Source organism: Rhinichthys klamathensis, unplaced genomic scaffold (assembly GCF_029890125.1).
Source record: "Rhinichthys klamathensis goyatoka isolate OS25496 unplaced genomic scaffold, OSU_Roscu_1.1 h1tg000068l_1, whole genome shotgun sequence".
Taxonomy (NCBI): Eukaryota; Metazoa; Chordata; class Actinopteri; order Cypriniformes; family Leuciscidae; genus Rhinichthys; species Rhinichthys klamathensis.
This window is the reverse complement of record NW_026606611.1, coordinates 893,521-999,712: the sequence shown is the minus strand read 5'-3', so window position 1 is coordinate 999,712 and position 106,192 is coordinate 893,521. Positions and strand designations below refer to the sequence as shown.

At 39.1% G+C, this 106,192-nt stretch overlaps 3 protein-coding genes across 5 annotated transcripts; 2 read left to right on the top strand and 1 right to left on the bottom strand.

Moving 5' to 3' along the window:
- Positions 1 to 8,612: 8,612 nt before the first annotated feature.
- purab (purine-rich element binding protein Ab) lies at positions 8,613 to 9,540 on the bottom strand. Its single transcript, XM_056250192.1, has one exon. It carries the CDS (start codon positions 9,469 to 9,471, stop codon positions 8,638 to 8,640), a length of 834 nt encoding a protein of 277 aa, XP_056106167.1. The 5' UTR covers positions 9,472 to 9,540; the 3' UTR covers positions 8,613 to 8,637.
- A 21-nt stretch (positions 9,541 to 9,561) lies between these two features.
- nrg2b (neuregulin 2b) lies at positions 9,562 to 95,488 on the top strand. 3 transcript variants are annotated; one of them, XM_056250190.1, is made up of 11 exons: positions 9,562 to 9,655; positions 48,551 to 48,713; positions 54,088 to 54,206; positions 74,567 to 74,687; positions 79,599 to 79,657; positions 84,039 to 84,062; positions 87,860 to 87,962; positions 88,483 to 88,606; positions 90,021 to 90,154; positions 90,682 to 90,906; positions 92,950 to 95,488. In XM_056250190.1, exons 2-11 carry the CDS (start codon positions 48,574 to 48,576, stop codon positions 93,587 to 93,589), a joined length of 1,689 nt encoding a protein of 562 aa, XP_056106165.1. In that variant the 5' UTR covers positions 9,562 to 9,655; positions 48,551 to 48,573; the 3' UTR covers positions 93,590 to 95,488. The 3 variants fall into 3 exon arrangements, with proteins under 3 accessions (XP_056106165.1, XP_056106163.1, XP_056106164.1); XM_056250188.1 differs by lacking the exon at positions 9,562 to 9,655 and adding an exon at positions 12,369 to 13,963; XM_056250189.1 differs by lacking the exons at positions 9,562 to 9,655; positions 84,039 to 84,062 and adding an exon at positions 12,369 to 13,963.
- Positions 95,489 to 102,411: 6,923 nt separating this feature from the next.
- Positions 102,412 to 103,969, top strand: LOC130084712 (N-acetyllactosaminide beta-1,3-N-acetylglucosaminyltransferase 2-like). Its single transcript, XM_056250132.1, has one exon. The coding sequence runs from the start codon at positions 102,412 to 102,414 to the stop codon at positions 103,774 to 103,776; it is 1,365 nt and encodes a 454-aa protein (XP_056106107.1). The 3' UTR covers positions 103,777 to 103,969.
- The last annotated feature ends 2,223 nt before the right edge of the window (positions 103,970 to 106,192 follow it).

The window sequence follows — 106,192 nt, the reverse complement described above, 5'->3', positions numbered from 1 at the left end:
AAGATTCATGTGGGCTGTCTGTAGTGTTATACTACTACCCCCTTGTAATTATTTATTATGTTATATTTATGAATTGTACATTTATTTTCTCCTTATGGAGCCAATTTAGCGGACTACGGGAAAACGCTTGTAAAGAAGAATACAATTGACCCTTGATTAGTTTAACCCACACCATTGTTTTTTTTTAAACTCTTTTAACTGAGGAGCTGATGGTTGATAATGGACCCATGGATATAATGGATGTTTAAAAATGCAGTGTCTTAACACGGAACAGGGTATGGGACATTGTAATTGTATGCGCACAAGCGAGGAAAGTTGAGTCGGAGTATGCAAAACAGTGAAGAAGAGGAAAAACTTTTCGGACTGAAAGCGACACCCTCATTTTCTTTATTCAGTGGACCACAAAGCCTCTATGTGTCTCTATGTGCCTGCAGAAAATTCAACCTGGACTGATTATTGAGCAGCAGGACTGCAAACAACACACCATGAACCTCCCGGCCTCTTCCTCTGAATCACTGTAGTCAACCCAAACGTCTCAACCCTGGAAAAGTGTCACTTTTGAAGAAGATAGTTGTTCATGAGCCATCAAATAGGACTCTGAAACTCAACGGTACAAACTTTGATCAAGTGCAAGTAGATTTTTATAGTCCTGTTGTAAAGCATGAGGACATTGAAAGTGAGAGAATGAGCTTTTGGCTCTTTTATGCTTTATGGATGTTGGAATGACGTAAGAGCTGCAGTTTTATACATTCTTAGTAATGGCTTTCGTAAAATGACCTCTATAGCCTACTTTTCGCTTTGGCTGTTGTGCTAACATGATTTTCCCGTTTAGGGTAGAACTCAACGCTGTTGTAATAAAAGATTGTGATGATTATTTCACCATCTCCGCCTGCGTGGAAGGAATCTGTGTGTTTCATGTCATTTAAAGACTTATTTCTGCCACACAGCTTAGTAGGAGCTCATTTGCTAAGTGTTTCATTAATCATTTCTTATAAAACCGCACTGGTATATCTTTCATCTCATATCTAATGTCTTTATTCTACTCCAAAGTCATAATTTTCTTGGTAAATTCTATTACACATTACTATCAACCAAGTCTACGGCAAAAAACTCTTAAAGTCAACATGAAAAATTAACCCATTTTATTTCCACTTGATGTTGGTCGAGAAGGAAAACAGTTTTAGAGGAACTACTGCACTAAAGAATCACCCACAATAAGACGAGGACTCGAGGAGTGTGTGCTATGAAAGTAAATAGGGTTCATTTTGATTTCATGTTGACTTTTCAGGTTAAAATGCCAGTGAAACTAGAGTGCTGAAGGAATGGGTCCTAAAACTTAGAAACAAGTTAACATTTTTGCACCTCCAGTTCCATCATCCAAAGTCAATGGGGTTTTTGAATGGTATTTTGGTTAAAGGGATAGTTCGTTTAAAAATAAAAATTCTGTCATTAATTACTCACCCTCATGTCGTTCCAAACCCGTAAGACTTTCGTTCATCTTCGGAACACAAATGGAGATATTTTGAATGAAATCTGAGAGCTTTCTGTCCCTCCATTGACAGCTATGCAACTACCACTTTGACGCTTCAAAAAGCTCATAAAGAGTTCGTAAAACTAATCCATATGAATTGAGCGGTTTAGTAAAAAATTTCTGAAAAGACACGATCGCTTTATATGGTGAACAGATTGAATTTAGGCTTTTATTCACATATAAACATTGATCAGCGAACATAAACAGAAGCTCAATCGAACCTATTGCGGAAGCTCAAACGTGCTGTGTAACATGAGAATGAAGCTCATTGGTTCTCGCACGTGAAGCGAACATGCTCGATCTTCCGTTTACCACAACTGATGAGTGAGTTGATCAATGTTTATATGTGAATAAAAACAAAATTCAATCTGTTCGTCATATAAAGCGATCGAGTCTCTTCAGAAAATTTGGACTAAAGCGCTCAGTTCATATGGATTAGTTTTACGATCTCTTTATGAACTTTTTGGAGGGACAGAAAGCTCTCAGATTGCATCAAAATATCTTCATTTGTGTTCTGAAGATGAAAGTAAGTCTTATGGATTTGGAACGACATGAGGGTGAGTAATTATATGACATAACTTTCATTTTTGGGTGAACTATCCCATTAAATGCCTCAAATAAGCTCTATACACAATATAGCTACATATTTTTATGTTTTATTCGACCACATAAAATACATCAGTAATACCCCATTCATGATCTTTTTTTTTTTTTTTTGCATGTCTTGAAAACAACGGTTGCTAACAAGTGGCATAATAGGACTACAGAGGCTGTAGTAAATGCCATCACACCGAACTATTCGCTTATCGCTTTTACAGACTTGTGAACTATAACTCAAACTTTCCTAATTTGTAGATTGAGAGTTGTCAGAAACATGGTGTAGTTCGTTTATAGCCAAACTTTAGCTATTCAGGCTACAAAACTCATACAATTTAGTTTATATATATGAAGATGATCTTAAAGATTGCAATTTCAGAGATTTCTGGGTGTAGAGTTGCATTTTTATATTTTTGAGTTTACTAATCATATTCCAAGTACATTGTCTGCAATAGCCTTTATTAGCATTGATGGATTTCAATAGTTTTGCTGTATTTAATGTTTGTTGGACAGTTCATAAAGATCCTACGAAGTAAATGAAAGTTGTGTGGCTTTTAGTTCATGTCTATTAGCTTTGGGGTCACCTGGAAGCTAGATGCTAATCTGGATCTAAAGCTAATTTGACCCCACCTGACTAGCAATATCTTATCATAGTTCTCTGTTGTGACACAAATAAAAAATAGAAAGATTGTTCTTCCTGTCTGAAGTTCCTGTTTAGTTTAGAGGTGTACAAAGTAGGTTATATTAAAGCAATTGAAGTTTTTAAAATAATTTTTTTTCTTGTGTTCCGTATTTGCTTTAACCAATTGAAGAGAGACAGTAGTTCATCCAAATGTTCTGTCATCATTTACTCAACCTGTATGACTTTTTCTTTCTTTCTGTGGATAAAGATATGTTAAAAGTCAGTGGGGTCCAAAATCAACAATGGATGATGGCAGAATTGCCATCAATTTTGGGTAATTTATTCCTTAAAAAAGCCACTGGAACTGAGCTGATCTGGATATTAGAATTCAAAAACACGAAAACCAATCGCTGCCAGGGAGGAATGGATGATTTATTGCAATTAGTCATTTTCAGACACAAAGGCTTTCCAACTCAAGAACAACATACGTACCTGTACAAAAACACACTTGTTACCAAGAAACGTAAATCTGAATAAAATCGTGAGAACACGCAAACAGCAAAGGGAACAAACGGAGGATGCAGAGGAGGAGGAGGATGGTTGTGGCAATGATGAAGAGTAGAACACGGTGGATTTCTAAGCCAATTTAAGCACCATATTCATGTTATAGGAAAGGCAGAACAGAATACCTTAGAATGGGTACACACATGAGAATAATCATCACAGTATTTTTTCATTAGACATTTTAACCAACTAAAGAAAATAACAGTTGGTGCACTACTTAGTCATCATGCAATTTACTTTAGTAAACCTTCTGTAACACAGACAAAATAGACTTCAATATGTAGAAGAACTTCATAGATTACTGCCAAACAGCAATTGTCACAAAGCCTGGAAAGTAATTATAGAATCTTTGAATGTGAGGTCACCTATCAAAAATAATATGCTGATTTTTTTTTATTTAATTTTCTTTATATATTTAAAGTGCAAGTATTTTATCCATTTGATTCAATGCTTTCTGTAAGTATAAAATACAAAGGAAAAAAAACAGCAATATGCTTTTTCCTATATATATTTCCTGTGCATATAGGAATACATATATAGGAACCATATGCATATTTATATATTTAATTCTATATATTTATATATATGCTATCTTTTTTTAATAAAGAGGCGCATCATATGTAACAAACCATATATACACACACATCACAGGTCATATATATATTTTTAAGTACAACACATTTGATAGGGAATAAAAAGGAAATGGTTGGTGGGATATGTGAATACCCTCCTTGTGCATTGACCCTCGATGCAGGACCCATCCCAGACAGTCCGCTTAATACGCTAAACGCTCACAGTTACATGCTAAGCAGGTCGAAGCCTTGAGCTTGTGAGACCGAAGGACCGTGAAGTATGAGAACTAACCCAAGTTCGTGACTGGCCGTGGTTTAAGATGGAAGGGGAACCGTATAATCGCACGCGCACACACACACACACACACACTTTCATAAGATTAACACGTAGATCAAGTTAAAAGGTCTTCGCATATTGGAAACTGCAGATACGCGAGGGCTTTCAGCAGTATGTGCAGCTCCCGTTAGTTCACAAATCCACGTTCCACTCATTAAGGTCAGGTGACGTTAGAATCGGCACCACTAATTGGAGAATAGACTAAAACAGAGTCAGAGTTACCATCTTGTTTTTTTATGTCCCCACAGCCTGGTATGCATCAAACCAATACTGGTCTTTGCTGGTGGAGAGATCGAACACTATCAGACGAACGTTATACGAGAAATTCTTGGCTGAACGCTGCCACCTGGACAGGATTGAGCCATTTAGTACCCAATAGCACCTTCACGTTTGACTTTAAACATGTGCTCATTCCATCGAGGGCATCATCTGAGAGCAAAAGCTTTTTTTTTTTTGCAGATTTACATTGTTTTCCTCTAGAAAACACCCTTCAATGTTAACTTCCAGTTTCGATTTCGCACTAGCTGTGGCACACATCGAACAGTTTTCGTAATCGGTTCCGGGCAGTGATAGGAAAAAAGATTTGCTTACCGGCCTCAGAGGAAAAGAAATATAACAGTGTACAAATAGACTTAAAATAGCCAGGACAAAAGAAGCATGCCGTTTCAGATTCAGTCTTTAAAGAGACGTATATCGAGCAAGACAAAGTGCCTATGTATGCTTTAATATTGTGCAGTGGTAAACAAGAGACCAAACGCACCACAAGAATCATGTCAGCCTTGATCCCCTATAGACTTCCTCATGTGCTTAGCACAAAACGGGCCTTTAGCACGGGGGTCTGTGGCTAGAAACCCCTAAACTGTCTGTAGGCTGGTGGCTTTACTAGATACAAGAATCTAGTTTTTACAAAACCCCACATATCCCAGTAGCTGTGATGTCTGGGTTTGACAGCAACGGGCTTTTCACCACACGTCTCAGCAATAGTAGTGAGGTGGCTTACGTCAAGAGGGTTTGAGAAAAAAAAAAAAAAGGTCTTTATCTTGAACTTTCTTCAGATATTTGATCAAATAAATAGTTATGAATATCTCTGAATGAAGCATTGTGCATTTAACATTGGCTAAAAAAAAAAACTAAAATACTAGAAACCGAGCATTAAACTACTCCAACCACCGAGAAGCTTTTTTTTTTTTTGAGGTCACACAAAAGGGATCACGCCTGATTGGCCGAGGGCAAATTTGCCGCTGTATGCGCAGGTGCTTTCAGACGGTCCCTGTTTGTGGTGACCGGTTAGGTTACTAGAATAAACCCTAAACTTTGACTTAGGCAGTCAAAAAGGTTAGTTTAACACGCTGAGATGTTTCGATTAGAGCAAGCCTCATGCGTACAAATTGTATTTTTTTTTGTCATTGCAGGGGACGAGTATCCACACACACAGAATGACGATGTCACGCAAGATTCAATCCCCTCGCAAAATCCGATCCCCCTCGGACCCCAAGAGGTAGCCATCTGTAATGCCTGTTCAAAAACATCACATTGACACTCAAAATAGTATTTCTGGAAGTTACTGGAAGTTATTGGAAGATTAGCTTCACAAAGAGTACAACAAATGTTTAACATGACTATAGTTTCGGTTTCATAATATGTGTGTGTGTGAAAATTTGAAAAGACATTAATTGTTATATTTAAATAGTTAGCTCAACATCATAAAGTGATTTTTAGGATTTCTAATCAGGCATTAAAAAGAGTACCCATTTATAATGTCTTTTAGTCAATAGTTTTGCTTTGGGGGTCCAAAGGGGGACTTGAACCTACAGGGGGGACTGAAGTTTGCGCAACACCGCCATTGGCACGCAGCCTACAATATATTGCACACGATACTGAAGTGTTAGCACTGTAACTTTAATGAGAAAAGTAAAATCTCAAGGTGCGATGTGACGATGTTGACAACAAACGAATTCAGCAACTGATAAGTAAGACCGGCAGAAGAAAATCCCACGAACGGGGATATTAGCACCATACAAAAAAATCATACAGGCTACTGCCTCGGCCGTAAGTCTACTAATATAGGCCTACATTAGCATAACGCTGGGCTGTAGCAAGAAACATTTTTACCACCTTATTACGCTGTTTTTTTGTTGTTGTTTTTTTTTAACGCAGCTTTTTTGTATTTTTTTTTACCTGTTATTTTTTTTTTATTTTTTACTTTTTTTTTTACAAGGAGCAGACCCCCACCGCCTTTAGGTGACTACTGCTATATTCACATCGTGTCGGAATTACTACGCATTTCTGACAAATCCAGTTTGCGTCATAATTTGGAAAATTTGCCATCGACGACAAAACCGCACATGGATTAATTTTGGCATTGAGTGCTGCCATGAAAACGACTTGTAGAATTTAAGTAATTACGAGACGACGTGAACGCAGCACGTCCATGTTTACGTCAGCGCTGTTTGATTATGACATCATCGTTCTTTTCCCCGGCAACGTGGAGAGCCCCGTGAGCCTCTTTCTTTGATTGGCTTGTCGAAGAAGTCATCGAAGAAGCACCACGAGTGGTACAGCAACAATGCCGTTGTGACCCCGAACGACAAAGAAAGACAAACAGCGATCAGAAAGAAAATGATCGGACACGTAAAGCATGTAAACGTGTGGAGAATATAAGGCACCAGAGTTGTTTTTTTGACGTTGTAGAGGATGCTCCGCGCAGGTATTATCACAAGTCACACTAGTGGACAACTTCTGTTTGAGTACACCCCCATCCCCCATCCCACATCCCACCCCATCCCATCCCAAAAAACAAAACAAAGAAAAATTCCCACAGAAAACGTGGGCAATTTCATAAGGATCTAAGTACATCTGATTCACAAAATCATAGTTTGTATATCTAAGTTAGCACTTCAATGAAACCGTCTGCCCAAATGTCAGTGGGCATGGTGCAACAGGGTTCGTATTTAACAGGAACAAACGTCAACCGGTCGTTTTAGCAATGCCTTCGCTGTGCGGCTACCGAAGAACACATTGCATGACGCGTGCAAACAAACAATCTCATTTGCTTCGTGTATAGAGTTAAAAGGAAAATGAGTAAACAACAACTAGATTTCCTCATATGCATTTGAAGGTGCACTCATTCATATTTTGTTTTATATTATTCTGCAAATTAAAGTGACCTATAAGATTGAGTTTATGTAGATAATTTGGTTGGTCATGTGATCTCATCATGGTGGTACCCATGATGCAATCAGCGTAAAACTTTTAAATGATGGAAAAATGACTGAGTGCACCTTTTAAGTCGAACCAGAAGGGGTGACGTCCATTTGTGTAATTTGAATATTCCAACAGAGTGCGTGTAGAAATATACACAGCACTCCCTAATCTTTGCACCTTCACTTCTGATGTTCGTTTGCATGTTGAACCTTTGGTTCAAAATGGTTCCTAAAGAATAGCTTTTGTGCTGGAAGTCAAAAGTAAGCACTAATAATTCATATATTTCTTCCTCTTTGTCAATTTGCACCATTGGAAATAGTTACACTGCAAAAAAAAATTATAATAATCAAATCCATCTTGTTTTCCAGTAAAATACAGCCTTAAAACAAATTTACTTGACAAGTAGAACTGTACAAGTCAAGTTAGAGTGGGGTCAGTTGCTCTAATAAGCAACACATTACAGTTACGTCACTCACTTTGCAGCTCTCCTTAAAACCCCCAGTGTGCATGCTGAATATCAGCAGCATTTTCACGTCATGTCATCAGGTTTTACACATGAAACAGACGCATCTATCAAGTTGGCAACACGATTGACAGGTGTCAGTTCTCAACTTTGAAAGCAACCGACCCCACTCATGTGTCAACTATCACACAGGACAAATTTTTATAGAAAGGGTAATTTTACCATTGACTAGGTATGTTCTTTACTTTCCAGTATTGACATTCTTTGCTGTGTGTCATGAGTGGTTTGAATAAAATTCTGCACACTGCTGGCTGGGTTTTACTTAAAACATATATATATATATATATATATATATATATATATATATATATATATATACACACACATATTATATATATATATAAAATGTACTGGAAAACAAGAGGATTTTGCAGTGCATTAGAGCTTGGATGTGTCACACACGTGGGTAAAGCGGGATATACACACACTCCTGCACCATCCTGGACACGGTTCACACACATGTTGTCGATAGCAGCGTCTTACTGTTAAATGGTGGGTAAGTGGGTAACTTCCGGCGATGAGTGAAGAGATGCAACTGTTCGAGTCTGAGGGTTGTGTGTGTGTGTGTGTGTCGAGCGATCCCATATTACAGTAACGTCTGATTATCATGTCATTCGTTCTGTGCACATGTATATATATGTATATATATGTATATATATATATATATATATATATATATGCTGTGCATTAGTCCTCGTCCCCGTCGTCCCCTTGCAGGCCCTCCGGTAGCATCTCGCGCGCCCTCCGCTCCCGGCTCCGCTCCTGGATCTTCTTCATCTCGTCCGCGTACTTGCAGAAGGTAGTACCGAATTTGGACCACACTTTGCAGGGTACGGTGATGGAGTTGCGGTAGGTGGGCTTCACCTCGCTTACCCGCATAAAGACGCCGTACTTGTTGGATCCTACGTCGAAGAAGAAGCGCTTGTTGTCCACTGTCAACGACGTGCCCTCGGGCAGCTCCGCGGGGTCCTCGTCCACGCCGAAGTCATCGATGAGTTTGGCCAGCGCGTCGCGGAACTCGATGAGTCCCTGGGCCGGAAGAGCGATAGTCTGGCCTTGCGAGGTTCCCAGGCCGGGCCCGCGATTGACGGTCTGCCGGATCCGGAGAAACCGCCCCCTCTGGTTCTCCTTCAGATCCATGTAGTACTTTCGATTCTCCCGCACCAGGAACTCGCTCTTAAGCGCCCTCCTGGGCTCGTCCTGCACAATCTCGGGGTTGCTGGGGCCCAGCTGGGCGTAGTGCTCGATGAAGTCTCCCAGGTAGTCGCGGAACTCCACGGCGACGGACATGGAAAGAGTCAGGCGGCTCTTGTTTCCTCCGGCCCCGACCTCCGCAATCTTCAGAAAACGGCCTTTGGCGTTCTGCTTCACGTCCAGATAGAAGCGTTTGTTCTGAATGTCCACCCGCTTCGAGGCGAGCTCCTCCGTGTCGTGCTGGAGCCGCGATGCGGCGCCCGGTTGCATCGGGCCGGGGCCTGTGGCGAATCCACCGTGCTCACTTCCACTGTCTCTGTCCGCCATGATGCAGCCTCCCCGCGTACCTTCTCTCTCTCTCTCTCGTTCCCTCAGCCCCGCTGCTGCAAACGCGACTGCTGCTGAGCGACCGACGAACTCTCGCGAGATCTGCTGCCAGAGACGCTTGCTGAAGGAGGAGACGACAACCTGCGCGTCCGTTGGACGAAGCGTAACGGTCAACTTGGTTCAGGTAAGCAACAAACACAACATTTAGCAACAAGGGAAAAAAACAACAATAAAAAGTCTTCGAAGATGGTTTCAATAAATGACATTTTAAAATGGACTAAAGGCTGTTATATTATATTATAAATCAGGCTACACCATAGACGAGTTTTAGAGTTCTTTAATTCAAATTTAGTCTATGTAGGCCTATCAAGGTCTTTCTTGAAAATAATATTACTCACGAATGTGAAAATTATCTATTTTTAAAGATTCACCAAAAACAAAATCTGTAAAACCTTGTAAGACAATCACATATATTAGACCTGGCGTCTTTGATTGGCGTGAAGTGTTTTACAACATTCGGTAAACATTTGTGGATACATTCATGTTTAAATATGCTACCTAGCTCTCATATAGCACTAGTCTTCTTTTATAGGCTAAAACTTTTTTTTAATAGTAGACTCTATAATGTTGGAGACTGATGTCGAAGATTAGAGTCCACTCCAGGCAGTCAGTTTGTTTTGTGTGATGTTTCTTCAGAAAAAAAGCAGTTGGTTCAGCGTAGGCTACTGAAGCATCAACTTCTCCATTGACTTTCATTCAAACAGAAATGGGCTCTTACGTTTCGCATCTTTTAGCTCATCTTGAAGTCTCCATCTGGTAGAGAGGCTCTATTTCTGCAGTCCGTGAGATTCTTCAGATCAGGAATGTGTTAGTAAAAGTCATATCAGCGTTTAGATTGCGCACAGAGCAATAAACTTCGTCATTTGGAAGTTTTTTTTTCTGTTTGTTTATCACCAGATGTAGATCTCTCATATTCTCATGTGCGTTCGTTTAATAAGTTTGTGTGTGAGAGAGATAAAGACAGAGGGACTCAAAAGAATAGGCTAATAAATAATTAATAATAATCAGCATGTTGGTGTTTTATTGCTGTTAGATACCATCATGCATTTTTTTTTTGTAAATCTTGTTGCATTATTAGTAGGTCATGTAATGCATAATTAATTATAATAAAAATGTGACCATTAAAAGTACAGTTTAAAACAAATACATTTTAAGATTACATAATCACAGGGAAAATGACAGGACTTAATGATATGGGATCATAGGCACAGTATTTTTGGTTCAGCACCACGGACAGCGACTGTGGGCTTTATGAATGAGTGAATGAGTTCTCAGGTTGTTGTTCATTAATGCTTCAAGGAGAACACGTGTACAAGTGTAGAACATGAGAAGAAATGTATCTTTCATTTACTTTAGACAAGGAATAACAGAAAAATCTAGTTGAAAACACATGTGACGAGTTTTCATAAATGTAATATTTGTATTCATGTCGGTGGCATACATTTAAAATCGTTTATTCCACTTTTTATAAATAGCATTGATTTCAAACATATTATACAAGGTTACATGATGACGGTCCTCTATGTTTTATGGTTTTTTTGTCCCACAAATTAATGGATTCTGCAAGTTTGGCAGACAAAAATGTTCAAATAGCCTATTAATATTCTTTAAAAAATGATTGACTTAATTTTTTTATTTCCATATATTACAATTTCTGGACAGTTATTTTGACCTTTTTTTATGTGGAAAAGGCTCATTTTGTTCAGCTCAAGTAGTTCTTTATTTTAAAGGAATAGTTCATCCAAAAATTAAAATGATCCCATAATTTACTCCCCCTCAAGCCATCGGAGTTTATGACTTTCTTCTTTCAGACGAACACAATCAGATTTATATTCAAAAATATCTTGGCTCTTTCTAGCTTTATAATGGGAGTGAATAGAGTCTGAGATTTTGAAGCCCAAAAAAGGTCATCTATCCATCATAAATGCGAGTCTAGTTCCGGCGGAAGAGTGACCTCTGACCCGACACGACACGACACATGACGTAGGATAGGAGTAGCGTAAGCTCAGGAGAGAGTAGACTCTAAAAACGAGTCTTTTTAAAAATTTCTTCTAAAAACTAACTTCTAATTCGTGACCGGTGTTTTGTTTTGCTCTCTCCTTCTTCTGCGCTTCCGCGCTCATCAATACGTCATGTGTCGGGTCAGAGGTCACTCTTCCAGCGGAACTAGACTTGTGTACAGCCATTACCGGAAGCCAGTGATTATAGTTTATAAATTATACATATTTTTTTATATTTTTCTTACAAAAATGCATCGCTTCGCTTCAGAAGGCCTTTATTAACCCACTGGAGCCTTATGGATTACTTTTATGATGGATAGATGACCTTTTTTTGGGCTTCAAAAGCTAAGGTACCATTCACTCCCATTATAAATCTTGGAAAAGCCAGGATATTATTTAATATAACTCTGATTGTGTTCGGCTGAAAGAAGAAAGTCATATACACCTGGGATGGCTTGAGGGTGAGGAAAATATGGGATCATTTTAATTTTTGGATGATCTAACCCTTTAATGGCTCACAAATATTAAAAATAAATATTGAAAAATATGAATAATAAAAATACCTTTTAATTGATTGATACAGGCCTACCTTTTAATTTAATTTTAATAAATGTATTTTTATTTTATTTTCTGAGTCATAAATTTTTTTTAATTACACATTACATGTGGGGTTTTTTATCCAAAATGAACACAAAGATGACATGTGTTTTAAAGCACATTTTTATCATCTCGAACATTCTTATTTGTCATTGCTCCAGTAAAGCAAATGTTAAAAGAGCATTGACGTGCGTCTGAAGCGAGGCAGGTGTTCGCAGCGCGTTTCTCTATTGCATTACACACTCGCGCTGTGACTGCAGATGTCGCCCTACAGCAGCCTCAGGACAGGACGGCAATGGCACATTCGTTCTCTCGCGACGCATTTACGCATGATGTAACCCTAATGTTCAAGTTAAAACCCAGTCCAAAACCGTGCACAAAACAATCCTCTAGACTGTTGCGAATCATTCCGTTCATTGAGTCTGACTTGTCACGACGGCGCAATGACCGGTCCCCTCCTCTCATTATTCTAGAGCCCTCGGTACATGGCAAAAACCCGCAGGACCTGTTGCCGGGGTAAATATGGCTGATAGGATGCTCGGTGGTTTGCTGTATATCTGTCTTCTTGGCGCGTGGCGGATCGCTTTTTGGGGCAAAATGGTGAATGTGACCTGAATGCGGATTGTTCTTGAGTAGAAAATCACGGCAAACGCACTTTTCACCAGGCATCGATTGCATTTCAGCTGCTTTTCGCAGCGTTAGTCATCGCGTCAGCGGTCTGCCGCGGTGGCCCGTCTGCCGTTTCTCTATTAGTTGATGTCGCGCGGCGTATACACACAAATCTTTCTCTGCCATTTTACTTCGCGCAACGACGCGACGCCGGCAGGCTGCTTTCGAGGGATTCCTTTCTGGCCGGCCGGCTCGCTCCCGTGCCATTAGTGCATTTGCGCCAGAACTTTCAGCAGACGGCTGAGATCTGCTCACGTAAAAGCGGAGGGCGCGCGCTTGTTGCATCGCCCAGCCGTACAGCAGCGCGTGCTGCGCGTCGTTTTGCACGGCGGAGCGCATTTCTGGACCCTTTTCGCTCGCATCCCCGCTTTTGTGTGCACGAGCGAGGCGTCTCGAAGATGACATTGGCTGGATAGATACATAGATTGAGAGAGAGAGAGAGCGCGCAAAAGAGAGAAAGAGGGAGTGTGTGCGAGAGGAGCGCCTTGCTGCAAAGGAGCGTCATTTATGCATGCATGCTTATTGAGTTCGGGGATTGTGCGTTGAAGGAGAATGCAGCAGCCCAGCAGTGACCGGGGCTGATAACGGTTCCTCAGCGGCTGGTGTTTCCCCGTCACCAAGTGCATGGGGAAAGCAGCACACGCAGATGGCATGGACACTTGCGCAAGCCCATTCGCACTCAGTCCCCCAGCACCTTCTGCCCCGAGAGCACTGCAGCAGCGCCGCCGGCCGCCCCTGAGCCACAGCAGACGGCATGAGGAGGCTTGATCCGGTGCATTTCTCCATGCTCGTCATCGGGGTCTCCTTCGCCTGCTACGCCCCGAGTTTGGATTCGCTGCAGGACCAGGCTTACCGATCGGCCGTGGTGATCGAAGGCGAGGTGAGCTCGCTGCCCGAGAACGTCTCCGTGGAGCCCTACAGTGTGAATGTCAAGGTGCTGGACGTGTGGCCGGTGAACAGCGGCGGGCTGGAGCGCGAGCAGCTCGTCACCGTCGGGGAATTCGGCTCCGAGGCTCCTTGCGTGGCGGTGGAGAAGCACCACAGATATATCTTTTTCATGGACCCCACGGAGGAGCCTTTAGTATTCAAAGCGTCATTTGCTCCTCTGGACAGCACCGAGAAGCCCCTCAAGAAAGATGTGGAGAGCATATTGTGTGAAGACTGCGGTAAGTTTATTCACTGTGACTGTGACTGGTGGCAGATGCACGGGGCTCTTCATTGTTAACAGATAGAGCAGCACATTCACAATGATGCGTTTTGCTCTAGAGGAGAACGGGAAAGATGGGTCGCTTGTGTTTGGGCGTCTCTGCAGTATTGTTCTAATCACCGTTAAAAACATTTAGGTGTACACCACCAGTAACACACACACACGAGCACACGAGAGAGAGAAAGAGGGGAGCATTGACCACATCTGTGGCAAGCCGCTTATTCCTTTAAACCAATGAGAACTAATTAGTGACTAACACCTTTTTCAGTTTCACTCATTCATTAGATGCTAAACAGAAGTGATTTTTACCAGTATCTATTCAATTAGAGGTTTGCTTTTTCTTCATGCAAGTAACTTCCATTGTTACAGGTATAACTCATTTTTAGTATTGTTTTCTAAGAGGATCTGTGGTTTAGTGTTCACTTCCAAGTATGCATTCCAATTTTCGCTATACCCATTCTAGTTGTATATTGATAAAAATGGTGAAGTAAATACTAAAGAAAAAAAGTAATTTCTACATGACAAAGTTAGTTCAGGCATGTAGATTCTATATTAGTACTCAATTCAAGCTTGTAGAAATTAAAGTGTAAATATCAATGTTATAAAATTAAGTAAAACCTACTCAACTTTTCATGATGGGCGTTCCCATCATGCACTAGGGCTTGAATAATTAATAAGGCTGATTTTTTTCCCCAGATGTATTTACACAGTTTAATTAGGCCTATTGCTTTTGTTGTTAGGTTTAGGAACTTGCCATTTTATGACATCTGGAGTTCATTTTCTACTCAAAATGACACATTCATACTCAAAAACGATCCATCGAATGTTACCGTCATCGTGTATTGAGGTCTCTGTGTTCGGCTGGGTATAGAAACTGTTATTTCTAATATGATGGTATATTGTATTATTTACTTAAATGTTACTTAGTAAAGCATACACTTTAAAAGCATGGTTTAATTCAATGTTATATTGTTTGAGTAAAAAGTATTGTGAAGGAAACTTCAACTAAGTAGAAATTACTACCTATAAACCTTTTACTGGCCAAGTTAAAGTTGCTTATTTTCTTTGTTAATTTTACTTAATTTAGGTAAGTGGAGTTTACTTAATTCCATGTGAAAATTGACTTCAAAAATCTACATGCAAAAACTTCAAGAAAAAACTTTAAGAAAGAAAAAAATGTTACTAGTCACAATTACTAGTTTATTGTCTTGTTATTTGTAATTGCATGTTTTACTTGTGATATATCGAGTCACTTTTGGAAATAATAGAAACATAAAAATCCATAATATTAGTTTAAAGGAATAAATGTTAAAGCGGTTTGCCACAACCATCAGATTGACATGCATTAAATTACCAATTATTCTGTACTCTCAGGCTACGGAGTTCAATCAATATGAAGCAATGTACATGAATCTTCAGGCTAAGAGTCGCCCATGTTCATCTGAAACACGTGATTTCACAGAATGCAGCACGATGTGCCGTGATTCATGCAGGCGTCTAACCTTCTCAGAGATGTTGTAAGTTTATGTATGGTGAGAAGCATCAGACAGAAATATGTGTGAAATAATGCGGATGGCAGTTAGCGTTTGGTTGGCATGGAGCAGGAAGCCACGTGATGGGAAATCTGCTGGATGTGGTTGGTTACGGGATCAGGTGGCAGAGGCAAGGCCCCTACAGAAAGGGATTCCCATTCAGATGCAGATGCAGATAAGCTCTGGCGTCACACTTCTTCCCTATTATAATCTGACATATTGGTGAATGTTTTATTTAACATGACTTCATTTATTGATGCTTTCTATTTACATTGTATGAATTAGAAATGAGCATCGACTCAGTGTGCTTTAAGAACAGAGTGTGACTTTGAAATATTAGTGCCGTTTTAACGCAGAGATATGATTTATTTCTTAAAATTGCTTGTAACTTGACTTGTAAATCAGTTCAAATGGTTGTCAAGCGACCTTCAGAGTAGGTGTGGTTGAAATGAAGTGTTTTGCATGGCACCCGATTGGTAGATTTGTTTGAGATATTAACCTTGTGTTTTTATTTTTTCATTGTGATTTCCACTCCAGTTGACATATATGCACAAATTATGACTTTTTTTTGTTGGAAGAACTCCATCGTCTAGACACAGAGCCCTAAGTGTCCTCTCTCTGTTTAATTCCTGTGTGTCTTTTCTTTTAGTCTAATGGCATATTATTAAATTAGTAATAACATTACCCCAAAATAATATTACAGGGAATTTCTGTGTCTTCCTGTCCTGTTCTTTCCAGAGAGCCCTGGGTGAGTTTTAGGAAACAGGCAAGAATCTCTTAAAGAGAATCTATAAGGCATTTGATATATCTGTGGATAAGAATGAATATTTAGATACTAAATTGGTCGGATCAAGAATAATTTATGCCATTTTATATTATTTATTTGAAAGAATTATGTCGTTTTATGTCTGTGTTGTCCAACTGGTTGATTCAATGTTGATATGGGATTTAGAAAGTAATGCAATATTTGTTAGGGAGAGTGATTAGTACAGTATCTACTTATATTAGTGCATTACATTTTTACAGTAACTTACCCAATGCTGGGTACAATTAATGTAGATTGCATAAAAATGTCAAATATACATATAATGCATATGCAAATATAAAAAAATATATGCATATTCAAATTTAAGCAGGTTTTAGGAATATCAGCTTAAAAATAAATACACATAAATCACCACGGTACTTATAATTTATTAAAAATAATTAGATCTAAATATACAATATTTTTCAATATTATTTGGTATAGATTGAATGATAATAGGCATATATAAATATCAATTCTGTGCTGAGGAAATGATACCGAGCTGTTGAAAAATTGCCTCACTTTATGTGTCACTGTGCCGATATGAATGAGTTGACTTGTGAATGAATGGAAAATGGCTTTTATTTACTCTACAAAGTTTGGGGGAAGTGAGAGAGGAGGACAGAAGTGTGTGTCAGGGAGCAGAAATACTGTGAGGGAGGTCTGGTGATTTTGAGAGGATTTACCCAATTAAAGCATCAGAGGGACTGATTCTGCTATTATGCTTTTTCGGATATTACCTGGCTTTCATGTAGAGTGTAATATAGCCTAGCTGTTTGCGAATGTAAAAGGCCTGCGAAATTTCAAAGACCAAAGTGCACGATAAATGAAGTTATTGTCTCACTAAAGAAAACCGATTCTGAACTGCCTGAAGAGAGTCATCAGTAATTACAGTCTTGCTTTCTGCATGAACCCTACATAGTTTTGTAACGAATTTGCCTAATTCCAGCCTATGGTCTTCATTGGCTGCCTGTAAACGTCTACATAGACCCTCAAACACTGTAGATGTGGAACTGGAAGAGTTTGGTTCCTGACATGTTGAGAAAACACTGATGAGGACGACTCTAGCTCGAATTGATACAGTAAAACCAACACCATACTGTTTGTATCACTCTGTGAAGCTGAAATTCAGATATGGTAACGGGCTTTTGGTTTCCGATTTGCGCTGTATAGGTAGACCAATCACAACAGACTGGGCCATCTGACCAATCAGAGCAGAGGAAGCTCTCGGAAAGGAGGGGTTTAGAGAGACCTTGACCGAACCGTGAGAAAAGAGGTGATTCTGCAAGTGTATATTATGGGGAAATTAAAGTGTTTTTTGACCTTGGATGCATGTAAACCTAATGTAGGAAACAAAATTAGGAACATTTACAATAGAATAATTGGGGCGCTTTAATGCACGCATTTAGGAGAATAATCAGTGTAAAAGTGTCAGATTGACTGTTTGCTGTTAGAAATTAAATGAGAGCAGTCTTGATCCATGGAGACCGGTGTGCGCAGAAACACGATCCAGCTCTGAGACTGAAAGACATGGCTGATGTAGAAACAGAGAGACTACAGAGACAGACAGACAGGGTATGAGTGAACATCTAGTCCAATGTGTCTGAACTGAATGTGACTGATGAAAGTGGCCATACCTTGAACTCTGCGGCAGAAAGTGAGAGGGACACAGTCTGTGGTAGTTTGAATGTGCTTGCAAGAGAGGAACAGGATTGAGAAAGGGTGTGTGTATCTGTGTGTCAGTGGCGATGAGAGAAAGAGCGAGCAAGATATCTGGAGCTTGTATGAATTATGCAGGTTGCAGTCTAGAGTGCAGAGTTTTAGCTGACCGTGTTCCTTTTTCTCTCATTTGCCTCTGATTTATATTTCACAGTCACTTCGCCATGTGCTTTTTCAAACACACAGAGAACAGAAAGCCGAGAGCAGTTGAGCTGGCCTGTTCATGTCAGATAAAAAGCTGCCTGTATCAAAGGCGCTCAGATACGAAATGGGAAAAATTAATGAACGTATTGATTGTGCATTGTTTTAAAATTACATCGCAAACAGCGGCTCGTTTATACTCGCAACATTATTGCTTTTCACTCACTGCAGTCTCTTAAACATTCCTACACAAGCCCTGAAGCCATGAAGGCATGCAGAACATCAGAGGCAGCGTCACAGAAACAGCCCCACCTCCTGGTCAGATTATGGTAATGCTGGCAAATCTCCCACCGGGGGAGACCAGTCCGTATAGAGGAAGATGGTGCTTTTTAATCTGACGTGTATATAGTGAATGAGGCTGTATTAGAGGATCAATAGAGCCTCATAAGGAGCTTATAAAGACAGCGAATGTCCTTTAAGCTGCAGAAGGACAGTTGAAGTTTACCCAGTCACTGAATTATTGAACAGCACTTAGTTTATCTTCGGTCCCTCGACGCACACTCACAAACCTCCTCGGTAGTCTAGTGGCTTCAGTTTGGTGCACGGGCGCTAACTTGCGTCTACGCAAATTCTCTTTTTTTCGTACTGGATGGAGGAAGGAAATTATATCCGCGTGATGTTAAACTTTGCGTTTGGGTCACGTGGTACAGTGAGGTCCATAAGTATGCAGAAAGGCTTTTATTTAGCATATTTCTCATTTAAAATAACACTTTTCATTGCAAATTATATTATCAACACGCAACCCTTCAAATACTTGGTCAGTATTTGCTGTAGCAGTGCAGCGTGCTTTCAGAAACCCTCCACCTTCCCCAGCTCCACCTGTATAGATCTGCTACGGGTAATTCATGTACATTATACTGTACAGCAGCAGCACGTCTTACTTGCTCACAGCAGTGTGTCGTGTGTGTATTGGCAGTAGCAAGTCCCACAGCAGCGTAGCAGATCTGTTCCGCCAAGACCAAACATATCAACATTGTCATATCCATTACCAAGCTAAACATTTAGAGAGTTGTCACGACAGAAATGCGATTTCATTAGTATTTTGTACATCACTCTTTTGCTTTAACAACATGCAACTTTCAATGTTTTAAAGGTGCAGTATGTAATATTGAGCTAGTGGTTGAAATGGGTACTGCAGACCAAATTTAAAATATTGGAGAGAGTTGTTTCCCCCGCCTCCTCTTCCTCAGACTCGACACTCGCGCATGTTGCCAGATTGAGAATACGCAATATGAACGAGCGCAATTGACAATGGAAAGTGACGATCCCCACTGTAAGCTAATGTATCTGTGTTTTAATATGCCTCTAGTCATAGAGCTTTTTTGATGGATGCTGAGGCTTACGTATAGAAACTGCGATCTCTGACCCAGTTCGCTTGCTGGCTTCCATGGCTGCAATAGAGCATCACAGTCCCGCCTACAGCCAGTGCCAGAAGTAAGAATTCAATACAATTTCTCCATTGACAGTTGGGGTATAAGCCATAAAAACGTAACCATACATGGAAGACTTAAAACCAGCTACGGCTGTACTAAGTGATTGTATATGCTCATATAAACGCCAAAAGTTCATGGGGCTGTAAGGGGTATACAGTCAAAGACCCAGAACCAGATATGAAGAATGAAGACCCGGAGTCAGAATTATAAAAAATTAAAGAAAAGTTTTACTGAAGATAGTTTGCATTTTCATCAGCAGAAGTCAGCTTCAAGACTCACAGGAGTTCGTAGGCCGCCCCGCTTACAGTTACAAAGATCACAGCAGTTATACCATTTCCAAGGTCTAAGCTACGTCATTGCTTACAGGTTGAATGATTCTCATTGGCTAAGAAACATTAAGAGCCTAAACAATTTAACACATGTGAGGAGATAGGGGTGCCTATCGCCATTAGTCAAGATAGTTGTCGTTCACTCATTAGATTTAGGTCTGTGGTGGCGTCGCAGGTTAGATAAGGGCGCCGGGGTGTCTGGTCCGACCGTCCAGAACCTACATAGAATGTCATACGCACACACACACAAATAACAGACACTAGCAAATAACAGCTCCCATCAAGGCTGAAGAGAGTCTGAGCTCCTTATTATCAGTTAAGTATACCAAAACATAATGCTAAAACATTCACTCATTTGGGAGAAAATCAGATCACTGGCATTTACTCCCAAGGAAGGAAATATACTGGAAAGAATACATTTTAATACAACAATTAAAGTTCGATTGTAACGCTCAATATAGCTTGACCATATGTCCAACGAAGGATTATGTGTCCACGCTGCCTTTAGGACCCTCTATAAACCTTTCTACTGATCCCAGAGAAAGAGACAAACGGCCTTGTGGGTTACGTGGCCTTCGTGTCCTGCGTGTACTACGTGCAATCTCAAAGTAAGATTGGAATGCACCTAAAAGAAACTGGTTACTTGCATCCATGCATTTAAGAAAATATAATTTCACAAGCACAAAGATTTTTAAAAAATCTTTATAAGGGAAGTATATAACCATTCAAAAGGATATATGATTATAGATGTATTTGAAGAGGCAAGGGATTTTGACCAACCCTTCAGGGCACTAACCTTGTTTTAAGATAAATGCCTTTTATTCGCGATGTATTGGATAAGTACTTCATTACCCACAATCCTGAACAATCCCACAATCCCACAGTGATGCATCTGATTGGTGGAAGTCGTGTAACGTGTCTGGTTAAACCCCGCGAAGGTCCGTGAAGACTGAAGATCGTGTAATGACGTAGGTCTAGTTCATTGGTCGCACGTCAGAGGCGCCCGCGCCATTGGATGTGCAGTTGCCGCAGCACAGCCTATGAGCGAGCCAGATGCTCAATGTGTTAGCTGTGCAGCTGCAAATGCGTTTTACATATAAGCTTCAGTAAATCGAGGAAAAGGAGTTTCCCTGCACATTTACTATATAATTCACTGGAGGAAAAAGTTTGCGTGGCCGTCGTCAGATTTGGAAGTCGCTCAAAAGGCTCTTTCGCGGTTGTGGCTTCTGTCGACTTCAGTGAGGCGCGGTGGTTTATGGGATGAGTAGTTCCTTCGCTCGGAAATGAAAATATGTACACAGTCTTGTACCTTTGAGTTTTTTTGGGATTTTCTCTTCGTTTTTTCACTTGAAATGATATGTTGTATGCTTATGAGTTCAGCCGTAGCTGGTTATCCTCAGACATGCTCTAAAACTCTTTAGATACGGATTTTCCAAAACGTCAATGGGAGAAATGAATGGGAAATTTACGTCCGGCACCAAAGCTCTCTCGGGCTGTGGGCGGGACTGTGAAGCTCTATACGCTGTGTTTTCCGCCAACTGGCAACCCGGGGTGTCGAAGTACAATTGGGTAAATTGGCAGTGGGCGGGATCACACAGACCAAAACAAAAACAGACATTCCAACACATTTCAAAGAAGAATAACTGGCTGTAGCATTGTTTTCAGAGAGTATGTGAACTTAGCATGTTTCCTAAATCTCTGCAAACATATAATAGTATTTGTATGCTTGAGTACAGTAAAAAAATATATACAGTACCTTTAAATTAGAATTTTTTATTGAAAATTGTAAAAATCACATTTACAAAAAAATATATATATTAATTTTTCTTAGTATTTTGTAAATCGTCCTTTTGCTTTAAAGGGATAGTTCACCCAAAAATGAATTACTCACCCTCATGTCGTTCCAAACCTGTAAGACTTTCATTCATCTTCGGAACACAAATGAAGATATTTTTGATTAAATCTGAGAGCTTTCTGTCCCTCCATTGACAGCTACACAACTACCTGACGCTTGAAAAAGTTCAGAAATAGATCATAAAACTAATCCATATCAATTGAGCGGTTTAGTCCAAATTTTCTGAAGAGATTTGATCGCTTTATATGATGAACAGATTGAATTTAGGCTTTTATTCACATTTAAACATTGATCAGCGAACATACACGGAAGCTCAACCGAATCCGCTTGATGCACGAGAACAAAGAACCTCTTGCTGAAGCTCAAACGTGCTGCGTAACACGAGAATGAACCTCATTGGTTCTCGCACGTCAAGCGAACATTAATCTTCCATTTACCACAACTGATGTGAGTTGATCAATGTTTATATGTGAATAAAAGCCTAAATTCAATCTGTTCATCATATAAACGATCGAGTCTCTTCAGAAAATTTGGACTAAACCACCCAATTCATATGGATTAGTTTTACGATCTTTTTATGAACTTTTTCAAGCGTCAAGTAGTTGTGTAGCTGTCAATGGAGGGACAGAAAGCTCTCAGATTTCATTTAAAATATCTTCATTTGTGTTCCGAAGATGAATGAAAGTCTTACGGGTTTGGAACGACATGAGGGTGAGTGATTAATGACAGAATTTTCATTTTTGGGTGAACTATCCCTTTAAAGACTATCCCTTGCAAGAAGGTATCAGACTTTTAGACCCCATTGTACGTGCAGAAGAATCTGTCTTGTCTCTCTATCCGCACAGCGTTCTCGTACTGTCATTCACACTGAGAGACTGAAATCAGATGAATCTGTCATGAGTTCAGCCCGAGCCCACATGAAATGGAAATAAATGTAATGTGTGTGTGTGTGTGTTTTATATAGCCAGCATGCTTCTGATATTACACATCTGTAGGAAAGTAGGAGGGGAGTTATTACTGAAAGAGAGAAAGGGAGCGCAAGAGATGCTATTGCGGAAAAACGAGTGGAACAGGGGATGGGAGAAGGTAAGCAAATGAGAGTGGTAGAAAGAGAAAAGCAGATGCACTGAAGGGGGAGGGGGGCTGCACAGGGAGGGAGAGTAAAAGAGAATAGCTTTCGCCTTTCTGCTCTGCCTGCGAGCATCTCATCAACTATTCATCACTTACTGTGCCCATCTCTCTCTCTCTCTCTCTTGTTCAGCCCTCATTCACTCTATCCTCAGCTCTGAGAGATGTGTCAGGAATGTCTAATTGAAATGAACTGATAGAAACACATTGACTCAGGTAAGCAGGTCGACTCAGCCGAGCTCATTTCTAAGACAATCACACATACTGTAGGGCCTGTTTCACACACACACACACACACACACGCTGCATCTGCGACGTGTATTTTTGGTGTCGGCCATATTAACTAGGGATGGGTCATGATGTTCAGCTAGTCAATTAGTGAGGTCTAGATTTTTTCTTATATATTTTAAGCTTTGATATTTTTCGCACTTGTGCTTCAATAAGCTTTAACGCTGCAAAACTCTCATCCATGCCCCACCGTAAACGTTTCATTTTTTAGTTTTGTTTTTCACTTAAAAATGTTCCAGTTTTTTTTAAAGCATTTTGTGATTCCTTTGTTCTGTTTAATCATATTGCATATCCTATACCACGTATATTATATATTAGGGGCCTATGATTTCTGCGATGTGGAAAACATGGACAGAATTGCAGAATTAAGTCATAAAAATGGGGGGAGCGACCTTTAACCCACGGTGACGGCAACAATGTAAAAGTAGCCCAATTCCATGGGAAAACTGGGGACTTGAATAAAACATGACAGACAAGTTAAACATGAAAAAAAAAAGCAATTTCGGATCAAATAAATAGGATTTTATAGGGCCCCCCGTAATACATTTACCCACTTCTTTTGTAAACGCTTCCTAAGAAACGCATCAGATCAGGGTCAGGTGAACCATAAACCAGCCTAACCATACAGGGCTTCCACTTTTCACAACCAATTATTCAACTAGTCGATCAGGCAATCCACTAACTTGAAAATATATATTGTTGCATATCCTTAAAGGTACACTATGTAGGAATTCCGTTTTTGTCAAACGGCGACCCCTAGAGTCGCAGTGGAGTACTTGTACTGTCGTAAATAAGGTGTGGCCCCTTTAATAGCTGCGCGCGCCGGGTTATTTCTGTTTTGATGCTCATTCTTATCCTATTTCAAGTGAAAGCCTGACCGAGTGAGACTCTTGTCCGGTTTTCTCACCATATGCAACCTTAAGTGCTGTGGCATCACAGAAGCGACTTTGAAAGTATATTTTTGGTGTGAAAGTCACACTTCACTCAGAGAACATGTTGAAAACGCACTGGTACCTATTTATCAACATGATATTTTGAAATATAGTTTATATATAGTATATTGTTAAAAAGAAATAAAAACAAGAACTAGTTTGTCGCTGTGCATGTTGGTCTCCTCTTGTGGGCGATTGACTGACTGTAATAAACTGCAATGGTTACCAGATCTTTTGGCATTAGAGGTGTGATTGCTGTGGCGGGAACAGACCTCCCTACTCAAGGGGGCGATAGAGTTTCCTTCAGATGTCTGTGCTATTCAGTGTTGCCAAATCTGCGTGTTTTCCACAAGGGGGTAATCCACCAGCCGGAAACTGAAGTCTCACCGGGGGCCGCCATTTGTTAGCAAGCCTTCACCTGCTGTTAGCATTCCATTGACTCCCATTCATTTTGGCGTCACTTTGACAGCGAATAACTTTACATCTGAGGCGTTTAAAGACTTTATTTCTAAAGAAACACGACAATGTATAAAAGGCTCCTATACCTTGTATCTTACGTTATGGCCCCGTAGAAGCAGTTTTTGTAAAAATAGGCTAACGATTGCGTCATAACACGCGACTCTCTGTCGCACAGTAGATAAATTACCGTATAGACAGAAGTAGAAGCTCACGCGCAATCGGGGGGACGTGGAGGCATAAAGTCAAGGGAGAAGCCCATAGAGAGTTGTAAAGTTGCTCCTGCTGCGAGCTCATGGACAGCTAATACTCACGATCTCCGGCTCTGCAAGATTCGGAAGGGAATGATTCAGATTCCTCTTGGCACCGCTACTAGAAGACGTACGACTGTAAGACAGATTGCTCACGTCACATCTACGTCGTCAAGCTCAGTGTGAGCATGCGCAGTGCGCTTGGCAATCAGGAAGTGAGTGCTTCTAATTGACTTCACTTTTCTCTGTTGAAGTCTATGGAGTCGTTGTGTCCATTTATTTTACTGTCTATGGTTTTCCATGGAATTGGGCTGCTTTTAAGATGTTGCCGTGAGTTAATTTCCACCCCAGTACGATTTTGGTCCTCCAACACCATTTGCATTTGTGTTCATGTGTTTGCATAGAGTATGTGATTGAGAGGATGTAAAACATAATTTGCGTGAGTGTCTTTGCCAGTCTTAAACTCAGGTAGTGTTAATATGCCGTGATGGGGTGCTTATGTGGAGGTGATGCTAGTGTAAGCTCTTCTCATTTGGCTCAGATAGACCTGCTGTGTCAACTTTTTCTTTCTTTTTTTGTTTTAATTGGCAGCTGGTTTTCCTCTGCGGGCTCCATTGGGACTCCATATGTTATGGAGTATAGATCCCATGTGTAAAGCACACGCTGCACCTCATCTTACAGTACCTTACAAAAATAGGTCCTATAGTTTCCACCAAAACTCCACAGTTAATACATGAACCTGTACTTACTACTGTAAAATAATAGTAAAATCATGAGGGTTCGTTCTTCCTTTCTTCAGTAAGATTTTTTGTGTGAAAATTTATATTCAGCAAGAATGCATTAAATTGATCAAAGGTAAAAGTAAATACATTTATAATTTTACAAAAGATTTTTGTTTCAAATAAATGCTGTTCTTTTGAACTTTCCATTCATAAAATTACCATTTTTGACATTGATAATAATAAATGTTTCTTGAGCAGCAAATCATCATGATTTCTGAAGGATCATGCGACACTGAAGACTGGAGTAATGATGCTGAAATTCAGCCTTGCATCACAGGAATAAATTACATTTTACAATAGATTCAAAGAGAAAATAATCATATTTGAAAATATTCCTGTTTTTGCTGTATTTTTGATCACATAAATGCAGCCTTAGTTGACATATAGTGAAACAGGATATTCAATAAGACACTAACTGTAAATCTAAGACTGGATGTGAGTTTGGGTGGATTGAAAGACCGCCGGCACCCAATTTTGAATTTTCTGACCACAACGTGGAGAATGAAGGTCAAGCTCACTTCTTTTTCAAATCTTTTACTATTTGCTATTATTCCTGGAACATTTATTGTGTTAACCAGCATTAAATTATTGTGGTAACAATTCTTTTTCTGAATTTTGTTAATGTTAGAAAACAAGATGTGGTTGTCCAAACAAAATGAATGTATCACAGTAAGACTTTATTATATATTATTCAATAAATAATAATAATAATAATAATGGAATTAAAGGATTAAAAGGTATTTAAGGGAATAAATAAATACAAGTGGTAAAATAAGTTCTAGGTCTAATTGTAGATAAGTAATCAATCTAAACTATTTGCAAATAATATTTTATTTTAAAATGTGCACACATTCACTTTTATTCGTATGTCTAATATTGCTGAGGCAGAGCAGCCTAAACATTTAACTTTTTGTCATACAACACACAGCTTCACTCATTCTACACTAAAATTATAAGATAAGACAAATATAACGAGAAAATATGAATTCTATTATTTATAGCTCAGATTAGTAAATGGGTAAAATTGGAAATAGAAAGTGAGAGTACAAATATAGTGATGGATTTTGTAACACTAATAAATCAGGTGTGTGTATATTTGTGCATGTGTGTTTTAAACTCAGTCACAATGGCTCTTGAGTGAAACTGTGCTGCCGGTGCTATCGAGTGGTGAACTCTTATTTCCTCCACCCTGGAGAGGTGACAGGAGACACGGAGAGAGCAGAAAGCTGCTCAGCGGAGCGGTGTACGTGTCAAAGGTCACCGTTTCACTCATTGTTCCTTTTAACTGCGGGACGGATGGAGCTGCCGTACCAGCGTCCACTGGAGAACGTTTTAGCTGCTGCTTTAATTGTTTAATTGTGTAATTATTCTGTCTATGTCTCTCTCCCATCTCCCTCTCTCTCTCTCTCTCTCTCTCTCTCAAGAGTGGTTACCATGGTGACAGCTGCGTGCTGCAGATATCACACTGATCTCACACACAGATAGAGGTGTTTCTGTCTTACACAAAAAATGGAAATCTGCAGTCTCATAATAATAATAAACAGACCAAATGTGTCTTGCACTGTGTGCAAACACAAACTATGACAATGATATTTATATTTGATATGCTTGTGTGTGTGTGTGTGTGTGTGTGTGTGTGTGTGTGTGTGTGTGTGCGTGTTTGAGTGCTTTGCTACAAATTGCTCGTGCTGAATGCTGAATAACAGCACTTGTTAAAGCAGATATGAGCGATCCGTTCGCTTCTGGAGGGTAAGAACCAAGTCGGGGGGAGGGGAGAGTTGTGTGTGAAAGATGGAGCGAGAGAGAACGTATGTGAGAATGAAGGAGTAAGTGTGTGTGTGTGTGTGTGTAAGTGAAAAGAGCAAGTCAGCTGACCTTGAGAGCGCAACCCTTGATGGAAGGCTGGAGGAGATCGGACGATCTGATTGGCTGGTGGTGTGTGTGTTCGGTTCCAGTAGGGCTGAGTTCAAGCATCACACATCGCTTACACAACATGCAGCATTTAAACTGTATTATCACACAGCTGTCTATGCAAAGTTGGCTATATATTATCTCTCCAACTTTATCTGCATGCATACATACAGTACACTCATGTATATTTCACTCTAAAAAATGCTGGGTTGTTTCAACCCATGTTTGGGTCAAATATGGACAAATGGAGCCGTTGGGTTTAAACCCTTGGTTGGGTTTGTCCATATTTGACCCAAACATGGGTTGAAACAACCCAGCATTTTTTAGAGTGTTTAGTGTAGTAAATCTGTTTATCAAAAACTGCTTAATCATTTTTTTCAAAATGTAACTATAATTTCTTTGAGATTGTATTAGTTTTTAATGGTTGGGGATAGTGTTACTGACAGGCTTTGACAGGAATATTGTTCCAGGAACAACATACGTTGGCAAAATCATAGGAATTGCATAACCAATTCACTCATATATGTATGATGCACCATGCCCCAATTTAATATTCAAAATGTTATATTCCCACTTTACAGCATTCCCCATGTGAGGAATGAACTGTGACAGGCTGGAAAATAAACCCTGTCATGGCGCTGCAGCTCTCACATGGAGTGGTTTATTTTCATGTGTGCCTGCATGTCCCAGAGGCTGCCAAAAATAATTATTTTTCCAGCTATCTTACTTTAGTGTTGGTCCTTTTAAATGGCAAAATACTAGTGTTCCAGACAAAGTCATTCCAGAGCAATTTACAGTTGGTTGCGATCAGTAGTTAGTAAATTGTGTTGTTGAACACAAGATGCTTACATGGAACAGGGTTTTTGTTGTAATCTGTATTAAATGAGACAAAAATGGCAAAAGTGTATCTGCAAACTAGTCACCTAAAAAGTATTAGTTGTTCTTGATTTTAAGGGATTTTGTGCATGATAAAACCGAGTGAACAAAAACTCACACACTTGCACTGAAGTAGAGGCCAGAATGCCATAGAAACTTAAGTGGGTTGTTTTGACTTGGACCACCTAGCAACGCTCTAGCAACCACCCAGACCACCCTAGCAACTGCATATCACCTCCCTGGCAACCACCCTGAATACCTTAGTGGCAAGTTTTGTATGGGTGGCAAGCATAACTCTCTTCTTAAAACATAGTGTACTTTTTACCTCTGCTGTCATGAATGTGAATGTCCAAATCACCATAAATGCACAGGCTTGATATGCTTTCAGTTCCCACCTGACAGTGAGAGGGGACATGTGTAGTGCTCTCCCAAACACTGTAGGCGGAAAGATCGGCGGTTAAGAGTCATTTCAAGACTCTACAGTCAATGGGCATGTTCTGAATGGCACACTGCCATACTACTTATTCTGTTTTACAGTTTGCAACATGTACACTGTGCACAGTTTGACATACTCATTTTGCCAAAATGTGCAGTATACAACCAGAACACACTGTGTGGAATATTGTATCCTACAATGCAATCCTCTCAGCTTGAATTTACACTCGAGAGTGTCGTGGTGACTAAACTAATACTAAGTGATAATGGCCAACATTTTCAAATATCCGTCATCATAACTTAGTATTTGATGCATGCAGCTTCACCAACAATATATACAGTGTATATATGTATATATAATATATATACTCAGTATATGATCACAGTATGTATTTGTGAAACACACACACACACACACACGTGTATAAAGCATTTGTCCGGCATATCAATATGAGCACATTTTGATGTCATGTGATAAGAAAGCCATGAAACAAAAATGTGTGTTTGTAATATTTTTTCATTATTAATATCATACATATATTTAATATATATACAATACATGGGTATTTGATAAACTTTGGGTTAAACTTCATACAGTATGAATTTATAAGGCATAGTATATATTTTAGGGGATGCAACTGGTCACAATTTATTTCCTTTTCCATATTTTTTATTACTATTTGGTAATGTGGCGTTACAAACATAGATAAATAGTACATTTCTTTTTCTTTTTTTTTACTCTTGTATGTGATATTATGTAAGCATGGGCAATGATTATCTTTTTCCAGAATGTTCTCTCTATTTGGTGGAATTTTCTTAAGCCAACTTATTAGGCCAGCCTCTCTCTCTCTCTGACACATAATAGCAGTCTGTGGTTTCTCATGTCTTAATGCTGTCTGTTTCTCTTTCTCTGTGGGCTTCCTTTGCTGTCCTATCCAATCTGTCTAAGGACGTGTATTGTATATGCATTTAACATTACCTTTGGCTTTAAAGTGATCTTCACCATGTCATCTGTTTCATAAAGTCATGCAAAATAATAATCAGAGGTTTAGACATGGAAACATTTTAATTGTGCATGCTTTTAGTAGTGGGAGTTGCAATTAATTCAACTCCCACTACAGTTTAACTCTTTTTTGCAAGATTTGTCATCTTGTGCTTTTTTCCCCTTTTTTGTTCTGTTTTTGGAGAAACAGATAGCTACAGATTCCCTCTGACACAAACAGATGGAAAAAGTGAGGGAGAGAGAGAGATGCCCTCTTTTGGCTGTCAGTATCATTGTGCACATTCATTCTGGTCTGTTGTCTGTCTGACAGTCTGTCTCTCTCTCTCACTCACACACACACACACACACAATTGTCACAGAGAGCAGGCACACACTGCACCCAAGTCACGTATGGCCATATGTCGAGCTTATGTGTGTGAGGGACTGCAAGTGAACCTGATGATATGTGGTCATTTCTGGTGGGACAAAATTAGTCAGAGAAGTGAACTAATGCAAATAATTGATATAAATGATAAAAAAATGTTTTACTGTATATAAAACAATATATAAGTCTGTGCTGTCTTTATTAAGATAAATTGTTATTAAAATGAATACCTTATTAAGATAAATGCTTGTGTATTTAAAGGCACATTTAAAGGGACAGTTCAAAGCCCCCCTCCCCCATTTTAAAAAAAATCATAATTTACTCACCCATATTAAATTTATCACAAAAAAGAGACATTGACAGTATTACAAAAGGTTTCTATTTCAAAAATATATGCTGTTTTTTATTTGGTTTTGTTTTTACTTTATATTCATCAAAGTATCCTGGTAAAATGTACCACATTTTTTTCTTATTATTATCCATGTTGAAACCAGTTGTGCTGCCAAAACAAAAATATTAAGCAGCACAACTGTTTTCAACATAATAATAATAAATGTTTCTTAAAGAGCAGCAAATCAGCATATTAGAATGATTTCTGAAGGATCATGTGACACTGAAGACTGGAGGAATGATGCTGAAAATTCAGCTTTGACATCACAAAAACATTACATTGCAAAATATATTAAAATAAAAAAACAATTATTTTAAATGGCAATAATATTTCACAATAGAGGATATAGAAACTTGGAGGTTTGTGTTCAAAGGAGACCATCTAACAAGCACCCATTGACTTAAAATGTAAAAATAAAATTTCTGTTGCTTGTTCTCGTTTTCTCTTTATTTTCTCTCTGTATGCAGTTGACAGAAAGGCTGTGTTGTAGACTTGACCCTAAACTACACACACACACACACACACTCTGGATATTAGCTCTTTACTGCTGTTCTTTCAGGCGTGTCTCAGACAAGCTTTCATGTTACTCTTATCAAGCTCACTGTTCATCCTTTTTTTCTGTTACCTCTGAGAGAAATGAGTGTGTATGTCAATTAAGTGTGTGTGTGTGTGTGTACACGCTTGCATGCACACTTGGGTGAGTTTCACTTCATCCAAAGTATTAGTGTCAGTATGGCCCAGGTCTTTTCTTCCTAGATTGAAGGAGGGAGAGAGAAAGAGGGTCTCAGGAGACAGAAGCTATTCCGGTTATAGAAAGAGTGAAAATCTAAACAACTCACTATATCACATATGTAGAAACACAGATCGCACTTGGCCACTACTAGGGATGGGCATTATTAATCGACGATCGATAATTGATCATTAAGAATTTCGTCGATCATGTTAATTTGTTATCGATAAAACTAAAAAAAAAAAAAAAAAAAAATCCTTTCCTCTAAATCCTCGCTTGCCTGGCTTATGCTACTCCGAGCTATGTCTGAACTTTGTATTTTGAGCACTTCTTGCGTTGCTTTTGCCTCTTCACGATGACTCGCTTGGTTTAGTCCTCAGTTGTAAGTCGCTTTGGATAAAAGCGTCTGCTAAATGACTAAATGTAAATGTAATATGGTTGCGTTGCGTAATGTGAGCCTTGAAGCAATGAACCGCTGGATTGCACCACTGCAGACGGGTGGAAAGTGAACGGAATAAGTTGTTTCCCGGGCTGGTCAAGTTAGCGCAGAGGTACCTGTGCATCCCGGCAACGTCAGTCCCCTCAGAGCGGGTGTTTTCGGCAAGTACTCCTCGCTGCAGACTGTAGCGCGGTGACGTCACGTATATACAATACGTCACGTACGTACGTCACGTATGTGTTACCACGCATGCGCCATATCGCGGCGACAGCGCATGCGCGTTACGCGGTTACGTCACGTGTTTTGACGTCCCGCGTCAATTTGACATAATATTTAACAAAAATGTTAATGTATTAAAAAACTCTAAGGTAATAATGAAAGCAGCAAAAAGAAGTAAAACACACATCCATAGTTTTAACTATGCCTGATTTAAGGTAAACTTATGAGAAATTTTAGAATGTATTATTGTGTAATATCTGTGTAGTATTTTATTTAAAGTTTATTTTTACATTCTATTGAATTGAATGCCTTTATTGTCATTGTACTTTACAATACAACGAAATTGGTAACACTCTCCACTGGTGTATACAATAAATACATTTAAATAATCCTTACAGTACATAAAATAATATATATAAATAAAACAAACATAAAAACAGTATAAAGTTGAATTAAAACAGTGCATTTGGAAAGAAGCTATTTTTGAATCTGGTGGTGCTGGATTGTATAGACCTATAACGCCTACCAGAAGGCAACAGTTGAAACAAAAGGTGACCTGGATGAGTATTGTCCTTGATGATGTTTTTGGCTCTTGAGAGAGTGCGACGAAGTGCAATGTCTGACAAAGATGGTAAAGGGCATCCTATAATGTTTTCTGCAGTCTTGATGATTCTCTGCAGAGCCTTTTTGTTGGCAGTAGAACACCCAGCAAACCACACAGAGATGCAATATGAAAGAATGCTCTCAATGGTGGATTTATAAAAGGACACCAGCAGCCTTAGATTCATTCTGTCTTTTATTGCACTTCACTTTGTAAATTACAAAATTACTGTAAACACTGATGGCACCTTATATATTTCTTATTTTAATCATTCCCCTTTAATAGTTAATAATTGTTTATTTTTGTGCATTATATAGGCTATCATAAAACATTTATTCCAATAAAGTAGTTTGAAGTTAAACAGCACATTGTCAATCTCTGTATCCGATATTATGCATGCCAACTCAAAAAAAAACTCATAACAGTCATAACTTTTATTTCAAAACAAAGATAATTGTGTAAAAGAAATATGTACAAATACAGATAATCACATACATCTGTACACACACAGACAGACAGACACACACAAGCACAGAGACAGACACGCACACAGAGACACACACACACACACACACACACACAGAGAGAGAGAGAGACAGACAGACACACTACTCAGCTTGAAATTCCCCTCCATCATTGAAAAAACAATCAACTGAGCATAGCCCTCAACCTCCTTATCAGAATAAAATCAACGCAGGACTCCCCTTCTGCCATCACCCACACACCCAGCCCCAGGTGGGCAGTCCTTGTATATTGCAGTGCAAGCACAGAGTTAACGAGTAGGGCACCCGGAACTCTTGCTTGTATTGCTGGAAAATGTACTCCAGTTCACAACACCTAATTTAGATAAAATACAGAACAAACAATATGAATCATTTTGAAGAAAGGCATTAATACAGTACAGAGTCGTCATACAAGGAATATATATATATATATCATTTTTTTAAACAAAGTTATTGGCTTTGTCTGTAAAGTACCTAAGTACCTAAGAGACTTTAACATAAACTAGTTAAAAAAAAAAAAGTTATGCTGTCTAAATAATAAAAACAACTAAGGAGAATCACAATGAATCTTATTTGAGCAAAATACAATGTTCAACTTCATTACTTTAATTAATTTCACCACAAATGTATTTAACATAACTTACGTACTGTAAGTGTACTACATTCACGAATGTAACTTTTACAGTACGATCTGATACTGAGGAACAACATTTCTTTTGCAATGGATGGAACAATCAACTACATTACTTACATAAGTCTTTCTGCTCTATTTGAAGACATCTTTCAAACCTTAATTTGTTTAAAGGCGAATTAAGACTTATACATATCATTTTAAGACTCGCTGAAACTCGCTGAAGTCATTTTGATAATATGAGATCATAAAACATAACATTTTTTGTAAAATCTAAAACATTTCTGATGCGCTCTATGGAATCTCTTACAATTAAAAGCCGTTAACACAAAAGAACAATTGTTAAAACAGCATAATTAATCCTTATTGACTTACTGCCATCGAATCCATCGCCGGAAGTGATTGTAATGAACTGCGCGTGCGCAAATGCGTATAATTTGCGCGTGCGCACATGCGTCTACTTTGCGCATGCGTGGTAACACATACGTGACGTACATACGTGACGTGTATACGTGATGTCACCGCGCTACAGTCTGCAGCGAGGGGTACCTCGTTTTCGGCGGCTGGACTGAAGAGTTTGTTTACACTCGACCTCGACGCGTCCGCACAAGCACGAGCAAAGGTGCGCGAGGCAAAAATGACGTCATTGCGGTATTCGGCGTTTTACAGGCGAGCGCGTGGAGTATAAACGCCTCGTCCGTTTGCGGAGACTCACGCTGCAGAGCCAGGCAAAAGTATAAACGAGGCTTGACGGTCACCATGTTGCGGTCGCGTCTGACCCCAGGCCCAGTCCATGTCATCAACATGCTTATCTTTCTCAACAAAAATCAGTAGACTGGTGCAGAAGTTTTATGTGAGTTAATAGATATTTTTTTGGAGGCTTTGTTAAGTAGCCTAATTTGTTGCTAGGTAGGCTAATCTCTCTCACACTCTTTCTCGACTTCGTACCTTGGATAGTTTTGAGTTACATTGAGTATTATTATGTTTTTGGTTAAGTTATTGTTTAACATGATTTTTTTTATTATTATTTTGGAACAAACGATCGGGTCTCTGTTTGAGGACGCCAACTCGCAGCTGCAGGTTTTGTTGCTTTTTAGAGCACCGCAGCGCATATTTCAAGTTTAGCCGAATGTCCAGTTTAACTGCCGCAAGTTGATTATCTTGTAATAAAGATCTCATCGAGGAAAAACACGCTGTATTTTTGTATTTTCATTGCATTTTTAATTTATAAAAAGTTAAATAAATAATTAATTTTAATATATAAAAAATATTAATGATTAATCGATAGTCGATCGTTAATTCTCCCGACGATCGACTAAGAAAATTTAATCGAATGCCCATCCCTAGCCACTACCATCACTGTGTTTCTTAATTCTTGGAAGAAGAAAAACAGTGTGAATACTCAAGAAAGTTTCATGTATTGCTGGTTTTAACATCAGTAGTGAGTTGTGTTATGTTTTGATGTGTACCGGGTAGCAGTACTTCCATGAGTGTCCATAGCATATTAAATAAACTATTATCTAAATAAAGTTAACCGAAAAGTATAGGTTTAACACATCAAATGAATCCCTTTAACATGATGATTTTGGCCTGTCCCACCTCAGAGATCTTGACCTTCTCTTGATTTAAGCAAAATTTGCAGTTACACCTAGCAAAGTATTTGTTTTAAAAACATCTTATTTAATATTTAGTTTGACAACCTGAGGTTGAAGATCAACATATTGCATATAGTGGAACAGAATTTATTTTTAAATATGAACTATTTTCTTAAAAACATGACATGTTTTTTAATTAAAATATCTAAAAAATATACTTCAAATAAATATACTTAAGAAGCAACACTGCATAAGATATTAAGACTTGTTTTCAGAGTGTAAGTTTTTAATAGTAATTAGTATAATACGCTCATATTAAAGGGGCTATATGTATAATTCAGAAACCCATGTTTTTAGTGACACAGGTGGCCGTTAAGTGAACTGCAGCTAGCAACTTATTGCTCGTGCTCGTGCACACATAACATACAAGAGACTGAACGTGATTCAACACCCTAAAATACTCACGGCAAAGTTCTTTTTCATTCTTAGCTTAGAGGTAAAAAGAAGTTGGAAATACCTTTGCAGCGGATATGAACGAACATCCAGATGCCGTCTACGCTGTTGAGAGCGACGTTTAGATGAGTAATATGTAAATATGTGCTGCACGCTTTCCTCTCAATAACAAAATAAACACAACAAAAATGACAGCGGTGAGAAAACAGCAGATAAGAAAGCATCTGATCATAGCGATGTGGATATGCTTGCACCAGCTCTGCCATTCACCGGTGACATCTCGAAAGATGAGTTCGTTAAAATTACACTGTTATGATAGTTTGATTATAAAGTATATTTGAGACTATAGATTATTCAGATCTGACTATGTGAGACTATAGTTTGAATTCATTTTCTTTGCATGACACATTGACAATACAGTACAGAATGGCTCTTTCGGCATTATCCTGAACATTGTATAAGCATTCATTTTGTATGTCATAGAACAGAAGAGAGGCTCTCGGGAGCGTGCATAAACGTCACATCCTTTTGATTTTTCATGGCAAAAAAACATCACATAAAAGTCAGTGTCTTTCATAAACAACCCAGGAAGTTGGGGAAGGTCTCGTTTCATTACAAGCTGTTCACACATTGGCGATAAAAAAGTGATAAATACACGTACATTTTTACATATAGCCCCTTTAAAGATAAATGATCTGAAACAAGTCTTAATATCTCATGCAGTGTTGTTGCTCAAGTAAATGTATTTTGTTCATTAGATATTTTAAGAAAAAAAAAATACTAATAATGTGTTTTTTTTGCACTGTGAATATAGACCAACATGTTTAATTTTATGTCGTCTGACAGTACATTTCTTGGATTTTATTACAAAAAAAGCTTTTAGAGATGAATTTAGAGGTGAGCCACTTTGAAGGGGATTAATTTAGTGATGCATCTTCTCAGAAGCGGTTCCATCATGCTGTTTGTACAAAAGTTACTGTTATTTTTAAGCTGTCTGCACACTAAAACCCTCACTGAGAAGTTGCCTCTTGAAATTCATCCCCTTTAAAGGGCTGGTCGATTATGATTTCACTTTTATGATTTCAACTTTAGTTAGTGTGTAATGTTGCTGTTTGAGCATAAACGACATCTGCAAAGTTACAACGCTCAAAGTTCAAAGCAAAGGAAGATATTTGCTTTTAAAGAAATCGTTAAGGACTACAACAAAACGCTGGAAGGGACTACACGACATTCCTCCCGGATTAGTGACATCACTAACCCTAGAATTTACATAAACCCCGCCCCCCGGGAACACGCAGTCCATGTTGAGAAGAGGAAGAGTTGTTGTAGTCGAGCACATTTGTGAGTCTGCTCAAGCTGTCGCATCCGTCTTTTCACTTGCAATACAATACGATTATCATGACAGAATATGCTAATCAAAGACTTGAAGATAGTTAACTCCACATCAGCAACATAAATTCATCAACTAAACATTCAGAAACAAACTGTTGCATTCTACATGTTGTCACTTCTTCTTGAGACTCTCCATCATTGTCCGACTCCGGTTTAAACAGTTTCTGACATTTTAGTGCTTGTCTGCGTGAGGTAATCGGAGCTGCTGACAACACTGAAGCTCCGCCCTCTGTGCCGGGAGTAGTAGCTCATTTGCATTTAAAGGGACACACAGGAAACAACGCGTTTTTACTGACCCTCAAAAAGGGACAACTTTAACATGCTGTAAAAAATGATTTGTAGGGTATTTTGAGCTAAAACTTAACACACACACTCTGGGGACAACAGAGACTTATTTTACATATTGTAAAAAGGGGCATTATACCACCCCTCCAAAGCACGGTTGCTAAATGTTAAAGCTAAATAGACTGACTGGTCGAGCTAGTCAACTACTCCCATCCCTATAGTTTGGATCTATTGTGGAAGAAAGAGAGAGAGATAGGCACTGGAACACTAATGTAAATTGATAGCTAAATTGCAGATACTCAGGGTCGTAATGAGGACTGCAGTGGAGATGAGATCACAGATGTGTCTCTGCAAGGTTGTTTAAGGGTTACAGAGGATAGGGCACTTTTTTAACAGATGTACATGAGTGACCTCTGCACAGTCCAGGTTAACACAGCACCGCTCACCTGCCTGTCCTGACCGCGGGCCTGTTCGGATCTGATGTACTGCCAGATGAAGGATTTACACAACTCTTTTAAGTTTGCCTTTGGCGTGTCGGGGGCCTGAAAATGCAAACTTTTGAAAACTGGTTTTATAGTGCAAGTTTTTGTCAAGTCTTCTTTAAACAAAAACAGGAATTTGTGGTGACCGTAGATGTCTATAGGCATGTAGTGTTTCTTTACAAAGTGACATCGCCAACTACTGGCCTGGAAGCAGAATACATCGTTTTTAGTCATTTTCGAGGATCCGTGTGAACGAGAATCGTTTTGACAACGTTGTCGTCTGTACACGAAAAGCGCATATCTATTTTTTTTATCTAATCTGCTCTATTGGCAACATCTGTGGCTGTCAATTACTACAGATTATAAATTTTTCTTTGTTTTTACAAACTGAGTGATAAGTCTATCAGTTTGTAAAAACAAAGGAAAATTGATTCTGCAGTAATGCAGCTAATGGAAGTCTAAGGGTTAAATGCAGCAGAGAGTTTAAAAGTAGAAATGTGATGACAAATTAGCCTTTAAAGTTGTAAATTTTCCTACAGACTTCTGTTCTTGGTGGATTCACTTAAATAAAATCCAATGTAGGGAAAATCCAATGTCCATTAAAAAGTACTTTACAGTTAAATGTTTTTGAAAGGAGTATCTTATGCTCACCAAGGCTGCTTTTAATATTGTGAAATATTATTATAATTGTATACAACTTCTATTGTAATATATTTTGAAATGTAATTTATACCTGTGATGTCAAAGCTGAATTTTCAGCATCATTACTCCAGTCTTCAGTGTCCTTCAAAAATCATTCTAATATGATGATTTGATGTTTAAAGGAACCGTATGTAAGAAATGTATTTCAATTAATCATAAAATGGCCCTGATATGTCACTAGACATTAAGAAATCATGTTCATTTCAAATACTTATATCACTGACAACAGTAGTCCGGCCAGGATATTGTCATTTAAAAAGTGAAGTTGTCATGTTGTGTTTTGGTCTGATGCGCCACCCTCCACCTATCTACCAATCACGAAATCAGTAGTGTTGCGGCATCCGGGTTGCCAGCTCTGCTGTAGTTACCACAGCTGCAGCTACAAACGTGTCGGATAAAAAAATGTCTAACGTTACGAAAAAAAAAAAACCTCGTTATGATTCCGAAATACTTTGTGACAAAGTCCGAAATAAAATTTGTTAGGAGATGCCTTTGAAAGATGGAGACGGCTGAAAACGGAGAAGAATTTGCTGGATCCTGCAGCCTATCTGGCAACCTCGAGTCGGGATACACCGCTCTACAGTAATTTGAAAGTGATTGCAGTACCAGTTTTGGCCACAATCTTACATACGGTTCCTTTAAAGCTACACTGTGTGATTTTTACCCCCATCTAGCGGTGAAAAGGTATATGACCATCGAGCGAATATCAGTTTCTGTTCCTCTCAATTCCGATTTCGTTTTAACTCCTACGGTGGCCAATGTATGTAGTCCAAGATTAACATGGCTTCCAGTTCGACCTCGTCCATGAGTGTTCCTTCAAGTGATGAGGTTATTTTAGAAAACTATTATAATTTGCAGTAATTTAATTTGTCAGGTAACATATAGGTTATTTATATGACATTCGACACGGTGCCATCGAGTGTTAAAACGCGAAAGGCGAAGCTTGAATTAACGGGTAACGGGTACCCTCTTTGGCTAATGTACTTTCAAGATGGAGGGGCAACATGGCGACCGACATTAGCACCCCTTGCCCGTATGTATTTTCAATGGCATATTATACACTCACGAGAATACTTTATTACTTGAACGAAGTAAATATACATTAATGAGCACATATATTTTTGAAAGAACTAAGTGTTTTTTGCTAAGAATAAACTAAAAAAGTTACACAGTGTAGCTTTAAGAAACATTTCTTATTATTATGATCAATGCTGAAAACAGTTGTGCTGCTTCATATTTGTGTGGAAACCGTGACATTTGTTTTTTCAGGATTCTTTGATGAATATAACTTTCAAAAGAGCAGCATTTATTTGAAATAGGAATCTTTTGAAACATTATAAATGTCGGTCATTTTGATCAATTTCATACATCCTTAGTACTAAATAAAAGTATTAATTTCTTTCAACGAAAAAAATCCTACTGACGTTATATCCTTTTTAGAAAAACTTTCAAAATGTTCAATTTAAAATGTTGCTTTTTTGCTGTAAATTCGTCCCATTTGATTCCATTGCTTAGTTTTTCCTTTGTGTTTCATTTCCATTGTATTCAACCCAAAACATATTTTAAGCTGGTATGAACTTGTTTGTTCATATTCCTTTCAGCAAGTTTGAACCAATGTAACTGCACCAACAATGCCTAGCTGGTTAAGGTTATTAACCAAATGCTGGGTTCTTTTAACCCAACTTTGGGTCAAATATGGACAAACCCAGCCGTTGGGTTAAATTTTTTAATTACATTTTTAACCCAACATTTGGGTTTGTCCATATTTGACCCAAAGTTGGGTTAAAACAACCAAGCATTTTTTAGATCTTGAACCGGTGAGCTATACCACTCTAATTCACTTTGTATGTTGTGTTATTTTGTTAAGACTCTGATCCAGATTCATCTATGGCTGGTTTGGTCTACTCTCCCACGAGCCCCAGATATACTTAATGGAGCCTCTAATTATCTCTTCTCATCCATGTTCCCATGTCTACATAACATACGCTCTCTCCCCAGCTTGGCTCTTTTGTTTCTTTCTCTGTTTGTCTCTCTGTACTCTGTCCTCTCTTGTGAGCTCGTAACTTGTTTCTCTTCTTTCCAACAATCTCCCAACACTCCCCACCTATCAGTAGGTGTATCCCTGCTGAGTGTGATGAGGGGTGGGACTGTCCTACACAGTTATAGTGTGGAAACACACACACACACACGTCCTGTCTTCATAGCTTACTCTTCATAATCCTGTCTCAGCATGAGGGAGATCAGCTACCGCAACTGCAGGAGGATGAGAGAGAAAGAGCAGCAAAGGAGAAAGAGTGACAGGAGAAGGAAAGATGGACCACGGGAGGGAAAAAAGAGGGGTGAGATGTCGTGTGCACTGCAAAAAAAATCAGTTGTGCTGTTTTGATTTACAGTAAACATATCTAATCATGTGAAGTAATCTAATATTTAAAGCTAAGGTATTTTAAGCATATATTTCATTAGATTTATGCGCAAGCTAAGACAAAAGTGCCAGTGGGGTGAGACATATACACTTAATTCAAGATTGATTCTCTGAAAGTCTTACGAAGGTTTGCTTCTCGGGGAAATTGATCTTGTCTTAAGGATGTTTTGATATTTTTACTGGAAAACACTACTGAAATGCTGATTGAGAAAATGATTTTTTTTTTTTTTTTTTTTTTTTGCAGTGTGCAAGTAGTGTGATTAAGCTGTGGAGAATGAGCGGTGTGTGTTTGTGTGTGTGAAGGAAAGAGTAAAGGCGTGGGATATCTGAGCTCTGGCGTAAAGCTGAACTGAAAACTGCAAGCCGTCTAAAGCATGTTAAATTTGACCTTGTTTCCAGAGAGCTGTGGAAACTTTCTATCTCTGCATTCGCTGAGACATTCTGCCGTTTTGCACAGGGAAAAGTTACATCTCAGAGAGATTTTTCTTGCATTAATGGAGTTCTGCTTTATTTACACTACAAGATTTTCGATAGAAGTCTCTTCTGCTCAACAAGGCTGCATTAATTTGATCAAAAACACAGTAAAAACAGCATTATTGTGAAATATTATTGCAATATAAAATAACTTTTTTCTATGTTAATATATTTTCAAATGTAATTTATGAGTTTTCAGCATCATTACTCCAGTCTTCAGTGTCACATGATCCTTCAGAAATCATTCTAATATGATGATTTGATGCTCAAGAAACATTTCTTATTATTATCGATGTTGAAAACGGTTGTGCTGCTTAATATTTCTGTGAAGTCATGATGCATTTTTTCAAGATCCTTTAATGAATACTAATAAAAAGTTTAAAAACGGCATTTATATAAAATTGTTTTGTAACATTATAAATGTCTCTTTTGATTAATGCTTGATTAAAAGTATGTTGATTAAAAATTGACTAAAAATGTATTTTTTACTGACCCCAAACGTTTGAACGGCAGTGACATGTATCAACTTTGTCTCTGACATTTTCTCTAAACTACCTTAAAAAGGTTCAAATGAGATGATCGTTGATATTTACGAGATCATTTACAGTAAGATAGCAAAATAAAGATAATGTGAGACAGTTTTACAAATAAATAAGTGAAAACAAGGGCATCAAATACTGATCTGAATAGAAATGATTGTATCAGCTCACTTGTAGAAACCGTAAAGAAACAGAACAGAATAAGACTTCAATTATACGTTGTCATTATTCAGAAATATTTGACCAATGAGAATCACGTTTCTATAGAGCGATGTCATAAAGCAAGAGTATAGAGCTCTTATATATAACATCGCAACATCGGATTTGGCTCATCCACTCAGATTTCTAAAACTATTTTGTAATTATCTTTTTTTGTTTTTTTGCCACATCCATAAATATTTCTCCAGCCATAAACTGTTTTATGCTTTATTTCTTTAAAAGTTTATGTATTTTTCTTCCTTTCGACAAAGGATTTATTTATCTGTAACTGTTGGCTTTCTATCGAGCGTCCCAGTGGATAGTGCTGTGTTTTATATCACATTGTGTTTCTTATTGCAACATCGGGTTTGTTTTCAGATTCAGATTTCTTCCTCCACTGCTGGACAAGTTTAACAGTCGCTGCCTCGTCCCCATGGGTTTGTTTTTAATAAAAATCTGAAGTGTCTTTTCTGGTATCTTTCCAGCTGAGTCGTCTGGAAGAGAGATGTGGTTATGTGATGGTTACCAGTGAAGCTTGGAGTGAGTTAGTTGTTCGTTCTTAGCCTTGTCTCTTATACTGTAAGTTTATTATACTCACTAAGGCTGCAAAAATACAGAAAAAACTGTAATATTGAGAAATATTATTACAATTTGAAATAACTCTTTTCTATTGTAATGTACTTTAAAATGTAATTTATTCCTGTGATCAAAGCTGGATTTTCAGCATCATTACTCCAGTCTTCAGTGTCACATGATCCTTCAGAAATCACTCTAATACAAAACATCTCTTATTATTATCAATGTTGAAAACAGTTGTGCTTCTAAACATTTCTGTGGAAACCGTGATACGTGTTTGATGAATTGAAAGTGTGTGAAGGCTTTGTGTAATATAACAGATGCTCCTGCATGCAAGTGTTAATGAGTGTTAATGTTTTTCTGTGCCGTGTCATATGAGCGTCTGGGCTTCATTCAGCTTATTTTCACAGTGTTCTGCTTTATAATATGTGTGTGTGATTGGTGTGTGTGCGTGCTCCGTTGGACAGATGTACATTTGAACCTTGAAGGAGAAAGAGAGAGGGGTGGTCGGTGATAAAACTCCATCAGAAAATGCTGATTTGAGCAAAAGCATTCATGCACAACTGCAACCTTGTGCAGCTTTACACACACACACACACTCACACACTGATGTCTTGGTGATGTTAGACTCTTACATTAGCCTTGTGTCAGGCATTTTTCTAAAGCCATTATTTCATTAAAAGTATATATTTTCAATTTTAAGAATTGGTCATTGAAAATGTAATTTTGATTGATAATAATAATCTTTTCTTTCGTTGGCTGTTGCGATTTTTGTGATTCACTGACATTTGTTACATCAAATAAAACAATTGCATTGCATTTAGAAAAACCACTACTTCCATTTAGCAAGGATGCATTAAATCATTTAAAAGATGATAATATAATAAATGACAATAAAAACATTTAAAATGTTACAGAAGATAAATGCTGTTCTTTTGAACTTTCTACTCATCAAAGTATCCTGATAGAATGTGTCTCAGTTTCCACAAAAAAATAGGGCAGCACAACAATTTTTCCTGAGCAAGGATCACGTGACACTGAAAACAAATTTAAATTTTAAATTTGAATTTTAAAATGTAATAATATTTCATAATATTACTGTTTTTGAATGCAGCTTTGTTCAGCATAAGAGACTTCTTCAAAAAGAAAACTTTAGATTAAATCAGATTATAAAATTTTAACGTCTCGATCCCCCAATTTTGATTATAAGTTCCCATGCTTGATAAGTTAAAGTTTTGAAAGGGAGAGACAGCTCTTTTCCCTTAACGTTTGCAGAAAGAGGTCTGATCTTGTTGTAGACAGACAGTCGGTTTCATCTCATAGGCCTTGTTTCTGTGGAAGAAGGAAGAGAGAGCGGAACGAGGGACGGAAATACTATTTCTAATAAAAGACTTCCAGGACTATCAAAGCGAGTAGAAAGAGCGTTGGGCCGAGAGAGGAAAAGACAATCTTTCATGTGAGCTGTCACTGTTATCAGTGTGTGCGTTCGGGCCTTTGTGTTTATACTTGGATTTACTGATCAAGCAGAAATCAACTCCATGATGAACATGAAACGCCTCTTATTCTTTCTTTTTTTGGACATTTGTCCCCAATACTTCCACTTTGGGTTACTGATAGTGATTTATAAGAAAGAAACTCCTGCTATACAGTGCCTGTCGTCTGGGATTGATGGGTAGTGCACATGCTCTGGTTAGTTTGAGTCTGGTTGGGGTCTTTTCCTGTCACATTTACACTGTCCTTTCAATAAAAAGTAGCAGAAGCCCAAATAGAAAAGAGAAAATAACCATGTCCTTTCCTCAGATATTCTAACAAAGTCAAGCTTTGTTCTTAATGCCATGTACTAATTGTGGCTTATTGGGATACTCAAACAACATGTTTTGGTATTGCCACAGAGCAGTGTTATTTTAGTATTTTTATGTAGTATTTATTAATAAATTGAATTAGCTACTTTTCTTTTTTTTTCAGTTTTCATTTTCTTTTTAGTGAAATTTTAATGATTTTGTTGTCCTTTTGTAAAAATTTTTTATTAAAGTTTCTTTAATTTATATTTATTTCAGTTTTATTTTTAGTCATTTTACTTCACCTTAAACTATAGGCTATACATAGTTGGCAAGGAAATATTTGTAAGTTTTTTAGCTTAAGCTTTTAATCTAATACTTATTTTGTTTCAGCTTTATTTCAATTGATTTGAATAGTTTTAGTTTTAAAGTTGTCATGAAACAGAAGTTGCGTTCATCGTTTCTTCCCTATTGTGACGTATATCCAAGTGAAACGGCTTCTGGAACTGAAAAAAAATGGGCGGGACTTTAATTTGTCCATGGAGAATTGATTGGATGGTTGTGGTTTTCTATTGGTGGATCTCATGTGAGTGACAGGTTGCCCCGCCCCTCACGCCAGTAAACGTGACATGTCGCTGCGAGAGGAAGGGGAAGTTATTTTGATTAAAGGCACATGAATTCTAAAAAAAAATAATGATGTGCACGGAAGTAGTGGTAGATTCCTGGTAAATTATTAGTTGCCGAGGCAGCAGATTGGCTGTTATTGATGAGTTAAGCTGATTGGATGGACTCAGAATGAGGTTTTTCACTGTGCTGTCTGTGAGCAGGACTATAGGGTTTCTGTTAACAGAGCAATCAGGCCTGAGTCTCTCTTGGACATGTAAAGGTTTCCTCTGGCACTCCAGAGTCCACGCGAGTAGAATTACAACGTACAGGCATGTGATCAGAAGGCAAACATGTTTGTGTGTGCTTCTGTACATGTGCATGTGTTTTAGTCAAGAGGTGTAAGTGTGTATTAAAGATTTGGAGTGTGTGTGTGTGTGTGTGAATGTGTGTCAGAAGCATCTGGAGACAAGAACGTGTGATTTCACTGGATGTGACAGAATGAAGTATTGCTCTGAAAAGAGAGAGAGAAGGAGAAAACCACAGATGGAGCCACGCTCAGTTAAACGGTGAACCTATTCCATGTTGTTTTCAGTCCAAAACTGTAACTGAAGTCCTTTATTTCATGAGGATTCTATTTAGAATATTTGATCTAAAAATCTAAGGAAATATATTGCTAAATTTTATACATTAAAAATTGAAACCTAATATTAGGACCATTTAGATTATTGAGCATTAAAATGAATTATGCATTACCATAATGCATCCAGCATTTTCTGTTTGTTTGTTTTGATTTTTTTGTTCTCAGTGATAATTCTCATGTTTTCATTACTCCATACACATAAATGTATATATAAATATACGTAAGTATATATAAAATATACAGTATGTAGTATATATTGTATTACAGGTATTTCGTATTTGTCTTTAAATTATATATATATATATATATATATATATAATATGTGCGATTTTAATATATTATTGTTTAGAAGAATATATAATTTAAAGATACATAATATATTATATATTATTTAATGTTATATATTACATACATCTTGTACATCTTTAAATAATATAAAACATAATTATATATGTAATATATATTATATAAAATATATATATTTAAATTATAAATAATATATTCTAAACTATTATACAGAATTTCAATTAAAATTTAAAAAATAATAAATACACTCACCTAAAGGATTATTAGGAACACCATACTAATACTGTGTTTGACCCCCTTTCGCCTTCAGAACTGCCTTAATTCTACGTGGCATTGATTCAACAAGGTGCTGAAAGCATTCTTTAGAAATGTTGGCCCATATTGATAGGATAGCATCTTGCAGTTGATGGAGATTTGTGGGATTCACATCCAGGGCACGAAGCTCCCGTTCCACCACATCCCAAAGATGCTCTATTGGGTTGAGATCTGGTGACTGTGGGGCCATTTTAGTACAGTGAACTCATTGTCATGTTCAAGAAACCAATTTGAAATGATTCGAGCTTTGTGACATGGTGCATTATCCTGCTGGAAGTAGCCATCAGAGGATGGGTACATGGTGGCCATAAAGGGATGGACATGGTCAGAAACAATGCTCAGATAGGCCGTGGCATTTAAACGATGCCCAATTGGCACTAAGGGGCCTAAAGTGTGCCAAGAAAACATCCCCCACACCATTACACCACCACCACCAGCCTGCACAGTGGTAACAAGGCATGATGGATCCATGTTCTCATTCTGTTTACGCCAAACTCTGACTCTACCATCTGAATGTCTCAACAGAAATCGAGACTCATCAGACCAGGCAACATTTTTCCAGTCTTCAACTGTTCAATTTTGGTGAGCTCTTGCAAATTGTAGCCTCTTTTTCCTATTTGTAGTGGAGATGAGTGGTACCCGGTGGGGTCTTCTGCTGTTGTAGCCCATCCGCCTCAAGGTTATGCGTGTTGTGGCTTCACAAATGCTTTGCTGCATACCTCGGTTGTAACGAGTGGTTATTTCAGTCAAAGTTGCTCTTCTATCGGCTTGAATCAGTCGGCCCATTCTCCTCTGACCTCTAGCATCAACAAGGCATTTTCGCCCACAGGACTGCCGCATACTGGATGTTTTTCCTTTTTCACACCATTCTTTGTAAACCCTAGAAATGGTTGTGCGTGAAAATCCCAGTAACTGAGCAGATTGTGAAATACTCAGACCGGCCCGTCTGGCACCAACAGCCATGCCACGCTCAAAATTGCTTAAATCACCTTTCTTTCCCATTCTGACATTCAGTTTGGAGTTCAGGAGATTGTCTTGACCAGGACCACACCCCTAAATGCATTGAAGCAACTGCCATGTGATTGGTTGATTAGATAATTGCATTAATGAGAAATTGAACAGGTGTTGCTAATAATCCTTTAGGTGAGTGTATACAGTATTATAAAATTACACCACAGTAAAAATATTGTTAGTAATGAGTCTTATAAGAATAACTTTTGAGAATAATAAGAAAATAAATCAAAAATAGTGAATAAACTCTGTATCAGCATTATTATTATTAGTGTGTGTTTGTGTGTGTGGACTGTGATTATTATTTGCTGCACTAAATGTACTGCATTTTTATAACTGCTCATAGTTATAACATGGCTCACAATATTGGGCTTGTTTCTCATTGCTAGATGGATTACTTTACCGTGGTAAACTGCTGGAAGATGAGCCCCATTAATCTCTCGCACACTCTTTCGTTTCTCACTTTCCTTCTTCCCACTCTTCTATTTGCTTCTCTCCATCCTCCCGTTTGCGTCTGTCTCTCAACACGTTTCTCTGCATTTTTAGCTGTCCTGCCTTCTTTCTCTCTTTCTTCCCTCCATCTGTCCCTCCTCTTTCCTCTCTCCCTTCTCTTTTCTTTCTCCAATAATATCTCTTTCTTCTCCTCATGTCAATCTGACCTCCACCCCAAGGAAAGCTTCATTGCACATAGTTTGCTCCTTACTGAAGTTCTCAGTTATGTTTAATTTAAGCTTTTGTCTCAGATGTTTCTCATAAATTCCTTAGGATAATGAGGTTTTTCCTGATATTAGATATATTAAAATCAGCATAAATCAAAGCAGAAGCATCTCATTGCTGTCTACAAGAAACAACTGAGATATTAAAGGGGGGGAAAAAAACATGTGCTTTTTCGTCCTATGGGGAAACCCGCTTTTCTTTTCTTTTCCACTCACTCTCTGTCTGTTTTTTCCATCTGTAGCGTCAGCTCCGAAGGTGAAGCCCATGGATTCTCAGTGGCTCCTGGAAGGTAAAAAGTTGACACTCAAGTGTGAAGCCGTGGGCAACCCGAGCCCCTCCTTCAACTGGTACAAAGATGGCAGCCAGCTCCGCAAGAGGAAAGACGTCAAAATCAAATCCAATAAGTAAGACCCATCAAACACACACAGATGCACAAGCAAACACACTACTCATACGTTGGCAGAACTATTCTTGGCATCAGAGGTATTAAAAATACATCTCCCATCAACTCGAGCAGAAGATTGTCCCAGTTTGTAAATAGACTGAGAGATTTTCAGAAGGGAGAGAGATGCAGACAAGAGCAGTTCACACAAAATGAAAACTCTTTCATCATTTACTCGCTCTTATGTTGTTCCAAACCTGTATGATATTGTTTCTTTATGAAATTATGATGAATATTCACACTGCCCTTTTTCATATAATGAAAGCATAGTGACAGAATGCTGCCGAGCTCTAAATTAGTCCAAATAACTTGTGCACTATAATCCAAATCTCCCGCAATCATACAATAGCTTTGTGTGAGAAATAGACAGAAATGATTTGCACTTTCGCATATTGTCGGCACATTGCCGGCGGGTCTTAAAGGTGCAGCAAGCGATTTCTTAGAATCATTGTTGAACACTGTTGATATTTTAAATCAACCCAAACAAACACACCCCTCCCTTCATTGCTCTGCCCCCAAAATGCACAAACACACAATGCAAGAGTGGATGCCTCTCTGTCATAGCAGAAGCGAAGCAAATTAAAGCTTCACGAAAAATAAAGCGAAGATGATGAACGAACGACGAGGAAGAACAAAAAATGAACATACAGTACACAAGAGTAAATACATGCAAGAGTTCGTTGTTAGTCTCCAGAAGCACACACTCAAAACCAAACTTACTCACATAAGGAGCAGAAATAACACAACCTCGGCGTCCCACCTAAGTCCTGAAAAGCTTTTCTAATATTAAAGCGGGTGCTATAAAGCTCTGGCCTGATCATAACCTTTCTTTTTCCAGTGATATTCCTCTGACCTTTTCTCTTTTGTAATGTCTCGTCTCAGCCATCTCTCTTTCTACAGTCTTTCTTCAAATCTCCCTCTTGCTCTCTCTCTCTCCTCCCCCATCACGAGTGGAGACACCCCCTTACTGCGGATTGGTTCACTCTCTCTCTCTCTCTCCTCCCCCATCATGAGTGGACATGCCCCCTACTGCTGATTGGCTCACTCTCTCTCTCTCCTCCCCCATCATGAGTGGACACGCCCCCTACTGCTGATTGGCTCACTCTCTCTCTCTCCTCCCCCATCATGAGTGGACACACCCCCTACTGCTGATTGGCTCACTCTGTCTCTCCTCCCCCATCATAATTGGACACGCCCCCTACTGCTGATTGGCTCACTCTCTCTCCTCCCCCATCATAATTGGACACGCCCCCTACTGCTGAATGGCTCACTCTCTCCTCCGCCATCATGATTGGACACGCGCCCTACTGCTGATTGGCTCACTCTCTCTCTCCTCCGCCATCATGATTGGACACGCCCCCTACTGCTGATTGGCTCACTCTCTCTCTCCTCCCCCATCATGATTGGACACACCCCCCTACTGCTGATTGGCTCACTCTCTCTCTCCTCCCCCATTATGAGTGGACACACCCCCCTACTGCTGATTGGCTCACTCTGTCTCTCCTCCCCCATCATAATTGGACACGCCCCCTACTGCTGAATGGCTCACTCTCTCCTCTGCCATCATGATTGGACACGCCCCCTACTGCTGAATGGCTCACTCTCTCTCTCCTCCCCCATCATGAGTGGACACGCCCCCTACTGCTGAATGGCTCACTCTCTCCTCTGCCATCATGATTGGACACGCCCCCTACTGCTGATTGGCTCACTCTCTCTCTCCTCCCCCATCATGAGTGGACACACCCCCCTACTGCTGATTGGCTCACTCTGTCTCTCCTCCCCCATCATAATTGGACACGCCCCCTACTGCTGAATGGCTCACTCTCTCCTCCGCCATCATGATTGGACACGCCCCCTACTGCTGAATGGCTCACTCTCTCCTCCGCCATCATGATTGGACACGCCCCCTACTGCTGAATGGCTCACTCTCTCTCTCCTCCCCCATCATGAGTTGACACACCCTCTACTGCTGAATGGCTACAAGTGTGTTGTGCTGCTCGGTTGGATCCACTTTCAATAAATTTCTCAAAAATCGCTTACTGCACCTTTAAACCCACTCGAACCAATGACGTTTGGTTCTTGTTTATTTTACTTTTGTCTTAGTCATTGTTTTTGTCTTTTGAAGAAGATATCCTTTACATTTTGTCAATATTCCATCATGCCATTTCATCAATAATAAATTTTGACCAAAATGCCTAATTTTAGTTGATGAGAGTTGTGTAAAATTACATAATAGTTTTATTATGTTTTAGATGTGTTTTAGTGCGTTAGTATTCAAGCAAAATGCTAATCATATTTATTACCATTATGTGTCCGACGTTGTAGAGAGCGATACATAAAATGCATTTTCTTTCTGATGCATCATCAAATTATAGAAGAGCCTGTATAATTCACTCTTCCACTTCAAACATACTGCTGAATTAAACCAGTATTTCCATTTGCCATTGTGCAGTGTTTACTACAGTAAAGTTGAACGAGTGAATCGGGTTTTCTGAGCTGGTGTGCGTGAGTGGAGGCAGGGCTCATTTGCGTATTTATTTTTCACATGAAAAAACATTTAAATATGTCATTTAGTTAATTAAAGGGATAAAATTAGGGGGACTTTGAATATTACAATGTAAAAACTAAAGCTTGCCGGTGGAATTGGCACTGGTCTTCAGCGAACAGTAAGCCCCGCCTTCTTTGATCTGATTGGCCATCATTTTGACATTGACGAGCACTGTTAGACCGCTGAGGCAGGCCAGCCTAAAAATAACTAGGCTGTAAAGAAAGTAAAGTAACTCCTAACACAACAAATAGAGCCGTGCATAATGGAGAGCAAAAAAAATAAATAAATACGTACAGACCCCAAAGTTTAGTTTACTCATCTGTTCACATACTTTTGTGCAGGTGTAGGTTGTAATATTAGGTTTATGTTGAATAAAGAAAGTCATAGAGGTTCGGAATGACATGATGTTAAGTAAAATGATGGCAGAGTTTGAATTTTTGGGTCAGAATGAGTGACAGATTCTTCTCTGCTGAATTTAAGCAGCACCAGGTTTTGATCTACCATCTCAAGGAAGCTCCATCTGGTTATTGTGGGTAATTTCCCTTCCTTGCTTTCCTCTCGCGATGGGACCGTGGGATGCCTGCGTTTCTGAGGGGAGAGTGTGTGGGCCCAAACACGCAATGTTTCCCTCATAGGCGTCTGTAGGTGGAGAATGGAATAAAAGAAAAAAAAAAACATATGACTAAGTTTATATACACTTGGGGTCTAGATAAACTAGTCTTCAGTAAGAATTGCATAATCATGCAAATGCCTTAATATATGGGAAAGCGGCGTTTTGTAAAATTGGATAAGGGATTAAAAAAAATGTTGCTGAGCTGTGCATGTTGCTGTAACATTGCATCAATGTCATTTAGCCATTCGTAACACAAATCAATAGTGTACGAGTAGCTGTACATTCAGTCCGCATGTCAGCGTCAGCGCGTATATAGCCGTTCAATATCCTGGGACCGCAGGGCGGGAAACATACGGGAGATTTCAGGGCATTCTGTAACGCGTCGGTCCTCCTCTGTTCTCTGACCAAAAGTGCTGAGGTGCACGTTTCCACAGAAAGCAGATCACTCTAACAGGATTGCCTGTTCACTGGCCCCTTGTGTAATTTTGCAAATGTGTGTGTGCTGAAGCTGCAGATCCACAGTCACAGAGACATGCGCTTGCATCCGTACACACACTTACTCCAATGAACTGTGAGTGGAAGAGCTGACAGCGTGGACAGGGATGGTTTAATAATGATGGAGGTAAAGTAAGGACAGAAGATGATTCACCCAGCTGCCATTTTCTGTGCGTTCTGCTCCGGAATGTGATCCTTCAAGAGCTTTACTCCTCTAATGAGCTGTCCACATGCTGACCTGAGGAGAAGGGCTGAGAGATCACAGTGACACCACTAGAGACCCCACGCACGATGTGATGAAGCCAAGCAGGACAGATTCCTGGACCGACATCCTTTGTTGGTCCTGGAACAACATTCCTATCAAAACGGCAGGCCTAAACCTATAATCCTAGCCTGAATTTTGCATCCAAAGTTAGCTGTGGGAAATTCCTACTCTGTATCTCTGAGTTTCAACCATAAAAGCTTTATTGCTTAATTTTTATGATCCTTATTTGATAGTTGCTTGGGGTAAAATCATCTGCTAAATGGATAAATATGAATGTACACTACACAAAAGTACACTACATGTATGCATAAAGGTTTCAAAAGGGGTTTTCACAGTGATACAGTACCATTTTTGGTTTCCCAAAAGAACCTTTCAGTCAACAGTTCTTAAAATAACCATTCTTTTCTTAGTGTCAAAAACATTTTAGTAGTCTAAAGAACCTTCTGTGCAATGGAAAGATTCAATGGATGTTAAAGGTTCTTCGTGGAAATTAAGATGCCATTAAAAGGACATTTATTTTTATGAGTGTCCCGTTAAAAAGTTAAGTTTGGGGTCACTAAGATATTTTTACCAAGGCTATGTTTATTTGACAAAAAATACAGTAAAATGTTATTTTGAACAAAAAATCCTTTAAATTTAGTCAATATTTCCTCATGACATTTCATTAATAATCCATTTTGTCCAAAATGTCCAATTTTAGTTGATGAGAAAGTATAAAGTTAAAGAATTGTATTATGCTTTCGATGTGTTTTTGTGCTAAATACAGTTTAAAATGTAATGCAAAGCTGAATTTTCAGCATCAGAAATCATTCTAATATGCTGATTTGACTCTCAAGAAAAATGTATTATTATCAATGTTAATAACACTTTTTGCTGCTTAATATATTTGTCGAAACTGTGATACTTTTTTTTCAGGATTTTTCTACAAATCTTTATTATCATCTATAGTTCCATGATGAACCTTAAACACCATGGAACCTTTCCATTGCACAAAAGTTTTGAATAGTTTAAATAGTGTTCAGTCCAATGCTCAGATTATGTATAATGACACGACACGTTAATGCGACATTTTGTCAGGTGTAGGATTATCAATAGAAACGATAACCTATGCACTGGTAAACAGGTTTTATATCATGTGATGCAACTTTGCTTTCCTTTAACTCGTTTTGTGTGCTGGCATGAGTGTGTGATCTTGGCAGAATTGCTGGGATTTCCAAACCAGTTTCCAAAGTGCCGTTCCATTGCACTTTTCCAAACAGGGCGTTGGAAATTCGGACTTTTTGCATTTTTGCTAGCCTTTCTTTTTCTTTACCTCCTTTTCTCCATTTTCTGGGTTTTTGTAGTTTTCTGTCTTCGCATACCCTTACGTTTTTTCCATGTCTCTCTTTCTTTGTGTCTTGGCTGTTTATGTGCAGGAAAAACTCAAAGCTTCACATCAGCAGAGTGAGACAGGAGGATTCTGGGAACTACACCTGTGTGGCGGAGAACTCGCTGGGCAGAGAGAACGCCACCAGCTACGTCAGCGTCCAAAGCAGTAAGAGCTCCATTATTCCCCTCTCATTGCGGACGTCTGAGAGTCACAGGAGACCAGTGCTCCTGCTCATCATGGGACAGATCCCTACAGCACATGTGCTTTGTAAGATGTCTGTACTCTGTGCAGTGAGAGCACACTGGGCCTATACAGATGTTTTTGTCCATCTCCTTCGCACTGGTCAGATATGAAAGATAAGAATTAGGTTACATTTATTTCAGATTCATTTGATCTACTCTTTTGAGTAGTCTAAAATTATCTCAGCATTTGGAAACAAACTGATGAGGGCAGTAAATGCAATATTAACAGCATTTATTTTTACCCCTAAAGTATTTCTTCCTCAAATGTACTTCATTAATAAAACTGTTAAGAGTGAGGAATCAGATTTGGAACAAGAATAGTGCAATTCCTTACGATTTCCATCTGTAGTGTTTTTGCCTGTGCAAAACTAACTGTGAGTGTTTGTTAGGCTGTTGCAAGGTGGTTGCTAGGGTATTGTAGGTGGTTACTAGGGTGTTGCTAGGTGGTTACTTGGGTGTTGTGGGTGGTTGCTAGTTGGTTGCTTAGTTCCTCGCTTAGTGGCCCAAGTCAAAACTCTTGATATGGCTCGAGTCCTTCCTTCAGTGTAAATCTGATTGTTTTGCCTGTTTTATAGACCATTAGGCCATCGAATATTAATAGCACACAGGATTTGAGGCAGCATTCAGGGGCCAGATGCATAAACTATAAACATAGCATTCAAGTTAAGATTGTTTCTTGAGAACTAGTCTACTAGCAGTTAGTTAGGGCTATTCACTCTTACTCTTCAGACTCAAATTAGACTAATCTACATGTGCCTTTTCATGTAACTGACTAAAAAAAATATAGCCAGACTTGTTTGTATGGCCAGAAAAAAAATTAGATAACTAACTTGTAAGACTAGTCAAAACATTTAATGAAATCGACCCCAGGTCTGTTTTGTAAGTTTGCAAGATAACACACCTCTCTCATCTGCTGTTTTACTTACCGATCTCCCCACCTGCTTTAGTCTCTAGAGTATATCACATCAGCTGGAGGCGTTTGATGTGCCGTGACTGTGTGTGTGTGTGTGTGTGTGTGTGTGTGTGTGTGTGTGTGTGTGTGTGTGTGTGTGTGTGTGTGTGTGTGTGTGTGTGTGTGTGTGTGTGTGTGTGTGTGTGTGTAACTAATGCGAGCTCCATCCAGCCCATCTTAAGGGCAGTAATGGTTGAGTGGTTTGAGATATAGGGTCTTTCTCTCTCTCTCAACTTTGTCCTCCAGCTCTCCACCAAACCCCTCCATTATCTGATGTGTCAGCAGAGTCTCATGGACACAAAGAATGAATGGATGAGCAAGAAAATGAATGAGTGAGTGAGTGAGTAAAAGAAATGATAGAATTATTTGGGGATTCATGATGGTTCAAATAAAGCCCTAATTATAATTATTATTGTATAATCATATATATATATATATATATATATATATATATATATATATATATATATATATATATATATAATCACTACATATTTGTCCAAATAGTGCAGCCCTACAAAAAAGCAAAAAAATAATAATATTTACAAAATGTTTAATTTTCAGTAAATCTGAAAAATCACAATTATATTTCCCCCAAACCGTGTAGCCCTATAAAAAAAAATCTTAATAAATAGAATGTTTATAAATGATTGATTGAGTGAATGAGATAGTGAATGAACAAATGAACTGAATGAACCTTCAAAGATTCACAACAAGAACATTTGAAGGAATGAGTAAATAAATATTATTAATAATGTGTTAAATGAATTAAATGAGTACTCAAAGATTTAGGATCTTTATTGTTACAATGAGCTAATGCTAAAAATGTCAAATTAAAATAATAATACAAAATCTAAAGAAAACACATTTTATTTGTTTACCTGTATGTCATGTGATCGACATCAGAGAACCATGAACATAAGAATGTGTTGTTAAATTAATGAAATATAACTTAAAATTCCTGGGTGTTTTTTTTAAGGTGTCTGACCACAAAAAAGTGTGGGAATCCCTGAATTAACTGAATTAATGCAAGCTCTTTAACCTGTGTTTTTCCCCAATGAACTAATGAATTAATAAATGTGTGTGTGTGTGTGTGTGTGTGTGTGTGTGTGTGTGTGTGTGTGTGTGTGTGTGTGTGTGTGTGTGTGTGTGTGTGTGTGTGTGTGTGTGTGTGCGCGCCTGTGTTCCGAGAAGTAATTGGCTTATTTAATAATCTGAGATCTATTATGTAGTTAAGTCACTGTGAAAGGTAAAAAGGTCCTTTCAGGATGAGTGTGAGAGATAAAGAGAAAGGGCCCTTTTTTAACGATCTATCCACTTTTGCTAGTTTAACGACAGGAAAAATGGTCGGCGCACACGGCGCATGGTCTAAAAGGGTTGCCCATATTCTCTTAATGAGTAATGGGTGTGTTTTGGGCGTAACGTGCAATAAACCAATCAGAGTCTCATCTTTCATTCCCTTTAAAAGCCACTTGTGCTCGCGCCATGCATGTGGAATTTGCATGTGGAAAAACTGAACGCGAGGTTAAAGCGCGCGAGGCGAGCAGACCATCTACGGGACAAAGTGTACGCGCGTTGTGGACCCACCTATAGGCGCATATCACTAACGCGGCCTCTTTAAAAAACAAAAACAATATTGCGCCATTGACTTTAGACCAGGTTTTTGTTGGTCAATGGTGCAGTCTATTTCAGTTGCCTCAAAATAACAACACGCCATCAATGTGCCTGAACACACCTCGGTTTCAGACCAGCTCAGGACATGAAAATGATAACTGCGTCTGGCTGAAACTAGCAAAAAGCACTTGCGTCGCGCCTGGCGCTTGTGTTTACATGTTCTGTGTGTGTGTGTGTGTGTGTGTGTGTGTGTGTGTGTGTACAGTGGATTGTTGCAGATAACTCTTTGTGCTTAATGAAGATAAACTGTGTCATTTTGGCAGATTCTGCACTCCAGGAACAGCAAGCATTTCAGTCCATAAGTGCACAGATTTCAGCTATATATAACAGCACAGACACCAGAGAGACAAAAAGAAAGAGAGGGAGAGATGCTCTACTGGCCATATGGGGGGTCACCAGGGTAGTATCTATGCAGTATTTGAGAGCATAGAGCTAAAACAGGACAAAAACTGCGCAAGCTAAAGCAGAACGTCCTTGAAGACGGGTCATTTAGGAGAAGTGTGTGTTTACATCTTTGTGTATATATGTTTGTGTGTGACGTGAGACCCAGCTGGACTCTGGCCTCTGAATTCTTCAGCTGCGATGCCAAGAGCCTGTCAGATACAAGAGCCAAGTATACTTAACGCAAAATACACACACACACAGCCGCAACCACAATTGACCCTGTTTGTGCTCTTAAAGGAACAGTGCACCCAGAGATAAAAAAGGCTGTCATGTACTCCCCCTCATGTCGTTTCAAAACTGTACAAATTTAGTGTAAGGAAAATGATAAATGTTAATGTTGCGTTTCCCCTTGAGAAGAAAGTTGATGGTCAAGGTCCAAAAAGGAGGGAAAGTATCATAAAACGACCATTAAAGTAGTCCATGCAACTCGCACATATTCCAAATCTTTCTTAAGCCATCTGCTACAGGATATTAATGTATGTCTATTCATGCAGCAGCAGCATATCTTACATTCTCACAGCAGTGTGTCTGTGTATCTATTAGCAGTAGCAAGTCCATACTTGCTCAGCAGCGTAACAAGGTTAGTCAAGACCAAATACATTAAAGGGGTCATATAATGCCATTTTTGTACAAGCTAATATGATTCTTTAGGGTCTAAATTAAAAGTTTGTAATATACTATAATTAAAAATTCTCATTAGTATTGTAAGAAAACACTTATTTTACCTGGTCAAAAACAGCTCTGTTCTCTTTCATAGGTTCACTCAACGCTGCGGAAAGCGCAGTGGGATATTCTCTGAATGTGCCGATTGTCTGAAGCCTTATAGAATCACGCCAATTCATTGGCTGATGGCGTCCGCGCGATATGGCTCCGCCCCGACGCTCTTACGTCGCATCATTACATATTCGCGCGCGCGCCATCTGCTCCTCAGATTTCTCTACCTTCAGAGCGAAGCGGTCACGTTGCCCTTCGCTCGTGATTTTTCTGAGCTACAAATACATCTGGATTATTCTCGGCGCTTCTGCGACTGTTCAAGCGGAACTCTGTTTCTCCTTACGGTGAAGTTGCCATGGATTACAGACGCTGTACTTCGCCATGTGCTCGTTACATCGCTAACGACGACCCACACAGTAAGTGCGCATTGGGGATAGATGCGTTCGCTCACCCTTGGCCAACGCAGAAACTCTATGCCTTCCCGCCCATCAAACTGATCCAGGCAGTCTTGGCCAGAGTGAGAGAGAGCGGAGTCCGCCTCCTCCTGGTAGCTCCGTTCTGGCCATCTCAGCCATGGTTTTCGGAGCTAATTCCTCTACTGGAATCTTCCCCCTGGAGGATCCCGGTCAGGGAAGATCTTCTGTCCCAGCTACAGGGCAGGATATGGCATCCTCGCCCAGACATGTGGAAGCTGTATGTTTGGCCGATCAGAGGCCGTCGGCATTAAGCTCTGGTCTCCCAACTGACGTTCAGGAGACCATTGCGAGTGCTAGAGCCCCTTCTACAAGGAGATTATATTCTTCCAAATGGAGGGTGTTTGAGACTTGGTGCTTAGCACATGATAGGAGCCCAGTTAACTGCCCTGCTGGTTCAGTACTGGAATTCCTGCAGGAGAAGTTTGCTGCTGGAGCAGCCGCTACCACTCTCAGAGTTTATGTCGCGGCTAATTGCAGCGCATAGGGAATCGGATGAGATTCCCCTGGGCAAATTAAGGTTAGTTTCTGCCTTCATGCGTGGGGTGAAGCGCCTGAAACCGGCTCGCTCCCCTAGAGTTCCCCCATGGGATCTTTCTGTTGTCTTAGAGGGTTTGACGAAAGCCCCCTTTGAGCCCTTGGAGTCAGCTCCGGAGAGGATTCTGACTCTCAAGGTTTCTCTTTTGTTAGCTTTGTCCTCATTAAAGCGGGTGGGAGACTTACAAGCTCTTTCTGTTAGCGAGTCTTGCTTGGACTTTGCCCCTGTTCTGGTCAAAGTTTCCTTGAGGCCAAGACCAGGGTATGTCCCCAAGGTTCTTTCCTCAACTTTCCGCTCACAGGTAGTTAACCTTAACGCTTTCCATCCTCCTCCATTTTCGTCTGAGGAAGATAGGAAGCTTAACTTGTTCTGCCCAGTTCGTTCTCTTAAGATATATGTAGACCGCTCAGGCGGTTGGAGGAAATCTAACCAGCTTCTGGTTTGCTTCGGTGCTAGCCGCCGTGGGCTTGCTGCATCAAAGCAGATGATTTCTCACTGGGTCACAGAGGCTATCTCGTTGGCTTACGGGGTGCGTGGCTTGCCTTCACCACTTAGCATTAAAGCACATTCCACCAGAAGTGTAGCATCTTCTCAAGCTCTTTTCAGAGGAGCACTTTTGGAGGATATTTGTGTTGCGGCAGGCTGGTCCTCTCCGCACACTTTTGTAAGGTTCTATAGCTTGGATCTTGACATGACCCCGGGTTCCCAGGTTCTTTCTGTTTGAACTCATTTCGGTCGTTGTCTCTTTTATCTACCAGTTATAAAAGCGCTCTAGCTTGGCCAGTTTGGTAGTCCGTTCCCACTGCGCTTTCCGCAGCGTTGAGTGAACCTATGAAAGAGAACGTCTCTGGTTACTTGCGTAACCTATGTTCTCTGAATAGGGAACGAGACGCTGCGTTAGCGGCCAAGCTCCTCGCGCTGCTGACAGTTTCTTTTCGGCAGAGAAATCTGAGGAGCAGATGGCGCGCGCGCGAATATGTAATGATGCGACGTAAGAGCGTCGGGGCGGAGCCATATCGCGCGGACGCCATCAGCCAATGAATTGGCGTGATTCTATAAGGCTTCAGACAATCGGCACATTCAGAGAATATCCCACTGCGCTTTCCGCAGCGTCTCGTTCCCTATTCAGAGAACATAGGTTACGCAAGTAACCAGAGACGTTTTCAGCACGCCGTTTCAGTGCATATGACTTTAAATGATAATGAGCTTTGCTCACCCCGCCTCTCTGTTCTGTGCGTACACCGTTTGTAACTCAATAACACAATAACCATAACCATAACTTGTTCAGTATAAACGTGGGATTATGAATTATATTGAGAACGTCATACATAGAAAACATGCCGTAATGTACCCTGAGTGTAAACCTTAGACACATTCATTGTGAAGCGTGCAGCTAGCGATTTGCAAAGATTAATATATTAATATAAAGTTTAATAAAACGTTACACTCACTTCAGTTGTTCTAGAGATTCAGCAGGAACACGAATAGTTGGTACCGATCCTTTTTTCATGAGCAGCTTCTTAGCAAATCCAGCTTTATACTGACCCTCGTTTATAAAGCAGTCTGGTGTGTGAAATGATTCGCGCAAACATGAGAGAATTGACGTTGCTCGTGGGGAATATTCCCTTCGAAAACAAACTCAGCCACTGCGTCTTCAGCGGTTCGGATTTAGGAACATTAAAATGACTGCTGTGTTCGTTATTACACCCAAGAACAGAACACTACAATCGCTTAGACGCCATTCTGCTCATAGACAGTGCTCCAGCATATCAACAATGAGCGCGCCGGTCCGCGCCGCGCGGACTATGATTGACAGCTCCCTCATGAGCGAGGGCGGGTCTGTGTTGAAACGCTCCTGTCAATCAACAATCGTGGGAGGGGCGTGCGAGCTTGTGACGTCACAGCCTCGAACACCTCGATTTGAGGCAGGGGAAAACATATAAGGAGATTAAAACAAAACCACTGGATGATTTTTTATCATTTTATGATGGTTGTGTACAGGCACTGCCAACACACATTTCAGTACAATCAACTTGTAAAAGTGCATGTACCATTATATGACCCCTTTAACATTGCCATTTTCAATAACATGTTCAGAGAGTTGTCATTATTGAAATATTATTACAAAAGATTTCTATTTTAAATAAAAGCCACTACTCCAGTCTTCAGTGTCACATGATCCTTCAGAAATCATGGAGGTGATTTACATAAAAACAGTTGCGCTGCTTCATTTTTGTGAAAACTGATTCTTTAACAGGATCCTTTGAAAAGAGCAGCATTTGTTTGAAATAGAAATCTTTTGTAACATTATAAATGTCTTTACTGTTTACAGTTTAGTGCATCCTTGCTGAATAAAAGTATTAATTTCTTTCAAAACTTTATTGTATATGGTTTTAGAAGATTTGGAATATAGCTCATGAGTTGTATGGATTACTTTTATGGTCGTTTTTTTATCCTTTTTGGACCTTTACAGCCCCTATATTTGTAAGGAGAAAAGTAGCATTAACATTCAAAAAAATTCTCACAAAAATCATATAGCATGACAACATTTAAATTTTTGGGTGAACAACCAGCCCATTCTCATCCCAAGGCGTCATACATGTGACGCTTTGGACATTTCGTAGAAATCTTACGCACATGGCATCCTTTAGCGTCAATATGAGACGCAGATCCCAAGGCGTCATAACCGTAACCCTACCCCAGACCAAAACCTACCCATAACAGTGCGTGTTATATTGACGCTAAAGCATGCCATGTGCGTAAGATTTCGACGAAATGTCATATGGCGTCACCTATATGACGCCAAAGGATGAGAATGTGTTGGATCTACAGGTAGCCTATATGTTTAATAAACACCCTGGTCTTATTTTGCATGATTCATCAGTGCACATAATTTCGAGATAAAAATGCCTGCTTTCATAATCTTAATCATGATGTTATCACAATAAATAATTTCTTTTGTCTCTAACATAATAGAAATTCTGTCTAAGAGTCAGATAAACTAATAATATCACAGCCTAACAGTCACCATTTCCAATCTAAGTGAAAGTGAAAGTACTGTATTGTAACCCATACTCAGAATTTGTTTTCTGCATTTAACCCATCCAAGTTGGTGCACTCACATTAGGGGCCCTATTTTAACGATCTAAAACTCAAGTGTCAAGCGCAAAGCTCAAGTAACTTTGTGGGCGGATCTCGGCGCTGTTGCTATTTATCCGGCGGGATAAATGACTCTTGCGCTCGACGCAAATCTAAAAGGGGTTGGTCTGAAGTCGCTTCATTATTCATAGGTGTGGTTTGGGCGTAAGTGGAAACAAACCAATAAGAGCGTCATATCACTTTCGTAAGATCATGATGAACGAAGTGCGCTTGTTCCATGGCGCAAAACTATTATAACGGCGCATTTACCAGGCGCGCTTCAGAATCGGTTCACAGCCGAGGAGATCGATGTTCTCGTCAGGGCCGTAAAAGAAAGAGAAGTGACATTGGGGATGGGACAAACCCACCCAAATTAGCTTCGGTTAAACATGCATATAATAATTTGGGTAAATGTGTAAGCTTTATGCCTATTTTTCCCATCGTCATGGACACAACAATGATTTCCCTTGTGTTTTAATATTTTTCCTTATAATAATGTATAATTTGCAAAAAGTAAAATGCATCTGTGTAGATGAGAGAATCATCTTGTATGCGCGTTGTTCACACTCTGTATTATGGCCCAGCATGCGCGCTTAAAATAGCATCTGAATGTATGCGCAACGCGCCCTGACTTTAGACTAGGTTTTTTCTGGTCAGTGGCGCAATTGTTTTCTGGAACTGCAAAATAGCACCAGGGATTGTTTGCGCTGGAACACGCCTCCTTTTTTGCACTGAACCGCCCAGGGAGCGCAAGTTCATTCCCTAGTTTGCCGGCGTGCGTCTGTGGAGGGAAAAGTCCGCTTTGCGCGGGTGCAAAATAGGAATGATACATGCGTTGGTGTACAAAGTCAATTGCGCTGGGTGCAAGATAGGGCCCTAGGACTAGTGAACACACACACACACACACACGGAGCAGTGGGCAGCTATCCACTGCAGCGCCTGGGGAGTGATTGGGGGTTAGGTGTCTTGCTCAAGGACACCTCACCAGTCTGACTCTCTAACCATTAGGCCACAACTGCCCCCTATCTAATCTCGATGAATAAAATGTGCCACGCTGCATTATTTGGCAGTGCATATTTTATTCAAGTCAGAAATACATCATGGAAATAAAATGCATTGCAGATTCCTTATCATGCATCTATATGAATGAGCGAATCTCACAAAGGCACATAGACACGGGTCATATTAAATTAATGATTCTGGATCCAGTGTTACTATTGAGATAAATGAGGAATGAGTCCACCGTCCAGAGCTCAGCACTGCTTCAGCTAAATGAGTCTGATGCCAGCGCAGACATGAAACACACTCCTGCGCACGCTGCTCTGCCTCCAGCCCTGCCCCCCCCTGCCCCGGTACTGTATACTGTCTATGGTTTATTTAAATAGTTTGTGAAAAAGTATGCTGTATGCAACAGTAAATGGTTCTAACAGTTTTTTACGTATGTTTATTAATACAGCATCCAGTTATTCCATTTCATTCAAACACACTGGAAACAGAAGATCTGGTCGAGTGCATTGCATTGTGGCATGCAGAATTAATTCATTTTTGTAATGCAGACCAACTCATTTCACAATCAAACTATTTTATATATATATATATATATTGTAATACATAAAATAACAATATATATGCTAATACTTTTTGTCTCCTTTATGATAATTTATAATTTCCTTATTTTGGAAGTTGAATTATAATAAAGAACCTGCTAAATAAAAAAAAAGTAAATGCATACAAAAATGCGTCTGTGCAAATGAACAGTATACACACTGCATGGCACTTTCTTTCAGCAGCACTTTAGTACGAACCCTCTTTTTTAACCCACGTATCTCTCTCTCTTTCCCGTCAGTGGCTCTCCTTCCTGATAATCTGTCTCCTTCAAATCCCCCATTCCTCCACTTCCATTCACTCCCCTCTTTATTAGCCTGTCTCTCCATCCGTTCTGCTCCCCCTGCATGCAGTTCTGCAGCGTGTGCATGTGTGTGTTTCTGCGTGCATGTGATCGCTCTCGCGGTGGACATGTCTGTGAATGCTGTCTGAATGGGTAGAGCCTGTAAGTGGTTCGATGTCATTGATCGGGGCCTGGTTGAGTAGAGTGGATCAGCGGCCCCGTACAGGCCCCCGTGTGACTTACGGCCTTCCCCGCGACCCCCCTTGCTGGGGTGTGAATCATGTTCTCCTGCCTGTCCGCATCCATCCGTCGGCTCAGAGCCAAGGCTAATGGAGCTAATATCCTGCCACACCAGGATGGACTACGGGACGGAGGGAAATATGTGCAGTCTTTAAAAGCCTCTCTCTGGATCTATTTAAAGCGGAGAACAGATGCACTGCCAGTGCAGCACCTGATCAACATTATTGTCTTTTAGTCATAATAATCTATCTATCTGTTTAAAAAAACTGCTGCTGCTATATGAATTTGAATTCATTTAAGTTGTACTTTATCAAATTCACATTGCAATTCGGGATCCTGTTTGCTACCTCAAGTCTAATCCAATTCAGGAACTGAATAAAACATTCTTAGTTCAATTCTAAATACCTCCTCAGAAAAAGTACAAATCTATTTCTGCTATAGTAACGCTTCACTGTGCACGTTCAGTTCAATGGATATTAATGCTTTTTTAGTTGGGATCAATTGCCATTTGTGATGGCTGAATCTGAATTTTTAATAAAGAGTAGAGTAGTGGATTTCAATTTGAACATTAAGAGCCAGATTTAACAGCTTGCTCCAGCGCAAACCCTCGGTTGACCTTAGAAAAAACTACCGTCAGGATTTACTAAAGATGCCAGTGAAGAATTAGCAATGAAAAGGCGTGGATAGATATTTTTGCGACTGAACTCATTGCATATGCATATAGAAGTTTACCTCTCAGACACAAAATTTATGGGAGGAGAGTATATAAATGAATCAAGCAACGTGATTTACTAAGGTTTGCGGTAGTCAATTCAATGGTATTTGCGGCATTGTTTAATGTCGGGAAAAAGCTTGTATTAACCGATTTGGCGCTTTACGTGGCTGCGATAGTTGAGGAGGCGCCGCAGAGAACAGACCGTTCTGATAGAAGGGAGAGCATTTTCTCCACTCGTGTTCATTTATATGGAATACCAGAGGAAGAAACATATTATTTGCCCAGCCATGTCATTTTTAATTTGCTGCTTCTGTGTAGTTAGTAGATTACCCGCACCTGATTATCATAGGCTTTGCTTGTTTGCGACCCTACACTAATTTGCGCTGCTCTTTGTAGATTGCATTGGTCATAATGGAAATGAACATGGCTGCGTCTGTGTATCTTTAATTTGCGCATTTTGTCAGTATCGCACGCAGAACTTTCCATTCCCATCAGCGTTTTTATGAGATTGCGGTCTCACGCTAATTTGCTCTGTTTAGTAAATCTGGACCTGCACATATCTCCAATATGTTTATCTAAACATTGAATTGACTGAGGCACAAAAGGGGGATTGACCACTTTGTGTGTCTCACATGAAACAGTTACAGGCTAATAACATAGCGGCACGATAGCACACACGCTGTCACTGCAGAGAAGAGGACATATGCTTGAGACAGATGTAAGGTTGAATGTTAGAGGCGATATATTCTGCTCTCCTCCATTTCCTACTGGAGTGATGTGTGACCTTTAGAGACACGGGCTATTGTGCTCTGAGACATACAGTATCTCCTTCTCACTTGATGCCCCTTTGTTCTCTCTCTCTCTCTCTCTGCTGTGCTGTGTGTTTGTGTGTGCATGTTAATGAGTTAATTAGCTCGTTATGAAATGGCAGGGCTCAGGCGGTGGGCTGTCCTGTACTAGATCACTCCATGTGGTCTCACCGAAGTGGTGTCTGTCTGCTACCTCACACTAGTTACGTCACATAATTACATCCATATATTGTTTTAGGACTGCTTTACACTTGGCATTAACATGCAACCTGTATCCGGATGTTCTCCACCTACACATTGGGCCCTATCTTGCACTCAGCGCAATTGACTTTGTACACTGACGCATGTATCATTCGTATTTTGCATCCGCGCAAAGCGGACTTTTCCCTCCACAGACGCACGTCGGTAAACTAGGGAATGAACTTGCGCTCCCCGGGGCGGTTCAGCGCAAAAAAGGAGGCGTGTTTCGGCGCAAACATTCCCTAGTGCTATTTTGCAGTTCCAGAAAACAATTCCGCCACTGACCAGAAAAAACCTGGTCTAAAGTCAGGGCGCGTTGCGCGTTGTTCATAATGCTATTTTAAGGGCGCATGCTTGGCCATAATGTAGCGGGTGCACAACGCGCATACATTTTGATTCTCTCATCAACACAGATACAGCAGTTTTTATTTTTGCAAATCATACATTATAACAAGGAAAAATATTAACAAGGAAAACAAGTAAATTAACAAGGAAAATTAACAAGGAAATCCTTGTGGTGTCCATGAAGATGTACATTTTTTTTGTTTTTTTCCTCCCACGCCTGTTTAAGCGACGCTGATTTGGGTGGGTTTCTCCCACCCCCATACAACGTCACTTCTCTGTCTTTCACTGCCCTGACAAGAACGTCGGTCTCCTCGGCTGTGAACCCTGTCCTGGCGCGCGCTTGGTAAATCCGCTGTTATAATAGCAATCCGCCATGCAACATGCACACCTGCTCTTAAAGGGTATGTTGGACGACGCTCTGATTGGTTTATTTCACGTTACGCCCAAACCACACCTATGAATAATGAAGCTACTTCAGACCAACCCCTTTTAGATTTGCGCCAGGCGCAAGAGGTATTTATCCCGCCGGGAAAATAGCAACAGCGCCGGGATCCGCCCACAAAGTTACTTGCGCTTTACGCTTTGACACTTGCGTTTCAGATCGTTAAAATAGGGCCCATTGAGTGCGTTTACATGCACGTTCTTAAAGGGATAGTTCACTTTGAAATAAATTTTTGATATGTTTTAGCTTACCTCAAGGGCATCCAAGATGTAGGTGTCTTTGTTTCTGCAGTAGTATCAATTTTGATATTTTTAGGTCAAACCGTTCTTGTCTGTCAGTGTTATAATGCAGGTCTATGGTCACTTCCTCAAAGAGCATGCACAGAGAAGTCCAAATTAAACATGAGTTAATGACCCGTAAATGTAAGTACACATTGATGGCCTAAGACACGAAACGAGCGGTTTGTGTGAGAAAACGAACAGTATTTATATCGTTTTTACCTCTTGTAACGCGCAGACCGAAGCGCCCGCGCCCTCAGATCACTTGGACGTGGCTGTGGTTACAAGAAGTAAAAACGATATAAATACTGTTCGTTTTCTCACACAAACCGCTCGTTTCGTGTCTTAGGCCATCAATGTGTACTTACATTTACGAGTCATTAAATCATGTTTAATTTGGACTTCTCTGTGCATGCTCTTTGAGGAAGTGACCATAGACCTGCATTATATGACTGACAGACAAGAACGGTTTGACCTAAAAATATCAAAATTGATACTACTGCAGAAACAAAGACACCTACATCTTGGATGCCCTTGAGTTAAGCTAAAACATACCAAAAATTAATTTCAAAGTGAACTATCCCTTTAACCCGATAATGCTTAAAAAGGCCAACAACGTGTGTGGTCATGAAAACGTGTTAAATCGGTTTCCTTTTCCAATTGGATCGTCACAGCTAGATTTTTGCCCATTACCCCGATTTCACCCGGAATGTAAACACATTAACTTGCGTTCTATCGGCTTATTAAAGTGCACGTTTGATATTTGACTCTAAAGTGTCCTTATACGGCAGATTTAAGCACATCCAGCCGCAGCAAGTGTTTTGTGGTAGGGGAGGAGAAATATATTGCAAACTAAGACATTTTCTTAACCCAAAAAAATATAAATCCTCTAAAAAATCATCTAGTGCATCCCAATGGACAAGTGGTACAGTTGAAGAAACTTCAAATACGAGAGGAGAATGAGTCTTTGCAAGTTTCCTGCTGACGTTTTGAAATACTCTGGTTTTTAATGCATTACAGCTCACAGAGCAAAACACGTGGATGCTTACGTTTTGACGTCACTTTTTTTTACGTGTCTTGTAAACGTGGTTACTTGCATTGCCGGGTTATTGATTTGCATGTAAACCGGTAAATCGATAAAACCGGTAAACTGATTTTTGGTAGTTATCAGCATATTGGTGTGCATGTAAACGTGCTCATTGAAAAGACAAGTGTAAATGCATTGTGATCGGATCTCACAATTGGTCTGTAATTGCAATATAGCCATCATATCTGCATTCACAAGTCGACGTCACAACGTCATGGGAGTTGCTGCACGTAGCTGGGTGTTTTTGCGACACAATCGAGGAAGGAGTAGAATGCGAAAGTTTGCTGTCGAAAGTTGCACAACCATTCATTCACGTAAAGGACCCATTCGGACCCATTTGTCTCTTTTTACTGTTTTAATCATGGCATCTATGCAAAGTAGCTATTATTATTTGCAACCTCCTCCTCTTTGTTTTATGAGATTTGAAACGCGTACTGTAGCACCGCGACTGAAAACTATTTTTAAAAGAAATTCCAGCACTTCAGGTCGACTTTCGGCCATTTTACCTTTACAGGCTTATTTTAGATATTGCGTGGGAAACAGAGATCCGATCAGTTATCCAGATACAGAAGCCACTTGATGTTGACAAGTGTAAACACGATCTGCTCGATCGGCTCACACATGAAGCTTTCACACAGCTTTACACATGAACACTAATCGTTGAGATAAATATAATGCGTGTAGAGCTGTTTCCTGTTCACTTCCTGTTTGCATTTTTATTTTTGCTCTGGATCATGAGAGTGTTATACAGGCTACACATCATTTAATTTAACACCGCCACATCATAACTGATTATCAGATTTCATTGTAATGTGCAGTTCAATTTGTGTACATATTGTATGCTGTTGATGAAGAATAGAGGCAAAACTTGGTTTATGAACAGACTGGCTTATGCAACAAAACTACATTTCCCATGATTCTTTGGGGCAGCATAATGTGTTTTATATTTTTTTGCAGTAGTCCCAAAAATAGATATGCTGGAGAAGTTTCTTTCTCTCTTTTTTATTTATTTTATTTTGACATAATTATGACTAACAAACTCATAAGGAAGAAAGAGTAATTAATCATAATTTTGAGTTGCACATAAATGACCAATCAAACTTATGTTTACCATTGAGAAACTCTCTGAACTGTCTATGATAGTTGTGACATCAAATATGATAGAAGATAACTCTAAAGTGAATGTTTTTGTGAAGTTGTTTTTATTTTTACTACTGTAATATCAAGGTTTTGTGTGCAACTGAGTTTATTTTCTACTAAAGCTATACTGTACTCATGCGTGGCCAGTTTGCTTCATGGTAATTAATAAATGATTATTAAATATCATACAAACCACACATTTTGGCAACTAATAATAACTGTGAAGTAGGATTGGATCCGATCAGGTGCATTTGCTTGAATCTCTGCCTGAGCTGTGAGGAGCCAGATTTACTGTGATGCGATCAGATCAGATGCGTGACTGGAGTGACTTTATGGCACTAGAACTTTTTGTTGGCTCACTTTGACGTCACTGATTAGTACACAGGAGGAAAGAATCACTATGGCTGTGGGACTAATAAAGAAGTACACACTCTGCTTACACACACACATACACACACAGGCATTGTGCCTATAGCACCACCGGTGTCTGAGGGGTGGAAGTGCAATAAAAGCAGCTACTGTATGTGAATCTCATATTAAAGTGTAACTTAGCCGATTTTCAACCTGATTTGTATTGTTACAATGGGGGGCTTCGAGGGGTGGGCTTCGAACACCCCTTTTACTGTCCATGCAAACACCCTATGTATGCGGGTAATTTCTGTTTGATGCTAATTTTTATCTTATTTTGTTTATTAAGTAACGATGTGGCGGTAGAACGTGTGACAGACAGTTAGGCTACACGAGTTCGATTTGGGAATAAAGTGCGTCTGTGTGTCTGTCTGGCCTCTGCATGCAATAACTTCAGTTGTGAGATATCCCTAATCTTCCTGAAGCAACGCGTTACAAACTGTACTAGGCCTACAGTTTCATTGCGGGTTCACCACCTTCACCTGCCATCATGTCTATCGGCTCGCTTTCGGGTTAAACTTTCCGCGACTGCGCAACTGGGTTATAGGTTGCCAGGTTGAGGTGACAAATGGGTTGAAATTGTAAATGGTCTGTGGATTGTGTGAATATAGTGCATTTAATACAATCTGGCAACTGGTCAACATCAGACAAACATATTGGTCCGATTATTCATAAAGGAGTTTGGGCCATGCAAATTACGGGAGTTTCCCGGGAAAAATAACCAACCGGGAGGGGTCCGGGAGATAGGGCTAAAAAACGGGAGAAAACCCGGGAAAAACGGGAGTGTTGACAGGTATGAGATATTCACCTTTATTTGTCAGCAAAAGTCTGCCGAAAGCATCTTTTGATAGCTCAAGGGCTTTTGTAAAAACTACAGATTATACTTCCGCATTTTTGTGTCCACGCCCACGGACAGTCGGATCGACAGAGGGTTATTAACAGAACAGTTATTGCAAGGGTAGATTTATCACTGAAAATGGTTTCATACTTGTATCTACTCTTTAAATAACATTATGGTAAAAAATAGAACACTATGGCAACAGCTTTCTTGTACAAGACGACGTTTTGCTTCGGGAGGTTGGGCATAACTGACAGAACAGCAGGTTCTTTCAGTTTCCCCCTCCGTTAGGCCTACAGCACTGTGTTCACAGTCATCCAGTTTGAATTGTTGACAGGTTTTTCAGATTTTCAGTCATGGTGTTCTCTAGATATTTATGATTCATTGCAGCCTTTAGCCTCTGCATTCTTCACTGGAAAACGAAAGTAACTCACTCCAGCTACACGTTTACTCTTTTAATTCTTGCACCCGGGAACAATACAAGTCGACACCATTATGACTAAAAGTTTACTAAGAAGTATTTCCTACTAAAGTAAGGTGGTATTTGACTCTGGTAAGCAGTGGGAGTGGCCTTGGACGGCAACATGCCCAGTGCATTATGGGTGTTGACGTTTTCCAATACATATTTGGCAAAAGGAAAGACAAAAGCCTTTTTTCTTTGTTTTCTCCAGTCAGATAGCACAGATAAAAAAATAATAATAATAACCTTTCTGCTTCCTAGGCAGCCAAGATTTATTGAAAGGCCATTTTGCCAGCGGTGAATTATCCTTTTAATCAACACATCCCAGCTCTTCTGCACACGCCATATGTGTTTCTCTCACAGTAACACACACATTCACACATTCAATTTGGGACAGGGCTTTAGACATTGGCTATTTTCAGAATAGCATACTAGCATACTACTTTTATCATTTGTGCAGTATATATTATGTATACTATGTACAGTATGCACATTTTCTGTATGGAAATAACTACCTTCATAAGGCATATATTCAGAAGAAGTTATTACATTGCTTGTAATTAGATTGTAAAGTGAATCAGACCACTTTAAAAATATGATTGATAATGCTAAATAAAATCCAGTGTGATATGAATTAACACACACGCATATTATTGTGTTTTCTTTCCTTAAAAAGTAACTGAATATGTAAAGGCATTATTATTATTTTTTATCTTTTGTCTGCGTTATCTTTTTTTTAATACAGGCATTTTTGTTTTATAAATTACAAGAAGAAATTATAACAAAAAAAAATCAGATGTTTCAAATTATTATGGAATTTTTATGGGTGTGAAATTATTTATTGTCATCAGGAAAAAGCGTCCGTAAATACTTGCATAGCATATCAGCAAATGTGTTCGGGAATGTATAATTCCTATTTACATAATTATTCAAAGACTTTCCTGTAACAATAACATTGTTTTGGTCAGTTGCCATGGATTTCGTCAGAGTTGGTCCATTCTCCACAGTCACGAGCATTGCAGGCTGTTCTCTTAATCTGTGACTCGTGAGGGAAGGAGTTGTGTTCATGACAGTCTGTCAACATCCGCTTATAAAAGAGGACAAAACATATGACGTCAGTTTGAGAACCTCTGCCACAATGCATTGCGCATTTGCAGCAATAATGTTGAACATCTCTTCCATGACTCATACTGCTAAAGTTAGGCAAATCCTTATAAAAATGTTAGTATTTTCTCTTAACAGAACACCTTTCAATTAAACATGCAATATAATGAGGTCATGTGACAACAATGTAGTATACCACTGTTTGAAATGTTGGTTACACTATTTTAAGGTGCCTTTGTTACAGTGTAATTATACATTACTTAAAGACCCACTCCGATGAAAATAATGTTTTTCTAGGTGTTAACATGTTCTTGTGGCATTTTTCTGATGTTAGAGGACATATCTTGAGAAAAATAAGCTCAAAGTTGTATTTCTGAGTATTTCTACATTCAAATGGCTGTGAATCAGTAGCAGACGCTAAAATGCCGGCTAAAATAGACTGGAGTTGTGACGTAGTAACTCCACTGGGCGTCTCCACACGCGACGTCTTGGAGTGAAATAATGATCGGTGATCGGTGATAACTTTGATTAACTTCGGATAATAATAATTAACGTGTATATAATACTGTTGCCCCACCGGTATTGGGGGTGTAAGCTAGCGGGAGAGACAGAGCTCTCAGCGATGGGCAGGGGGAGGGTCGTCTCCGTGCCAACGGCTCCGCCCACAACGCAGAGGCGAATTGCTAATGAGCTACTGCCGCTCTGCTGAAGCGAAGTCCCAGAAAACGGCACATGTTTTGTGATTTTGGCTAAAAATGGCATAATCATAATTTAAAGACCACTGGGAATGTTTAAAAATAGCTCAAAATATGATCGGAGTGGGACTTTAAGTACTATAAATTAGCTGTATGTACTTACATGCAGGTTTAGGGTTAGTTGCATGTAATTATGCTAAATATATAGTTATCACTGTAGTATCTACATGTAACATGTGTAACAAGGACACTGACTGTAAAATAAAGTGTTACCGAAACGTTTGCATAATAAAAAAGTGGATGCTGCACACTGGTGGTGGTTGAGGGGTATGATATGATTGTAATGCGTTTCGGGTGTAACAGTAGGAATGCGCTATATAAATGCCTCATTCGTTTATTCATTCATTTATAATTCATTTATAATTTTTAATGGGCAGTATGCAGTATAAACTGTGCAGTATCGAGCCAGCATTAATTAGTAAACCATTCAAAGTAGTCTTAACCAACTGTGATATCCTTGAGTTTTTATTGTAATTCGACACATTCCAATGTTTTAAAATAAGAAAATAACTAGATTCTAAAATGATGACTGGACATGCAACATAATGAGAACATGTATTGTAGCGTACTGGTTAAAATATTTATTGCATATATAAAATATTTATTTTTATAACGTTTTTGCACTAGGCCTATATTGTTGCAAAACTATATGTGTATAGTTTTTTATTAATATTTAAAAAATAATAATTTGCTACACATTTTGTTAAATTGCATATGTAAAGTATGTATTGCATACTGCATGCAGTTTCACATACTGTTTTCAAAGATATGCATGCTAGTATCCCCGCCTCTCTCTCTATATATATATATATATATCTGTCACTCCTGACTGTTTCCCTCTGACTATCTCCGTCTGGCTCTTTGTCCGGGCATTTGAATCCCGGATTCCCCGTGTCTCTGGCTGCAGAGATCCAGATGTGATGTGCTGCTGTTTTCAGCATGCGGTTTGATTCTGCGTGACTCTGACACACTGCAGAAAATCTAAAACCTCTGCGTGGCTGCGAGCCAGCGATGCCTGCGAGAACATCCTCCCATCTGCCATGTGTATTTGGCAGTGTGTGTGTCTCACTCTAGTTTATATACAGAATGATACAGTGTTTTGTGGAACAGTGTGTGTGTGTGGCTGCAGTTTCAGTTCTGTTGCCATGTTGGAGAAATATGTAGCAGTGTTGTAGACAGCAATACAGGAATGATTGTGATACTCTGATGTTAATCGAAGAGTTCATCCAAAAATGCTGTTGTTATTTTTTCACCCTTATGATACTTAATGCTTTATTGAAGCTTGAAAGCTTCAGTTTACATGGAAGAAAGAATGTGTTTGGACTGACATGAGGGTGAATAAATGATGACAGAATTGTAAAGTTCGGGTGAACTGTTGCTTTAAGTTACTCTAGTTTGAAATATAGCATGGGACAGTTAAAGTGTCATTGCATACTTGTGTTTCACATGGTATTTATTGAAAAGTAGTATACAGTAATACTGTGCAGTTTGTTCATATTTCCTTCTGAACATTGAGACATTTTTCACAATGTCAACTAATGTATGATGCTCATCTCTGACTTTCTGTGTGTGTGTGTGTGTGTGTCCGTATGTTTCTATAGTAACCACCACCTTGTCTCCGGGCTCAAGTCATGCCAGGAAGTGCAATGAAACTGAGAAGATATACTGCGTTAACGGTGGAGACTGTTATTTCATACATGGTATTAATCAGCTGTCCTGCAAGTAAGTTACACACATTCATAACACATTCCTTTTATCTGATCTCACTTTGATAATACCTACTACAAACAGAGTGTTTATTGAAACATTGCTTTGACTTTTGAAAATTAATTGAATGCCCCCTGACCTACAGTATACGTAAATACAGTTTTCCTGCAATCAGAGCAGTTATTTTTCTATAAATGATATACTATTCAATTATGTATTAATATTTTAAAATAAAATAAAACATATTTTTTAAATTCTACATTTTTAAATAAGTTTAGGTATAATGTTGTTGTGTGCTTTTGTCATTTTTATTAGTTTTTTTTTATATACTTTATTTTTTATTTCAGTTTTAGTACTTTTAGTACTTCAATTTAAACATAATTCAGTTTTTATTGTAGGTTTTAATTTGTATCTAAGTTTCGTAAGTTTTTATTCTAATATTTATATTTCATTTTAGCATTATTTCAATTACAGAAAACTACGATTTTTAATAGTTTTACCCAACACTAGCAACACTGAGAAATTCAACAATCACCTTCTGTATATTGTGTGTAATATGATTATGGGTCATTTGTACTGATAAATCAAATGCGTTAAAGGAATAGTAAAACTATCCCATAATTCACTCTCCCTCAAGCCAGTTCCTGGCTCTTCCCAGCTTTGAAATGGCATTGAATAGATTTAAAAGTAAAAGTAATCCATACGACTCCAGTGGGTTAATAAATGCCTTCTGAATTGAAACGATGGGGTTTTGTAAGAAAAATATCCATATTTAAAACTATAAACTACAATCACTGGCTTGGATGGCTTGAGGGTGAGTAAATTATGGCATAATTCATTTTTTTAGGTGAACTATTCCTTTAAGAAGTACACTAAACAGCAGTTATATACATGTATTTGAATTTCATTCCATTTTACTTCCTTTAAACTCAAATTGAAAACTCCAGTTTTACATTCTGGTTGCTGGCTCAATTCAAATTCAGGAATTTAAAAAACCTTTTCTTAATGTCTACATGGTGCGGCGTAGGATCCTGAAACTGTGTAAGTTATAATTGTTTGGACCTTTGCTGGGAAAGAAATGTAGAGACTCTTGTAACTTAAATTGAATACTGCTGGTCTAGTTCGAGCCAGAGAAATGAAAGTGTGTGTGTGAAGGTCTGGAGGAAGGGGAAAGGGTTTGCCGTGTGTGTCGTCTGTCAGGTCTGTCGATGTATACTGCCGCGTTATCAATAGTGCGCTGAGTTACTGCTCCCCTGTGATGCCATGGACACGACGCTCCGTTCTTATCAGCCGTTTCAGACAGGGCAGCTCAGATTTACGGTGTGTGCGGCAATTTTTTACAGGAAGAGAAACAAAGCCATTAAAGCTGTTTAAAGCTCAAACCCTTGGGGGAGATGTCATCCTTTAACTGTGACTCGTCGAGTCGATCTCTTTAATTTACAGAACAGAGTGTCTGAAGCTGCTTTAAGGGTTAATGGCCCGCAGGGAAGCACGGACTGATTTGGAAATAGTGTGTGTTGCTCTTGGCTTTCTTGACTGCTTGACACAGTGATTCACTTATATGCCGGAAAGTTTGTCTTCAACAGCGCTAAAGCTTTACTTCAGAGTACAGGTGGGCGGTATGAAAATCTAAATCTTTTACCACGGTATAAGACATGTTATATCATGGTAACAGTATCACAGTAGTTATTTTTGGTGGAGATTCAGTGAAGTAAATCATTAGGGTAAATATGTAATTAAAATGCTTTATACAGCTCTCAAATATATATACATATATAACAGTCTACCAGTATATTTTTCAATTATATAGTGCAGTATTTTAATTATATATTTATATATCAAATATAAACATTAAAAAGGCATAAAATAAGTTATATATAAATATATAAGCAAAATAAACTGAAAGGAAAAATCTGGGGGGAATTAATGATATAGAAAACAAAATAAAGTACAGTAATATATGATTAAAATGCTTTATACAGCTCTTAAATATTTACACAGCCTATTTACACATTACACAGCCTGGCTTTAAGGTCCTTGCACACTTACAAACCTTGCGTTTTTTCGTATTCGTCATTCAGTCTCTGAATTGTCAAAACACCTCTCAAAATGCTTGCTACGGATGCGAAAAGCACAGAAAATCGAACCTGATCTGAATTTTTTTATGACGGACGAAAGTTTCGGAGGCAGTGTGTAAGCGTGATTGACATAACTGTCATATTTATTTTTTAACGTGCGAAAATTTCGGACGAGGACTTGAATATTGAATTTGGGCAGAATTATAATAAAGTTAATTAAAACTCTTTGTTTACCTTTTTTAGGATAATCAGTGGAGCCAAAAAAAAAACATTTTCCCACAGGAGAAAAGGTCTTAAACAATTAATGTTTTATTGACAAATTTAGCACAAAAATATTGGCCGCAGTATTAAAGGTATACCGTTGTACAGTATTTATATGTCATACCTCCCAGCCGTATATTTCCAAGACAATACCTTAAGATGTCATCTCTCTGTATGTGTGTGTGTGTGTGTGTGTGTCACTGTAGCTCCTAAAGCAGATGAAATGCAGTCTGTCCCATTGACCTCTGCAGTAAATTCTGCAGACAGGCTGAACGGTGAATTCCCCAGTAGAACTGAACTCTAAAATAGCCTCCTCAGTATATAAATAATAAAAACTTGTGACTAGATGAAGCTTTTGGCACCAGTATGAAGCTTTTAGGGACTTTATTTTGCTCCTGTTTGTCTTAGGATGTCCTCCTCATTAACGGGAGGTCTTCTAGACGATCACAGAAGTGGAACTGATTGGCATTTTATGAGGAAGTAAAGATGTAAAGCTCAAATTAGGTTTGATTATGTTTGATCTACAGTCGGCCCAACGAGTATTTGGACATCTACGGCATGCTTAAAATTGCATGAATTTTATTGCATTATCACAAAGTCAAGCAATTCAAGTGATATCCGTACATAAATTATGGTACTATTAAGCTGAGTAGACAGTGAAACATCTGTGTATTTAACAAGTATTGCATCTGATCCACTTCATCTGTGATAAAGTATGGCGTCACTATGGGAAGCAGAAAGTGTCCCCTAAATCCAGCCTCAGCTAAAGTCAGTCACACCTATTAAGTATGAGAAATGTGCTTATCACATTATATTATTATTATTATTAAATCATATTTTTGAGAATTCAGTGCCTATTAACCTGTCATTTTTACACAGCTGTCTGAAATGCTTGATTCTAGTTGGTCAGTCGTGGCATTCTGAGGTCAGTTATTCCCCAATATTCCCACTGTATAATGACATTAATCTGGGTATTTGAGGCCGGCTCTTCTTTCACGTCTCACATATCACACCGCAGATGCGCTCTCAAACGCAGCTGGTGCCATCTTGCGCCTCAGTTATCGACTATATTTACTATAAAATGAAACCAAAGGACTTCAGTATTAAAGGGGTCCTTTTATGCTTTTTTTTTTTTTTTACATTTTCAACTTTTTTAGTGTGTAATGTTGCTGTTTGAGCTTGAAAAAGGTCTACAAAGCACAAAGTCACTCAAAAAGCGAGTTATTCTCTATATTTGTGCGCAGTGTTTCTGAACTCCCTGAAACACCTCGACTGTAGCCTTGAGTTTTCTTCCGGGAACGAACACGTTATAAAGGGGCGGGCCTGGTTAGTTAGTTAGTTAGTAGTGTGTTGAAACTCGTGGTTATTGTAGGGGGCGGGACATTTTCAAAATACACGCTCGAAGCGATTAGCCAATCACAACACACTGGTCCAGCCAACCAATCAGAGCACATTGCACTTTTCAGAAGGAGGGGCTTTAGAGAGACTGGAACTAAACAGAGCGTTACTGACAGACTGGGAAGAGAGGAGCTGCAACAATGTCAAATATGTGAAATCATAGTGTTAAACATTCACGCATGAAATCTATGGAGCCTCTAAAGGGACATAGTGATGAAAAAAAAAATATTTCAATGCTTTTGTGTTCTCTCGCAAAAGTTTAGAGTTCCACCTAGAACTCGAATTTTATTTCCTTCACCATACCCCTTTAGGGGCTCTGTAAAAACCTATTCTAGTAGACTCCAAAAACAATATCAGTATATTGGCTGGCATAATAGGTCCCCTTTAATCGAAGGCCTATGGTAATATTGTTGAAGTGTTTGTCTTGTTGCTAGAATGATTGTTTTCCATTACACTGTAATGGATTATATGATAATAAACAGGTGCGATTTTAAAACGATTTCTTCTCAAATCAATATTTCATGTCCCCGTCATTATTTATGAGATAAAAAGCTGTGCATTCACTGATATGACTGTACATTATCCTTTAAATGTCCGTCTTGTTTCAACTTGTTCATTCGTCTAGGCTCAAAGCTGCTTGCTATAGGAACTAGGAACTTGTTTAATAAAGATTTCAGAATTCATTGATTTAAACAAGCATATTTTTGTTTGTACATATTTCTACAGTAAGACAAAAACACCCTAATATTTGATTGCGGCCCGATGGAGGAATCTGTTTTTGAGGGTGGTAAGCGCCCCCTTGAGGAATTGCCACCTAATTGAACCATCTGAATGAATCAGCTCACTAAAATGAACCGGGCTTCCCAACCCACATCTCATTTTTGGAGCCATCCTAAAAATGGCATGAAATGACATGAGCCCTTTTTCCTCAGGTTCAAACTCGTCCAGTGACATCACAGCGATGACATCATCAGGTGGAACAGCTCACAGGGGTTGTTCTCTGTTGTTCTAACTGCATGTTTCTCTGCTCTCGTCTCTCTCTCTCTCTCTCTCTCTCTCTCTCTCTCTCTCTCTCTCTCTCTCTCTCTCTCTCTCTCTCTCTCTCTCTTCCTCTTCATGTCTCTTTCTCCTCTTCCCCCTCCCTCTCGTTCCTTCCTTCTCCCTCTGCGGGTTTGTTTCCCTTCATCAGGTGTCCAAATGACTATACCGGTGAACGCTGTCAAACCTCCGTTATGGCCGGTTTCTACAGTATGTCCATTTCTTCTTCCTGTCTGTCTGTTTGTCTGTCTGTCTGCTCTGAAGCTGCATGTTGGCTATGGTGTGTGTGTGTGCATGTACATGTCTGCCTCTGTTTGCCCATTTTAAGTTTTTATTGGTAGAAGTAGAAATTCATGGATGTGAATGTAGTAATTGTGAATTTAGTATGCATTGATATATTATTAAAGGCAGATTTGGGGAGGAAGAGGATAATTATAATGCAAGTGAAACAATAAAGCATGTTTACATATATATTATGTTCCCATAGAGCAGAATTATATTCAAGAAGAAATTGAGTAATTAGTCCATCAAACTAATTCATGACATTTTTGGCAGGCACTCCTCTTATCATTTAAAGGATTGTTCTGGTTCGATTCAAGTTAAGCTTGTTGACAGCGTCTGTGTCCACAGAAAATGATTTGAACTCCAAAATGTTTTTGACAGTAATGCACTTAAAATGGCACACTGCACCACGATACACATTAAAAAACACACCGAAAAATACACAATTTACAAAGAAAGTATAGCCGCAAGACTTAATAAATATACAATCCTGTTCAAAAGTTTGGGGTTGGTATGATGTTTTTTATTTTTAAGTTCACCAAGGCGCATTTATTTGGTCAAAAATACATTCTCTCGAAATCTCTATTGGAATATACTTTAAAATGTATGTAAAATCTTTCTAATATTCTGATTTGGTCCTCAAGAATTTTTTTTTTTTTTTTTTTTGTGAAAACCATGGATATATCCCAAGATTCTTATCGAATGTTCAAAAGAACAGCATTTTTTTAAACAGATTTTTTTTTAAATCTTTTTACCGTCACTTTTGAACAATTTAATGCAATGAATTTCTGTTCATTTCTATCAACAAAAAAAAAATCTAACTTACCCCAAACTTTGAATGTGTGATACAAAATAACTAAACTTGTCTGTGCAAATCTAAAAGTCATTATTTCATCTTATTTTCTGTCATGACCATGTAAAATCATGCATTCAACCGTTCACATGATACACACAAGAATAACAGAAAGGGTCTGTTTACACCCACAGGAATTACGTTTGTAACCAGTTAACCCACCTAGAACAGTAGTTCCTTGGGTTTACAGCTCCAGTTGACCTTAGTCAAGGTAGATGTTTTATTGAATATAATGTGGATGGAAACAAGGCTGTCATTAGCATCTCCTTATTTTTATGCGCATGCTGGATGGAAATGCCAAGGTGCACATAAATTCTAAAAATGCGCATAAATAACGTATGCTCTCAAATGAGTCAGATTATTTTTTTATCCGATAAGAAGACATGCACATAAACTACAATGGAAACAGATTAACAGAATAAATCCCCTTAATATGCAACAACAAACTTTGGCTCAACAGTGGATGTGATTGGATAACCGGACTAACTAGCGGACCAATCGCATTGCACAGCATCTCAAATGTTGGTTTGGTCATTCTGAAAAGTCTGAGCCAAAGTCTGTCATCAGAATGAGGTTTAATCTCCTCCCAGAAGTGTCTCGCATGATTGCGTTCCCAAACACCAGACATCCGAATGCAAGAGAACATGACAGTGTGTATTGCGTTTCGTCAATGTGGATTCCCTGACTATAGCAACTTCCATTTTCATTACAGATATGTTGCGCAGGAAGTGACGATTTAGTTTATTTGCAATGTTTTATTCACAATTTAAATTCTCATCTTTGGATTGAAACATAGCTAATGTACAGTCAATAGGTTGCAATATATGTAAATTTGTGGGTATTTTTATTGTTTTGTCTACAGAACAATCAAGACAAAGATTCACCACAGCCGTAAAATCCACAGAACACATTACATTGGACATCATATTTGTGTTATCTATAACATACATTTTTGTATGGAAGAATTCGTTTTTTATTATTCATTTTTGTATTAAAAGAAACATGTCATCACATATTTCTGCTTTCAAATCGTATGTACTGTAAGTGCAGTACTGCAAACATGACTTTTGCCAGGTTTTATAAACTGAAAAACAAAAGTTTTATTCTAATTCTGAATATAGGCTTTATTATATCGCATATAGAAAGCTCTCTTTATAATCACTAAAAGCTGTCACTCATCTTCGCAATCTCACAAAGTTCCGTTATAATCAATGAAGCTGACTGCACAATGAATCTCTTATTTACATAATGTCTACACTTTGTTAAAATCAGATGAATTGCGAGCTTGCAGAACTCTGGACAAAAACTCCAGCTTTTGAGCGGCGAGTGGATTCTAACTTAAACACCTCTGATTGGCCATTGCGTTCAAGAAATCAACAGATATGTCTATGATTGGCTTTATTGCTTAAAGGATTAGTTCACATTTAAAAGAACTTTTGCTGATAATTTACTCACCCCCGTGTCACCCAAGATGTCCATGTCTTTCTTTCTTCAGTCGAAAAGAAATGAAGGTTTTTGATGAAAACATTCCAGGATTTTTCTCCATATAATGCACTTTGCTGGGCACCAAACGGTTCAAGGTCCAAAAGACAGTTTCAGTGCAAACTGCAAACTGTTCAAAGGGCTTTAAACGATTCCAGACGATGAATAATGGTCTTATCAAGCGAAACGATCGCTCATTTCAAAAATAAATAACAAAGTTTAAGTTTAATAATGTCAAATGCTCGCCTTGCTCTGTCCTGTGATGCACGTTCGTGACTCTCCTGTTCGAACTCGTTCATCAAAATGAACAAATCTTTTTTCGAGTCATTTGGTTCATTTAACGAACGAAATGAACGAATTGACTCGGAAAAAGATTCGTTCATTTTGAAGAACGAGTTCGAACAGGAGATTCACACAGAACAGAGCAAGGCGAGCATTTGAGCTTATAAAACTTAAACTTTGTTGTTTCTTTTTTAAATGAGCGATCGTTTCGCTTGATAAGACCCTTATTCATCGTCTGGTGTCGTTTAAAGCCATTTGAACAGTTTGCAGTTTGCACTGAAACTGTCTTTTGGACCTTGGACCGTTTGGTGCCCAGCAAAGTGCATTATATGGAGAAAAATCCTGGAATGTTTTCATCAAAAACCTTAATTTCTTTTCGACTGAAGAAAGAAAGACATGGACATCTTGGATGACATGGGGGTGAGTAAATTATCAGCAAAAGTTTTTTTTAAAGTGAACTAATCCTTTAACGCTGCAAAAAAATCTTTGACGTTCTTCAGAGCGCAAACAGATATGCACTGGAGAATTGAGCAAATCTCTTTCACAAATATGCTATCATTACGGAGAAAACTGATCCTAGACCAGCAGTTATGTGCAGCTTTTGCCTCTGAAAGCGATCAGGAGAAGCAGAAGGCAGTGGTTTGAGAGAGAACGTTCCTCAAATCCGTGGCCAGGGCAAGCTAAGCCCACCTATGCCATCAATGAAGAACCTTTAACATCCATGGAACCTGTGCGTTCCACAAAAGGTTCTTTATAATGGAAAAAAGTTCTTTAGAATTTAAACATTTTCTTCACACTAAGAAAAAAAAGGTTCTTTTTAAGAACTGTCGACTGAAAGCTCTTCTGTTGCAAAAACCCCTTTTGAAACTTTCATTCTTCAGAAATTATTTCCACAGGTGCTGTTGGTAAACCTTAACTTGCTTTGAACCTGGAACATTATTATAAAGTCGGTTAAGTAATATTGCTGCTTCTGAGCCTGAGGCATGATGCATGACCTCTAACCTTTGACCTCTGGAACCGCTGCTTTACAAACAGTGGTAGATTGCTAGAGGAGTTCTCTTCTCAGTGTTGCCAGTATCATGCATGCCGTAGGTGTGTTTAGTCATCTGCACATCTGCAGCGGAAGTTGAAAAACAGACACGAAAATGTAATATTGTGACTAAACTAAAGCCATCTGTTTGTCATTTTGCATATAAATCATTAGAAACGACATTATTGTGTCTGCATTCATCTCTCTGTACTTCTTGTGAGTCTCTTTGTGTTGTACATTGTGCTTTTCTGTTTAATGGTTTTGTTTGTTTCTTTGTGTTTGTATTTGTTTTCTTAACCTTAAACCAGAAATGAGGTCTAGTAAATATGGCAGTAAGTGTGGCTGTCTATGTGTCTGCATGCTTTTGTACGCTTGCTTACATGTGATGAACAAGAAAGGCGTGTTGTTTGTTTACTGGTGTTTTTGTTCATTTTGTTTCCATTTTATGGGGAATATGGAGTTGGCCAGTGTGTGTCTGCATTGTCTGTCTGTTACTGGAACGTAAAATCACTCACCTCAGTGTCTCAAAAACAAACCAACCAAACAACACCACTGATCGCATTCTAGTGAAGCGCCTCTATCTGAACAAGTGGACATTTTGACCTGAAACCTGTTTTCTTGTTTTTTCTTTTTTTTACATTGTCAACTTTCTGCATTGGCAGAGCATCTTGGAATTGAAATCATGGGTATGAAGTTATTATTTGTTTGATTCTTTAGATTAGGTTCATGACATAGTTTAAGCATATTCACATAAGAACTCGTCTCGTTCTATTTTCTCTGTCCTATATTTGAACAAGTAAATGCATTCCCAGCTTCTGATTGACTTTTTTTCAGTTCTGACAAAACAACACTCATTTTAGGAATATAAGAATTATGAAACACATCAGGCAGGTAGATCGGTATTTATAGTATAAAACACATATTTCCCATTCTGTGTTAACATGCCAAGTTGTGATATTCCTTGGCAACCTTGATTATTATTATTATTTTTATAAGAAATGTAGCAATTCATTGATCAGTCGTGTGTCTTTTATTAAAACACCATAAGCCACTCAAGGCCAGGCATTACAGTGATTTCACCACAGCCTTCCGTGGCTTATTGCTGTAATAAATTCTCAAATCTAAACACACTATAAACTTGTTAGAGAAATAAGATGTCTAGAATAATCTGTAACTCTCCACTCATAACCAGTGTTTTTGACTTGTTTCCCAGTAAAAAATATCCAAACATAAAGATAAGATTTTTTTTCAAACGTAAATTTAAAAATAATAATAATATTTAAACCTCTTTTTGTTATTGCCAATGGGGTAAGAAAAATCTACTTAAAATAATACAAGTAATTAAGATTTGTTTTATGTTTTTTGAAAGAAGTCTCGAATGCTCACCTAGGCTGCATTTATTTCATATCAAAAATACAGCAAAAAAAAAAAGTTATGTGAAATATTATTGCAATTTAAAATTGCAAAAAAAAAAACTTTCTATTTGAGTATATTTTAAAATGTAATTTATTCCTGTGATGGCAAAGCTGATTTTCCTTCAGAAATCATTCTAATATGCAGATTTGGTGCTTAATTATTAAACATTGCTGATTAATATTTTTGTGTATTTTTATCATTTTTTTCTAGATTATTTGATAAATAGAAAGTTCAGCATCTATTTGAAATGGAAATCTTTTAACAAGCACACAGAACATGTATCCTTGATTTTTCTTTTTTAAGCATATGTTGTGTATAGCTATATGCCTATACATTGCATGAAACCTTATACATTTACTGTGACGTTTGATCAATTTAAAAGAATTAAAAGAATACTGACCCCAAACTTTTAAAATTTAGTCTATCATGGTTTCCACAAAAATATTAAGCTACAAAAATGGTTTTCAACATTGTTAATAAAAATAAATGTTTCTTGATTTCTGAAGGATCATGTGACACTGAAGACGGGAGTATTCAGTTTTTCATCCCATATTTCACAGTATTACTGTTTTTGACTGTATTTAATTTTGTTATAAAGTTTGCTTCTCAAGTTTATTCATTAAGCTTTTTTTTCCTGGAAAACAACTCAAATATACTGATTAAGAACCTGATTTAAAAAAACATTGAGTTTCCATTTTTTTATTTGCATACAACATACGTATCAGGGAGCCGAGTGAGGGGTAAAATGAGTGTTGCCCATCTCTTCTCTGTCTCCTTGTCTGCACCACTATAGAGTACATTAGCCGTTGGTCTGGTCTCTCTCTCTCCGTTTTCTCTTTCTCTCTCTCTCTCTCTCTTTGTGTACTCTGATCTCTGTTTCCTGTAACAAGCATGCAATGCGATATCAGTGTCTGACTCAACCGCCCCCCTCTCCCCCCTGCGTTTCTCTTTTATTACACACTCATCCCTCTACTGTTTGGCCCTCAATTCTCTTCTCTCCTTCCTCCCGTCCGTTTTTTCGTTCCCTCCCTTCATGTTCTGTATGCTTCCTCTGTTGCTGCCCACGTTCAGCACCCCAGAGGATGTTTCGAATATTCTCGTTTTTTCAAAATCAGACCCACAATTATGTGCTCAAGGCATCATATCATATAGACGGTCTTCATAAAACCTGTTCATTTTATCCAAACAATTCTTTGTTTTGCTCTTAAAGTTGGCAAAAAATAGTTTTTCACACTCCAATCAGTTTTAAAGTCAACATGAAATGGTTGACTTTAGGTTGAAATGATATTATTTATTTGTAATGTGGTATGTCAGAGTAAAACAATAAATTGAATGTGTATTATAAAGAGGCAGAGTAAATTATAATGAAATCTCTGTTATACTAACATGATTGTTTTAAAAAAAATAATGTGCACTGATTAATCATTCACAATAAGATCAGGAATCAGGAGCATTACGAGAAGTAAATGGGTCAGTTTTGTTTTCCTGTTTGAATGTAACCGGTTTTATGAACGACCCTCTCTGAAGAGCTCTTCGAGAAAAGCAGTTTGTGTGTTTTAACTCTATTCTACAGGCATGCTTTATGCAAGACTTAAAAAGCTCAGACGTCATAGGATTATATATAGAATAATGCATGCCACGTGCTTTCAGAGGGGCAGAGATTTCATTTTATAAACACTTCTAGGCTAGCCAAAAACTCGAGTTTCCAGTGTTGCACAGGATGGTTTCGGTCCTGAAGGTAGCCAAAAGTTCTCCCACTGTTTCAGCATAATGTGCTTTATGTGAAACCCTGGCAGACAGAGAAAGCACCACAGGTGTGCCCTTCCCATGCTGCCGTGCACCCGATATCGGCCATCGGAAATGTTTTTACAATGACATCTTATGCACCCCAGTACCCCTAAAACATACTGGTTTTAGATTTAAAAGGATTGTTCACCCAAAAAAGACATTATTTACAGGCCCTCGTCACTCTGTATGACTTTCTTTCTTCCGTGAAACACAAAAGGAGATGTTTAGCAGAATGTCCAAGCTGCTTTGTTCCACACAATGGAAGTATTTGGAGACTGGGGCTGACAAGAAGCAGCCTGAAAGCATCATAAAAGTAGCTCATATGTTTTGCGCACTGTTTTCCAAGTATCCTGAAGCCGTACGATGGCTTAGGATGTTGTTATTCGCTGAAAATCTTGCTCGACAGACCAAGTCCCCATTCACTTTTGTTATATGGAACTTATGCTGCCTTCATGTGCTATCAGAAATGTCCCACTTCTGAAGTTGTGATTGCGAGCTTGTCACATTCAAGTGTTTTGTTGGCGGAAAGAACAGGAATCATGGAGGACACCAGGTTTATTCTTGCCTATTTATTTGGGAAATTCTTATTGAAGCCAAACTGATATTTAGCCTAGCTATTCATTGACAACAATATTAACATTCACTGCACTATCAAGATAGTCAGCTTGCTGGCAGTTCTGTAATACCTGTCACAGGCTAATTTTTGCTGTGTATAACACATACAAAATGCTTCAAATGATTATTCAAATATGTAAATATGCACTACTTTAATGAGCTGTTGTGGGGAAAAAAAAACAAATAAAGAATAGCAGTCACAGCAGCAATCGTTCTCCCCTCCGCCATGTTTAAAGTTTATGGCCCGCCCAAAAAAGAAACTCATATTTATGATAATTCCGACAGCACGTAAATCCAGCATTATAGCTTGGACTTTGCTCTTTTAAACATCTCCTTCTTTGTTCCACAGAAGAAAGAAAATAATTCAGGTTTGCAACGACACGAGGGTGAATAAATGATGACAGAATTGACATTTTTGGGTGAACTATCCCTTTAAGTAAATGAGACTGCTTGTAAGTGACAAATATGACTGTTTACTACTGTAAAATGCAATGTAGAAATGGTTCAGTTTGACATGGTTTAAAGGCTGCCACTTATGCAGCGGTTGTGTGTTTTGTATGTATGTGTGTCTTTGTGTTCAATGGCCATTGTGTACATGTGTGTTTGTCTCTGTGTCTACGTCTGTGCATATGCGTGTGCTTGTCCATGGCTCTCGTTCATTCAGAGGCTGAGGAGCTGTACCAAAAACGCGTGCTGACGATAACGGGCATCTGCGTGGCACTGCTGGTGGTTGGCATCGTGTGTGTGGTGGCATACTGCAAAACCAAGTAAGCCCCGGGAACTTTATTGATCGCCAGAAAAGAGCTGTGCACATTCACACATTAAATTAAAAAGCATACCCTTGGGTGAAAGAAGCAAAAATCACGTTATGAGTCATTGTGTATATTGGGGTATAGTATAGTTTTTTTTTTTTTTTTTTTTAAGAAATTAATACTTTTATTCACCATGGATGCATTAAATTGATCAAAAGTGACATTGTGATGTTGCAAACGTTTTCTATTATAAGTAAATGCCTTTCTTTTGAACTTTTTATTCATCAAAGAATCCTGAAAAATGTATGCAATGTATATTTTCAGATTTGGTACTGGATACAAACTAAAGGATAATATTATTCCAATTAGTAAAACAAACATCTATCCATAAAAATCAAAGTATAACTTTTGTACGTTTGACTATAGTGATCAGGAGGTTTGTACATTCTGAACTGTAGATGCGTGGTCATTTCCTGTTTGGAGTATCAGAGTCTGTAGTGGTATAGATCACAGATCAGATTTCATCTTTCTTCAGGAAACAGAGGAAGAAGATGCATAACCACCTGCACCAGAACATGTGTGCGGAGCATCCGAACCGCATGCTAGCCAACGGCCCCAACCATCCTGGCCGTGGCCCTGAGGAAATCCCCATGGTGGATGTGAGTCTGTCTGCATCTCATTTCCTGTATGCTGATATATTCATTGACATATTCTGAGGATTTAGTAATTGAAGGCATGATAATGCACCCATGCTTTTGTATAATGTTGCTTTTAACCTGTAGGCTTTTGGCATGGACCATAAATTTGTGATTTTTTTAGGGCTGTCAAAATAACGCGTTAATTTCGATTAATTAATCTGAGAAGAAATAACGCGTTAAAAAAAATAACGCAGATTAATCCATTGATCCGTTTTGACCTTTGCGGAGCCGTTCTAGCCGTAGCCACCATTCGTGTAAAAAGAAGGAGGGAGACAAGAACGCGCTGCTTGGATCCTTGTTTGGAACATTTACTTATAACAAACGGAGTTCGTCAACTCTAAAGTACCACATCAATGCAAAGCATCCAGGAGTGTGTGCGTGAGTCGGTGAGTGTGTCTGAGAGAAAGCGCGCTTGTGTGTGTGTGTGTGTGTTGTAACTTTTCACGCGCGCTCTCACGTCACACAAGTTACAACCATTTTCTCACGCACAGAGAAATCGCGCACCAAACGGAAACAGACAAGACAGAGCACGTTACTTATGATATTTAAAAAATCTCAGCTCTCAGATTCTGTCAATTTTATTACGAAAATCAAACAATAAATACCGTTTTGGCGCTTGTAAATGTGACATGATGACAGATCCCATAGCGGCACGTGAACCGATCATCTCTAGCTAATAGTAAATAAACACGAATGACCAATGTTGAAAGATAAAGTAGGGCAGCCTAAAACTAACCGAAATGTATATTCCTCGATCAATCAGTGTTTTTCAACCGCGAAAAGAGGTCAATAAAACAGCTGGAGAACAATTATGTCACATAACATTTAGCCTAAGTTACCTCAGGAAAGCCATTTCATGACCATATAGCACGTTATAGTTGGCTATAAAAAAAGAGCTATTTATGTAGCCTACTAGGCTACTATATTACAGTATTATATTTTTACTTATATCAAAGTTGTTATTTGTATTTTTAACCTTAAATACTACCAGCTGATATGGCTCTCTGTATTTTTACAGCATTGGGTGAGATTTTTTTTTTCTTGAGAAAAATGAATGCCTATCTTGTGTACCTATTTATCCAAATGAGTCAATATTGCATCAAATCACAAGAATTAAATTATATTGAAATCGTGGAATTTGTGTCAAGCAATAATAATAAAAACGTAGCTTACCAGAAATTGTACCATGTAAACATTGTAAGATTGTGTATGCGATTAATTTAGATTAATTAATTACAGAGTATGTAATTAATTAGATTAAAAATTTTAATCGATTGACAGCCCTAATTTTTTTATTCCTAATTCCTGTGGTGCTCACATTGATGACGTAAGCGTTCTTCAGATTTGGTTGTGAAAGCAACTCTTTTTATTGCAGTATATATCTAAGAATGTCCCAGCAACTGAACGAGTAGTACGACACGGAACAGAGACATCAGGCAATTTCTCGGGCAGCCGAATGTCGTCACGATCCCACCACACCTCCACAGCCTCTCACGCTTCCAGTCACCGGTACTTACTTTCATTCCTCTGTCAATATATCCATATATTGATGCTTGACATATATTGTCTCAGGCCGTCTGTCTATTCATTTGTTAATTTACCAGCCCAACTAACAAAACAGTGTACAATGTACATCCATTTATTTTTCCATATACATAAAATGTATTCATTAAAGTATATAAATGAATATACACACACGCAAACTGGTGGTCAAAAGTTTAATTTTTTTTGTAAGAAGTCTCTTATGCTCACCAAGGCTGAATTTCTTTGATCAAAAACACAGTAAAAACTGTAATATTGTGAAATATTATTGCAATTTAAAAGAACTGTTTTCAATGTATTCCTGTGATGCAAAGCTGAATTGTCAGCATCATTACTCCAGTCTTCAGTGTCACATGATCCTTCAGAAATCATTCTAATTTGCTGCTCAAGAAACATTTATTATTATCAATGTTGAAAACAGTCGTGCATATATTTATACCCCTTACATATACTTCTCTCACATCTTTTGAACTTCCCTTTTTGCTGCGTGTCAGGCACGAGGAGCGCACATGGAGTATGGAGCGGACGGACAGCATCCACTCTGACTGCCAGTCGGGGGCGCTCTCCTCCTCTGTTGGCACCAGTAAATGCAGCAGCCCGGCGTGTATGGAGGCTCGTGCCCGGCGTGCAGCATACTGTGGTTATCCTGATGCCACACAGTGCCCCCTACAGTACGGAGACTCTTACGACTCTCTGCGGGACTCGCCTCACAGTGACAGGTGAGAGAAAGAGGAAGTACTGTAACGGCAGATAAGAGCTGTTCACCATCACGCATAAAGTCACTGTGCATATTTGAAGTCAAATAAAAGAATGCTGTATGTCCTTTCGGTTAAATCACACAAGGAAGGTCGCAAGGTTCATTTTATCAGCAATTTGATATTTGGTGTTGAACCATAGCACAAGATAAGCAGATCTCAGATAACTTTCAGTGGCAGTAGCTTAACGGTTTGTGACCAACTTTGACATGTTCCTCATCCGTTGCACATGTAGCAGTGGAGTGTAGCAAAGCTCTACTACACTGTTTTTTAGTTTTAGTTTTTTAAAGCCCATTATCTCTAAAGTATCTCTGAAAAGTTAGATTCATTTTCATGAATTGTTTGGGTTGGATGGTTCATGTAAACAGGCTGATTCAGTAAATGATTGCATTTTTGTAGAAAAATGTGTAGCATAAAATAATGTATTATTTGCATTACAGTATTAAATGTTTTCTAGTTTGTTTTGTTTTGGGTTGTTATCTGTTATCAGATTTGATGCTATCATTCTAATTGATTATTCATCTTTATATAAATTATACCATGCTGTAGATGTACACTATCGGTCTATTGTGAAGTTTGAGGTCAGTGAGATTTTTTTAAGTGTTAAAGGGACAGTTCAACAAATAATTTAAATTCTGTCATCATTTAGGCTACTGACCCTCAAGTTATTCCAAAAAACTATTAATTTCTTTCTTCTGCTGAACACAATAGAAGATATTTTGAAGAATGTTGGTAACCAAACAGTTTCTGGTCCCCATTGACTTCCATAGTATATATTTTTTTATTCAATACAAAGTCAATAGGATCCATCAACTGTCTGGTTCCCAACATTCTTCAAAATATCTTCCTTTATGTTCAACAGAAGAAAGAAGTTTGTGCAGGTCTAGAACAACTTGAGGGTGAGTAAATGATGACAGAATATTTGGGTGAACTAACCCTTTAACTCTTTTATTCAGCAAGAATGCATTAAATTGAGCAAAAGTGACAGTAAATGCATTTATGTTACAAAAGGTTTCAATTAAATGCTGTTCATTTAAGTATCAAAGAATCCTGGTTTCAACAAAACACTGGTAATAGTAATAAATGTTTCCTGAAATCAAAAATCAGCATATTAGAATGATTTCTGAAGGATCATGTGACACTGAAGACTGGAGTAATGATGCTGAAAATTCAGCTTTGCATCACAGGAATAAATGACATTTTAAACAAATTAAATAGAAAACGGTTCCTTTCAATAGTAATAATAACGTTTCACAACATTTTTGATCGAATAAATGCAGCCTTGGTGAGCATAAAGCCTGGAACACACCAAGCCGACGCCGACGAACTAGCGCCGATGAAAGCCGACTGTGTTGTCGCCTCTCGTTGCCTCTCATCGGGGTAAAAAGCTGCACTTGAACACACCGAGAGAACTACAGCCGACTGTCAGCTAGAATGCGCGTTCTGCGCCTGCGTGTAAATGAGACAACTGTCTATTTCTGCAGATATATTCTCTATATTCGTCATTCAAAAAGGGGAAACCGACGCTGTCGGCTGCAGATACACAAACCATAAACAAAGCAGTGCGTGCTTACCGTTTTAAATATCAATCCTGCTAAACACTTAATTTATTCCACTCCGCTCGTGTTAATATTGAAATATTCGCCAAGTAACACCCAGGTAAGATGACGTGACATAAGAACAGCCTTCTATCTGTAGAGTTTTGACTTCTTTGCTCGCTGTTTTGCTATTATTCTCGTGCATGACTCTTTCACTAAGCTGAACAGCCAATCAGAGTTCCCTCTTTCACCGACGGCCCGACGCCGATTCAACATGTCGAATCGGCCGAAACAAAGCCGACGAGGACCAATTTCAGCCGACGGCACGGAACCGTGCGGAACACACCGAGGAAACTCAGTCGGCCGACGCACAAAAACTGCCCGACGGCCGACCGTCGGCTTGGTGTGTTCCAGGCTTAAGAGAACAGTAGTGTGTATTTTCCCACCATGTTTTTCTGCATCTTCACAGGTACGTGTCCGCTCTGACCACGCCGGCGCGTCTTTCTCCGGTGGACTTTCACTCCTCACTGCCCCCGCAGGTGCCTACCTTTCAGATCACCACGCCCAACGCCAGCCACGCCCTCTCCCTGCCGCCCGCCGCCGCTGCCGCCGTCGCCATGGACGACGACCAGCCCCTCCTGCACCGCTACCGGCGGTCCCGGCGGCCGTATTACGCGGCGGACAGCACCGGCTCCCTCCCGTCCAGCCCGTACCGCTTCGTGGACGACGAGGATTACGAGACCACGCAGGAGTACATGTCCTCCCGAGAGCAGCAGAAGAAGGGCAGCGGCGGCAGCGGGCGGCACTGGCGCAGGAGGTCGCGGCTCAACGGGCACGTGTCTCAGCGGGCCCCGGACCCCAGGAACTACAGCTCTCAAAGCTGCCTCTCGGACAGCGAGTGGGAGGACGACGAGGTCGGCGACCTCGGACACGGCGAGAGCACGCCGTTTCTCAGTATGCAGAACATGAACGCCACTGAACCGGCCACCATCTACCGACCCAACGACACGCGGACTTTCAGCAACACGGGACGCTCCGGCCCCCGTGGCACCGTGCAGGCCAACAAACTGTCGCAGTCGCGGTCCAGACCGGACAACGCACCCCTTTAAAAAAGAACGACGAGAGCAAGGACAGGGCGTGAAAAACAAACGATATGCTATAGACCTGCACCTATGAGAAATATTTTTTATTTTATATAACAGACAGATATTCTAAACAAATGAAATATTTATTTTCATTTCAGCAAAAATTGTCTACTAGCTAGCAGCAAAGACTTTTTTTATAGGGGGAAAACTATTTATATGTAATTCCTTTTTTTGATTTACAGCATTACGACGAAGAATTACGTGCAGATTTTTTCACGAGTTAGAAATAGAATAATATTGTGGTGCCTTTTGCTGTTTGCCGACGAGGGAGGTTCAGTTGAATTTTTGTAGCCTTTCTTAAAAACAGACTCTTGGGTTTTATAGACATGTTCTTTCTTTGTTCGTTTGTTTCGTTCGTTCAGGATCTCCCCATTTGAACTGTGATATTATTCAGACACCATGCAATATCAAATCACTTCTGTGTAAGGTGTTTGTTTACATGAGTAGGGTTCACACGCGCACATAACCGACATCGCGAGCGCCGTCTGCGTTCGACTTTGGTTTCCGCGTTTCCGTTTGCTTTTCTCTCAACTGGTCGTCGCATATTGTTTCCATGGAAACAGAGGTACGCAGGAGTTCACAGGGCATGGCGCTGGGTCGCAGTATCGGCCCTGGTGTTCAGGGTTTTCAAAACGGTGGTCTGTACGTCCAATGAATGTGTTTACACTTCTGTCCGTGTGCGTGAGAGTATCGTTGAACCTCAGTGTATATGTACGTGTCTTTTGTCTGCGCAGTTTCGTGCAAGAACACGTTCCGTCTGTGCGTTCGCGTTGTGTTCGTCTTCAGGTTAACGTTTCGAGCGCGTGTGCGTGTTGTTGTGAGTGTGTATATACGTATGCTTGTACTCTTTTTAGGATGTTGGCTTTGTCGAAAGGGAGCTCTATTACGTTACCAGGCTAGCGCTAATGGGTTGAACCGGACCCCCTAGTGGTGACACGAGCTCATTGCACTGTAACCTTCCTTCCTTGTGTAGTCATTGGCCTGCGGAGGAACCAATCCAGCCTGATTCTAGCCTACACGGACCTACATCTCTCTCCCACACGTTCCCATTCCTATGCCAGCAGCTTTAAGCCGCACTGTGTCTCAGGACTTTTCATCGAAATCTGCATTACTCATGAAACAGATCCATTCCTGCCCGTCGTGTCTGCGTCATGATGGGAAGACTATGAGGAACGATACGACCAGGTGTGTTTGTCTGCGAACGCTCCATGTTTTGCCGGCTTTTCTTTGTTTTGTTTTTCGGTGGGGTCGTTCCAAGTCCGTGCTGTATGCAAGTCGAAGCTATGCGTGTACGGCTACTAGACGTGCTACTCTAGGTGGTTTATCAAGTGTAAACCCCTCCTTCCAGAGCCCAGCAACCTACAACTACATTTGAGAAGACAAACCCGCCACCCACACACTTCCACTTTGACACACATACACACACACACACACACCCAGACACACACACACACACACACACGCACACATTCTCAAGATTCATTCTGTGCACACAGTCGTTTAAAGCACCACTCGTCTTCACGGATTGATTTTCTTCCTGTTTTACTCTCTCTGTTTCTTCTGTTCTTCCTCTCTGCCTGTGAAGGCGTCCCTCCCTCTGCATGTTCTAGTGGTTCAGATAGATGGGTGCATGGTAACCGCAGCAACTGAGTCGTATTCACACGGTGAAAGTGTAGTTTTCATTTGACATTCAGCAATAAATCTCCTTTTTTTCATGTTCATTCTTGACTTGGAATATGCTAGAAATTTTTGCAAGTTTTCTCAAAAAATAGTACTTGTAAAAAAAAAAAAAAAAAAAAAATCAAACCACTTGTTCATATGGAAAAAAAATAAATCTTAATTCCTACCATTTTAAAAAATGAAGTCATCAGGATGTATGTCTGGTTCTTTTCTCTTTTTTTGTTGCTGAATGATATGTGCCTTTATAATAACATACTGTATTTTTTTTCAGGGGAACAACCAGGGAACTAGACTAACATTTTCCACTGGTGGCACTTTTTCAGTTACTAGCGCAAAACATGATTTGGTCGCACAAATTATTTATATAGTAAGCCGCTCTGGATAATAATGACCAATAGTGAAACTGTATTGCATACAGATGTGCTTTTTATTTTACTCTCCATCTTTTAAAACACATGCCTTCTTGTTTTCTTTAAAAATGGTTGGGATAGATTTACTGCAATAGAAAATACAGTAGCCTACACAATAAAGTGCTAAATTAATTTCTTTTGGATTTCACCATGCTATGGTTGGCACAGATGGGCAGACTTCTGAACTCTTAAGGAAAAGTAAAATAAATATAATATGTCATTGTGAAGCTTCAATGATTCGTGTTTGAATTGTTTTGACGCAGTTACAAATTTGGACAGTCCTGCAATTGAAGGCCCACAGAATTTACAGTAGGGCTGCACGATATTGGTAAAAAAAATGACATTGCGATATTTGATTTTTCTGCGATATATATTGCGATAAAAAAACAATTTCACCAGATGACTTGAATAGCTCTACTTGGAAAGAATGAATCATTCTAGAATGACTCTTGAGTTCAGTGTTGGACAGATCAGTTGTTATTTTAACCATTCATTAAAGTGAATCGGTTCAAAGGAGTCAGTTCGCGAATCGGACGTGTCATTAACGGACCACGGCACACGTTGTGTGGTTATCCAGGCAGTTTAGGACATCGCACAAGATTTGTCTCAACACAGAAAACATTTCATCACCAGATAGATTTTTTGTTTTGTTTATTGAAAGAGTGGTTTATGCCATCTGAATGTGTGGAAAGCTTTTCAGAGAAGATGAGGCAACGTTATTTTAGCACAATTCACAACCAGTGGTAGTTCAGAAAAAAAAAAACTTCGGTCTTCCGACCTTTTACCATCGTGTATTCTCAAAGATATTCAGTCAACTCAATTCATTATTATGAGCGAGGGAGGGAGAGAGAGCGCGCGCGCGACTGGGGCTTTCACTCTCTCTGCTCGTTCTCTCAGTTAAACAAGCGCGAATCCGCGAAGCCAACTTGATGTGTTGAATGCTCAGAGCGCGTTATAAAACGTATTCTTAAAATACACATTTCTGTTTTAATAAATGCTCATAGTAAATCATAGCATATTGCCTAAAACATTAGGTAGGTACAAAAATAATCAAACGGTGATACATTTGCGACCCATTAAAAATTAGGGTCGCAATGGCATTTCAAAAGGTCGCATATGCGACCATTTTGGTCGCAGTGTAGTTCCCTGGGAACAACATTCTTCATTGACAGAACTTTTTAAGGAGTTGCACCAGGGATGCAACCAAATGTTCCATTTTAGAGAGGACTGAAGGTAAAATTTTAACAATTGGCCATTGAAAAACCTATATTGATCAACAACTTATTTTAATATCAGGCCTGGATCATATCATTAGGAGTCATTTGTTCCTTGATATTTAGAGATAAAAGTAGCCTACTATGAAGTCCTCAGCACAAAAAGAGCAATGATAAATAAGTTTTGAAACGGCTGAAATCAGAAGAATGCACTGAACACACACACGGAGGATACTTATATAAAGTTATTGCTGATATTTCGGGAGGAAAAGAAATGCTAGAAAAACAAAATGCTGACACTGTATTTGTAACACTTTTAGGTGAACAATATTTCTTCATTGGATTTAAGGCACAAGCAGTAGCTTTGGGAATCTTTTTCAAATAAAATGTATTTTTTTTTTTTTTATAAATTATGTTTCAAACATAAAGCCTGAACTAGTTATATAACTACGTATATAGCAGTTACATAATATTTTATTTAAATAAAATGTCAGTGCTTTCAGTGCTTACTAACTTACATTACTGATTAGATGTTAAAAATACATATGTGTATATATATATATAGAACAAAGCAAGAGAGAAACTCAAAGTTCTGGTTTAAGACTTTAAATTCAATTAAAAAAAATATCCATTACTTATTAATTTATTCAAATTTGCACTGCAGATGTTCTTCCTCTGTATTTTTGTCTTGTTTTCCAGTGAAAGATTCTTAAATCAATATGCATTTACTGGATATACAAAATAACATAAAATATGAAGTCTGTGAAATTAATCAAAATGAAGTGTATTTATGCTTAAAACAAGAACAAATATCTGCCAATGTGCTCAGAAAAATCAACTTAATTCAAATGGAAGTTTTCATAACTCATTGACAGATGTTTGTTCTTTGTAAGCATAAACTAAACACATAATTTTGTTTCATTTTTCGATACGTTTGCATCTTAAGTAAATGTATCGTTATTCAAAGATATTTAGGTACTTGTGTTGAAAAACAGGACAAATATACGGAGGAAGATATTCATTTTTGCAATGCATCCAACATTTAATGCCACGACTTTATGAATTTAAGACTTTCTGCTCTGATTTAAGAGGTCTTAATTTGTGTAAGGGTGAATAAGGCTTTTGAAGACCTACAGAAACCCTGACTGACCTCCACTCAACCAGCTCAACTTGTTCGACCAAGACTGTCAAAGATAATTTATCAAAATATGTTTGGTATGTAACACATTTATCAACAAGCAGCCTGAAGACAACCAGTATGGGTGAGTTTCCTATAGAAGAAGAGAGCGTTTTACTCATGAATGTTTCCATACAGAAGGTCTGGTGAGCTCACACTAATTTTATCAGCACACTGATGAAAAGCATTCTAGATTCTAATCAAAATGAATGATATTGATATTGTTTTGTAATGCAGAAATCATCAGATCTGTGAAACAATAGGCCATGCAATTTATGTCAACTCGCAACACTTGTCAAACAACATCAAGCATTGTGTACATTAAACCACAACACACAAAACCGGCTGTCAAATGAGTCAGAGAACTCTTGTCTGCAAAAAACTCTGATACATATAGGGTGGAAATCATCTGTGTGTTTACATATTATAATAATTAATAGGGGGTTACAGGGCTTGGTGTCACGAGTGAAGGTTGCTATATTTAAAAAAAAAAAAGATAAAAAAAAAAAAAAGGGTTTTAAACTTAACTTTAAACTACCTTAAACTAACGTTGAGGTCAGAACAATTAATGAAGATATTTGTTTATTTATTTTTACGAAATGTCATGTTGGCTGTTGTCCATGGTTCCACCTGTTCCATAGTTTTTAGGTAGCCTACTCAAGACTTTAAGGTTTGTGTCTATAGAATTTGACTTTTAAAAATAAGAGAAACATTCTTGAGTGAAAAGTGTGACAACTAACCCCTGGCCTCTTTATCTGTTTTCCTTCACCGAGTATCGTGGGCGTGGCCTCACACAAGCACACACCTGAGATCACTTCACGCGCTCAGCAGGACTCGAGACACTGGGAAATGTACCTTGGTTCTTGGTTTGTTTGGTTCTTTGAAGGTTTCACTCGATCACTATAATATCCTTTTCTTTTATCTTTCGCATACATTATTTACATTACGAGTAGGGCCTATTATTGTTTGAATTCACCATCAAACGACGCCCAGTTCATCATCAAAAACATAACCAAAAGAACGTGGTAAGTCTAAAGTCTAAATATTAGTAGTTTAAAAGTAACTGCTGCTTTATTTTCGTTTCGTTGTTGGAACAATAAAATGATCAAAAAGACAGAAATAAAAAACGGTAGTGTGTTTTTATGGAGCAGCACAAGTGGGAAATTAAGTTAAACCTGCAGTCTCATCATATGAGTTTTTTCTGTTCAAATTTTTATTTTTTTGTTTTATTTTACATTTAATTATTTTTTAAAACTTAAATTCGTTTTAATAAAATAAACATATAATTATGTGTTAAAATAAAAATCAATTTAGAATAAAACAGTTTATTGTAATATATATATATATATATATATATCCTACATTATAGGCTTCTACACTTTATGATAAATAATTGTATTCTGTAAATTTATACTTTATAATGAAATGATTTTATATCTAAATTATATACCCTTACAAAAATGTACCGTGATATTAGTTTCAGCCAAAATACCATATTTACTAAAGTTATTGTTTCTAGAACCAGTGGCGGACCCAGGATATTTTCATAGGGATGGCCAGGCAGGGGCCAGTAACCAGTCTAGGGTAGGGCGGCTCCGGAAATTTTCAACATAAAAATTAGTTTGACTACAAAGTATTGGACTCTTTTAACACAACTGAATACAATTAATAAGTACTCAATTGTAATTGAGATGGTGGTGATAGTAATACTGAATGAATTTGACCATTTTTGTCTTACTCCTCACCTCCGGGTATTAAGAGAAAAGAAGCTTGCACTGCAGCTAAAGTTCAATTTGCTCAGACAGCTTGGTTTTGGTTCTTAAACCCCCCCAAAAGCTTGTTCTCCTTCATTGCATCCTCGTGGATTAGACATGCTGATAACTACATACAGTAGTCAACCTTTGAATTTTATATGAATTCTTCAACAATTCTCAGTTATGAGATATGTTGCAAAAACTTGCAACAGAAAAAGAAAACATTGTGTGTTTAACATTCTATTAGTTGTCAAAATACATCTGCGGAAGCAGGCAGCAAAAAAAAAAGCCAGAATGTAAATTATTGTATGCACATATAAATGTGATCTATTTTCATTTGTCCTTTACCAGCACAAAATTGGCGCATATTTCCTTGTACAAATGCAGTGCTCACATTTATTGTGCATTAAAATTAAATATAAAAATACATATCAATTTGTGACTCATTGTGCTCTTACATTGCAGTATATTTGCATTTGAGAGACATGTTCTTAAATGTGATGGAGATGTAACATAACATACATGGAACATTTTTATGCTGCTTAAATCACCTCCACATTTTATCATGTTGTATTAAAGGCAGGGTAGGCGATTTGTTCCAGAATTTTGTTTTGTTATGCTGGTTAAAAGTTTCTTCACATCCTGACAGCAAGTTAAGTGGTCTAAATGGATTTATATTTATATATAATTTGTCTGTGAAAGGCGTAGGACCATACAATGTTCGTTCAATCATTGAATGCTTGTCAACTTATGTATTTCCATACCTCCGCGTACACTGCTCGCGCAGACATTAAACGTCATCAGCGCGTTCTATGCAGAGTTAAGCAGAAAGTATACTTCGTTTTCTTTACGTGACAAACACACAGCCTTGCAAAGTATACTTCTTTGACTCGTACGCGTACACAGGCATCTGACGCATCCTCACTTTTGAACAATCTCTCGCCACGAGTTACAACCAATGTTCCCTCTAAGCTGCGCGCGTGCGCGGCCGCGCACTTCTGATGCCTCGGCCGCGCACTTCTAAGCGGCGGCCGCGCAGAAAAGAATAAAATGACACACAGAGGACTGACGCGAAACGTGTGGGGAAATCCATTTGATTGTAGTTTAAGTGAGAAATAATTTCAGTGCTCTGGTCAACCGCTATAGAGTGAAAACTGGTGAATGCAGTTTACAAATTTTTTTCTTGAAAATATTTAGCTATTAGATCTATTTAAATGCTTTGTTTTCCTAATAATATAATATGTTAACAAATTTAAGCATTTAAACTGATATATTATATCACTTCAAATACTTCAATTCGTTTTTTTTTATATATATTATATTATGCCTATATTTTATTATATTATAAGCCTAAATAAAGAATCTCACAAGGGTATTGTTTAGGGCTCCTTGCCATTGAAAAGTTTTAAACCCCCTGCTAAAGAAAATATTGGAAATTCATAAGCAATAAACAATCATTTAACTTTGATGGTTTAATGCTTCCTGTACACAATTAATTGACAGTCAAAAACACTTTATGGTTTTCCCAAACCATCTCGGTGTAACAGCTTACTTTTCTTGTATACTATATTCTATTATTGTAAAGAATTGAACTGTCCTGCAGAAGATTTTGTAAATTATTTTTCATAGGATTTCTTGGTAAAGACTGTACAGTTAACAGCACTGTAAAAAATATCAGGTAACCTAAAATGTGCTTCATTTAGTGACTTCTTAATTTGTTAAGAAGCTTGTTTTTCGAAAATATGATTTAATACCAATAAGTTACATCAAGGGTCAAATAAAATAGAAATGGCACATTCAAGTTAAAAGTTACAACTGAATGTTGAAACCATTGTGTTTCTACATGCTGTACAGGTCAGGTGGTATAAAGAATATTTTTGCTCAGGTGGCGAAAAATGTCCGCCCAATAGAAAAAAGTTTTGCTCAGCAAGAAAAAAAATTAGAGGGAACATTGGTTACAACCCATGTAAATATCTTTGTATTCTTTCATGCTTATTTGAGTTGTACAAAAAAGGGTACTTTCTAAGTCCCTTTCACACAGAGATTCCAGAAAATACACGGATAAAGTGACCTGGGATTTGACCTGGGTTCGTTTGATTTTGGTTCATTCACACTGCCAGTGAATTTCCGGAATCAGAGAGTGCGTTCACACACAACCCGTAAAGACGTCGATGTGACATGTAATGTCTCAGCAGCGTCTTAAGTTTGCTTATGAACTGTGATTTCTCTCTCTCGAGAAACCACACTTGTGCATTTTTTTCTCTGATTCGATCATAAACTAGTGCATTACGAACCGTTACACTAGCCGGCTTTCGCTTCACGCGTCATCATTACGACATGGCATTGATTACGGCTTTTGTTCACACAGTGCGCGTTCCGGGACTGAACACGGCAATGTTACTAGGTCCCCAACCCGGCATTGCGTTCACACAGAAGGCGTTCTGGCAACTTCCCGGCAATTTTCCAGGATCAACGCGCTGTGTGAAAGGGGCTATTGATATATCACAAATTTGATGGTCTGTTTAACTTTAAATGTTCTTTTCCTCAGTATATGGCTTCATGTCTGTGTCGATACCGCTGGAGGATCCTGTTCTTCTGTTCGCCGTGCATACTGCTGCTCCCAGTCTACATCTATGTCTCGATTTCTCTGATCTATGTCATGACACACGGTGCACATGGTTCTCATCCTGTGCTGCAGAAACACTTTACTGCCAGTGGTCTCAAATTCTCCAGAGATCTGGCTCCCCATCCTGTGAAATCCTTCTGGAGAAGCGAGCTAAACAGTGGAGCACTATGGAACATCATCCAGTATATGATAGATTCCCAGCATAACCCCATCCTAAATCCTCATCTGGCTGCAAACCCACCCAGTATTTCTTACAAAACAGAAAGGTCCAGAAGAAGTGGGAATGGATGTTCTCCAGATTATGAGATTAACATGCCAGATTTCTTCTCTCTACCAACGCAGATGAAAGATTTTGTGACCAGCATGCACTGTCGAGAATATCCGTTGATAATAGATCCTTTAGATGTTTGTGATGGTGGTCCGCTAGCAAAGAATCGGGCACCAACGTTGCTCCTGGCCATCAAAACTCAGCCTGTGGATTTCCTGAACAGAGAAGCGATTAGAGAAACTTGGGGGCGTTCAGGAAGAATAAAAAGCCGAGGTGGGCAGCAAAGGCTTGTTCGTAGGGTCTTCCTTCTGGGGAAGTCCAAAGACTTGCATATTGAAGAGAAATTGCAATTAGAGAGTGATAAATATGGTGACATCATCCAATGGGAATTCATGGACACGTTATTTAACCTCACCCTGAAGGATGTGCTGTTCTGGGACTGGTTCTCAAGGCGATGCCCACATGCCCGTTTCATTTTTAAAGGTGATGATGATATCTTTGTGAGGACACCTGCTCTCCTAGACTATCTGCTGGCCGAGGAGGCAAATGAAAGCTTCTCAAATGGATCCAGGCAGCCAAATAAAATGGAGACGTTTGTTGTGGGGGACGTGATAAACAATGCAGCACCTATGCGCTCTAATGGGAGTAAGTACTACATTCCAGAGAGCTTCTTTAAAGGGACTTACTCATCATATCCTGGTGGAGGGGGGGTGGTTTACTCTGGTTCTCTGGCCCATAGGCTTTTGGAGGTGTCACAAAAGGTTCACCTGTTCCCCATTGATGATGTCTACCTGGGCATGTGTCTTCAGAGACTGGGAGTGTACCCTATCCACCACCCTGCCTTCCTCACCTTTGACTTCCCCAAGGATAAGCCCAAGGGACCCTGTGCGAATCACACCATCCTCCTGGTGCACAAGCGTAGCCCAGCTGAGATGTTCCAACTTTGGACCGAAACGTCGATGCCCAGTTCTGAATGCAGAAATGTAACTCTGAGAGTCGAAACTAGAGTTGAGTTCAGATGACAGAAGCCAGATCTCAACAGGTTTTTTTTTACACTTGAACAACTAATGTTATGCATTGAATGGTCTTTTGTATAAACTTTTGTAATTTTGAATCTTTTTAACACATTTAAGTTGTGATAAAACAGAAGTAGTGGCAGATCTTTTCTTCCATATTATGCCGTGAAGATAATTTTGCATTTCATTGGAAGATCAAGTTTTTGCTGAATGATATGTGTCTTTAAAATAACATATTTTCAGGGGAAAGAACAACATTCTTCATTGACAGAACTTTTTAAGGAGTTGCACCAGGGATGCAACCAAATGTTCAATTTTAGAGAGGACTGAAGGTAAAATTTTAACAATTGGCCATTGGAAAAACCTATATTGATCAACAACTTATTTTAATATCAGAGATTATGAGTCCTCTTCTGTGTCTGTTTGGTTACAGGCCTGGATGATATCATGAGGAGTCATTTGTTCCTTGATATTTGGAGATAAAAGTGCTTGGAAAGTACTATAAAGCCCAAAAAGAGCAATGAAAATAATTTGCAAAAACTTTTGAAGTCAGATGAATGCACTGAACACATACACAGAGGATACTTGCATAAAGTTATTGCTGATATTTCGGAGGAAAATAAGTATGTCTAGAAAACATCTCGGTTACTCATCTAACCTCGATTCCCTATAAGATAACAGGAACAACTCCTGGGGGGACTCATGTTTCTCTGAAATACTGAAGCCGGGTTAAATCACATCTGTGCACTTGCACAGACAAATGGCATTTCAGCCCACCAGGCCCGTCTGCCTATATAAGTCAGTGATGAATGCATTTCATCAGAATCTTTCGACAGAGGAGTAGCAAGCATTAGGGGCAGTCATGGCCTAATGGTTAGAGAGTCAGACTGGTAACCCGAAGTTTGCGGGTTCAACAGTAAAATGGCTGCTCACTGCTCCGGGTGTGGGTGTCCACTATTTGTAGTGTGTGTATGTTCAGGGTGACTGCTCCTAATGTTTGTGCACCAACTTGGATGGGTTGAATGACAAATTCTGAGTATGGGTCTCCATAGTTGGCCTTTACATGTCATTTTCAGTTTCACTTTTTAAGCATAGAATCATGTGCAAGAGCACGACCAGCTACGCATTGCTCCTGAACCAAGGTTCCCTTCGATATGGTTCACTCGCATTGCGTCAGTTGCTAAAGCTTTGGGGAACGCAATCCAATATCTCCGTGCTACAAATGCAGAACGGAAGCCCATCCTGTGAGCCCAGCCCTAGGGCACTCAAGTCCAGGCCTCTAAAGAGGGGTTTCATGGACAATACTAGGGTGAAAAAAACCCAGGGCAAGGCAAGAAATTACTCACAATAGCTAGGCTCAGGCCATGAGGCCAAAGCCCTTGGGGCATGCCCAGTATGGGGCATAATGCCCTACGCAGACTAAACCCCACAGAGGTCCTAGACTGGCTTAAGCAGACAGGATCTGTGCCTGAAGGGCAGAGAAGTCCAAGTTATAGAACCTGGCAAAGACGGCGAGGACCATTCAATCATCACACAGATGTCAAGAATGGACACTGAAGAATGGACCATGCTAAGCCCAAGGAGGCGTAAGCCAGTGCCATTGTGTCCACTATCCAACAAGATTAGTGTGTCGTCCGAAGCACACAAAAAGCTGTTTGATTGTCAGAAATGGCTAGAGAGCTCAACATATACTCTGAGAGCCCAGACTGGGCAGAGTATGTATAAGGACTGCTCATCTTGCAAAGAGGAGAGAGCAGAGTGAATAATGACCTGTGCTCTGAACAGAGTGGAGAGCACTTAAGGTACATAGCCATGCTTCAGCTTGCAGTTTGGCCCAAACTTAAGGCAGGATGTACTCACCAAGAGCGCCTGCAAGTCACTTACTCGATTGACCAGTGCTAAAGCCAGAAATGGGGCAGTCGTCATCAAAAGGGGCCGCAGCTTAGCAGCTCGAAATGGAGGGCATCAAAGGGCGTTGAGGACTGTGGACAAATCCCAGGTCGGAACCGAATGGGATCGAGGCAGATTCAGCTTTTTGGCCCCCTTTAGGAACCTCACTATCAAGTTATTCCTACCCACTGACTAGGCCGTTGTCTTTGTAGCATACAGAGCGAGGTCGGTTGCGCTGCGCACCTCCTTGAAGGCAGCAGGGGCTGGGCCATACTCATCCATAGAGCGGAGGAGTTTGGCTTAGAACACTTGAAGGACAGGCATGTGGAGAGTGGATCCAGCTTCACCAGCCGCAGAGTATGCTCTGGTCTCTAAGGCAAACATAGTCCTGAACGGCTTAGATGGTTGAACAGCCTTAGCTCTCCATCCAATTCCCTCAGCCTTTTTACTTCAGCGAATTTACCTTTCCTCTGTGGTGAGGGTGGGCAAAGCAGAAGAGTGAACACGGGCAGAGTAGGGGGCATGCCACGAT

Coding starts and splice junctions, on each gene's coding strand:
- purab (XM_056250192.1), bottom strand. CDS start 9,471: ATGGCGGACAGAGACAGTGGAAGTGAGCACGGTGGATTCGCCACAGGC.
- nrg2b (XM_056250188.1), top strand. CDS start 13,552: ATGAGGAGGCTTGATCCGGTGCATTTCTCCATGCTCGTCATCGGGGTC. Junction 74,688..79,598: donor ATTAATCAGCTGTCCTGCAA/GTAAGTTACACA, acceptor TCCCTTCATCAG/GTGTCCAAATGACTATACCG. Junction 90,155..90,681: donor TCTCACGCTTCCAGTCACCG/GTACTTACTTTC, acceptor GCTGCGTGTCAG/GCACGAGGAGCGCACATGGA.
- LOC130084712 (XM_056250132.1), top strand. CDS start 102,412: ATGGCTTCATGTCTGTGTCGATACCGCTGGAGGATCCTGTTCTTCTGT.